This window comes from Notamacropus eugenii, chromosome 1 (assembly GCF_028372415.1).
Source record: "Notamacropus eugenii isolate mMacEug1 chromosome 1, mMacEug1.pri_v2, whole genome shotgun sequence".
NCBI lineage: Eukaryota > Metazoa > Chordata > Mammalia > Diprotodontia > Macropodidae > Notamacropus > Notamacropus eugenii.
The window spans coordinates 676,339,038-676,483,216 of NC_092872.1; the positions used below are offsets into that span (position 1 = coordinate 676,339,038).

General features: G+C 39.7%; 1 long non-coding RNA gene and 1 pseudogene across 1 annotated transcript; both read right to left on the minus strand.

Moving 5' to 3' along the window:
* Positions 1-5,305: 5,305 nt before the first annotated feature.
* LOC140521135 (uncharacterized) lies at positions 5,306-89,689 on the minus strand. Its single transcript, XR_011972810.1, has 3 exons — positions 89,112-89,689; positions 10,663-10,867; positions 5,306-5,664 (listed from the first exon to the last, which is right to left on the minus strand). It is a non-coding gene; the product is annotated as an uncharacterized lncRNA (long non-coding RNA).
* On the minus strand, positions 63,509-63,620 carry LOC140521903 (U6atac minor spliceosomal RNA; annotated as a pseudogene).
* Positions 89,690-144,179: the final 54,490 nt, after the last annotated feature.

A 144,179-nucleotide genomic window follows, 5' to 3' on the forward strand; every position in this document is an offset into this window, starting at 1 on the left:
CTCTTTTCTCCTGTAGGGCAAGATAACTTTCTATATCCCATTACCTGTATTTCTCATTTCCTAGTTGTATGCAAGAACAATACTCAACAGCTGTTCCTAAAACTTTGAGTTTCAACTTCTCTTCATCCCTCCCTCCCCACCCATTCCCTTTGAGAAGGCAAGCAATTCAATATAGGCCATATCTGTGTAGTTTTGGAAATGACTTCCGTAATAGTCCTGTTGTGTAAGACTAACTATATTTCCCTCCATTCTATCCTGCCCCCCATTTCTTCTATTCTTTCTTTTGATCCTGTCTCTCCCCAAGAGTGTTGACTTCTAATTGCTCCCTCCTCCCACTACCCTCTCATCATCCCCCCCCACCCTGCTTATCCCCTTCTCCCCCACTTTCCTGTATTGTAAGATTGGTTTTCATACCAAAATGAGTGTGCATTTTATTCCTTCCTTTAGTCGAATGTGACAAAAGTAAGCTTCATGTTTTTTCTCTCACCTCCCCACTTTTCCCCTGCACTGAAAAGTCATTTACTTGCCTCTTTTATGAGAGATAATTTGCCCTATTCCATTTCTCCCTTTCTCCTCCCAATATGTTTCTCTCTCACTGCTTAACTTCATTTTTTTAAAGATATGATCCCATCCTATTCAATTCACCCTGTGCTCTCTGTCTCTCTCTATGTGTATGTGTGTATGTGTGTGTGTGTGTGTGTGTGTGTGTGTGCGTGTGTGATCCCACCAATTACCTAGATACTGAAAAAAGTTTCTAGAGTTACAAATATTGTCTTTCCATGTAGGAATGTAAATAGTTCAACTTTAGTAAGTCCCTTATGATTCTCTTTGCTGTTTACCTTTTCATACTTCTCTTGGTTCTTGTGTTTGAAAGTCAAATTTTCTTTTCATCTCTGGTCTTTTCATCAAGAATGCTTGAAAGTCCTCTATTTCAATCCCTTAATGTTGAAGCTGCCAGATCCTGTGTTACCATGATTGTATTTCCACAGTACTCAAATTGTTTCTTTCTAGTTGCTTGCAGTATTTTCTCCTTGATCTGGGAACTCTGAAATTTGGCCACAATATTCCTAGGAGTTTCTCTGTTCGGGTTTCTTTCAGGAGGTGATTGATGAATTCTTTCAATATCCATTTTGCCCTCTGATTCTATAACATCAGGCAGTTTTCCTTGATAATTTCATGGAAGATAATGTCTAGGCTCTTTTTTTTATCATGGCTTTCAGGTAGTCCAATAATTTTTAAATTATTTCTCCTGAATCTATTTTCCAGGTCAACTGTTTTTCCAATGAGTTGTTTCACCTTAACTTCTATTTTTTCAAATTTTTGGTTTTGTTTACTAGCTTCTTGGTTTAACTCATAGTCATTCATTTCCCTGGACTCAATTCTCTCTTTCAACAAATTATTTTGTTCAATGACCTTTTGAACCTCCTTTTCCATTTGGCTAATTCTGCTTTTTAAAGCATTCTTCTCCTCATTGGCTTTTTTGAACCTCTTTTGCCAATTTTTGCCTATTTTTAAAGGTGTTATTTTTTCAGCATTTTTTTGGGTCTCCTTTAGTAAGGTATTGACCCACTTTTCATGCTTTTCTTGCATCTCTCTCATTTTTCTTCCCAGTTTTTTCTCCACCTCTCTTACTTGATTTTCAAAATCCATTTTGAGCTCTTCCATGGCTTGAGCCCATTGAATATTTATTTTGGATGTTTGGGATACAGAAGCCTTGACTTTTATGTCTTTCCCTGATGGTAAGCATTGTTCTTCCTCATCAGAAAGAATGGGAGAAGATATCTGCTCACCGAGAAAGTAACCTTCTATAGTCTTATTTTTTTCCCCTTTTTGGGCATTTTTCCAACCAGTTACTTGATTTTTGGGTCCTTTGTCAAGAGTAGGGCAGGGAATCTATAAGATCTCAGTTCCTCCAAGGTGGCACAATCAAGCATGTACACTGGTCTGGGAGAAGACAGAGATTTTTGTGCCCAGAATCTTAGCAGTTACCTCTCCACAGCCACCTGGTCTCCAGTTCCACCAAGTCAGCACTGTGGGCTGATTTTCAGATAAACTGGATAGGCAGGGCTGCCATTGAGTGTGAGATAAAAATCAGTTCCCTCAGGGCCTCTACACAGGGCTGTGGTAATATGCAGCTCCTCGGTGCTCCCAGGGGTTTCTATCAACAATGGATGCAAGTGGATGGATGGGCTGCTGTGGGAACTGCTGCTGCCTCTGCAGCCACTGCCCAAGACCAAAGCTATGGGAAGGCCCTTCTCCCTTCCTGGCCAGTTGAAAAAACCCTGTCACTGACCTTTGGCACCTGTGAGTTGAGGGATCTGTGGACCGCTGCTGCTGGGACTGGAGATTCTGCCCCTGAAGTGTCCTCCTCCCAGATCCGCACCACGCGGCCAAGGCTAGTCTGGGCTCTACTCTGCGTCCAGTGCAACCAACGTTTCCCATGGGCCTTTCAGGTCACCCTGGGCTGGAAATCTCCACTCTGTTGTTCTCCACTTCTGCTGCTCCAAAATTTGTAGAGAGTCCCTCTCTACAGGTATTTTATGGGCTGTGTGTCACATGGCCACAAGCCTTCATCAGCTCTCATCCCAAATTTCAGAATTACCTCCTAATTGGTCCCCTTACTCACAGCCTCATCCCTGTTTAGTCCATTCACCATAAAGATACAAAATTGATGTTTATGAAACACATATCCCTTTACCCCACCACCCTACATCCTTTCCCTAATCTCAACAAAAATCTTCAGTGGCTCCCTATCACTTCTGGAATAAAATACAAAATCCTCAAACTTGCACTTAAGGCCAACCCAAGTCCGATTCCCAGTTGTTTCCTCAAAGAGGGCCATGACATCAGAAGGTGATGCCATGGCATGTAAGTGAATTAAATTTAAGTGAGGGAGAGCTGTGTAAAGTCTCAGTTTGACTGAGTTATTATCATTATTGTGTGGTGGGATAGGGGCAGCTATGTGTGGCAGTGATAGAGTACTGGACTTGGAACCAAAAAAGACTCATCTTTATGAATCCAAATCCAGCCTCAGACACTTGCTAGCTGTATAACCCTAGGCAAGTCATTTAACCATGTTTGCCTCAGTTTCTCATCTATAATATCAGCTGGAGAAGGAAATGGAAAATCACTCCAGTATCTTTGCCAATAAAACCCCAAAATGGGGTCACAAAGAGTCAAGGTCAAGAAGAGTTGTTCATGACTGAAAAATCTCAACAATGAAATGATGGAATGATTAAAAAAATAAGTTAGGCCACCACAAATGAACCTATGAAGTTTTCCAGGAAGACTACGTAGTCTAAACTTGTTGTGTCTGTGAAATACTTGGCTTTCATAGTCTTGGAGCCATTGGTATATGCCACATGGCAGCTGGAGAGAGCATGAAGCGAAGTCCAGAGAAGCAGCAAGATGTCAATATCTTCCAAGGGGAGCATGTCCTCGCAGGCATTAGCAGACACAAGTGGTTTCAGGAGTTCAGTTTCAGTTAAGCTTTGGACAAACACCTGGCGCTCTCAGAGGCTTAATTAAAAGGTGCTTTAACTTAAACATTTTGTGAGGTACACCCGTTGCTAATTTCCTTGGCCAAGTTGGGGTCTGGCCTATGCAAAGGCAACCCTGTAACTGCCTAAGAAGCAAATGTTCAACTTATGAACAATGATTTTATTTCGTCTCAACCCAATAATAACCCCTCTCTGTATCTCTCACTCTCTTCTATCTTTCTCTCTTTGTCTGTCTCAGTATGTATATATGCATCTAGACAGACATTTACACGTACACAGACATATGTACGTATAGATGCATATATGTATTATCAATAAAATAGTGATATAATTATGTATATATGTATGTGTATATATTTATGTATATGTATATTTGTGTATATATGATATACACGTAACACATATGTGTATATGCATGTATACATGTATATGTGCACATGTATATATGCATATGCTGTGTATATGTATGTATGTGTTTGTGCATATATAGACACACAAATATAAATGCACCAATACCCAGCTATGCTCCAGAGTTCTGGACAACCAGCCACCTTCTGCAAACTGTCATGTCAGTAGCCCTTGATATACCCTTTCCTAGTACAACTAGGTTCAGAGTTTCTGAAAAACTTCATCTCTCCAGCCTCTTAACTGTGAGCCAAAAGGCTGCTACCCAACTTACTCCACCTGTCAAATATAACGAAAAGGGATAAGAGGTAGTCCAAGCAATGCACTAACCATTGTTGCAGAATAAGCTACTGGAAGAGTTGAGGCCCTCTTTGGAAGGGAGAGAAAGACAATGAGCAGACTAGATGACATACAACAGGCCTTCTGGGAAAGAAAATTACTTGTGCTAGAGAGAGATGATTCCCCCAAAGAGTTTAAAACCTTTTTTTCAGTTTAAACAAGCTTCAGATTAATATCTAAAACTCTGTAAAACTTCTTGGTGATTGGGTGGGGGAAACCCTAGAACTGAGAACTTCTAGAGGATGAGTTTTCCTGGCAAGAACCTTAATGAGGAAGAGGATGTCTCTTTCTAGGCTTGTTGAGTAGGTCCCATAAGACACTGGTTATGAAAATGCTTTGAAAAGCAAATGCAATTATTATTTTCAGGCTATTAGCCCTATTCCCCTTTAGGGAAGGAGCACTTATTGCTACAGGAAGATTTTCCTGGTCTCCTGTTGATTATCTCCAGCATCTCCTACTTATATCGTTTGTATATAGTTGTTTGCATGTTGTCCACCCCATTACGCTGTGAGCTTCTGGAGAGCAGAGACTGTTTATTTTTATTTTTCTTTGTATTTCATTGCCATCACAGTGGGTGACACATAGTAGGCCTTTAATAAAGGCTTGTTGATTTGACTGTCCTGGTTTGGTGAAATGTAGTAGGATACTGATCTCCATAGCTTGCCTCTGTCATCGCTGAAAATACAGAGAAACTGGGAGACCTCGTGATGTAAACATCTGGTGCAGCTTGATTTCCAGCTCGGTGACTGCCCCAGTGAAGGAATGAGCCCAGCAGGATGCTGGCTCAGCTCTGTTGATTCTCAAAGGCACCCACTAGCACACCTGCAGGAGAGCCCTTTCCTTTGCCCACAATTTGCTATCTTTCAGTTACATAACCTTTCTCCTTCGGTGTCTGCATGCACAGAAATCCCTTATGAATGAGGGTTTCCCTATGTCTCCCTCACCTTGGAGCATTTCTGCAGTGGTCCATGTCCCCTTTGCCCTAAAGGCAGCACTCATCCAGGCTGTTCTTCCCTAGGTAACCTTGAGATCAATGTTCCCTGAAAGGATGAAGTTTTCAATCAATTCAATAAGCATTTATTATGTGTCAGACAATGGGCTAACACCTGAGAATACAAATGCAAGCAAAAAGGAAGACAGTCCCTGACCTGGAAGAGCTTACATTCTAATGAAGGCAAAACATTAAAGGAAGCTGGGAGGAGAAAGGGGAAGGAGAACAGTCAGGAGTTCATCCTGGAAAAGAATGAAGAAGACGACACTGGCCTGAAAACCCTCCTTAAAATGGGCTTTCTGGGAGGAACCAGTCAATGAGAGGGAGAGGCTGAAGAGGTGCAGGGTCCATCCTTGGAGGAGTGAGCTTGCAGAGTGAAGAGATACCTAGAAGATGGTAGAGAAAGTCCACAAGAATCAAGACTGCAACCTGGAATGGAAACAATTACAATTAACAAATTAAAAAACAATGAACAAATATTGCTTATTTTCTGCTATTGCTATGCCTCCCACTGAAAACTGCCCTCTCCCCAGTGGTTCTGGTCCCAGTTCAACACATTCCAGAATGATGACCTCCCCATAACACACCCCAGGTCATGCTCTGCCCACTCTAAATTTTCTTTTTGCATATGCATTGGCTATGGAGATCAGTATCCTAGTACATTTCACCAAATCATGACAGGCATAATTCCCCAGACAGTGTGTAGGAAGAAGGTAGTGAGTGAGTCACATTATATACCCTATCCCTGAAGTATACCTCTTTCAGAAGCTCAAATCTGCTCTGGCTTCAGGAATCTGCGAGCTAGGAGCTCACAGATAAAGGAACAAATTTCTCTAAGACCATGGAATGACCCTAAATCCAAACACTAGATAGCAAGTTCCAATAGAATGGCATCTCCTTGAGGATAGGACCTATTTCGTTTGTTCCATTTTGTCTCCAGTATCTAGAAATGTTCTAAACAAATACTGCAGTACCTTTTCCAAAAATGTCTGTTTAATTTAATTGAATCGAGCTAAGCATTGACATTTTCCTGAAGGGCAAATCCCAAGTGCCTGTGACCAAAGCAATTTTTTTTCCAAACTTTGTGGTTCTACTTTTGACCTTGAGTGACATTGATGGGACCTAGGAAGTCTGGAAATTTAGAATAGCCACAGGAATAAATAGGGGAGGAAAACTGAAACAATGGAACTAATTCTCATTCGTCAAAATTGCCATATGTAATAAATGAGCAATGTCATCTTCCATTTAAATTTTCCTTTGATGTCTGATTGTGGCCTGGAGGTGAATCTGGAACCTCAAAGGTTATGCTAGTTGAGCACAAATGCTGGCAGGTCCTAAGAAGTTGAGAAATCTCCAAGGATAGTCCAGTGATAGGCTTCATGGATGTCCACTGTGCCTCAATCCCCTCACCTTGACTTCTAGATTCCTTCCAAATTCAGGTCAAATCCTACCTTCTGCAGGAGTCTTTTCCCCTCACTCCACCCCCAATGCCTTTCTCTCTCACATTACGTTAATATACTCTCTACACAGATAGTATGTACCCAGACATGTGGCCTCCTCTATTACAAGGTATGTTCTTGGAGGAAAAGTTTGCATTGTGGTTTTTTGTTGTTTTTGTTATTTCTCTTTGTAACCCCAGCATTTAGCTCAGTGTGTGGCCCATGATAAGTGCTTATAAATACTTGCTGACTGATTGATTGTTAAACAAGGACCTGCCTCACTAAGAATACAGAGGCCCTTTCCAAGAAGTTAGGCCATCCGGAGGATAATTTTTGAGTCATATCAGCTTATGAAGATCCATCCTCGGTAGGGGGGATCATGACCTGCATCAGTAAAGGGAATGTTCACATGAACAAAAAAATCAATAACTTCTGGAAGACAGAAGTGTGTAACAATATTTTCTCTTTTTTTGTGAGCTTTTTTAAAAAATTTATTTAACTTTTAACATTCATTTTCACAAAATTTTGGGTTCCAAATTTTTTCCCCATTTCTCCCCTCCCCCTACCCCAAAACACTGAGCATTCTAATTGCCTCTATCACCAATCTGCCCTCTCTTCTATCATCCCTCCCTTCCCTTGTCCCCATCTTCTCTTTTGTCCTGTAGGGCCAGATAACTTTCTATACCCCATTACCTGTATTTGTTATTTCCTAGTAGCAAGAACAGTACTTGACAGTTGTTCCTAAAACTTTGAGTTCCAACTTCTCTTCATCCCTCCCTCCCCACTCATTCCCTTTGGGAAGGCAAGCAATTCAATATAGGCCATATCTGTATAGTTTTGCAAATAAATTCCATAATAGTTGTGTTGTGTAAGACTAACTACATTTCCCTCCATCCTATCCTGCCCCACATTGCTGTTATTCTTTCTTTTGATCCTGTCCCTCCCCAAGAGTGTTGACTTCCAATTGCTCCCTCCTCCCATTTTCCTCCCTTCCATCATCCCCCCCACCCTGCTTATCCCCTTCTCCCCCACTTTCCTGTATTGTAAGATTGGCTTTCATACCAAAATGAGTGTGCATTTTATTCCTTCCTTTAGTGGAATGTGATAAGAGTAAACTTCATGTTTTTCTCTCACCTCCCCTCTTTTCCCCCCACTAAAAAGTCTTTTGCTTGCCTCTTTTATGAGAGATAATTTGCCCCATTCCATTTCTCCCTTTCTTCTCCCAATATATTTTTCTCTCACCGCTTAACTTCATTTTTTTTAAGATATGATCCCACCCTATTCAATTCACTCTGTGCTCTGTGTGTGTGTGTGTGTGTGTGTATGTGTGTGTAATCCCACCAACTACCCAGATATTGAAAAGTTTCAAGAGTTACAAATATTGTCTTTCCATGTAGGAATGTAAACAGTTCAACTTTAGTAAGTCTCATGACTTTTCTTTGCTGTTTACCTTTTCTTGCTTCTCTTCATTCTTGTGTTTGAAAGTCAAATTTTCTTTTCAGCTCTGGTCTCTTCATCAAGAATGCTTGAAAGTCCCCTATTTCATTGAAAGACTATTTCTTCCCCTGAAGTATTACACTTAGTTTTGCTGGATAGGTGATTCTTGGTTTTAGTCCTAGTTCCTTTGACTTCTGGAATATCATATTCCACACCCTTCGATCCCTTAATGTAGAAGCTGCTAGATCTTGTGTTATCCTGATTGTATTTCTACAATACTTGAATTGTTTCTTTCTAGCCACTTGCAATATTTTCTCCTTGACCAGGGAACTCTGGAATTTTGCGACAATGTTCCTAGGAGTTTCTCTTTTTGGCTCTCTTTCAACCGGTGATTGATGGATTCTTCCAATATTTATTTTGCCCTCAGGTTCTAGAATATCAGGGCAGTTTTCCTTGATAATTTCATGAAAGATGATGTCTAGGCTCTTTTTTTGATCATGGCTTTCAGGTAGGCCCATAATTTTTAAATTGTCTCTCCTGGATCTATTTTCCAGATCAATTGTTTTTCCAATGAGATATTTCACATTATCTTCCATTTTTTTCATTCTTTTGGTTTTGTTTTGTGATTTTTTGGTTTCTCATAAAGTCATTAGCCTCCATCTGTTCCATTCTAATTTTGAAAGAACTATTTTCTTCAGTGGGCTTTTGAACCTCCTTTTCCATTTGGCTAATTCTGCTTTTGAAAGCATTCTTCTCCTCATTGGCTTTTTGAACCTCTTTTGCCAATTGAGTTAGCCTGTTTTTTATGGTGTTATTTTCTTCAGCATTTTTTGGGGTCTCCTTTAGCAAGGTGTTGACCTGCTTTTCATGCTTTTCTTTCATCTCTCTCATTTCTCTTCCCAGTTTTTCCTCCACCTCTCTAACTTGATTTTCAAAATCCTTTTTGAGCTCTTCCATGGCCTGAGCCCACTGAATATTTATTTTGAATGTTTGGGATACAGAAGTCTTGACTTCTTTGTCTTTCCCTGATGGTAAGCATTGTTCTTCCTCATCTGAAAGGATGGGAGGAGATATCTGTTCACCAAGAAAGTAACCTTCTATGGTCTTATTTTTTCCCCCCTTTTCAGGGCATTTTCCCAGCTGGTTATTTGACTTCTGAGTTTCCTCTCCACATCCACCTTGCCTCCAGATCCGCCCAGCCAGCGCTTGGGGTCTGAGATTCAAATGCTGCTTCCCAGCCTTAGGGCTTCAGCGGGGCTGGGCTGCTATTCAGTGTGAGATTAAGTTCAGGTGCTCAGGTGGGGGCAGCGCTGCCACAAGGGGCTCAGTTCCCTCAGGGGGTTTATGTGGAGACCTTCAACAATGAATCTGAGCTCCTGCCTGCTTTGGGAGCCCTTGTCCACTGCTGCCTCCACTGCTGCCTCCCGAGGGGGACTGAGTTATGGGGACACCCCACTCCCCTCTAGGCCAGCCAAAAAGACCCTCTCACTGACCTTTGGTGCCTGTGGGTGGAGGGACCTGCACAGCTGCTGGAGATTCTGTCCCTGAAGCCTGCTTAGATCTGCTCCCCTCGGTGCCACCACGAGGCCAAGGCAGGGCTGGGCTCTGCTCCAGGTCCAGTGTGCGATGGACCTTTCATGTCAGTTTTTCAGGTCTCTCTAGAACAGAAATCTCCTCCACTCCATTGTTCTGTGGCTCCTGCTGCTCCAGAATTTGTTGGGAGTTCTTCTTTACAGGTACTTTATGGGCTGTGGGTTAGGAGCTAGCATATGTGTATCTTTCTACTCTGCCATCTTCTGTCTTGTAACAATATTTTGAAGGGAAAAAATGTTACTAGCACCTATATTTCCTCTTGGAGTTTCTAATATAATTGTCAAGATGCTTTGTGGAACATAAGAATTCCCTGAAACTCATTGTAGGAAATACTGGACTGGAATTTTTCATTATGACAGTGACATAAAGGAATATGTGACATTAGGATGGCTTTTATCATCATTTCCATAACGCTGAAGCATTCAGTTAGTTGGGGTCATTGAGGCCCCAGACAATGGCCCAGTTCAGTTGAACTACTGATTTGTTCACTGAGAGTTAGGAGGGTAGTGAGGAAGGAGGGCAGATCTGAGAACTCTGTGTTGACCCTGCCTCAGTGACATTATCCAAAAAGTATGGAGACGCTTTCCATTATTGGGGAGTAAGGGGCTCAGAAATCGATTTCACATGTTAATGATGGCCTTGTGTCTCACTCTCTCAAGCACTGACCACTCAGACTGCTGCTTAAAATGCCCTCTTCCTCTCTCCTTTTCTTTCTCTCATTTCTCCTCCTCACATCTATTAGACTGTGAGCTAGAGAGGAGGGACTGTCTTTTGTCTTTGTTTGTGTCACTAGCCCTTAGCACCATGCACCATGCATATAGTAGGGGCTTAACAAATGTTCGTTGTCTGACTGTCATATCTTCTTCCTTTTTCTGCATTTTCTCCTTCTCCTTTTCTCCCTGATGCCCTTATATCTTCTCTTTCTTTTGTTTCTTATGTCCCCTTTTCCCTCCCTCACCTTTTTCTCCTTTCTCTTCTCTTCTTTATCCTTGATTTTTCTCCTTTTCTTTCTCCAACTTTGCTCTCCACTTTCTTTTCTTCCTCTTGTTTTTCCTCCTGTTCTCCTTCTCCTTTCTTTCTTTCCTCTTTTACCTTCTCTTCTCTCTCTTCCTCCCATTTCGTCTTTTCTTCTCTGAGACAACTTGGCCTTACCTCCCACAAGTCTAGAGGAAGGAAACAAAACCAACTCTTTATTTCCTCACTTAAAGGAAAAAGAAGCATGTCTATTGTCTTTTCAAAGATTTTACTTAAAAATACATTTTATTGATGCTTTTTGTCTTTGTGCTACAAGCATTTCCCAGCCCCCTCTCTAGTTTACCCTCCCTTCAGGGTTCATTAAGCAAAAGTGTAATAAAAATGACATTTTACAATGTATACAATATTCTATCATAGTAGCCTCCTGCCTCTGCTATGATGGAAGGCTAGAGCAGTCATATTTGTATCACTCAAAGAAGATTTAGGGGAGAGCTTCAAGGTCACAAGTGAATCAGAAAGATGGAATGGCATTCTTGAAAGGGCATTAGATTTGCACTCAGAGCTCAAAAATCTTATACTTACTAATTCAGTGACTTTTGGTAATTCACTGTGTCCTTTTTTTTCTCATAAATGATGTTTAAATTACCTATTTCTCAGGGTTTTTGTGAAAAGAGCACTCTCAAGGCTTAATGAAGTACCTGGCACAGAGCAGGTGCTTAATAAAGTTTATTGATTGATTAGTTGGAAATTTTAAAGTGCTTTGGAAATGTAAAGTACTGAAACACAACATCAGATCTTCTTAGAGTCTGGTCACACTCTCTGCCCTCTGTTGAATGCCCTGTCCCCTGCTAGACATGCTTGAATGAGATCTGTCTTCTAGGAAATTACTAATACACAGACCATTTAGTAGGATGACTTCATCATCATCATCCATGTAAAAATTGGACTTCAAAATCACCAATGTTGCTTTATTGACTTACTGTGAGCACCACAGTCTGCCATGCAGAGCATGAGAAAAATAAGACTTATGGGGGGAGGGTTACAAGGAGATCCCGGGGTGATTTCAGTTCAATTTTAGCCACAGAAGTTGCTTAACCTGGATCGAGATTGTAAGGCTTGCCTTCCAGGGAAGGTTTTGCACTAATCCTCCCAGAAGCCTGTTTCCTACTGCAATTGTACTTAAGTTTTGCAGTTTCGAAGTAAGCCTGGGAGTGTTCACAATTGGTACTTCCTTCATTGTGTGTTCCTCCCTCTTGCCCAGGGCCATGCAACCTGACATCCCCATTGCGTTCCCGTACTCAGTTGTACTAGGAATTGAGGTGACATATTTGCAATTAAAGGGTGATGTCAGTTGATACAATGCCACAGACATCAGTTAAGAATTATTCCTAAGGAAAAAAAAAGAAAGCTCAAGATCCAATACAAAAAAAAGGTTGGTAATGGTCCAGGGACCTGACTCATTTGGACTTTGATGAGCGTCCCTGCTAGCTAGAACATGTTGGAGGTTGGAAACTTGTTCCCTCTACATTATAGAAGCGAGAAGCGAAAACCGAAAATAAACATCAGAATAACACCACACCAGACAGTAGCTATTCCTTTACCAGTTAGGGGCTCTGCTAGCTTCCCTTCTATTAGCTGAAGAAGCAGTGAAAATCTTCTATATTTGCTTATCAGTCATTCATTCACAGAATCATCATGGAAATCAAGAATTTTAAAACTTGATGGGAAATAAGAGAATACGTCCTGAAGAGCAATCCCTTTCTCAAAATCTCTGGCCAGATGTCTAGCCTCTGCCTAGAGACCTGCAGTAATAAGGACTTCATCGCCTCACCAAGTAGTCCATTCCAAATTTGATAGAATAGTCTCCCTCCTCACCTCCAACTCCTGACTTTTCTGGCTTCCTTCGTGACAGCTCAAATCCCACCTTCTTCATGAAATGAAACTCTACCTGGTTCCCCTCTGCTAGAGTCTTATCTCTGAAATGACCTTCATTTACACTGTATCTATTTTGTAAGTACATACTTATTTATAAATTGCCTTCCTCCATCAGAATGTGTGCTCCCTGAGGGCAAAGACCTAGTTTACCTTTCTTTGTATCACCAGCACTGGTCACAGTGCCTGATACATAGTAGACACTAGATAAATGCTTGTGATTTCCCTCTAATATTAAGGATGTTCCCTTTAAAATTAACTCCAATTCATCTTGTCAAAATAATAGGGATTATACTAACACTTACATAGCACGTATTATGTGCCAAGTGCTGTGCTAAGTACAAAAACGACAACAATAACTATAATTTACATAATGCCTTGTACCAGTTACTGCTGTTTGGTCATTTCAGTCATGTCTCTACGTGACCTCATTTTGGGGTTTTCTTGGCAAAGATCTTGAAATGATTTGTGATTTCATTCTGGAGAATTTTACATTTTACAGATGAGGAACTGAGGTAGACAGGGTGAACTGACTTTCCCAGGGTCATACAACTTGTAGGTATCTGAGGCCAGATTTGAACTCATGAAGATGAGTGTTCCTGATTCCAAGCCCAGTGCGCTATCCAATGTGTGACCTAGATGCCTTTGCCAGGCTTTGTGCTAAGAGCTAAAATAATAACAATAATAATGATACATATATTTATAGTACCTACTATGCGTCAGACACTGTGCCGAGCATTTTATAATTTATTATCTCACCTGATCCTCACAACAACCCTGGTAGAGAGGTACTATTATTATCCCCATTTTACATATAAGGAAAGCGAGACAAACAGAGGTCAAGTAAATTACCCAAGGTCACACAGATAAATGTCTGAGGTCAGATTTGATCTTGGATTTTGCTGACTCCAGGACCAGGACTCTATCCACTGCACTACCTAACTCCCTAGTAGGAACTTATTTGTTGATGTATGAATCAGTATTAGAATTTTTTCTTTACAAGCAGCAGTAAAGAAGGGGAAAAAAGAAATTTACATAACTTTACTATATATTTAGAAAGAATAGCTAAGTGTACATGATATATTTGTAGTTTTGTGCGCAATCATCTTTTGGAATTTTTTAAACATATTTATTTAAAGTTTTGAGTTCCAAATTCTATCCCTCCCTCCCTCCCTTCTCCCTTTCCTGAGAGGGTAAACAATCAGATATAGGTTATACATATATAATTACATAATACATTTCCATATTAGTCATTTTGTACAAGAAGACTCAAATAAAAGGAAAAAGAATGAAAAAAAGAGAGTGAAAAATAGCATGCTTCAGTCTGCATTCGATCAATATCAGCTCTTTCTCTGGAGGCAGATAGTTGCTTCATCATTAGTCCTTTGGGATTGTCTTGGATCATTGTATGGCTGAGAATAGCTAAGTCATTCATAGTTCTTCATAGAACAATACTGCTGTTACTGGTCTCACGGTTCTCCTCATTTCACTATGTAATCGTCTTTTTTTTATTATATCCTATTTTATGGAAATACTTGTTTTATTCCATAAAGTAAAAATTAAATGATTTTTTTTAAAAGGGAGGAGGAACAGGAAAATTAAAAAAACAAACTAAAACAAAACCAAGTATTTCCAGTCTGCCTCTCTGCCACTTCAACTCATTACTACTTATCCTGCCCTTTGGAGTCAATCCAAATCCTGCTAGTCCCTCTTCCACTGGACAGCCATTCAAATCATGTCCCTCTTACTTTTAGTTTCTCCAACCTATCCTCCTTGGTTACCTGCCATTCTGGCAAACCCCTCCTTCTTCATGCGTTGTAGAGTGCCAGCAGCTTACCCAAAAGAGACAATAAAAATGCTCTAACGATGCTCTGGCTAGGGTAGAAGACAATAGGCCTATCAGCTCCCTCCTTCTAGACATTAATAATCATTAGTATTCACATAGCACTTTGGGTTTGAAAAGTGCTTTACAAATATTATTCTATTTATATCTTGAAGGGGTAGTTATTATAATTACAGATGAGGAAACTGAGGCTAATAATGGTTCAATGACTTGTCCAGGCCTCACATAGCCAGTAAGTGACCGAGCTCAGATTTGAACTTAGGTCTTTCTGACCCCAGGTCCAGCGCTCTATCCACTGCACCTAGCTAAGTGCTAATACCTCTCTAAGACATATTCCATGGTTGACTCAAATTGAGGATGCCCACCACAGGATCTTTCTCCTAAAAAATATTTTTTAGATTACCCACATTCTTCTTCTCTCCCTCCCCTTCTATCTTTGTGTAGTTGATTTTTTAACTCATACTTCAAATTTTATCATTTCCCTTATTCCATTTCATCTTATTTTTAGGTTTGATTCTTCCTTTAAGGATGTCTTTGTAAATTCATCTGTTCATTCATTGTTCCACCTACCATTTATTTGTACACCTGCTACATGCATACAAGGATTTGTGTTATTGTATATTATTACATGTATGTTAAATGCTACATAGCGTATTACATGTAATTATGTGCATATTATATGTCCCGCCATCTTCCTTTCATGTGAAATCTTGAGCACAAATATGAGCTCATTCCAGTTTTAAATCTGTGTTTGTGCGTGTGAGCTTATGATTCTAAGTGTTCCCATGTTCGTATAGTAGAAATCAGAAATTTAAAGATGTCAGCTTAAATTCTACATCTGACATGTAACTAGGCCTTTGACTGTACCCAAATATCTTTACCCTTCTGAGTCTTGGTTTCTTCAACTGTCAAATGGGAATAATATTCTCTGCCCTCCCTACCTTGCAGGATCAAGGTGAGGAAAGAGCTTTTTAGACTAATTGACAATAAAAGCATAAAGTGGTAGCAGTATTGTCTTCATCTTTGCTACATGGAAAGAAAAGTAATTATTGGGAGACAGTCTACTTCTATTCACAGAAGCCTCCCGATCCAAGGGGAATACTGGGGATGCATCATATATTTGTAAAAACAGAAAAACAAAAAGTAATATGCCTACATGGAGGCCTGGAAAAAGATACCCAAATGACTCTGTGCTGGGGTTTTGCATGATTGTAATTTCACAAAAATATGTAATTTAGGAGAGAGGCAATATGGCAGCTCTGCTTGCACTGAAAACATGGGTATATTTCTTACTTATCCATGAAATAAATTATCCTGAGCAAATCCCAACTGCAGAGAAGTCCTTCTCCATCTGTTTTTCTACAAAAGAAAAACAATGAAAATTGCCTTTACACAACAATTACACAACTGAGTCTGGAGTTATAAATCTATAGGAGAAGGAGAAAGGGTATTTTTTAATGGGTTTTGGTTAAGAGCCAAAGATCCTTAAATAAAAATCCTCTCGAAGTGCTGCAATAAACAGATGACGATTAAGCTTAAACAGTCGTCAAGTTAAGTTAAATTCAATTTAACTTAAATATTTATTAGGAGTGAAAGCAAACATAAATGAGGAAAAACAAAATCTTGATTCCACAATTGTTTTCTCTCTTTCCCACAATGTATCTTTGGCTGTTTGGAGGCAATTCAGAGGTTTTATTAACTGGTACCAGAAGGGCTTTACAATCCAATTCATTCCAGAGAAGAATTCATTTGTAATCTTATGGAATGACCAACTCAGAGCCAAAAGGGTTAAAACAAAAATGTGGAGCTTGGGAATGAGGTTGAATGTGAGTGTGTGTGAGGGGGGAGGGAAGTGATGGGGAGAAACAGTTGGCAATGCAGAGATATTTGTCTGGAGAAATACAGATCACCTGAACAGGTAGCAACAAGTCAGCTCTTGGCAAAGGAAGGGGAGACCTTGAATGAATGGACTAACATCGTCCTCCAGTCCTTTAGTATAAACAGATCTGTGATGCTATGTCAGTAGGTGCAGAGGCAGATGGACCACAGTGAGGGAAGGAAGGCCTACAATACCTAGACGTTGAACTCCACTCTGAGTGTTGGCTCTCAGAACAGAGACTGTGCTTTCCTGAGAGTTTAAGCCTTCAGATTTCTGCTCTCCATTACCTAAGCAGGTTTGGGGAGGGATTGAATTCAGATAAACAACTTAAAAATAAAAAAGCTGGTTAAATTCAGTCAGGGATTTTCAGAGTATCTGATTGGTTGATTTTATACGCACATGAGATTTGGCTGTGTTCAGTTTTTTAAATGATTGTGTTTAGTTTTCAAAAAAGATTTTAAAAAGCTATTTAATATCAAACAGCTACAAGGAAGTCCTCCTCTGAGAGGCTTCATTGTGGTTTGGGGGTGATCCTGGGTTCTTCAAGGCTATGCCAGCCGAGAGCAAGTTTTGGCAGGCCTTGCCAAGCTGGAAAGGCTTCAAGGACAAGCCCAGCAATGGACGAGGTTTTTTATCTGAGAATCAGTCTGCATAGAGAATGGAGAAGAGAGACTCCTCACCAGGAGATGGGTAATAAATGGATTTTTTTTTTTTGCCCCATAACAACCATCAGTCTCCTGCCATATAAGAGCCATGGTCCCACAATGTCACATAGACCTGCTAAACAGAGAATACAGAAGGCCTCACAGGCCCATAGAGAGTTTGGAGCCTGGTTGAAATTCCTCTCTGTAGAAGAATGATCCGGGGTAATGCTCACCCCAGGATCTAGGCCCAGGCTTAAATGCACTTGTATGTAGAAGACGTTGCCTGTATTACAAGAGTTGCTGACTGGTCATCCATCACTGCCTAGCCTTTGTTATATGTTAAGATCCTGCAAATTACAGCCAGTTTGATGTTTAAGTACTTCCCTAGGAAATGCATACTAAAGGGAACACGAACACAGCTATATAGGCAAAGTTCCATAGCTATAATGCTCCACCATAATAAAGATGGGAACATGGCTGTCTTATTCTCCTCTCCTTCCAAAATATTCAGCTCCATTATCACAACATAAAGGTCTAGCTAACCCAGAGACCTGCGCTCTCTCTCTGTTTTATTAAGTGGTCTATAGGTAATATCAAGAAAGGAAGAGAAAGAAAGAAAAGAATGAAAAAAGGAAAGGAGGAAAGGAAGGAAAGAAGGAAGGGAGGAAGGAAGAAGGAAAGAGAGAAAAAGGAAAGGAAAGGAAGGAAAGAAAGAAAGAAAAAGTAAAAGAGGAGGGAAGGAGGAAGGAAGGGAAAGAAAGGAAAAAAGAAAGGAAGGAAGGAAGAAATAAAAGGAAGAAAAAGACAGACTAATACCCTTATACTTATTAGCAGCATTTGCTTCACTACTCCTGTAGTTCTATTGAGCTCTCTCCTGATTTTCCTAACAGCAATATAGAACACCGTACACAATGTGTGTTCCAAAAGTCTTAGAAAATAAACCTATACTAAGTATTTTAAAGGACTTCAGTAAGTCTTGAAGTATTTCCCAGAAAAAGTATCATTGCACAGAGGCCCCCATGCTATTCAAACTAGTAGTGCTCCTTGTGGCCAGCAGATTTCATTTGTAAGAAGATCGCGTACTTTAAATATACACTGTATACATGTCAAGTTAAGTCAGGTCAACTAAACACCTATTATGTGCCATAAACAGAACTAAATCCTAGCAATCCAAAGAAAGGCACCATTTGACACCAGAAAACAGGGCTGTTGCTGGATTTATAAGTTCCTTCCCATATTGCACTTCTAGTAACCCATCCTTTCTGCTACAGCCTTCTTGGCTATACATTCTTAAAGAATATCTATTAAGGCACTGAGGGTTAGGATCTATCCTCATGTTTAAATTGGGTGAAATGAGAATATGCCAGGCACAGAGAACAGCGCAGGAAAAAAGCAAAGAGGTAGGAAATGTAGCACAACAGAGAGAGGATTTGGAGGCATCTAAGCTTACTTAACAACCTACTTGACTTTGTTCATGCCCCTTAACTGCTTTGGGCCTGAGTTTTCTCATCTGGAAAATGGGGGATGGGGTGGGGCTTGAATTAGAGGAGCTATAAAGTTCCTTTCAGTTTTATTTTGTGTTTAGGGGCTGTTCAATTTGCTACAGACAACAGGGAGTAGGAATGGGAAACAGGAAATAAGATGGTAGGTGGAATAGAGTCAGCTTGTAGAGGGCTTTGGCTGCCACGCTAAGGGATGTGGCCTTTATTCATTAGGCAGTGGGGAAAAGGAGGAGCATTAATGATTTTTTGAGCAGAGAATGATGTGCTTATACCTGAATACCAGGAAGACAAATCTGACAGTGATGTGGAGGTGGAGTGTGAGGAGTCTGCAGCTAGGGTTCCTGTATTCAGATATAACTTCAAGCTGTTACACTCACTGCCTCCACTTCTCCTGTCACTCACATCTCAAATCTTTGCAATTTATCCTTAGAAATGATCATTTGACTGAATCACTCTCTCCACAGGTGCCAATGATCTCTTAATTGTTCAGTCTGATGGTCTTATCCTTCTCTACCAATTCTCTGCAATGTGACAATATTGACCACTCTCTCTCCTTGCTGGGATCTGGTGGCACTGCTCTCTCCCAGTTCTCCTCTGATTCATCTGTTCCTTCCTTCTCAGTCTCATTTGTTCAGTTTTGGACTCGTTCAGATAATGTCCCTTACCTGTAGGGGATCTCGTGGGCCCTATCCTAACTCCTTTTTTTTCTTTTTGCCATCTTCCTCTTGGTGACCTTATCATCTGCCATGGGGTTAATTATTATCCCTAGGATAATGATTCCCAAATCTATCCAGCTCCAACCACTTCCCTCACCTTCCATCCTGCATCACCAATTGTTTATAAGATTCTTTAAACTGGATTTCCTGGACACATCTCAAACTCAAGATGTCCAAAGGGAAACTTACCCCCACACACACATCCTACCTAATATATTTCTGGCAAAGATACCCCATTCTTCCCATCACCCTATTTCATAACCTTAATTTTTTACTCTTTCTTAAATCATACAGTCAACTATCCACCAAACAATGACACTTCTGTCTCTAAAGTAGATCTCATCACTTTCCCCCTAGATTATTGCACCAGCCTCCTAATGGGTCTTGCTGTCTAAAGTCTCTCCCTATGTTCATCTATTCTCTAAACTGTTGCTACAGAGATCTTCCTTAAGTGCAAACCTGACCATGGCATTATTTGACTCAGTAAACTCCAGTGGCTTCAAATATAAATTCCTAGGTTTATCTTTCAAAGCCCTTTACAACCTGCTCTGGACCTCCTTCCAGCCTCACTGTATGTATATTACTCCCCCCATCCCGCACCTTGTGATCAAGCCGTCAAGGTGACATTCCAACTCTTGTCTCCCCAATTTTATATTGACTATGCCCCAGACCTGGGATGTACTCTGTTCTCACCTGCACCTTAGAGAATTCTTCTCTTCCCTCAAGATGCTGCCTCAAGTGACTCCTCCTATGTGCAGTCTTTCCTGATGCCCTCAGCTGCCCTCCCTCAAGTCACCTTATTGACAATAGCACTTACAATGCAGTATTTATAATATATGTTTCCATACAATGAAACTACTTGGTATTTTTTCATGATTTGTGTTCAGTACAAACTCATTTATGTCTGTGTTTATCTCTTTCCCTGCTCACTTCCACTTCTAATGTAAATGCTGGTTTACTGACTCTCTGTCTCTCTCTCCATCTGTCTCTGTCTCTCTCTCTCTATCTCTGTCTATCTGTCTCTGTCTCTCCCTCATAGGCAATATGACAATTTGACTTGGAGTCAGGAAGACCTGGGTTCAATTTCTCCCTCTACCGAACATTAACTGAGTAACATTGGATGGCTGACTTAAGCTCTCAGCACCTCCAGGCTACTCTTTCAAACTACAAAGTCCACGCTATTTGCTCATCTGCATTGGTGTAGGAAGTCTGCACACTAGAAATTCCCCACAGGAGTGATGGAACAGGCCAGGTCCAGTCCTACTCCACTCCCAATAAATGCAAACAATTATTCCCTTTCCAGATTTCTCCTAACACCTTTCCTGATCTCACCTTAGCATTTATTGCTCTCAACATTTTATTTCCTCCCCTGCCCTACTCCCCATCACTCAGTCCCTCAAGCCTACCTTCTCTAGTAATTATACCAAAAACCTTTTGAAAACAGCCTGAGTTTTATCTGCTTTTGCATTCCCAGACCCAGCCCAAGGCCTTGTATGCAGTAGACATTTAATAAATGGGTATTAAATATGTTGAATATCAGCAGCATAGATGGACATATACATAACTCACATTACCAGGCTGCATATGTGCATTTCTACACAATTTTATAACCTGCACTTACGAGTTGACCAAAGGAGTAGCCATACCTGCAGATACACAGACTAGAGGCGCCCACCCTCCCCTTCCCCCCTTGGCATGGATTGCCCTTTCTGCTAATTCCATCAATATCCTAAATAAATAATTAAGCTGTAAAACATAATTGAACAACAGAAAATAAAGCACAGACAATGGAAGTCAGGGAATGACAAGTGTATTGGAAATCCCCACCATCCATCATCCCGTCAAGACTGTTGAGACGTCGGCTGCCTAAAAGGTTCTCTCTGCCTCATTTCGGCACTGCAAACTAAAGCAGAGGCTTTGCCTTGGCAGAACCTGGCCCCAGATCCCCCAAACACAGTGGTTGTTAACTGGGATGTTCCTTAATTCTATGTGTTAAAAATGATTCCTATGCTAGGGGACCCAGTTGGCTTTTTTGTTCATTTGGAAAAACTTTCCAATCCTAAAGATAATCTGGACCAATATCCCCATTTTATGAATAAAGAAAGGACTTTGCCCAAAGTCACACAGCTAATAAATGGCAGAGCTTAGACTCAAGCTCAACTTCAGCTGAATTCAACAATTATTAAGCATCCACTAGGAGCAAAGTTCTGTATTAGGTGGTAGAGATACAAAGAAAATTGAAAGTTTCTGCCCTCAGGGAGTTTACATTTTAGTGAGGGGTTAGGGTGGGGAGGTGCACACAAGTAAGTATATATACACATGGCCCAGTGCCTCAAGATTTGGACTTACATGCAACGGAATTAATCTTGGAAGATTATCCCCCACGTCCAATAAATTGATTCATTACATCCTTAGTCAAAACTCTTTCTGGGAACCTCTGAATACACCTTTTGTATAATTTTAAACAAAAATCATGTCTAGGTGTCCCTAAATATCACCTATAAGACAGCCAAGGAAAAATGCAAAGACACATAAAAGAACTCATAGGACCCCATAAACAATGAAAAAACGAATGAAAAGACATACAATAGTCCATTAAAAAATTGACACAATTCTCCTCCCTCTCAGTAAATTCCACTTTACTCAGGGACACATAAAATACCCTTGCCTCAGAGAGTAACTAGTGGTTTAGCTCTCCTCCAAAGGGAAACCAAATTTGGGTTGCCTCTTAATGATAAATTCTATTTTTTTCCACTCAGGACCCTATTTAGTCCCAGGATTCATAACATCACCTTGTGAATTGGAATTCACTCAGAAAGGAAACATACCCAGGGTTACTAGACAGAGAACTATCCATGGGAAGAGCAGAAAGCCAAATCTATTCTCTCCCTTCCACCCTTGTTCCATATATTGGGCTTTCCAGGGATTCTATAAGATGGAAATGAGGAGGAATTCCCTGGCTGGTCTTCAAATTTCAGGGTCCATGTATATGATTCTTTTCTCTCCAAATGAGGATGGCACTGATGAAAAATTTCCAGGACTTCCTCTTCTACTAGAAACTTGGGTTCTGGAACACTAGAACTTAGGTTTGCTAAAAGACAATTTCAGAGTCTGACACTACCCATTCATTTATCTTCTCTGATAGAAGATTGAATTTCAGGATCCTACTGCCCAGGAAGTCAATCTTATTGTATCCAAGAGGATGAAGTTCAAGAGCTCTCAACACTTTGCTGACCTGATTCCCATCTCCATGCCTGTTGCTTGGCCGAGAGGTTATGCTACTGCTTCTCAAAGGCTTGGGCAAGGAACTGTCCTATAGATTGTGTGTACAAGAACATGAGGACCACCTATGAATTGCTACTGTATGGAAAAGAGAAACTAACCTCAGGTTCTAGGTTCATTCTAAGCTCAATACTCTTGAGAAGAAAAGTCAAAGGAGAAAAACAATAGAAGCCAAGATGAAAACTTCCATTTATATTTTAGGACAAATGTTGGCTTCCCTTTGTACATACCATCAGAATGTTCATAATCCCTTTGACCCAGCAATACTGCTTCTAGGTCTGTATCTCAAAAAGATCATAAAAAATAGGGAAAAGATGTACATGTACAAAAATATTTACAGCAGTTCTTTTTGTGGTGGTAAAGAAGTGGATATCAAAGAGATTTCCATCAATTGGGGAATGGCTGAATAAGTTGTGGTTATATGAATGTAATGAAATACTATCATGCTATAAGAAGTGAACTTCAGAAAAACCTGGAAAGACTTATATGAAGTGATGCTGAGTGAAGTGAGCAGAACCAGGACAACATAGTACACAGTAATAGCCACAATGTGTGATGAGTAACTTTGATAGACTTAACTCTTCTCAGGAATACAAGGACCTAAAACAACTTCAGAAGACTCAAGATGGAAGATGCCATGCACATTCAGACAAAGAAATATGGAACCTGAATGCAGATCAAAGTATACTATTTGCTCTCTTTTGTTGTTGTTGTTTTTTCTTTCTCATGATTTCTTCCATTCATTCTAATTCCATACACCATGACTAATGTGAAAATATGTTTAATAAGAATGTATATAGAGAGCCTATATCAGATTGCATGCCATCTTGGTGAAGGGGGAAGAGAGGAATGCAGAGAAAGTTTAAAACTTATGGAACTGAAAGCTATAAAATAAAAATAAACACATTTATAAAAAGAAAAAAGAATATTCATCATCAGTCACTGGTACACACCTTCAAGAAAGCACCTAAGATATGTTCCTGCTGTACCTTAAATGTTACAATTAAAGTACTAAGCAAAGGTTCAGCACCTTATAAGCTCAACAAATTGAGCAGGAAACTCCCTTCATCAATCAGTTCTCTACAAGTAAATAGAAATTAATTTGAAGAAGGAGAGAACACTAACCGTGAAGATCAGGAAACATTTCACAGATGAGGTGACACCCAAGCTGAATCTTGAGGAAAGGTAGGGAGTCTAGGAGGTGGAGGTGAGGGCTAAGTCATTCGAGGTGTGGAACCCTCTCCAGCTTGAACCTCATACAGTTATTCTGCCCCAAAGCAACTGTCACCCACAGATTCTAAGGGGTTGTCTATGTATGCAGCTTTCAATTTCTATAATTTACAAGCCTGCACCAGTGAGTTTCCACTTAAGTTAGTTGACACAATAAGCTCAAATCAAAGATATTTACAAAGAAGACCTAGTAAGAAAGTAAGAGTAGTTACAAAACATTACCACCACCACTACCCCAAAAAAAAATCTATGGGAAGAGTGGGCCCAAAATTAAAGTGTGACAATAGGGAGGCAAATATGTAAGGAACATGTGACCAGGATAACATGTGTCTCTACTATTGCCAAATGTCTATATCCTGACTTTCTTCATGGAGTCCCTCATGGAGCAGAGCTTCTCTGTCTCACAGGTTTCTCAGCTCCATTCCTCCCTTCAACTGCTCTTAATTACCAGGGATAACTCTCTGTTGAGTCCAAGGCCAGCTCTCTTCTTTGCTGCCAGAGGATCCTCTCTTTGAAGCTAGTTGAACACCGCCTCTCTGTTTCTATGGGGTGTTCAGGAAGGACTGGCCCTTCTAGTGTGAAGGTTTACCGAGCCCTTCCCAGGGCTGCTCATTCACCTTTGGTGTCCACCTGATTCACATAGCATGCATGGCAGCCACATCTCAGTAAAATTGCTTTGGCAGTTGGGTTAAACCAGGTTGAGGGTAACCAAAAGTTTGCAAACTCATTGGTGAGTTAGGAGAGTGTCTACCCCAAGCAAGTAAAGACTTCCCTGGCAGAATGGACAAATGAGGAGAACTTTGTTCCAACAGCCATGAAGGTGGTTGGAACAGGTGCTGTGGAGAGCTGAGAGTTTGGTCAGACATCAAAGATGCCAATGTCATCCACTGAATCCCAGGCCATCTCCAGTCATCTTCACTTTTATCTAGCTACTGAACTTTGATGACTCAGGAGGAGAGAGTGAGGCTGACAATTTTGTGCAACTGCCTCACTTAAATCCAATTCACACACAAGTCAAAATATCACCCTTGGATGTTATTAGGCTTCTTCAAAATGAAGGACAAACAACAACATTGTGTCTGTTGGGTCAGCGCTATTCTTTTTTCTGAAAAAGCCAGTTTCTTCTACTGGGCAAGTCTTTCTGCTTCATGATTTCATAGCCAATAGGAAGTAAGAAGTCAAGAAAATTCCTTCCCCCTCAGATGCCCTCTGGTATAGGTACAGAGGTCAAATGTCACAATGCTCCTTTCAGGCTTGACTCACCTAAAATGATTTGAACTGTGTTGACTGACTTCATGGGTGACAGTTTTAGCTCTTAAAAAGCCTCCAGGGGAATAGTCAATAATCAGCCAGCCAATCCCAAGCTCCCCTTCCAATTCAATCAACTAACTTGTTCATACTTCTTAAAGGGATGACCAGGCATGGTCACACTTTTTACAGTTAATTTTACACCTCATTAACATAGTAATACCTCATTACCTTTCTTACCTGCCCTTTGCTTTCAGTGACTACATTAACCAGTTGTGGGGAGAGGGAGAGATAAGAAGGTGAAAATCAATAGGTCAAAATCCAGATTAACACTCCCCTTCATCCCCCAGGCATGAAATATGGTTGTGTGAACACACAATCAGAGACATCAGAGATGGAGTGATGAATTTAGATAATAGCTAGTAGACCAGTTTGATTTCCAGATAGGATGCATGAATGGAAACAGCATGAAATGCTTTTGGAAAGAAAGACTGGGGCAAAATTTGGGAGAGCCTTAAATGTCAGGCTGAGGAGTTTGTAGTTGATCTTAGAGGCATGTCTATAGGGAACCAGTAGAGATTCTTGAATGGGGAGTGACACAGTTAGATGTGTGCCTTAGGAGGATTATTTTGGTAGCTATATGGATAATTTATGGGAGAGGGGAGAGATTGAAAGCAAAGTATGATCAGGAGGCTATAGCAAAAATTCAAGTAGGAAGTAATGAGTGCCTGAGCTGTGACTAAGTAGAGAGCTGGGGATATACATGAGAGGTGTTTTGGAGGTAGAATCAACATGACTTGGCTACACTTCTGTGGGGGTGGGAGGAAGTATGGAACTGAGGGAGAGGGAAGAGGAAAGGGTAACTCCACTCATGGTCTTATGTGTGTGTCTAAAAAGACACACGTCTCTTCAACATAAAAAGTTGGCATACGGTCAAGATTAAAGAAAAAATTAATGTCTCGTTTTCTACATATTGAGTCTGAGATGCCAGTGGCGCACCATCATTTCAGAAAGGCAATCTTTTTGCATCTTTCTAGAATATTCTTCATTCCATTCCCCAAAACATCTATTCAAAATCTCTTCTCACTTCAAGACCCTCATACAGCCTCCTTCCCACTCCCTCCAACAAGGACTTTGTCTCCTATTTCACTAAAAAACTTGAGAATATTTACCAAGAATTCCCTCTTCTCCTCATATCATATTGTTGTCATCCTCCATTTATTCATCCCATTCTCTGATGAAGAGATTTCTCCTTTCTAAGGCTAACTCTTCTATGGTCACCTTTGATCCTATCCCATCCTGTTTTCTATAACATATTGAACCCCCTTCTATCCTTCCCACTCTCTTTAATATTCAATCTCTCCTTATCTATTGGTTCCTTCTCTATCCTCTTCAAACATACCCAGGTCTCCCCCATCCTTAAAAAAACACTTCACTAGATCCTTCAGTTCCTAGCTATCACCCTATACTTTTCTCCCTTCCTCATCTAAACTTCTTGAAAAAAGTTTCCTCTCCTTTCTCTTCTAAACCCTCAACCCTCTGCAGCCTGGCACCAACCTCATCATTCAACTGACGTGTTATTTGTCTTTTGTTTTCGAAGAGTACCATGACTTCAGTCAGGTGATGCCATGACTTGAAAGTGAATTGGAGTGAGGGCTGTCACCCAAGGCTCTCTTGATCATTGTTGGACAGTGATGAGCCAGAGTGACCGTAAATAGCAAAACAACTGACTAGGACCTTCCCAAAGTTACTACTGATCTCCGAGTAGTCAAATCTAATGGCTTTTTTTTAAACAACCTTTTTCTTCCATGACCTTTCTGAAGTATTTGACACTGATGAATGCCCTCTCCTCCTGAAATCTCTCTCCTTTCTGGGTTTTCCTGATATCATTCTCTCTTGGTTCTCCTCCTATCTACCTGTCTGAACAATCTTCAATCACCTCTCTTAGATCATTATCAATATCACACCTTTAACTGCAGGCATTCACCAAGACTCTGCCCTGGGAACCAAACTTTTTTTTTAAATGGGATCTTCCCAGCTTGTCCACTATTGGTCTGATTTACATAGTACACAGACTCAGCAGTCCTGTCCTAGCATCACCCATCATATTAGATCAGACATAGAGTTAGCTTTGCCCTACCCTTTGAATTGCTTTGTCTAATGGAAGCCAAGCTATTTCCACCACCCCTCTTAGCTGTAAACTTCTGAAAAATAAATCTGGCACAACACCTGCTGAGATTCTGAATGTTTCCTTGGGGTTCTCCAGAAGTCATGTAGATCATCACCTTCCAATGCGTACCATATGTACAAGTTAATATTTTGTTAATTTTGCATCTGATGCTACATGTCATTTTTTAAAATAGATGCATCCACTGGGTGAGAGTAACTTTGCAAAGTGATCTTTAAAAATAATAAGTTTTAGAATTCAGTACAATATTTTGAATACTCCTCTTATATTTGGTATGATACTTCTGGGATTATCTTAGAACAGGACAGATAAGGCATGAATGTTCATTATTTTGGTTCAACAAGAGAATAAAGTTGTTTTTTCCTATCTAAGCTAAGAGAGAAAAAAAACTCTTTTCTCTACACACTCACATTTTGTGACCTCATGTAGCCCTCACAGGTTTGGTTATCTCTCTGCATATTTAAATAAATATATAGCATACACATACACTCACATAGACACACACACACACACACACACACATATATATATATGGATAGATACATTGCCTATTATATACACCAATATATACATATACATTGCCATATGTATACACCAATTGCCTATTGAATAATTTGACCTGGATACGTCATTGGCATCTCAAATTCAACATAGCCAAAATAAAGTCCATTATCTTTCCCCACAAACCCATGACTCTTCTGAACTTCCATACTTCTGTCAGGGACACCATCATTCTTCCAGCCACCCAGGTTACCAACTTCAGAGTATTCTCAGTTCCTCACTCTCCAACTCCCAATATATTCCATCAGTTTCCAAATCTTCTTGTTTTAGCCTCTACGTCATCTCTTTCATCCATCCTCTCCTCTCTACCTAGAAAGCCTTTTACCTAGTTCAATAGCCTCTTAACTGGGGTCTCTTTGACTCAAGCTTTTCCTCTCTTCAATCCATCCTTTACACAGCTGCCAAAGTGATTTTCTTACAATTCAGGTCTGACCATGTCACTCCTATGCTTAATAAACTTCAGTACCTCCCTATTATCCCAAGATCAAATATAAAGTCTTCTGTGAAAGACCTTTACAACTTTCCTGCAACCTATATTTCCAACCTTATTATTCTTCACTCCCTGTCATATATTCTATGCTTTAGCAAAACTATGCCTTTGTACTGGTGATGATCCCCCATGCCAGGAATGTACCACTTCCTCACCTCTGCCTTACATGAAACCTAAGTTTCTTTCAGAACTAAGCTCAAACATCACTTTTTACACGAAACTTTCCTCTTTTCCCCAGCTACAAATGACTTCCTCCCCTAATTACCTTGTGTTTTTTGCATATATTATATATGTACATGCTGTTGTCTTCTCAGATGGAATATAACTTCTTTAAGGCCAAGGATTACTATTTGTTTATTTGTCTTTGTGCACCCAGCACCTAGCACAATGTCAGACCTAGAATTTGGACATAAGAAACACTGTTTGTTTGACTTGTTGAATCACTAGGAAGAAGTGTAAAAATATGGACTCAGATCTTTGAAGAAAAGAGGTTCAAGAAGAAATATGCACCTGGATGGCCTGTGATTGACAAGTAAAAGCCAGCCTCCAATTGTTCTAGGAAACCAAAGGTGGCTTGTCTTTGGAATCCCTACTCACTCACAGATTGCGGAGAAGGTACATTTCTCTCTTATATTTCAGTAGCTTTGCTATAAACAGCACATGCTTAATCCTTGAAATTTAAAAGTTAATTCCAAAGTGGAGTTTTACTCCCCATGTTTTCTCCTATAACCAGGGGCTCAAAACCTATTGCATAAGACTGTTCAATCGATCTGTCAAAAAATATTTATTAAGTACTTGCTACGTGCCAAGCACTGTGCTAAGCACCAGGGATACAAAGAAAAGCAGAAGTTGGGGCTCCTTCCTGACCTTGAGGAATTCACAGTCTAATGGGGGAGACAACAAGAAAACAACCAGGCACAAACAAGAAGTTGTTGAGAGAAAATAAAATAGCAATAATCTCAGAGGAAAGCACCGGGATTTCATATACCACCTTAAACTCCTCTCAGGTATAAGAAATTAGGTGGAGGTTTGTCAGGAACTGTGAAGCCCTATGCTTCGAGTTCCTGCCCTCCCAGACTTGGTTGATAAGGCTGTAATCTTTCAAGGAGAATTTCTTCACTTTAAGCTAAGAGCTGAATCTCAGATTTCAGAACATGAACAAGGCTGTAATCATTTTTATGTAGATCAGGGACCAGCCCAACGTTAAACCAGAAAATATAGAATCCCAGGATCCAGAACCAGAAAGGATCTTTGAAACCATCTGTTTCAATGACTTTTCATTTTACTAAAGAGGAAATTGGTCCAGAGGAGGTGTGTAAACTGTTCAGAATAACAGCCAAACAGCAAATGAGTAGCTGTAAGTTAGTAGCACACATTAACTTAGTAGCAGTTCCATATCATGGACAGAGGTTTCCTCACTCACAGACCAGGATTCTTCCACCTAAGAAGGCACTACAATGCCTTTGCTAAATAAATTTTTTAAAAGTTAATCTTTTTAAAAATATTAATTAATTATAAAAATATTAATGTCAAGGGCCAAGTGTCTTCCTGGTATTTAATAAAGCTCATGTTTAAGTACTTTGTAAATGTTAGTTGTCCTGATTACAATGGATTAGACAAGGATGGAGGCAGGCTGATCAATTAGAAGGCTTTCTATAGGCATTTCCGATAGAAATGATCCAAGTGAGAAGTGTGAAGACTCTGAACTAGAAGGGTGGCTTTGGGAGTACACAGAAGAAGTGGAAAGAATGGAGTTGTTATTTGTAAATAACATTGGCAATTCATTGGGTATCAGATTGAATTATTGTTGTGTTTGCCGGGTAATGGAAGACATTTTAGTTATGAGAGGTAACAGAACTAAAGAGTCTCAGAGGAGAAGGAGATTTCAGAGAGAGTCTAGTCCAACTTGCACCTAAGGAGACTGTCCTCAATAACATTTTTAACCAATAATCATTCAGCATCTGATTGAAGACTTCTAGTGATGGAGAACTCCGTACCTACCAAGCTAACCTATTCTATTGTCAGATTGTTCTGATTTTTAGGGAGGCTTAGTTTCACCTGAGCCTAAATCTGCCCTCTTCTACTTCTACCTATGGCTCCAGTGGTATGCTGGTAAATGTTTAACTATTGGCTCTCCCCTGTTTAATCTGCATTATGATAATTTTCTCCATTATTTTCATAGGTTTAGACAATCATCAAATTAGTAAATCAGGTCCTGATTTGTAGCATTTGCCAATTTCCAGTGTATACATACTCACACTAAAAATTTAACAACTGACTCTCTTGAGCCTGATAAGTTGAGTCCAGCATACCTCTGCACATTGTTCCTAGTTTTCTCTGAGACCAAGCAAAAGATCATCTAGGACCTTGATTCAAACCCTCATCTTTTTTTTTTTTTTTTTAACATTGACTACTTATATAATCTTGAACAAGGATTTTAACCTCCTTTGGCCTCAATTTTCTCATCTGTAAAATGTGAGAATAGAACTTGACCTCTGATTTCTATCTCAGCTCTTAGGAGCAAGATGGTGCAAGAGAAAGAGTATTGGGTCTGGGGTCAGGAAGACCTGAATTCAAATCCAGCCTCAGATACATATTGACTGTGTGGCCGTGGGCAAGTCACTTCACCTCTGTCTGCCTCAATTTCCCATTTTGTAAAAGGGGGATAATAACAGCACCTTCCTCCCAGGACTGTTGTAAGGATCAGATGAGAGCATGTGTCTAAAGTGCTTAACACAATGCCTGGAAGAGTAGAGGCTTTGTTATTTCTCTTTCCCTTCTGTTTCTTTCCCTCCTGATATTTGACCTACAATTTTACCCTCTTTTCTCCATGGCAGCTTTTCAAATACTTGGAGACTCTTATTTTGTCCTCCTCTTTTCAACAAAACAATTCAATGAGCATTTCTAAGTGCCTACTTGTCAACCACAGGTAATCTGCTCTAGGAACAAGAGATTGTGAAGAGACTGCCTAGAAAAGTTCAACAGTCACCAGGGGTTTCCTGATTGTCCAAGATTGACTATGGGTTTGTAAGGTGATAAGGCAAGTTGGGCTAGTCTTGGGAACATCCTGGTACACCATGGATTACAAAGCCTAAACTCAGGATTGGGTCTTTCCTTTATACCACCTGGATGACTGTATCTAAGTGTCCTTGATGCTAGATGCAGCCTAGTGGTAAGGTGGAGAGAGTGCTGTACCTACAGTCAGGAAGACAAGAGTTCCAATCCTGTTTTAGACATTTCCTAGCAGTGTGACCCTAATCAAGTCACTTAACCACTAGTTGCCTTAGTTTTCTTAACTGTGAAATAGGTTATAATAATAAAAGCACGTACCACCCATTGTTGCTTGGAGGATCAAATAAGATAATATTTGCAAAGCAATTTGCAAACCTTAAGGTACTACATAAATGCTGGCTACTGTTATTATCCTAACCACTGAAAAAATTCCATCTGAGTCTCATAAGGTATATCAATACCTTTTCCAGAGAGCTAGACCAGATAAATAGGCCCTTACAAATAAAATCATGCACTCAGCTGTTTAGATTTACATGCGGTCATAAGTTTAGGTAATCAGATAAATACAATGTAGTGGAAAAGCCCTGGATGGTTGCAGAAGATCCGTACTCAGCTGAGTCCTAGCTCTTGTAGGCCATTCATCTATGTGAATCTAAGTTCATATAATAGCATGAGATAATAGTAATTGTACTACTTAACTTCATGGGAATGATATTAAGAAAATAACCGTAAATTGTAAACATCGAGAGAGATCTGCATTTCAGCATTATGGAACAGAATAATGCCTTTAGTTGGTTTGGAAGAGGTGGGATTCACATCAATAGATTAAAAACTGAAAAGGAAACAATTTAAGCTGATGCTATAAGACGATTTGGGGGAGGGGGAAGAAAAATTACAAGGGATGAATTCCTTGGTTGTTAAAAACTTCAGCTTCACAATTGGTCCAGCCTTGAAACTGGTTTCAGAAAATGACTTGACCTGCCAAATTTATATTTAGCCTGAACAACTGGAAATATCCCACCAAGCTACATCACAGACCACACACAAATGGTGTCAAGAGTTTGTTACAATGTCTAAGAGGTGAAGCATTTAGCCCATGCACGCACACACATATTACTCAGAGAAAATGGACCTGAGAAGAGAAAGACACAGTAGAATATTCAGAATCCTACTCTGGGAAGTGATGAAAGGAGGGATGCTGACACCATTGAACAAATGGATAAATACATAGACTAAGGAAGGGGCAGGGAAAGCCATAGGAAGAAAGGCCAAGAGAGTGGGAAGGAGGGTTATGGAAAGAAAAGAAAATTAATGTAATCTCCCTTGAGTAGTGGGTGAGGGTGTGGTGGGAAGGCTAGGGGAGGCTTCCTCAATCATAATCCATTAGGTACTTCTGAACTGTGATGGTGATGAAGAGATGCTGGAAAGGAATCATTCAAATGTAGGACCAGATTTAGAGTAGAAACAGACCTTAGAGATCATAGATGCCACTCCTTTCATTTTAGAGATGGAGGAATTTAAACCAAGAGAGGTTTAGTAACTAGTCCAGGGTTGTATAGCTAGTGTCTGAGACAGGACTTCTATCTTAACATTAGAGCCTTCTTCAGTCTAGAATGAAGACTTGCCTCTCCTCAACCCTCCTGTACTCAACAAATTTCTCTTCTACCATTAATATCCTAAGCAGATATTTCTCAATACCTAGCACATTCTTCAACTGTCCTTTCCCTTACACCTATTCCCCTCAGCCCTACCACCGCAATCCATCATGTCATCCCCAAAGCTGTCTACCTTTTCCCACTATATTCTGTGAAATGCTTTTTCTATAACTAATAAAATAACATCTTGACCTTCTCCCTATTCTGGTACCTTCTGAGACCTGGCTCCCTCCTGAAGATACCGTATCCCTGGACATCCTTTACAGTATAGTCACACTTTCCCTCATACTTCCTGATTCACTGGTCGAGATGGAAGAATTGAAATACTCTTTGTTCCTCATTACCACTTTCAGATTTTTCTATTATCACCATCATTCATGAACCTCTCTTCTTTTGTAGCACATGCCATCCAAATTTGTCAAAAAATGCAAGTCCTGATTTCTACACTGGCCATATCCAAAGTCCTTTAACTCTTTATCAAGAGCTAGATGACATACTTCCTCATATTCCTCCAGAATCCCGGTGGTCATTGAACCAATTTCGGTTCAGCACAATAGTATTATATCACATTTTCATGTCATAATTTTTCATCCATTCCCTGATTTATGGTAACCTCTAAGATTCCCATTCACCTCAAAAAGAGAGAAATAAATATTTTTTGTATATCCTTAGAGCTTAGAACTAATTCTTTCTTTAATCTGTCCCTCCCGCTTTCCCCTTCTTCTCTTTCCCTCTTATTTCCCTGTTAAGTTAAATATATTATTATTTATTCGACTGAACTTGTGTGTGTATGTGTGTGTGTGTGTGTTTATGTATGTATTCTTTCTTCTCCTGACTAATTCAGATGTTAGTGAATTTTACATATCAGTTGTTCCTGGCTTTCCTCCTCCTTGTTTGTATAAACATCTACTTGTACATCCTTATTATAAAATTTCCTCTAACCTTCCTTTCCTTTCTTCTCTCCCCCCCACTCCCACAGTGTATTCTTCTTCCTTCTTTCTTTCCATTCTTAAGATCTTCAAGAAATAATAGAACTACTCTCAGGCTTTGAATTTTGAATTCCCTATATAGGCTCTGATGATGGTGGGGTACAGAGGGGACACATGTATCATCTCCACCTATCATTAGAATTTAAGTAGCTTATCTTTGTCCTTGTTCTTTGTCATCGTCATTTGTCAACTCTCTTCCAGGGCTAAATGCTTCACCTATTAGACGTTGTAACTGTCATTGCTCGTTAATGTTTACCATTTTATAATGTTCCTCATTCTTATGTGTATACTTCAGAGTTTATCTGTAGCTCTGGCATATTCATCAGGAATGTTAGGAAGGCCTCATTTCATTAATGAAATATCCATAGCATTACACTTTGTTTTGCCAGGTAAGTTATCTTAGCTATAAGATATATCATTTCATATAAGGCTATAAGCCCATATCATTTGCCTTCTGGCATATCTTATTCCAAATTCTTCGTTCCTTCAAAGTGCTGGCTGACAAATCATGTGTGATCCTGATGGTGGCTCCTCAGGACTTGAATCTTTCTTTCTGGCTGCTTGCAGTGTTTTTTCTTTGACCTGGAAAATCTAGATTTTGAATATGATGTTCCTGGCAGCATTCATTTTGGGGTTTCATTCTAGAAGTGACCAGTGAATCTTTCTATTTTCCCTTTGCCTTGTGGTTCTAAGATATCTGGACATGACTTTTTGGGGGTCAGAGTCAAGATGGAAGAGTAGAAGGACAGACCTGCTCTAGCTCTGCCCCTATAGTTCATAAAATACCTGTAAAAATAACTCTAAAAAATTCTAGAGCAACATAAGCTACAAAATGACAGAAAAGGGAGAGTCTGAACTGATCCTGTTGTTGCCTTCTTGGGGTAGTGAGTGTTGTGTTATTCCAGGGTCACAGGGACAAGCTGGGGACCTTCAAGTTCTCATTCCTGTCAAAGCAGTCTGATCCAAGGCAAAGTCTGATTAGTGGCCCCCACACCTTGTTCTGAGCCCTACAGGTTCCTGACCAAGATTCTGTCCTTGTCAACCAGCTGGGAAGCTCTGTTGGTTCAGAGAGGCAGAAGTATATGTTCCTCTTTGGTCTGGAATTCATACCTTGGTTATTCCTCTACTTACTGGTCTGGATGCTGGAAGTTGATCCCTGCTCTGAGGCTGGAGTCTGAGCCACACCACTGCTGCTGCTATTGACTCCTGAACTTCTTTCTCAGTACACTGTCCAAGGTCTCCTGGATGCCTTTGCTGTGAGCAGGTTTCTGTCTTACTCTGCCCTGGATCTGTGATTAGGAACTGAATGGCAGGCAATGAAGCTGCCAGTTTACATCTATCCCCATCAAAGTGCCATATGGATCTGAAGGTTTGAATCTAGAATCTTCTCTTACATGCTGCAATGCTTCTAGGGGCTTGCTCCTGGTCAGCCTCCTCTCCTGTGTATCCTCAGACCACCCTTCTATCTCCATATGCCAAGGTAGACTGCACAGAGGACTCACTGTGACTTTTTCTGGATCTTCCCATCAGTGTTCAATCTGGTACATTTTCCAGATCTGTTTGAAGGACTGTGTGGACAGGAGCTCACCATATTGTTTCCTTTCACTGTACTACTTTCATTTTATCCCTCCCTTTCAACATATGGATGTTCCCTCTAATGGCCTAAGATTCCCATTTCTCAATGTTCCTTTAACCTCTTCCTACACTCTACCTCAGCTACACACAGAGATGTTCATATACCTGATCTTGTCTTCATCTACTTCCACGTTCATGAACTCTGGAATTCCTTTATCTGATCAATATCTTTTATTATTGCAGCTTTCCCTCTCTCTTATAAGTCCTAACCCATTCTTCTTCCTCATTGTGATCTTCATGTACTGCACCTCTCAGTTATTTCTCTGGCCATCACCTTTGCACTGCTTGTTCTCTCCTCCCTCCCCTAAGTTGAATCCTTGTTGAACCAGGTTCAGTACTCCACTGTTTTGCACACTGATCACCTAACTCCATTCCCATCACTAATCACACCTTGCTAACCCTGTATTGCTCTCACCATCTGTCTTTCTCACTCCTATTCACATGCTGCTAAGCAGAGTGGAAGAAAATCACAAAATCATGCTGAATGAGCCCACTGCACATTTTAAAAAAATCTAATTTCAATGAGGCCCCCACAACAGCAAAGCAATCTTTATATTTCTCTCTAACAGATCTAGTATCCCATTCTCCACAGTAACTGTTCCAAACCACCTCATCTCTCCTTAAGCCTTTCATGGCAATTCATTCCCTCCTCACAACAACCCTAGGAGTAGGAATTATTATTATTCCCCACTTAACGTAAGAAGCACCTGAGGCAGACAGAGATTAAATGACTTGGCCAGGGCCATGCAGCTTCTAAGTATCTAAGACAGGATTTGAACTCAAGTATTCATGAATGTGGGCCTAAAACCATATCTAATAAACCACATAGCTAGGAGAAAACTAACTCAGAAACATGTCCTGGAATGGAGAGGACTTCTGTTTTTCATCACTGGACCTCCTTTCACCACTATCATCCTTACTCCTCCCACCTTTGGTTGAACTGCATCTTGAGCTTGGTCACAAAAGAATAGTTGGGGTGCTGAAATATCTGTCAGAGTAGACCAGACTCAGACATCTCCAGACATCTTCAAGAAGAGGCTGGATGACAAATTTTCAGGAATATCATGTAAAAGAGTCTATTTCATGTATGAGTTAGGATGAATGCCTCTGTAGTTCCCATTGTGAAATGGGACAATAGAATACTTAGGGGTCATGATAGTGGTTTTCCATTATCTCAAAGGAAATTACATGGAAGATATATTGGACTTGCTTTATTTCACAGCAGAGGGAAGAATGTATAAGCAATGCCTTAAAGTTGTAGCACATTTGGACTCAGCATAAGAGAAAATGTGTTACCAATTAGAGTTGTCCTAAAGTTGCATGGACTACCTTCGGACGTAGTGAGTTTTCCACCACTAGAGACAATATGATGCGGCAGAAAGAAAACAAATGAACTCTAATCATGGAGTTAGAGGATCTGGACTCAAATCCTGGCTCTCATAGCTTGAGTGACCTTGGACAAATCACTTTCCCTGTCTGAGTCTCGATTTCTATCCTCTGTAAAATTAGGCAGTTAGACTAAATCTCTGAGGTTTCTTTCAGTCCTAATCTACAGCCCTGTTTCCTCTTGTTGGGGATATTTTAGAGGGTATTTCTCTTCAGGTGCTGGTGGAACTAGATGACTTCAGAATTCATTCTGGTTTTGATATTGTATGATTGTATCATTTATCAAATGCAATTCCTATGTGGAACTCTATACTCTACTTTTCTTCCTATTTTCCTCTTCCTTCCTTCCTCAGCATTTCATTCTTTTTCCTTGCTCAGGAAGTTCCATCTATGGATCAAAAATGCAGAGATGTGAGGATGTTGACCGTAAGCCCCCTGACAAATGGATGTTATGTTCTGCTTGAAGACTAGCAGCTATTCTGTTTCCAACTTTCCATCTTCTTTTAATCATGCAGCTATTGCCACTGGATTTGAAGAAACATTACTTCAGGAAAATCACATAACACTCTTCCGCATGTGTCCACATAGAGATGCAGGTCCAGGGAAGGAAAATGTTGAATTCCAAAAATCAGTTACTTTGAGTACAAGCTGCTGTATTCAGTCACTTAGTTATTTCCATGACCAATGGTCTTAAAATAAGCTGTTATTTGACTAAATTTGATACTTGGGGCTTTGTGTGTTGACCCACGTATAGCAAATGATGCAGAAAAATGGCATTAGTTCTGGTTTTATTAGAATTCTCTAAGAATATTGTCTACACTAGGTGTCAACTTCCTCTCCTCTCACTCAGTTCTAAACCTTCTGCAGTATGGTTTCTGATTTCACCATTGGATTGAAACTGTTCTTTCCAAGTTATCTCTTAATTGCCAAGGCTAATAGCCTTTCTTCAAGCCTTTCTGTAGGCTTTGACATTGTTGGTCACTGTCTTCTACATATACTTCTTTAGGTTTTGCTAACATTGTTCTCTTGGTTCTCCTACCTGTCTGATAGCTTCTTCTAAGTTTCATTGACTTGTTCTAAATATGTTTACTAGTTCTTCATCAAGGTGATGGTCCCTAACCATAGGGTCTTCCCCAGTACTCTGGCCTTGACCCTCTTCTTTGGCTTCTGTACTACATTCCTCGGTTATCTCATCATCTCTCATGGGTTCAGTTGTAATCTTTTTTTGCAGATGATTCCAGATATATAAATGCAACTCTAACCTCTCTTCTAAGTTTGTTTCACATAGCTAACTGCTTCTTGAGTATCTTGTATCAGATGTACAATAGGCATATTAAACTCAAAATAGCCAAAACTGAATTCATTATCTTTTCCCTCATTCCTTCTCATATTCCTATCTTTCTTATAACTATGGAGGGTACTACCATCACCAATCAGGCTAGCAATCTAGGTGTTATTCTAGACTTCCTATTTCTCTCATAGGATTTTAGGGTTAGAAGTCACTAAGAGATCATGTAGCCCCTTCATTTTACAAGTAAGGAAATTGGAGCCAAAGAGGTTTTGTCTATGTCTACTTGATTTCAGGCCCTTGACCATACTTTATCCTAATCTTCTTCCAAACATGCTGACTTGCTGCTGGACTCTTTGAATTGGACACCCTTTCCTAACCACCACTGCTCTATATATACTATATACCCTTCTTAGAATCTAAGCTCTTTGTAAGCAGACCTTGTCTCTCTTTTGTTTTGGCATCTCTAGCACTTAACATTGCACTTGGCACAAGTATTTTTATTTGGTCATCCATTGAGTGATTTGCTAAAGGTCACAAAGGTATGAAATGGAGCCAGGATTTGAACCCAAGTCTTCCAATCCCAAATTATGGCTTTTTCCCAATAGGCCATGCTATCCAGAAGTCATACCTTTTACATTCTCTATTCTATATTTAAGAGCATTTCTATGTCTGACATGCTATCTACTGATCTATTCCAGCTCTGACAGTTCATGTGTTAAGGTCCTTTCCAATTCTGACATTCTATGTTCTAAGTTTCTACCTTCTGTGTTCTAAGGTACCATCTACCTATGACTTTCTCTGTTCTCTCTTCTGAAGTCCCTTCTAGTTGTGATATGTTATGACACCCTATACAATTTTTAATGGTATACTGAACTCCTATAACAGGGCTTAGAAGGTAGTTGGAAAAGGAACAGGGAAATACAGGCATTCAAGCAACCATCCAAGAGACAAGACAGGAGAATGTTGGTGACAGGTAGTAAATCTCAGTCATTTAATATCAGTTTTAGTCAAGCATTGATCCATTTTACTTTCCTTCTACAGAATACAAACATCCACCACACTCTCTACCTAGTCAGGGTTCCTTTAAATGCTTCCTATTGATCCTCAGGTCCATTGTCTTGGTCTGCAGTATCAGGTTTGGATATGTCTTTAGCTTTTTTAGGTCTTGTCCTCTGCTCAACTCATGCCCCAAATTCTCCTTCTGTTCTGAGAGTCACTGCCAGGTTTCTAATCTAAACTCAGATTTACAGATGAGATTTCTTAATCTTTTGGGTTCCAGGGTTATTGTGAGACAAGAGCTTAGAAAGCAGAGAGGGACTAACCAGCAACAGAATCACAAGGATGAGAGTGTGGGAAATAGATCCTGGAGAAAGAGGACAGAGGACTCAGTAATAAGGAAAAGGAAGAAAGCATCTTGTTGCAAAAATAGCATTGGAGATTCAAAAGACTTGGCCTTATATCTTGGCTCCATCATTCCCCTATCCCTGGGTCTCAATTTCCTTCTCCAAAAACTGGAAGAATTATATAAAGTGATCTATAAGATCCCTCCCACCTCTGATATTCTATGATCTGTGTTCATAGAGATAGTAAGTATCTCATCCAAACCTTCCTGAATAGGAATCATCTCTACTTAAGGATTTAGCCAACCTCTGTTTAAAGGTTTCCAGTGATGAGTAACTCACCACCTTTGGAGATAGTTCAGTCTATTTTGTACACATTTCACCATTAAGTCCAGCATTCTTTAGTTATCTTGATCCCTGAAACTGTTAGAGATCACTAAAATCTCTTGCTTTTCAGAGATGATTTTTGCTTTCACCATCTATAGTAGATAACCCCTGTTACTTTTTTTCCACCACTATTGATGATCAGTGCCACTTAGGCTTCTCCAGGGTTAGGGAAGGGTCGGTTGATAATGGCATAGTCCTTGATATGAATCCAGTAGAACTCCATTATAGTTGAGTTTGTGCTATCCTTACAGTGTCTTGTTCTAACTCTCAGAGCTCATTAGTGAAACATTGCTTATAAAGTGGTGTTAATATCATAGAACCTGGCACATATAATTTAATAAATGCTTGTTCACTTCCTTCCTTCCTCTATACAAGAACATCCCTTTAGGATGAAATGAGAAAAGAACACACTATATTAACATCACAAGAATAATTTTGACTGCTCTTCCTTTGATTATTCAACCCTTGCCATCTTATCCAACCCATTAGTCTAACTCTTTTTTTTTTATATTTAGCTTTTAACATTTATTTTCACAAAATTTTGGGTTACAAATTTTCTCCCCTTTTATCCCCTCCCCCCCCAAACCCAAGCATTCTAATTGCCCCTGTGACCAATCTACTCTCTCTTCTATCCTCCCTCTCTGCCCTTGTCCCCATCTTCTCTTTTGTCCTGTAGGGCCAGATAGCTTTCTTGACCCCTTAACCTGTATTTCTTATTTCCCAGTGGTAAGAACATTACATTTGATCCTAACACTTGGAGTTCCAACTTCTTTAGCTCCCTCCCTCCTCACCCCTTCCCCTTGGAAGACAAGCAATTCAATATAGGCCAAATCTGTGTAGTTTTGCAAATGATTTCCATACTAGTTGTGTTGTATAGGACTAACTATATTTCCCTCCATCCTATCCTGTCCACCATTACTTCTATTCTCTTATGATCCTTTCCCTCCCCATGAGTGTCGACCTCGGATTGCATTCTCCTCCCCATGCCCTCCCCTCCAACCTGCCCCCCACCCTGCTTGTGCCCCTGTCCCCCACTCTCCTGTATTATGAGATAGGTTTTCCTATCAAAATGAGTGTGCATTTTATTCTTTCCTTTAGTGGAATGTGATGGGATAGACCTCATGTTTTTCTCTTGCCTCCCCTCTTTATCCCTCCACTAATAAGTCTTTTGCTTGCCTCTTTTATGAGAAATAATTTGCCCCATTCAACTTCTCCCTTTCTCCTCCCAATATTTCTCTCTCACTGCTTGATTTCATTTTTTTTTTTAAGATATGATCCCATCCTCTTCAATTCACTCTGTGCACTCTGTCTCTATGTATGTGTGCATGTGTGCATGTGTGTGTGTGTGTACTCCCACCCAGTACCCAGATACTGAAATGTTTCAAGAGTTCCAAATATTGTCTTTCCATGTAGGAATGCAAACAGTTCAACTTTAGTAAGTCCCTTATGACTTCTCTTTGCTGTTCACCTTTTCATGGTTCTCTTCATTCTTGTGTTAGAAAGTCAAATTTTCTTTCCAGCTCTGGTCTTTTCATCAAGAAAATTTGAAAATCCTCTATTTCATTGAAAGACCATTTTTTCTCCTGAAGTATTATACTCAGTTTTGCTGGGTAGGTGATTCTTGGTTTTAGTCCTAGTTCCTTTGACTTCTGGAATATACTATTCCATTCCCTTCGATCCCTTAATGTAGAGGGTGCTAGATCTTGTGTTATCCTGATTGTATTTCCACAATACTTGAATTGTTTCTTTCTAGCTGTTTGCAATATTTTCTCTTTCACCTGGGAGTTTTGGAATTTGGCCACAATGTTCCTAGGAGTTTCTCTTTTTGGATCTCTTTCAGGCGGTGTTCTGCGGATTCCTTGAATATTTATTTTGCCCTCTGGTTCTAGAATCTCAGGGCAGTTTTCCTTGATAATTTCATGGAAGATGATGTCTAGGCTCTTCTCTTGATCATGGTTTTCAGGTAGTCCCAGAATTTTTACATTGTCTCTCCTGATTCTATTTTCCAGGTCAGTTGCTTTTCCAATAAGATATTTCACATTATCTTCCATTTTTCGAATCTTCACGCTATGTTCTGTGATATCTGTCTTTCTCATAAAGTCCTTAGCGTCCATCTGTACCATTCCAGTTTTGAAAGATCTATTTTCTTCAGTGAGCTTTTGAATCTCCTTTTCCATTTGGCTAATTCTGTTTTTGAAAGCATTCTTCTCCTCATTGGCCTTTTGAACCTCTTTTGCCAATTGAGTTAAGCTAATTTTCAAGGTATTAATTTCTTCAACATTTTTTTGGTTCTCCTTTAGCAGGGAGCTGATCTGCCTTTCATGCTTCTCTTTCATCCCTCTCATTTCTCTTCCCAGTTTTTCCTCCACCTCTCTAACTTGATTTTCAAAATTCTTTTTGAGCTCTTCCATGGCCTGAGCCCATTGAGTGGGCTGGGACACAGAATCCTTGATTTCTGTGTCTTTGCCTGATGGTAAGCATTGTTCTTCCTCGTCAGAAAGGAAGGGAGGAGGTGTCTTTTCTCCGAGAAAGTACCCTTCAATAGTTTTATTTCTTTTCCCTTTTCTTGGCATTCTCCCCAGCCAGTGGCTTGACCTCTGAACATTCTCCTCACACCCACCTCGCCTCCTGGTCCTCCCAGCCAGCGTTTGGGGACTGAGATTCAAATGCTGCTTCCCACCTTAGGGCTTTTGGCGGGGGCAGGGCTGCTATTCAGTGTGAGAATTAAGTTCAGATGGTCAGGTCGGGGCAGGGCTGCCTCTCAGGCTCAGTTCCCTCAGGGGGTTTATGCACAGACCTTCCATAATGGATCCAGGCTCCCGCCCGCTTGGGGAGCCCCTGTCTGCAGCCGCCTCTCAGCTTCTATCTCCCGGGGGGGCCCGAGCCATGGGGGCACCCCACTCCCCTCTTGACCTGCCAAAGAGAGTCTCTCACCGACCCTCGTCACCTGTGGGTGGGGGGGCTTGTGCCGCCACTGGAGATCCTGTCCCTAAAGCCTGCTCGGATCTGTACCTCTCGGAGCCGCGGCCGCCGCAGGTCTGGGCTGGGCTCCGCGTCTGCAGCGTGACGGACCTTTTGTGAGAGGTTTGCAGATCCCTCTGTGGGTGGAGGGACCCTCGTGGCCGCAGGATATCTCGTCCCCGTAGCCCGTTCGGATCTTTTCCTCACGGTGTGGGGCCCCTGCAGGGCTGCACTCAGCTCCTAGTCCCGGCGCCCACTTCACAGCGCGAAGGACCCCCTGTGAGAGGTTTGCAGGTCTCTCTGGAACAGAAATCTCCCTCACTCCAATATTCCGTGGCCTCTGGGTGCAGAATTCACCGTGGGTTGGTCCCCTCTAGCCGTTCTGTGGGTTGTGGGTTCGGAGCTATGTGTATGTGCGTCTTTCTACTCCGCCATCTTGGCTCCGCCCCCGATATTGAATTCTTTAAGTTTCTATTTCCTATTCTATGATTTGGGTATACATACATGTATATGTATACATATACACATATATGTATATGTACACATGTGTGTATTGTGTGTGTACACACACATGTATTTATGTATAACAAAGGGAGCTTATAGGGAAAGACAGGAAGAACAAAAGAACTCTCTCTAGATTTTGATTATGATAACTGTTTTCTGAATTGGACCAGCATAATACACACACACACACACACACACACACACACACACACACACACACACACACAGACCTTTACATTTTTTGATTGGTTGATACCTTTTTAGGTAAGCTAATTTTTCATAGTTGTTTGTATTTCTTTTTATTCATTGGGAATTTACCATTCTGAATTTTGATTTTTGGTAATTTGATTTTCCTTTCCATTTGAAACAAAATCAGCTGTTTGTGGATTCCATTAGCCTTGTTGGAGGAAAAGCAGTCCTGGGTTTTGATTATCAATTTAATATTTTTTTTGTTTTCAATTTTATTTCTCTTGATTTTCAAAGAACATTAATTTGATTATTTTCCTAGTTATGTCCCTCCTTAAATTGCATATAGTCCCTTCTTTTTTTCTTTTGCTTATATATATTTCAGATATAAAATTTCCTCTAAAGATTGCTTTAACTACATTTCATATTTTAAAATACTGTTATTGTTATCATTCTCTTTTTTTCAACAACTAGATATAATCATTTATCCTTTTTATAATTTGTTTTTTATCCTACTTGTTATTTGGGATATTTTTATTTTGTCTCTATTTAGGTCTTTCTCTACTCATTTTTATGGCAATTTTTATTTTATTAGTCTATAAACTTTTTTCACTAGTCTATAATTTCATATTTTGTGTTTTTGCATTCATTTATGCATTTTTTCAATCAACAAGCATTTATTAAGTGCCTACTATGTACAGAATACTATTCTAGGTGCTGAGCATACAAGAACAAAAGCAAAACAGTCTTTGCCCTCAAGGAACTTAATTCTTTTTTTAAAATAATTGATTGATTTGTTTTCATTTTTCTGCAATCACTTCCATACATCTTAGATTTTCTCTCCCTTCTTCCCGTCTCCCTCCCTAAGGTGGCATGCAATCTTACATTCTTATTAATCACGTTCACATTAGTTATGTCACATAGGAGAATTAAAATGAATGGCAGAAAACATGAGAAAAAACGGACCAAAACAAAACATAACACAAGATTCTGCTTCATTCTGAGTTCTGATTCCATAGTTCTTTCTCTGGATGTGGATGGCATCTTGCCTCAAGAGTCCTTTGGTAATGTTTTAGATCCTTGCATTGCTGTGAAGGGCTAGGTCTACCAGAAACAGTCTTCACATACTGTGGCTGATATTATGTACAATATTCTCCTGGTTCTGTTCATTTCACTCAGCATCAGTTCATATAAGTCTTTCCAGGCCTTTCTGAAGTCTTCCTGTTCATCATTTTTTATAGCACAATAGTATTTCATTACATTCATATGCCACAATTTGTTCAGCCATTCCCCAATTGATGAGAATCCCCTCAATTTATAGTTCTTGGCCATCACAAAGGGAGTGTCTATAAATATGTTTGTACACGTAGGATCATTTTCCCATTTTTATGATCTCTTTGGGATACAGTCCTAGAGGCAATATTACTGTTTCAAAGGGTATGCATATTTTTGTAGCCCTTTTAGATAGTTCCAAATTGCTTTCTAGAATGGTTGGATCAACTCACAGCTCCACCAACAATGAATTAGTGTTCCAACTCTCCGACATCTTCTCCAATATTTATTACCTCCCTGTTTGGTCATGGTAGTCTATCTGATAGGTGTGATATGGTACCTCAGAGTTGTTTTGATTTGCATCTCTCTAATAGTGATTTAGAGCATTTTTTCATATGACTATATGTAATTTTCATTTCTTCCTCTGACAACTGCCTGTTCATATCCTTAACCATTTATCAATTGGGGAATGACTTGTATTCTTGTAAATTTCACTCAGTTTTCTATATATTTTAGAAATGGGGCCTTTATCACAGATAATAGTTGCAAAAATTTTTTCCCAGTTTTCTGCTTTGCTCCTCATCTTGGTTGCATTGGGTTTGTTTGTTCAAAAACTTTTCAATTTAATGTAATCAAAATTATCCATTTTGCACTTCATACTGTTCTCTGTCTCTTATTTGCTCATAAATTTCTCCATTCTCCATAAATCTGACAGATAAGCTATTCCTTGCTCCCCTAATTTGTTTATAGTATCAATCTTTATACCTAGATCATGTATCCTTTTTTCCCTATTTCTCTCTGTGGCACTACTCTTTAGCCAGCTAGTCTCCTGGGTTTGAAACCTTGAGGGATGAAGGGCTTCTTTCATTCTTACCTTTCACATTCAATCAGTCTTCAGGTCCTGTAGATTCTCCTTCTGAAGTATCCTGAACACCGATTCCTTCTTCTTTGCCACCAGCCCATTGTAGAATATTGTTCTCACCCCTTGGACTATTAGAATAGTCTCCTTCTGTCCATTCACCAATCATAGCCTCTAGATCAGGGGTTCTTAACCTGGTGTCCAGGAACTTAACAACAACAACAAAATATATATATGTATATATATATGTATATATATATGTATATTACATATATAATTATTACATATAATTATATATGTGTGTATACATACATATAAAATGTATGTGTATACATACATGTATGTCTACACAAAATATATATTTATACATGTGTTGTGTATATAAAATATACATTTAAAATTTCCTTTCAATAATTTTTATAGTTATACAATTTTATTTTTCCTATATTTGGTTTAGATTTATATCTTCCTTCTTTTTTTCCTATTAGATTTATCAAGTTCTCAAAGAGGATGGATAAGTTCTTTTTGCATTTCAGTTACTTTTTCTTTAATATATTTAGATGCATTATCAATTAGCGCATGTAAATTCAATATTAATGTCATTTAATTATCTATGGTGCTGTTAAGCATAATACAATTCCTATGCTTGCATCCCCTGATAGTATGCATTTTCTTAAAAATCTGAAATCAGAAGAGTGAAATTCAGTTGTCTCATCTTTATTTTTTTCTTTCTTTATTTATTTAACTTTTAACATTCATTTTCACAAAATTTTGGATTCCAAATTTTCTCCCCTTTTGTCCCCTCCCCCCCCAAAACACCGAGCATTTTAATTGCCCCTATCACCAATCTGCTTTCTCTTCTATCATCCCTCTCTGCCCTTGTCTCCCTCTTCTCTTTTGTCCTGTAGGGCCAGATAACTTTCTATACCCCTTTACCTGTATTTCTTATCTCCTAGTGGCAAGAACAGTACTAGAGAGTTGTTCCTAAAACTTTGAGTTCCAACTTCTCTTCATCCCTCCCTCCCCACCCATTCCCTTTGGGAAGGCAAGCAATTCAATATAGGCCATATCTGTGTAGTTTTGCAAATGACTTCCATAATAGTTGTGTTATATAAGACTAACTATATTTCCCTCCATCCTATCCTGTCCCCCATTACTTCTATTCTCTCTTTTGATCCTGTCCCTCCCCATGAGTGTCGACCTCAAATTGCTCTGTCCTCCCCATGCCCTCCCTTCCACCATCCCCCCCGACCCTGCTTATCCCCTTATCCCCCACTTTCCTGTATTGTAAGATAGGTTTTCATACCAAAATGACTGTGCATTTTATTCCTTCCTTTAGTGGAATGTGATGAGAGTAAACTTCATATTTTTCTCTCACCTCCCCTCTTTTTCCCTCCACTAATAAGTCTTTTGCTTGCCTCTTTTATGAGAGATAATTTACCACATTCCATTTCTCCCTTTCTACTCCCTATATATTTCTCTCTCACTGCTTGATTTCATTTTTTTAAGATATGATCCCATCCTCTTCAGTTCACTCTGTGCACTCTGTCTCTATGTGTGTGTGTGTGTGTGTGTGTGTGTGTGTGTGTGCATGTGTGTGTGTGTAATCCCACCCAGTACCCAGATACTGAAAAGTTTCAAGAGTTACAAATATTGTCTTTCCATGTAGGAATATAAACAGTTCAACTTTAGTAAGTCCCTTATGACTTCTCTTTGCTATTCACCTTTTCTTGCTTCTCTTCATTCTTGTGTTTGAAAGTCAAATTTTCTTTTCAGCTCTGGTCTTTTCATCAAGAATGTTTGAAAGTCTTCTATTTCATTGAAAGACCAATTTTTCCCCTGAAGTATTATACTCAGTTTTGCTAGGCAGGTGATTCTTGGTTTTAGTCCTAGTTCCTTTGACTTCTGGAATATCCTATTCCATTCCCTTCGATCCCTTAATGTAGAAGCTGCTAGATCTTGTGTTATCCTGATTGTATTTCCACAATACTTGAATTATTTCTTTCTAGCTGCTTGCAATATTTTCTCCTTGACCAGGGAACTCTGGAATTTGGCCACAATGTTCCTAGGAATTTCTCTTTTTGGATCTCTTTCAGGCGGTGTTCTGTGGATTCCTTGAAGACTTATTTTGCCCTCTGGTTTTAGAATCTCAGGGCAGTTTTCCTTGATAATTTCATGAAAGATGATATCTAGGCTCTTTTTTTGGTCAAGGCTTTCAGGTAGGCCCATAATTTTTAAATGGTCTTTCCTGGATCTATTTTCCAGGTCAGTTGTTTTTCCAATGAGATATTTCACATTATCTTCTATTTTTTTCATTCTTTTGGTTTTGTTTTGTGATTTCTTGGTTTCTTATAAAGTCATTAGCCTCCATCTGTTCCATTCTAATTTTGAAATAACTATTTTCTTCAGTGAGCTTTTTAATCTCCTTTTCCATTTGGCTAATTCTGCTTTTGAAAGCATTCTTCTCCTCATTGGCTTTTTGAACCTCTTTTGCCAATTGAGTTAGCCTATTTTTCAAGGTGTTATTTTCTTCAGCATTTTTTTGAGTCTCCTGTAGCAGGGTGCTGACCTGCTGATCATGCTTTGACTGCATGTCTCTCATTTCTCTTCCCAGCTTTTCATCCACCTCTCTAACCTGATTTTCAAATTCCTTTTTGAGCTCTTCCATGGCCTGAGCCCATTGAGTGGGCTGGGATACAGAAGCCTTGACTTCTATGTCTTTGCCTGATGGTAAGCATTGTTCTTGCTCATCAGAAATAAAGGGAGGAAATGCCTGTTCACCAAGAAAGTAACCTCATATAGTCTTATTTCTTTTCCCTTTTCTGGGCATTTTCCCAGCCAGTGAATTGACTTCTGAATATTCTCTTCACACCCACTTCACCTCCGGATCCTCCCAGCCAGCGCTTGGGATTCAAATGCTGCTTCCCAGCCTCAGGGCTTTGGGTGGGGGCAGGGCTGCTATTCAGTGTGAGATCAAGTTCAGCTGCCTGGGTCGAGGCAGGGTCGCCTCTTGGGCTCAGTTTCCTCAGGGGGTTTATGCAGAGACCTTCAACAATGGATCCGGGCTCCTGCCTGCTTGGGGAGCCCCAGTCTGCTCCTGCCTCTGCTGTTGCCTCCCGAGGGGGCCTGAGTTATGGGGGCACCCCACTCCCCTCTTGACCCGCCAAAGAGACCGTCTCACCACCCCCCGTCACCTGTGGGTGGAGGGACCAGCGCAGCTGCTGGAGATTCTGTCCCTGAAGCCAGCTCGGATCTGCTCCTTTCAGCGCTGTGCGGTCACGGCAGGGCTGTGCTCATCTTTGCGTCTGCAGTGTGACGAATCTTTTGTGAGAGGTTTGCAGGGCTCTCTGGAACAGAAATCTCCTCTGCTCCACTGTTTTGTGGCCTCTGCTGCTCCAGAATTCACTGGGCGTTCTTTTTTACAGATGTTCTATGGGCTGTGGGTTCGGAGCTATGTGTATGTGCATCTTTCTACTCCACCATCTTGGCTCCACCCCCCATCTCATCTTTAAAATGGGGATAGTAATCCATACCTAGTATACCTGTTAGTATCCAAAGTATTCTATTTAAACCATCAATATGCATAATAATTATTATTTCATTAAGAACTATTTATTTTTCAGTCTTAAACAGTACCTTTGAAAAATTGACTATGTGTTAAATCACAAATAAAGTCGAAATGGATACATAGGGAAAAAAGGAAAAGCAACAGATTTGGGGGAGGAATAATACTTCTCATAACTTGATTGAGGAGAAAGAGGTATTATTTTAGTGCCTGATGTTTAGGGCTGGGGGGAGGTAGGAAGCACTACTATAGGCGTGGGGAACCTAAAGCCTCAAAGTCATATGTGACCCTCTAGGTACTCCAGTTCAGCCCTTTGACTGAATCCACACTTCATAGGCCTTATGAGTAAGAAACGATAGTCAGGATTTGAACTCAAGTCTTCTGAATCTAAATCCGAGGTTATTTATTCTGTGCTACTGCTATTTCCTCCCTTTTTACCTGAAACATAATAAGTTTATTTTATTCCCTTATTTCAACTATGTGTGTAACAAGGTAGATAAAAAGTAATCTTCCGTATTAGAAAGTCAGAAAGACCTGGTTCAAGTTCTAATTCTGAAATATATTGCCTGTGTGACTCTGGGTGAAACACTTAACTTCTCAGTATTCTAGGTGATTCTATATAAGTTTGAATTGAAAAGACCTACATTCTTAAAAGGGGTTTCTTCATTTGTACATTCCCTACTCCAATGAAATCAAACAGCTAATTTCTATAATTCTCTGACTTTATGTTTTAAGTATGTTTCTTGTATGCAGCAAAAAGCTGGATTCTGTTCTCTAATCCATTATGCAATTTTTTCCTCTTTCATGGGAAAACTCAGTCCTTTATCATTAAATATTTTAACTATTTGGTTTTGTTTCCATCACTATATCTGTCATATATTTTTTTAACCATAAAGTATCAAAATTGGATCCTTGTGTTTAATTTTGTTTGAATAATGGAATCTTACTATTTTAATAAATTACCCCCACTCCCACTACCTAGCCCAAATTGAGATTTCTTGATTTTGCTTTTCCTATTATTATCTGTATCTTTTTTTTCTTAACACTTCCCTTGCCTGATCTCAACATGGGTGGAGTTTAGGATTTGTAGGAGTGGGAATTGGTCGAACAGCTGATAGGAAAAGACAGGAGGATCTCCAAGTTTGGTTATGATAACTGTTGTCTAAAACTGGCCAACATAGCATTGAACATTTTCTCAGCCAGATAGTCACCACAGCTTGAACTCAGAGAGCTAGTGGTTCCTCCTATCTGTAATAACTGCCTTAAAATCTACATGATTCTTCAGATTGCACATCTAGGAGTGTACCCTACCTAGTTAGGCTATTTGAAGCTTCTATATGGTTCATGCCAGTGAATGCAGAAGGTTCTCCTTTTTGCAGCCATTTTCCAGGGTCTTCATTTGGTTATACCTTTGATGCTACAAAAGTGAGATTATTCCCATTCAATATATGTTTGCTGCCATGCTATATTAAATACTGCTCTGATGCTCACATAATTAGAGCAAGTCTTCCATGAGTTATAGGATCCCACCTTCATCACCCTAATTATTTGTCTGAATGACCTTTAACTATATATGTGCTCCATCAGTTCTCTTTCCCTATTCCTCCTACAGCCTTAATTTGTGATTTTATCTTAATAGACTTCACAAGTAAATAATCCACATTAGTTCTCTAAACAATGTTCAATTAAGTAAAACTTCTAAAAGACAATAGCTTTTTCTAAACAGGAGTGTGGAATCTTTCTCCTCTATCCTATTTCCCCCATCATTTGTTAGAATGATCTTAATTTGTAGCACATAATTCTGAGAAATGTTCATTTGATTCTTACCTTTTTCCTTGCTTTAAGATATGTTTGCTGATTCTCCTTCATGGACTTCATCTAGTAAGTCTTTCTCTTGGTTCTCTCAATGATTCACAAACAGGTGGGACTTAAAAAAAGATATTCACCCAATCTCTTCCTTTATAAGCACCAATTTATTTGATTGATTTTTCAAGACCATATGGATTTTTTTGCATTTCTTAAATTTCTTTTTTTTTGTCATATTTTCATATCAAATGCCTTGTTCCTCTCTTGTATTATAAGTATAAATAATCCAGCTTTCTCTTTTCTACAGAAAATCTTTTTTCCTTTGTTGCTTAAATTCTTTGTAGTATATTTCATTTGACATACAAATTAGTTTCATTAGTTTTTGTTTCCATCACTTTCCAGTATTCTTATAATTTATTAAGGTATTTTCTCAGTCTCATATGATTTCTGAATGTTTTCCCTTGATTTGTAAAGGGACTACTCCTGGCTACTTGTAAGATTCATACATTTTGGAATGCTGGAATTTTCAATTATATTTCTGAATGAGCTGAACCTGAGACTGTTGTCTGTTGGTGTCCTGTGTATTCTACTACTCCTGTACAACATTCTTACATGACTTCTTGAAGTATAACATTTAGTACTTTTGTTTCATGATGTCTCTTTGTAAGACTGATAATTAATTCTCAGATTGCCTCATTTTATTCTGACTTAAATGTTTGTTGCTTTGCATTGTAGAAATGTTAAGTATTTTTTTAAAATTTTACTATATTTAAAATTTTTTATACTATTCTTTCTTTAGTCTCTGAATGTTTGAGTCTAAAAAAAATTTAGTAGAGATGGAAATGAAAATAGTATCTACCTCCTAGTGTTGTTGCAAAGATAAAATGAGATCATATTTGTTAGACACCTTGTAAACCTTAAAGTGCTATATAAATACTAGATAGTATTATCGTTGTAGCATATCCTTTTATTCTGGGGATTTTATGTAAATTCTTTTAGCCCTTAATATTTATTAATTTTACCTTTAGGTTGTTGTTTACTCAATTTTAAAATATTGCAGCTCTTTCTTTTCATCTGCAGCTTTCCTTGTAGTGAATTATTTCATTTTCCAACTTATATGTTTATTTTATATTTTGGTGTTATTGTGCTTTATTTAGCATAATTCTTGTTATTTTTTACATAGTAAAAAGGGTCTGAGCTTGGATACAATGTCTCACTCAGTCATCTTACTGATAATTTACTAATGATTTTAAACCCAACTATCAAAATAAAATCCCGTCTACCTCTGTATTCCTGAAAGCCTATAGAAAATAAGTGACAAAAGAAACCTTCTGAAAGGAAATATTTTCATTGGCTGTTGCTAGACTTTATGAGTAGTTGCAGTTATAGAGAACTTGGTTGATACTTTAATAAATCAAACACTAACACTTTTTTGTACAACTAGCATGTAATCGGCACTGTACTAGAAAGAAACTTAAGATTTGGGGACTGGCAACATGGAGAGACAAAGGAGATGAGATTCCCCAGAGTTATGGTTGAGATATCCTTGAAAAGAGTTAGACTAATGGGGAGATGGAACCAAGATGGCAGAGTAGAAAGACGCACATACACATAGCTCCGAACCCACAACCCACAGAACGGCTAGAGGGGAGTAACTTACGGCGAATTCTGCACCCAGAGGCCACGGAATATTGGAGCGAGGGAGATTTCTGTTCCGGAGAGACCTGCAAACCTCTCACGGGGGGTCCTTCGCGCTGCGGACTGGGCGCCGGGACTGGGAGATGAGTGCAGCCCTGCAGCGGCCACGACACCGTGACGAAAAGATCCGAGTGGGCTACGGGGACAAGATTTCCTGCGGCCACGCGGGTCCCTCCACCCACAGAGGGAACTGCAAACCTCTCACAAAAGGTCTGTTGCACTGCAGACGCGGAGCCCAGCCCAGACCTGTGGCGGCCGCGGCTCCGAGAGGTACAGATCCGAGCAGGCTTCAGAGACGGGATCTCTAGTGGCGGCACAAGCCCCTCCACCCTCAGGTGAGGACGGTCGGTGAGAGACTCTCTTTGGCGGGTCAAGAGGGGAGTGAGGTGCCCCCATGGCTCGGGCCCCCCCGGGAGATAGAAGCTGAGAGGCGGCTGCAGACAGGGGCTCCCCAAGCGGGCGGGAGCCTGGATCCATTGTGGAAGGTCTGTGCATAAACCCCCTGAGGGAACTGAGCCTGAGAGGCAGCCCTGCCCCGACCTGACCATCTGAACTTAATTCTCACACTGAATAGCAGCCCTGCCCCTGCCAAAAGCCCTAAGGCTGGAAGCAGCATTTGAATCTCAGACCCCAAACACTGGCTGGGAGGACCAGGAGGCGAGGTGGGTGTGAGGAGAATGTTCAGAGGTCAAGCCACTGGCTGGGGAGAATGCCAAGAAAAGGGAAAAGAAATAAAACTATTGAAGGGTACTTTCTCGGAGAAAAGACACCTCCTCCCTTCCTTTCTGATGAGGAAGAACAATGCTTACCATCAGGCAAAGACACAGAAATCAAGGATTCTGTGTCCCAGCCCACTCAATGGGCTCAGGCCATGGAAGAGCTCAAAAAGAATTTTGAAAATCAAGTTAGAGAGGTGGAGGAAAAACTGGGAAGAGAAATGAGAGGGATGAAAGAGAAGCATGAAAGGCAGATCAGCTCCCTGCTAAAGGAGAACCAAAAAAATGTTGAAGAAATTAATACCTTGAAAATTAGCTTAACTCAATTGGCAAAAGAGGTTCAAAAGGCCAATGAGGAGAAGAATGCTTTCAAAAACAGAATTAGCCAAATGGAAAAGGAGATTCAAAAGCTCACTGAAGAAAATAGATCTTTCAAAACTGGAATGGTACAGATGGACGCTAAGGACTTTATGAGAAAGACAGATATCACAGAACATAGCGTGAAGATTCGAAAAATGGAAGATAATGTGAAATATCTTATTGGAAAAGCAACTGACCTGGAAAATAGAATCAGGAGAGACAATGTAAAAATTCTGGGACTACCTGAAAACCATGATCAAGAGAAGAGCCTAGACATCATCTTCCATGAAATTATCAAGGAAAACTGCCCTGAGATTCTAGAACCAGAGGGCAAAATAAATATTCAAGGAATCCGCAGAACACCGCCTGAAAGAGATCCAAAAAGAGAAACTCCTAGGAACATTGTGGCCAAATTCCAAAACTCCCAGGTGAAAGAGAAAATATTGCAAGCAGCTAGAAAGAAACAATTCAAGTATTGTGGAAATACAATCAGGATAACACAAGATCTAGCACCCTCTACATTAAGGGATCGAAGGGAATGGAATAGTATATTCCAGAAGTCAAAGGAACTAGGACTAAAACCAAGAATCACCTACCCAGCAAAACTGAGTATAATACTTCAGGAGAAAAAATGGTCTTTCAATGAAATAGAGGATTTTCAAATTTTCTTGATGAAAAGACCAGAGCTGGAAAGAAAATTTGACTTTCTAACACAAGAATGAAGAGAACCATGAAAAGGTGAACAGCAAAGAGAAGTCATAAGGGACTTACTAAAGTTGAACTGTTTGCATTCCTACATGGAAAGACAATATTTGGAACTCTTGAAACATTTCAGTATCTGGGTACTGGGTGGGAGTACACACACACACACATGCACACATACACAGAGACAGAGTGCACAGAGTGAATTGAAAAGGATGAGATCATATCTTAAAAAAAAAATGAAATCAAGCAGTGAGAGAGAAATATTGGGAGGAGAAAGGGAGAAGTTGAATGGGGCAAATTATCTCTCATAAAAGAGGCAAGCAAAAGACTTATTAGTGGAGGGATAAAGAGGAGAGGCAAGAGAAAAACATGAAGTCAACTCTCATCACATTCCACTAAAGGAAAGAATAAAATGCACACTCATTTTGATAGGAAAACCTATCTCATAATACAGGAGAGTGGGGGACAGGGGCACAAGCAGGGTGGGGGGGAGGATGGAGGGGAGGGCATGGGGAGGAGAATGCAATCCGAGGTCGACACTCATGGGGAGGGAAAGGATCATAAGAGAATAGAAGTAATGGGGGACAGGATAGGATGAAGGGAAATATAATTAGTCCTATACAACACAACTAGTATGGAAATCTTTTGCAAAACTACACAGATTTGGCCTATATTGAATTGCTTGCCTTCCAAAGGGAAGGGGTGGGGAGGGAGGGAGCTAAAGAAGTTGGAACTCCAAGTGTTAGGATCAAATGTAATGTTCTTACCACTGGGAAATAAGAAATACAGGTTAAGGGGTCAAGAAAGCTATCTGGCCCTACAGGACAAAAGAGAAGATGGGGACAAGGGCAGAGAGGGAGGATAGAAGAGAGAGCAGATTGGTCACAGGGGCAATTAGAATGCTTGGTTTGGGGGGGGGGAGGGGATAAAAGGGGAGAAAATTTGTAACCCAAAATGTTGTGAAAATAAATGTTAAAAGTTAAATAAAAAAAAAAAAAGAATTCAATATCAGATGAAACTGACTAAGGTGTAAAAAACACTGTTTTTAAGAGTGTTGATAAACAAAATCTACTAAATATTAAAAAATCCTATGCTATATACATTATTTTATAAAACAGAGCAAAAAGATATTTCAGCAAATAAACTCATTTTAAAAAGAAGTTATGTAACCTAAACCACAAAAAAATTAAAGAAAAGAAAATATACATACAGACTGTTATCATTAATCCATATTAATGCAAAAGTAAAATTCTAAATAATTTTTATCAAAAAGGCCATAATAATATAGTATAACAATTATTCATTATAACTAAATTGGATTTATACAGTACTAGGGATACAAAAAAAAATGGTTCAACATTGGAAAAGTTAGTTTAATTGATCTGAATTTTCAGGTCATCTGATTTTTATCAATTGATGCAAAAAAATACCTTCAAAAAAATACAGCACATATTTATGTCTAAATAGACACACACACATACACACACACACACACATACAGGACTGAAAGGGCCTTTTCTAAATATGTTCAAAAGTATCTACAACCAAGATCATTTTTTTCTAATAAACAAACATTGGAAATTTTCCCAAAGAGATGAAGTATGCTATTTTTATTTGTCATAATACTAGAAAATGTTAGCTATAGGAATAATACAAGGAATAAAAAAATTAATATAATAAACATTGGCAAATAAGAGGTAAAAATGTCCCCATTCATAGACAATATTATGGATTACTTAGAAAACCCTAGAGAATCAAAGAAAATAACAAAGTCAATTAATATCTTCAGCAAAGTAGCAGGATACAGAATAAATCCAAAAATAATCCACATTTCTGAATATCCTGAATAAAAATTATGTTACATATATAAATAAGTATATGAAAATATTATTACTAAAAGGAAAAATATGGGAAGAAAAATTTCATTTTAACTAAAAAATGCATAAACTATATGAGACTAACTGGACAAGGCATACACAGAGCTTACATAAATATAACTACAAAATAATGTTTACAGAAATAGTAGAATAACTAAATAACTAAATAACTGGAGAGATTTTCAATGTCTGTGGCTCAGCCTTACCAATAAAATAAAAATGCAGATGCTACCTAAATTAATCTACAGATAATGCCAATCAAACTACCAAGGGGATGGCTCCTGGAACAAGATAAAATAATAACAAAATTCACATGAGGGAACAAAAGGTCAAAAATAGCAAGGGAAATAATGAAAAATAGTAAGAATGGAGAGAGCCTAGTATTATATTATCTCAAATTATATTATGAAAAAGTAATTATCAAAAATTATCTGGTACTGATTAAAAATAGAACAAATAGATCAGCAGAGTACCCTAGACACAAATTCAACCACATAGTGGAGCTTTTGATTGTATTGTAGAATGTGAATGGAAGTAATGTCTAATCAGACTGAAGAGCAAGGTTCAGGCCTAGTTTTTAATGGACTTTTTAAACCTCCACCAGAGAAGTTTGTGTTTGTTCCTAGAGATAATAGGGAGCCACTGTAGTTTATGAAATTTAAAAAAAAAATGACATGATTAGACATGCACTTTAGGAATCATTTGGGCAGTTGTGTAGAGGATAAATTACATTGGAGAAACCTTTGAGACAAGGAAACCAAGTTAGAGTATCTTGTAATCTCTTAGGAAAGAAGTGATGAGGGTCTGGTGGTAGCGAGTCTTTTACTCTGAACCAGCTATATCTTTATTTTCTCAGGATTTTGAGTTGAGATGTCAGGAAAGTTAGAAGGCCTGGATCTGGATCATTGGAATTGGATTTATGCTAGAATATTTATGATGCGTGTGACCTTAGGTAAATCCTTTCCTTCCTTTGTCCCTTCCTTTGTAAAAATAAGGTGCTACATAAGATGAACACTGAGGTGTCTTCCTTTTATGTTTCTTTATGTTACTTAGACAGTCTAAATTTCTACTTTGACCCTGAGACACAGGGAAGGAAAAGAGATTTATTCATATGGTTATTTTCTTTGTTTTACCTAATCCAGATTTGTTTGTTTAGGTTATTTGGGGAGAGGAGAATATGTTTGTGACATATATCCCTTTTGTTATGACTATAATATCACGTGACAGGATTTGTCATTTCAGAACCATAGAAGGGGTAATTTTGCAGTACACAAAGAGGAAATTGAGGAACAGGTAAAATTTTGAGTTTTTTTTTAACATTTCTATTTTTAAGTTTTGCGTTCCAGATTATCTCCTTCTCTCTAGCCCTTTCCCCATCCATTGAAAAGGAGAGTAATATGATAACTATTATACATGTGAAGTCATGCAAAACATATTTTTATTTTAGCCATGTTGTCAAAAAAAGCAAAAAAAATAAAGTGAAAAACAATGTGTTTCAATCTGTATTCAGAATCTATCAGTTTTCTCCCTGGAGATGGATAGCATTTTTCATGTGAATTCTTTGGAATTGTCTTGCTTGGATCATGGTCTTGATCAGAGTAGCTAAGTCATTCCAAGTTTGTCATTGCACAATATGGCTTTTACTGTGTACAATGTTCTCCTAGTTCTGCTCACTTCACTTTGTATCAGTTCATATAAGTCTTCCCTGATTTTTCTGAAACCAACTCCCTCATCATTTCTTATAACATAATAGTATTCCATAATCAAATACTACAATTTGTTTTGTCATTTCCCAAATTCTGAGATTTCTAAATGTGATAGTAAAAAGCCAAAGTTTCTCCAGCAATGTTCTTAGGCTCCAATTCCAACATTCAGGAGGCCTCATAGTATTCTGAAGTAGAGAAAGGGAAAGCCCCAAATTTCGGGCCACTGTCCCAAAGAATTACTTTTATCCTTAATCCTGATTTTTGCCTGTGTAAAAGAAGATGTGAGAAAGCGTGAAGAGAATTCATCCAAGCTAAAATGATGGTAAAAGTGACCAAGGTTTTGCCACAAGATGCCAGGATTTAAGGACACTTAATTCCTACAGCAGGTCAAAACAACTGGGTGTCTAGCATTTAGTTAGCAAGAATAATCTGTTAAAATAGAAAATACCAGAGGACCCAGCTTCTTCTCCCTTCCTTAGTCCACAGCTCTCCAGCTAAGCTACTCAACTGCTCCAGACCCTGATTTCTCCCCACGGAATAGTCTCTTGCAATATACCAGGAAAGGAATGATGAGGGTCTGGAATAGGCTGATGGTTATGGTTCTCTTTATCAGCAGCCTCATAGTGTTCCTGGGTAGCAGGATTGGGGTATAGGGGTAGGGGAGGAAGGCATCCTGAAGTCACTGGACTTGTGTTCCCAAGTCTGGAGTCTTTCTTTAGAATCATACCTGCACCACTGAATGTATCTGAATGCCTGCCACAAGCTTTGTGGTGATTGCCCAGACTACCCAGACCTTCTATTTTCTATAAGTTGAGTGCTTATTATTCTTCTCAAAAATCTTTTGAAATCCCCAAAGGATTTTAAAACTATTACCATCATCATCAACAACAATGTTCATTTCTATAATATTTTAGGGTATAACCAACACTATTTCCACCTTTTTCTCTCAAGTTACTTCTCTTTAAAATGAAAAAGTTGGGTTGGACAAGATGAGTCCTGGGATCCATTCCTGCTCCTAGGAATCTTTTATTTTGAACCAAATCCTTGGAATATATGAATCCCCATTAAGCTGACTTGCTTTTTCAAAGCTTTGCCTTGAAGCCTTCTCTACTCTCTCCATTCCACCTCAGCTTCTAGTACTTTCTCCTTTCTCAAATATTCAGAGACCTCTTTTGCTTCCATCACAACTCTGACCATGTGTTCATTCATGGAAATGTAGGTTGTATTCCCTCAGTATAAGGAATAACTCTTTAAGGGCAAATTATTTTTATTTCATTTTTTAAAAAATCTCCAAGCTCCAGTATTACACAGGACTTGACAAAAAATTGTTGAATTTAAATGAATATTTGCCCTGATATCTGCCACCACTAGAACAAAGATCTCTTAATTAATTGCTAAATCTGCTTGCTGTTTCTCAATTTTCATTCTTCTTGACCTCCTTGCAGCATTGACACTATTTGGTACTCTTTTCATTCTAGATAGTCTCTCTTTTCTGGGTTGTCATGATACAACTTTCTCCAGTTCTCCTACTAATCTGACAGTCTTATTTTCTAAAATTTAGGTAAGTGATATCCACAGCACTCTCCTTATCTATTTCTAGCACTCTTGTCAAAAAAAAAAAAAGGAAATGAAGTTAGAAAAAGACTTGATGTAATGTAATAGCTGATAGGAGCATTCATGAGGTTCTGGGATCCTCAATGCAGAGCCTGAAGTGACCTCAGACTATCTAATCAATCTCCTCATTTGACAGATGGGTAAATTAGGCACCAGAAGCATAAGTATATGAACTGTAATGCAGAAGAGATTTTCAATTTGCTTAGCTTGGTATCAGAGAGAATAATTGGAAGCAATGGTAGAAATCACAGAGAAGATTATCCCTGATAATAACGAAATAAAAACTTCACTATCAGAACTACCAAAAATTGAATGGGCTACTTCACAAGACCACTGTCATAGGTTCAAGAGAGAAGCAGAGGAAAGAGCAAAAAACAAGAGATTATGATCAGAAAGGGGAATTTCAGAGTTCACCATGAAGGAAGCACAATATAGTTTCAGGTAATGGTGAAGTCTAAAGTATCATCAAGCCTGTGGATGGCTGGGGTAGTATGGAGATGTAGTTCATGGCTATTGAAGAACTTAATGATCTTGGAGGTGAGAGATTTTAAATGGACATTAGAAGTCCCCGGGATGGAGGCAGGGTTGATGTAGAGAGAGAGGAGTTCTGTGAGACAGGTAGTGAATAGTCCTTTCCAGAACTGGAAATGTTAAATGAATGAGAAAAGAAAGTATTAGAAACATACTATATATCAAGAACTGTGCTATCTTTATATCCTTGGAGATTCAAACAGAAAAAGCAAAGGAGTCAAGGAACTCATACTCTAATTGGCAGAGATAGCAACTAAGCAAAATTTGAGCTAGAGCACAGAAATACTAAGGGGAAGAAGGAAAGAAATAAGCATATATTAAGTGCCTACTATGTGTCAGGCACTATGCTAAGTGCTTTACAAATATCATCTCATTTGGTTGTCATAGCAATTCTGGGAGGCGGGTGCTATTATTAACTCCATTTTACACATGAGCAAACTGAGGTAGATAGAGTTTAAGTGTCTTGTCCTGAGGTCATTCAGTGTTGGAGGTTGGATTTAAATTCAGGTCTTCCTGACACCAGACCCAGCACAACCTAGCTGCCTTCCAGTGGGGTAGATGGCAAGGACTGGGGGTCATTACGTTGCATCAGTATATTCTCTATGAGGAATAGAGGTTGGACCAAGCTCATACTGAGGCATCCTTTCCAGTATCTGCTGAAAGATTCTGGTATTTTGATCAGTTCCAGATCTGGAAGGAACTCCCTTATGGATGCCTCACTGTCATGGGCCCTCAAACCTTATACTCACCATTCATAGACAACCTCTCTCATTCTCAACAGTGAAGGAGAAGTATTAAAAGCAGTAGGGAGAATAAGGGAAAGATAAGCACAAGTCACAGAAGGTATAGGTCTGACTTGCTACACTATAGAGGAGATAGCATATGTTCTCTTCCAGACACAGAGAAATAGGAGGGTGAGAACTTTGAAGACAGGGCTAAAAATCTGGGTCAACATAAACATATGCCTGATGATGGGGCCTCCATAGGACAGATAGAGGTCATGCATCATACTAAAGCAGTGTTCTCTTTCACCACTGCACACTGAGCTTCTGCCTAGGCTAGGTGGTCAGGGACCCCAAGGACTGGAAGACCAAGAGGGAGGACCTGATAAAGGATGTGCTCTTTTGAATTCTTTGGCTGGAGGATTTCTCCCTTATGTCACAATCTTACACATTTTAACTTCCTTTAACACATCTATGTATGGCACGGCCTTCCGATCACCCTCCTCTGGCAACATTCCTGCTTGTCAATATCATTCTTAAATGGTGGTCATGGAATTGAACAAAAACTCCAGATGTGACATGACCAGGGCAGAGGTCGGCTGAATTATCTCCTTCTTCTCTGTTGATATCTGACTTCTTATAATGTGGACTAAGATCACTGGGTCTTTTTTCAGTTGTCATTTAGTTAGAAGATGACATGTATATAGGAAAAATTCAATGACAGTGGAAGGAAGGTAAGGACTTTTGCCAAATGAGGGATAAAGACTTGTGTTTTAGGACTTTAAGGATAGAATTGATTGATAGTTATTCATCGCACCCCACTTTCAGTAAGTGATAAGATACTCTGTCAATTAGATAATCAATTAGAGGCTATAGACTAAGTGTAAAAAGTTTTTGAAAGCCTTGTGATGAAGTAGAATGATTCCAAACAGAAAGTCTCTTCCAAGTGACTGAAAGATCTCATCATGTCCCTGGGGTCTCGTATTAAAAGCATGGAGTTTGCTGGAATTAGACAATTTCAGAAATTGGAACAAGCATGACTTTCCAGTAAAGTTCTACAACTGAATGGGGAGGAAAGAGTACCCACTGCTTTGACTTTGGCCAGCCAGGGCTTCCCTTCCCACTCTGGTCAAAGAAGGGCTTTGCAAGTTTGGAAGGATCTAGAGGGTTTGGGATTTCCCATCTCATCCTGAGAGGTAGATGGAGCTTTTCTGTGTGACCTGATAGTTGTCTATAAGATTAGGAATTGGGATAAGGATACCCAGAGCATTTTTGAGCTTTTATTTTATTGTGGTCATCATGTAAATTACTCTCCTGGTTCCGTCTACTTTGCTCCATCTCAGTTCCTACAAGTCTTCACCTATTTCTCTATATTTGCCATTTATTATGGCACAGTAACATTCCATTATGTTAGTTTCATTTGTTCAGCTATCTCCTATTCAGTGGAGAATTCTATATATTTTTATTTATATAGCATATTTTCCCCTGTCTTTGACCATCCTGGGGTATATGAGAATAATTTGTTTTCCAGAAAAGTTACTGCATTGTGTAGAATTTGGAGCGTTCAGGCAACCTTGTGAGTTTCAGGGATCCAAAAGTCCCATCAGATATCCTATAAGAGATGATCAATAACAGTACCAGTGACCCCTGAAGGGACATTGGCCAATGATAATGGAATCATCTCTAAATATATTCATAAAGACAATCACTCAAAGATTTCAAAGGCTTCATGGAGTGTGACCCCTTATGATGCATAGAAAGGTCATCTATGGAAAAGCACCAAGTCTAAGAGTTCAACACAGAGCTACACCTAAGGCAAACTTGGTGAAGACTCAGTGAAAAGACTCGATGAACTCCTAGTGTTAGGAGGTGAAAGATACCTCTCTTCTGTCCTAAGTTCACTTATCTTGTTACCTTTGTACTTTAAGACTGAGCCCAGGGATCTTGTGTGTGCAGCAGGAAAGTGTACAAGAACCAACTAATTTTGCTATACCTTCTCAGAAAATATCTTTGCTAAAAGGTATTTTAGCTGGCTTGTAGTTAAGGGGAAACACACTGATAGGGGCTCATTAGTGACAGTAATAGAAGCCTAGCTCCTCAGGACACTCCTTAGAACCCTGAGTGTAATTAGTAGTCAACTGCCCTCTGGGGACCCAACCTGCCAATGCAAGTGAGAATTAGGAAAGTAGGGCCAGAGGGGGTGTTACATATTCATGTAATTCCCCAGTTTGTCTTGGTAGATTTGTCCCATATATTTCATGCATTTTGTAGTTATTTCTAATGGAATTTCTTTTTCCACTCTCCTGCTGGAATTTTTTTTACTAATATACAGAAGAGCTGTTGATTTTTTTGTGTTTTTTTTTTAATTTTGCATCCTGCTATTTTATCCTGTCACTAATTGTTTTAATTTTTTTTATTGACTCTCTAGGATTTTCTAAATAAACCATTGTACTATACACAAATACAGCTAATTTTGCCTCCTCTTTTAGCTTATGCTTACTCTTTCAATTTAATTGCCTTAAAACAGAACAGACCGGAAGAAAACTTGGTTAGATGCCACAGAGTCAGAGGCAACCCTTAACCACGGTATGTGTGATAAAGGTTCCATCCTCAGTGAAGGGTGTACTAACCTTCTCTTTTACATAACACCAGTTGAACCTTGAAGGAAAAGCAGAACTTACATGAACAGAGGAGAAATAAGATGTTTCAGGCAAGATGAATGAGGTGAGCAAACGGACATGGCTAAGGCATGTTAAAGGCAGAGAATACATCTGACCCATGGCCATTTCAGGCTTCTACCAACTTGCTCAATAGCTTCACAGTCTGATGGTACTACAGCACTGCCCTCAATAGTGTCCTTTCAAGCTTGGTAGGTCCCAATCCCTTCCTGGATGAAGGATCCTCCTTTGTCCCCTATCCATTTATCCAAAGGAAATCCCCACCAATTCATCCTAACTGCTACAAGAGTCAGACCAGCCCATTTTAAAGTTGTTTATTTCCTAATGGCAAAAGTCATACTGTGCCTTGGAAAGAGTGGTCATAGTCATCAGATTTAGGATCACCTCTGGACTGTCATACTTAAATGTACACGTCCATGGACAGCTTCAATTTCCTGAACCTTTTTTCCTCTTTGTAAAATGGGAATAGAAGCAATTCTCACAGTGATATGATAGAGACGGTTTATAATTCATAAGGTACTACAGAATCATAAAATACTATTTTACTGCTTGGAATAGGAAACCAACAAAGACTGAACTAGAAGCGCTGTTAGGCAGCCAAGGTCAGGAGTCTCTTAGAATTTCTTCCCCCCATTAAATTGATCCATCTTCCAACTGGATGGCTGAACATGGTTACTGGTCCAATGTATCTTCCATTTGGTTTAAAATACTGGAAACGCCTGATGCAGTGCTGCAGGATAAAACGAGTATTTCTCAAGCTAAGGATGGATGTTTCCTTGACTGCTGTATCCTGGAATGACTGCTGGTTCTTGTAAAGATCCTGCAATGACCTCCTTGGGCTATGCCATGTTTAGGATTTCTCTTATGGGACATAGCATCTTTGAATCATGCAGGGACTTTTGAGATTGTCTAGTTTAGGGCTCTTAACAGTTTGAGGCTATACACCTCTGACTATTTGGTGAAACCTATGGATTCTTCAGGATGACATTTTTAAATGCATAAAATAAAATGCATAAGATTACAAAGAAAAGCAAATATATTTAAAATAGTTATAAAAAAACCTCTCTGATCTAGTTCAATCCCTTAGTTTTATATATGGGGAAACAGCCCCAGAGACCTTCTTCTGCTATCGCACAGCAAGTTAGCAGCCCCTGCTCTATTCATACCACTTCTAGAGGATGATACTTAGTTCTGAGTGCCATATTTTAGGAAGGACATTGGCAAACTGGAACACACCTATGGGGGGGCAGATATGATGGTGAGAGGGTTGGCACTCAGGCAGAGAGAGGTGGGACAAACTGGAGCTGCTTAGCCTAGAAAGAGACTTTAAAGAGCCTCAAATTGTCCTCATATATTAGAAAGTCTCTTATATGAAAGGGAGATTAGACTGGTATTGTTTTGTCTCAGGAGCCAGGGCTGAGAGCAATGGAAAAGAACTGAAGAGAGGGATTTGTACTTGATATAAAGGATGGGAGAGGATGAAAGAAGTGGAGGAAACCCTCCCCACAATCAGAACTGTCCAAAGGTAGAGGAATGGGCTGTTTTGAAAGGTAGTAAGCTCTCCATAACTGAAGGTCTTCAATTAGACACTGGATGGTCATTTTCCAGTAATTCTGTAGAACAAATTCCTAATGGACAGTAGGGTTTGGACTCTGAGCTCCCTTAGTTCTGAATCCTAATATTTTAAGATTTCCTATTTAATCCATTGCTTTTCCTACTTGTCTAAGAGACTGTCTTTTGCCTCTTTTGTATCCCCAGAACTTAGCACAATGCCCAGTATGTAGTACTTGTTTGATAAATGCTGTTTGATTGAGCTCCAAGCTTATCCTTAGTGTGTTTTCTTTTAACTGGCAAAAGCAACAGTGAGTTCCCTGCACCCACTGCCTGCCTCCTGAGTGTGGATGTGCTCAATGCTTTCTTGGAGGTGGGGGAGAAAGTACAAAAAGATTTTTCTTCCCCTTAATCAAATCTCTCTGGATCAGGCTTTACAACGGACAGCATCCTCACAAACATTCCAGGATTCTTACAAGGAACAATGAGAACTGAACTCCAGGTGACCCCAGCCTGCTAATCACTAGTTGATTACTAGCTAATCAGTGGCTTGTTCAGGACACTGACTCCCAAATCACTTTGGACTCTGCTGGGCTCTGGCCAGCAGTCACCTGGTTGGGAGCTCTGTTAATAGGTCTGAGTGGTATCAGGGTCACTGGGTATAATGCAGGGAGGTCAAAGGGTCTCCCTTCAAGGCTTCAAGTCATCCCTTGGGGTTTGGGGTGGGCGAGTGGAGACAATAAGCCCACTACTTGGGCCACCAAACAGAAAAAGAAGCAAGAAAAATAACCAGCCAAAGAAGAATTGACCTCTTTGCTCCCATCAAGCATCAGTCAAAATAATAATGATGATACCCCATAATAATCACAACTGACATTTAGTTGGGAGTTCACAAAGTCCCTTACCTAAGTTCTCTTTTTTGAGGTTCACCAGGCTAGCAAGAAAAATAGGGACTACTATTATTTGTTACATTTTACACATGAGGATACAAAGGTTAAGGAACTGGACCAGGGTAACGTAGTTAGGAAGTGTCAGAGGTAGAAATTGATTCTAGGACACTAACTCCACTCATGGAGGTTTATCCATTACATTAAATTGCACCCAGGACAAAAAGGAAAAAAAGATCTCTAGGTTTGGTGTCAAGAGGGTTGGATTCAGATTTCAACTCTGTTGCTGTGAAATAAAGACATGGTAAGTGATTTTTTTTTCTTTTCTAGGACTCAGCTCTCTTCTAAGAGAGGGTTGGACTAGAAGGGCTCTAAGTTCTAAATCCTATGACTCTGAGATGCTCAGCCTGAGCAAAAGAGGTAGACTGTGGCAGGAGAAGCAGCTCACCAGCTTTCTCGCAGAATTGTTAGTCACTCCAGCATCAGCAGGATTGCCTAGGTACTCAGCTGAGCACTGCCCATCCGCCACAGAAGGCTCCAGCTCCCCACCCCTATTAGAAAGGTCCTCAGGCTTCACAATCTCAGGGCTTTCCAAGCCTGAAGTAAAGGCCTAATAAAGTGCTACCTTTGCCCTGGCTCTTCAATTCCAGGAAGTAGTTCAATGTTTGACCATTTTCTCTAAACATTTTAAAATAGTTAATCGGGTTAAGTCAGTTGAGTCTTGTTTTCCAGATTTCCCTTCTTACCACCAATCTCCTTGAACAAGAATATCCTCTTTCCTTGTCTGTCTCTCTTTCTTTTCCTCCCCACTGTCTTCCTGTATCTTTGTCTCTGTCTTTTTCTTTCTATCTGTCTTTCCCCCACTCTAGGACAAATCTGTTTCTCATTTTCCATAAATTTGCTACTCTCTGTCATTACAGTTCTACAAACCAATGAGCTCATCCCCAGAGACACGTAGAAGTTAGAGACATCACTGTATGAATGAGTCCCAATCTCTGTGCAAGGTGGGGAGGCAAAGTGACAAAATGGTGGAGCAGACAAGCTTTGGCTCCAATTCCGGGAAAGCTGAGATTCCATTGCAAAGGGAAGTGTAATCCCAGGATCACCAGCTTGAGAATGGGAACCAATTTCAGGGACCAGGTAGTCCAAATCTCTCATTTCACAGATGATGAAACTGAAAGCTAGAAAAGTGACGTGACTCACCCATGGCATTAAAAACAATTCTTCAGAAATGTTCTAGCCGGCTGAAGAAGGATCATAAGATTTAGAGCTCAGGGGGACTTTCAAGATTATTGAGTCCAACCAACTCCTTTTAGAGAGGAGAAAACTGAGGCTTAGAGACTTGTCCTCAGCCACATAGGTAATGAGAGACAATACAAGACTTCCTCCAACAAGGTCAGTGGGCTTCAAGTTGAGAACTCCACAGTCAATGCTCAGGTCATTAAGATGTAAACTGTCATTTATTTATAGTACAATAGAATCAGAGGATTTTGAGTTGGATGGTCCCTTGGAGATCATACTGTTCAAGTCCCTTATTTTCTAGATGAGAAAACCAAGGCTCAGCAAAGTTAAGTGACTTTCTTCTCAGAATCATAAAATCAGTAAGTAGCAGGTCTGGGCTTTTCATCTAGGTCTTCTGACTCTCATTCCAGAACTAGCAAGATATTATTCCTTCTGGGAGTATTCTAGGAGATTTAAAGTTGGAAGGGACCTTAAAAGCTATCAAGTCCAACTCCCTGATTTTACAGATGAAAACACTGAGGCACAGAGAATGAGAACATGGGATCACTTACATAAGTGACAGGATTCAAACTCAAGTCTTCCAGATTCCAAGTCCAGCATTCTATCACACTACCATTAATTTAAGTGGTTATCAAACCATTTTCCAGGGACCCTATGCAAGGAGTCCTGAGGGTCAATACTATTTTCATAATGATATTAAGAAATTTAAATTTCTAATAAAGCAAATATTGATCCCACATAAGTAAAAGCTATTTGGGGGATACTTAATAATTTTAAAGAGTGTAAAGTGTTCCTGAGGCCAATAAGTTTGAGAATTACTGTACTAAACCACTTAGATGCTTCTAAAATTTCCAAGGTTAAGGGTCCATGGTTTGAAAGATAATTAGGGAAAAATAAGGACTGCCCCAAATCAAACCAGGTAAGACAGACCAGCTAAGCCAGGCCTTGGTCAGAGGTTGGGGACAAGGTTTTCTTCATGCAATATGAGATCTCAACACTTGATAGGAAAGAAAATGGTACATTCCATTCTCTGTTGTCCATGCCAATGGAAAAAAAGGCAGCTCAGATACATGAGGAGCCTGTAGGTTATCTCCAGGTTCCATTTTAGCTAAAAGTATCACCTTTGCACTTCCTACCTCCACCTTGTCTTAGAGTTGATACCGGGCAACACAATTCTAATTTGGATCATATCTCTTTTATCTTCTCTCTTTTCAAACTAGAAAAAAAAAAAAGACTGGTGATCAATCTCCTTGACTAAAATGGACAGCCTCTGGACAAAACAGAGAAGAGGAGGTGAATCTTCATGGAGAAAACCCAACGACTGAAAGTATCTAAAGTTGTCTTATATGTAAATTCAGCACATGAGGGGACAGCAGCATGTCCCAAAAGTCTTAGTTTAGTAAAACCACATTAAGAATTTTGTGACATTGTGGCTACACCCAAATGTCTAATTATAAAAGCAAAAAGGCATGAAGTCTCCCCTTTGCTAGTCAAGTACGTAAATTTCCAAAGTCCCTTCCTACCTTTTCACCTGACAAAAGCAAATCCCAGTCAAGGGTAGCTCATTCCCAGACTATGTGTGTCTATCACATGGGCGTCTCTTTAATCATTCATATGGCCCCAGAGAAAGGCCAGCCCAATGATTACCAGAGTGGTGCAGTTGGGACAAAAATTATACTATTTCCAAATTCTCCTCCACTATGTAAGCCTTCATAAGGCTCCCTTCTGTAGCATTATGAAAGCCCACTTATTGAATCAGATGCAGGATCAGAGGATCATTGATTTAGTACAACCCCTCTCATCTTGTAAATGAGGAAACAGAGGCACAGAGAAACCAAGTAATTTGCCTGAGGTTAGTGGTATTTAAACCCAAATCTTTTTGACCCCAAGGCTAGTCCCCTAAACCACACTTCTACTCTGATTAATTATTCATATTTTCAGAGGAGAAAACTAAGGTACCAAGAAATTATTTGGCTTTCTCTGGACAACAGAGATTATTTCGGGATAAAAACCTAAACTATCCTCTCCTGGCTGCCAGTCTGGTGCCCTGTTTATTACATAGAACTTCAATTCACTATAACTGAATTCATTTGTCAAACTATTCAATTCCTATTTTGCTTCTGCGTCTGGACAGGAAAGGCCAGAGGAGAAAAAGGTTAATAGGGAGATGATATCCAAGGAGAAGACATCATCTAAGAGTCTGGGATGTGTTTGGTGAACCAGGTCCACATGAATGACACCCTCAGGTAGGAGGAGAGGGCAACAAATATTTATAAAGTACCTACTATGTGCCAGGCACTGTACTAAGCCTTTTACAGATATTATCTCACTGATCCTCCCAACAACCTTGGGAGGTAGGTGCTATGATGATCCCCATTTCACAGTTGAGTAAACTGAGGTTAAGTTACTTGTTCAGAGTCACACAGCTAATATTTAAAGAAGCAGCAGATGTTATGGCTGAGATAAGGTCGATGATTTTTAAAAGACTGTGAAAAATGAGAGAAGTGCAACAGGACTGAAGCAGGGCAAATGTCCCAATTTTCAAAAAAGGGAAGGGAATAAAAACTGTAGGTTAGTGAGGATGTCTTGGATTCGTGGCAAAATTCTAGAACATAGTATTCAAAGGACAATTAGTGAACCTTTAGAAGAGGAAGTGGTGACCACAAAGAGTCAGTCTGGTTTCATCAGAAACAGGTCATGCCAGAATAACCTTATTTTCTTTTTCCTTCTTGTCACTAAACTTATAGATAAGAGGAATGTTAGATATGGTTCAAATCTAGGCTTTCAAGTTTTTAGCAAGGTATTTGACAAAGTCTTTTGTGTTGCTCTTGTGGAACAGCTAGAGAGATGTGAGAGCTGGAAGACAGTCCAATGAAGTGACTTTGGAACTGATTGAATGGCCAGATTCAAAGGGCTGCCATTTATAATTCAATATCAGCTTGGAAGGTCTCCATTCATGTGTTCCAATATATATGCATGATTCTGTACTGTTTATTGATATATTCAATAAAAATATAACCATTGTGCTTGTTGAATTTGCAGATGACACAAAGCTTTATGGGAAAGCAATGACCACATACAATGGTGGATTAAAAGAAATCTCGACAGGCTAGAACAGTGGGCTATGTCTACTAAAATAGAATAAAATTTAATAGAGACAAACGTAAACTCAACTTTGGTCCAAAAAATCATTGTCACAGGACAAGATGGGGGTGGCATGACTAGACAACAATTTATCAGAAAAAGTCTCAATAGTTTTAGTGGACTGCAGATTGCTTATGAGTCAATAGTCCTGGGATGCATTAAGCAGGGAAAAATATTTAGTATGAGGAATAGGAGATAATCTTTCTGTACATTGCCTTCATCATCCCACATCTGTAATAATTTATTCATTTCTGGTTACTGCATTTTGGGAAGAATATTTAAAAAATATATGAAGGAGATTGAGTGGGATGGTGAAGGCATTATATAACTGTGGCAAAGATATATGATTATATCATATAAAGATCAATTAAAGGAACGCATTAATGAGAAAACTTAGGTAGGACATGATAGCTCTCTTCAAGTATTTGAAGGACTATCATGTGAAAGAAGGATTCACATTATTTAGCTTAGTTCTAGCAATCAGAACCAGGAATAACATGAGGAAATTATAACTAGTCAAATTTAGGTTTGGTATAGGAAAAAGTTTCTTATCAGAGCCATCCAAAAGTGGAATAGGCTGCCTCTGGAGATGGTGAATTTTATCTACTGTCTTTCTTTTATAGTTTCATTTATGTTATTTTATCTTTATGTGTTTAAGTTTTGTTTGCTATTTTTTAGGCAAAAACACAAGTAGTAGGTGTCTGAGACCTGATTTGAACTCAGGCCCTCCTGACTCCAAGGCCAATGCTCTATCCATTGTGTCACCTAGCTGCCCTATCTAGGTCTTTCAAGAAGAGGTCAGATGACCCTTTGATGTAGTTTATAGAGGGGATTCTGGTTCAGTTATGGGTTGGATTAGACAGCCTCTGAGATTTCTTCCAGTTCAAAAATTGTTGATTCCATGAGTCTTGAATAAGTGCCTACATTCACCACTCACACTTTCTGGGCTACACATAAATGAAGCATTTATCATTTGGTCTTTGTCTCCACTCCTTTGTTTTTGAGTCCTCATCCCCTTGGATCTTACTTTACCAATGACATGGTAGACCAACAGTCATTATGAATCTTCTCTATTCCTTTCATCTTTGGGGTATTTTGTTTTATTTCTTTCCTTGACGTTTCTTATTTTTGTACCTTTTTCACTGGCTCCTCATCTTCTTGCCTGTGAAGATGGACATTCTCCAAAGTTCAAGTTTTCACCTTCTTGATTAACCTTTTACATTCTTACACTTGACAAACTTATTTCCCAAGCTTCACTTAATACCTCTATGCAGAGAATTTTCAGATCTGTAGCACTAGTTTTCCCCTCTTTTCAAGGCTCCTGACCCATATTACTAACTACAGGAAGATATCTCTGTTTGATATCCTATTGCCACTTCAAATTGAACCTATTCAAAATTAAAGATATCCTCTTTCTTTCTGAATACTCACAACTTTTGATTTGACTGTTGGTGACATATACATGCACTTGGTCTCCCAGAAACAACCCTGAGGGTCTTCCCCTCTCAGTTTGATTATTTTTTGGCTTACTTGTTAAACAGCCCTATATCACTGAATGGGTAATGACTCCGTCAAAGTCAGAACTTGAAAAGACCATAGCTCAAAAAGGCCAAAGTCTCTCACTGCATTCTGGACCATCTCCAGTTGTTCTGATCTATATATCTGGCCACTGGCCCCATTTGGCTCTGGTAGAGAAAATGAGGCTGGTGACTTTGCACAGCCCTCCCTCACTTAAATACAATTCACTTTCAACTCATGGAATCATCTTCCTGATGCTATGGTCCTCTTCAAGAATGAAGGACAAACCACACCTCAAAATCTTGGCATTTGACTCTCTACTTGACCTTTTATATCCAATCATTGACCAGACTTCACCACTCTCATTCTTCTCCTCTTTTCTTACCATCACCACTCTAGTTTGGCTTTGGTGAAGGGGGCAATCCTCAGAACCACTTGCCTGGTGAGACAACGTGTATATCAAAAACCTGAGTTCAAATCCTGCCTCAGGAACTTATTGTATGACCTCTTTCTGTGCTTTAGTTCCTTATCAGTAAAAATAAAAAAACAGTTGAACTCAACGTCCTCTAGGGTCCCTTTCAGTCTAGATATTGGATCCCATGTTTCTATGACTATTGTAATAGCCTTTTAATGTCCCTATTTATTCCCTCTTTACCTCTCCAAATTTTACATAATGTCAAAGTAATCAGTCTCTTCATATGTAAAATAAAATGATAGGACTAAATCAAGAGTTCTTAACTTTTATGTCATAGATGGCAGTCTGGTGAAGCATATGGATCCATATATCCACACATTCATAATTGAAGGAAATTTCAATTAGATGTTAATGCAAGTACAGAGGTATGTTTATCCCTTATCCAGGCTCATGAACCTCTCAAAAATCTACCCATGGACCTCAGGTTAAGAACCCCTGGACTAGATCATCTTGGACCTTTCTCCAGCTCTAGATCCTAAGATCATATACTAAACTAAAATGCAAGGATTATGTCTCTTCTAATATTTGAATCTCCAACAAACCAATTTAATTGAATAAATATTCATTAAGGGCCTTCTGTGCTCAAGGTGTCATGTCAGCCACCAGAGGGAGGGGTGAAAACAAAGCAAAAAAAAAAAAAAAAAAAGCAAGTTCCTACCCTCAAAGAGCTTATATTCTGGTAGAAGAAACAATAGGCACACAAATCCACACAGGAAAGATAACTTGAAAGGGAAAAGAGCCCTGACAACCAAAGGAATAAGGTTAAGCTTTCCATTTGAGGTAGCTCAGGAGCTGAGCCATGGCAGAAGACAGGGATTTAAGCTCCGTGTCTGAATTTCCTCAACTGTAGCATGAGATGGACTCTATGACCTTGACAGTTCCTTCTAGCTCTGCCTGTATGAACCTAGGATTCTAAGAAGCAGAGGAAAGGCAAGAGTGAATTCCAGTTATGGGGGACAAAAGTGAGCATCAGACTCTGCCCATACCCTCATCTCCTTAGTAAACATTTGCCAGATGTAGTAAACATCTACTTGTGCAAGACCCTTCCTCACGAAGTTCGGGTGCCACAGAGCTGCTCTCTTTTCTGTTATTTCCAGAAATGTCTACATATTAGGCACCTTCTAAATGAAGAAGGCAGCGGGGTATCCTAGACATGGCACTGAATTTTGAGGAAGAATCCTTTCATTCTGGCCTTGGCTTTTCCTACCTGACCAGACTTGGGGCAAGTCTCTTTTCCTTCATGATCCTCACTCTTCCTGATGTGGAAAAATAAGATTAAAAATATCTGTACTATCTGTCATGAGGAATTGTGGAGGAGCAAGAGAAGGAAAAAGGAGAGACAGAAGAAGAGATAAGAGAGAGGGAAAGGCAGAAGAGGATCTGTCCTCCCCAAACACATCCTCTCCCTAGAACCTTTGAGCACTACTAGAAAATGAACCTTTTGCATACCTTCATAGCAGAACACATGAAAGTATCTTTTTTCTTCTACCCCCTCTCCAAGTTTGAAATCAGAAAGTTGTTTTACCTCTTAACCAAGGTGAGAAGAAATGTGGCCCAGGCTCAGAAAACAACCTTCTTTTTTCCTCTTTGCACAAGAAGGGTGAGGAGCCCAACCCTCCTGAGGGAAGGAAGAGGCAGATTTGTCATTGTGAAACTGCAGGAGTCCTAGTCCATAAAACCACATCTTTGCTATCTCCCACCTCTTTAGAAAAGGCAATCCCTTTAGGCCTAACTACACAATTTGGAGACAGAGAGGAGAGGAAAGGCAGCCAAGAGAGAGAGGATGGATAGACTTTATCTACTTGGGGAAATGGAAGCTGGAGGCCTAACTACTAGGAGACTCCTTGCACAAAAGCAAGGGAAAGGAGGGGGTCCTGAGCTTGGCACTAGAAAGGGGAGGGAAAGGTCAAGTCAGGGACCTTCAGAAATGGTATGTTTTTCTTAGAATTGGGGCATACAATGCACACAAATTTGAGATTATCTGTGACAACTATCTAAAATTAACTGTGGTTTTCAAATGAAAAACATTTAGGGAAGGATCAGATAAGGAGGGGGGCCTATTTATAATACTTGCCACAGGAAGAAATAAAGGGGGGTTCTGTATGAATCGAAACTGAATGTGTTCCATATACCCCCACATAGCATATAAAATAATGTTGGAGGGCTGGAGGGTGGGCTCACTCACTCCTTTTTTATTAGTAACAGAAAGGAGGCCTCTTATCACATCTATCAGTGGTTAATGGGAGAAAATTCTGTTCCACAGAGAAATTTTTCCAGTTGCATCTGGTTCTGGGTACAGCCTGACTCCTCTCTCTGTCCTTCTTATGGGATTCTGCCCAGCATTTATTAAGAAGAAAATTGAAATATTTGCCAGCCATGTCTGACTGAAGTGGCTAATTACGAGATGATGTGACCGCAAACAGATAATAAAGTCACAAATCAGAAACAGCATCCAATCTGGCATCAGGTATGCCATGCTGTAGCACTCATTACTGACTGGAAAGTTAGGCTGCTTTGGGAGAATTAAAGAAATAACAAAAAACAAACAAACATTCCTTTCTTCCCCCTCTCCAAAAAGAAAAAAACTTGGAACATTTCAATTCATTTAAATCCAATAAGAATTTATTAAAACTCCTACTATGTGTGAAGCACTGTGTGAGGAATCCAGGATGCAAAGACAATTTTTTTTTAATCCTCCAAGTGATGGGGCAGATTCCTCCAACCACACCAGTTCAACCCTTCTTCCTACTCTATTTGTGTGTCCTTTTTGTTTTCTTCTTGTTTTTCATCTTTGTTTTTTTGTTTATCTCCAGTACCTAAGCACATAACACTTAGTAGATGTTTATTGCTTCCATGCTTTTTCAAAGTATGTATAAACCTGTTTCCATAATCTCCATGGGGTTTTCTGAATAGATTCACATTTTTAGAGTCCAAAAACACGAGTAAAATAGATAGTTGAAGTATTATGGTACCTATTTTACAGATGAGGGAAGCAAATAAGTGTCTGAGTTAGGATTTGAACTCAAGAGCTTAAGTTAGCATTATTTTCACATCTCCTTATTTCTCTTATGGGAAGGACTGACATGGAAGACAGTTGACGAGGAAGTAGCTGGCTATAAATCCTTAAGTAGGAAGCGTGTTAGATTTGGAATCAGAGGACCTGGGTTCAAATCCTGCATAACCTCTGACAAATCCCTACAGACCCTCATTTCCTCCTCAACAAATAAAGGTCTCAGACTGGATGGCCACAAATGTTCCTTCTAGCACTAAAATTCAGTGATTCTCTGTGAAAGGCAGACAAACAAAATATTCATTCCACATATTTTCCATGCTGTTTACCAGTGACTTTTGAGAATAACCAGTTGAGTTTTGACCTTCAAGATATTCTTAGAGGAAGAATGGTGACAAATTGTAGCAGGTCAAGAAGAAGAAAACTAGGATGTTAAGACTGGAAACTGTAACACAGAAGTACAAACAGGAAGGAGTTGGAGATTTCTAGCCCTAAAAAAAGACAATGAGATTTGTAAACAGGAGGGTGTTCAGTTAAATGATCTCTAAGGTCCTATGACTTATTAAATCTTTGGTGTGATCATTTATACCTCAGAAATCAGCAAATGCCTACAAAACAAGTTGATTCATTGTTTTGCTAATTTCTAGACTTAAGAAAACGATGGAGGGAATGTTAATAATGAAGATTAAACTTAAAATTGTGTTGAACATACATTATCCCCTCCCAAAGAGCTGGATGTTAAACATTTACCAACACACTTCTTGATTCCACCTTCTACATGAAGCCTTAACTGTGCCTTTCAACTTCTAGTATCCTCCCTCCCCACATTACTATGTATGTATCTGTGTGTATATATATATGCACATATATGCATACATATATATATTCATATATATTCTTGGTTTTCATTGTTTTCAGTGGCTGACTCTCTGTGACCCCATTTGGGGTTTTCTTGGCAAAGACACTGGAGTAGTTTGCCAATTCCTTCTCCAGCTCATTTTACAGATGAGGAAACTGAGGCAAACAGTGTTAAGTGACTTGCTCAGGGTTACACAGCTAGGAAGTGTCTGAGGTCAAATTTGAACTCAAAAAGATGACTCTTCCTGACTCCAGGCCCAGCACTCTTTCCATTGAGCCACCTAGCTGAGATATGCGTATGTATGTATATGTATATATTGTAGATATATTCATATACGTATATGTTGTCTTTTCAGTTAGAATGTAAGTTCATTGAGGACAAGAACTGTTCTACTTTTGGCGTTGTATCCCTAGCACCTTGCACAGTGCCTAGAATACAGTAGGCACTTAATAAATGCTTATTTGATTAGTTCCACTGCATAGACAAGTCACATAGAATGTATCAAAGGAAGAACTGGATGGTCAGAGCCAGTTGAACCCAAAGACAATTGTTAAATTTTCAATATAAGCATTTACACTTTTGAAATGGGCAAAAGCTACAATTCAGGACCTGATTTATTGCTTTGTTTTGCTTAATTTATTTAATTGTTTTTATCTAGACTTAAAGTGATGGAGAAAACGTTAATGATCCAGATTATACTTAAAAATATGTCTTACATTTTAAGAGAGTTAGTTGTTAAACATTTACCAATCCCTGGGCACCTCAATCTTTTCACCTTTGCCACCTTAACAAATGGTTGCTAGTGACTGTACCATCCATTCATTTGTGGTGACTGTTCCCCCCTTTCAGAGACAGCTAGAAGGAACAAATTTTCTGTACTTTACACCAGCTGGGCCTAAAAGTATAGAAGATTGTTGAATTCTGTGAGTCCTGCTCCCTCATCTTCAGGAAAAGACTTGCCCACCCCCAAAAAGCCAGTATGCAAAAAAGGCAAGGTTTGAATCCAGGTCTCTAAGACAGGATTCTCACCACTCCTGGGAGAGCCAGTATTTTGGCAAAGGGATTGTGTGTTAGAGGGCAGAGGAGTAGGGGAGTAGCTGCACTCTTTGTTTCAAAGTATTTTTGCCTCAGGGGAGTAGCTAGACCAAGGTCTGTCTTCGGGTTACATTCTCCCACTGCCTTATCTTTAACACTCCCTGTCTTGCTGTAGACAAACAACATTCAAGGGAAGCTATTTGGGGCCTAACACAGTTACAGGGTATTTGGCTTTTAGATCTTGTGTCCCACTGTGTCTGTGGATCAGCCTTTGGTGACTTCAGAGTTCTTTTTTGTTCTCTGGCCACTAAGTCAGTTGAGCTTGGAATGAATGACCTTAAATGACCAAAAAGAACCCACAGTTCTGTGATGACCATTGACTGATTCCATAAACTGCAAATCCTTCAGAATCAGTGACAACACATTGCACCATAGCAACATAGTAGATCTATTCACTGTGCCAAATTCAGAGAATCTGGATTCATATCTTTCTTCAGCTAATGGATTTGAAAGCAACCTTGGGCATGTTATTTAAACTCTCTTGAACCTTAGTTTCTGAATCTGTAAAATGAGAGTCCTGAACTCACCAAATCAGAATCACAGAATCTCAGAGTGGTCTGGAACCTCAGATTCCACCTGATCTTCCAATTTATGCCTGAATAAACTTTCTTGCTAAAGCATTTATGCTGATGATCATTGAAGCTCCACTTAGAAAACTCCAGTGAAAGGGAAACTCCATCTACTTTGGGATAGCTCTAATTGTTTAGGGTATTCTTTCCCCCACCCTCCCGCCCCCAGCCCCATATCAAGTCAAAATCTGTAACTTCTACCATTCTCCTTGAAGTCCAAGTCTAATCATTCTTGCATCATCTTCTTCATTCTATTGTCCCATCCCCAGTTTTCTTTTCTCCGGGGTCAATATCCCCAGTTTCTTCAACCAATCTTCTTAGGGAGTGGTTTCCAGAGCCCTCAGCATCCTGGTCATAGGATCCTAGAATTTAGAACTGGAATGGATTCCAAAGAGTATCTAATCCAATCATAGATCACAAAATGTCAGAAGTGGAAGAGACCCCTGAAACCACAAATGCATAGATTCATAGTAGAATTGGAAGGGGCTTCAGTTGCCATCTGATGCAAGTCATACTTGAAAGGAATTTCCACTCCAACACCCTTGATAAATGATCAGTCATACAAGCCTCTGCTCATTGAAGACCTCTGTTGAAGGTGAACCCACCACCTCTTGGGGCCAGTCCATTCCATTTTTGGACATCTTTAGTTACTAAGAACTCTTTCCTAATTTAGTTGATATTAGATAATTTTGTATTCATTGTTCCTGGTTCTGTCCTCTGAGAACAAAGTTGAACTCTTTTCATATTCTAGTACTTCAAATACCTGAAGATAGCCATCATGTACCCGCTGAACATTCTCTTCTCCTTTCTAAGCATCTCTATTTCTTTTGACCAATTCTCATCCAGGTTCATCTCATCTAAAGATCACCTAGACCCAATTCTTCTGTCTAAGGTCCCTTTCACCTCTAAATTCTGTCATCCTATGGGCAGAAATATTGACCGTTGTGTTATTTTATTTTTAATCTTTCAGCAAATTTCCTGTACACTAGCAAGTCTTAATGGAAACCAAACAGTACTTTGAGAAGCCAAGGTCTGCATGCCCCCAAGACAAGTGCCCAAGTGTTGAAAAAAAATGAAAACACAAAATGTCTTTTAAAATATCCCAGCAACATCCACAACAACAACAAAAATGGCCAATGCTAATTGGGAGAGTCAAACATACTTCTTAAGGTTGAAAAGGGGTGAGCCTGCCTTTCACAAGATTCCAGCTTGGGGCTATATTTGCAAAAATCTAATCATTTCCCTGGCAAGGTTTTGTTTATCCAGCCATTGGAAAAAAAAAAAAAATGGTAAAGCCACTCTTACTTTCTGGCCCCCGCAGAACTGTTTTTCCAGCTGTTTAGTCTAACAAGGATACCCAAAGACCAAGTCTGGAGATATTTTTCTTTGCATAGGAGGAAAGTTCTTTCCCGCAAACTCCTTCTCCAACTTTGCTCCACGCCGTTCTGCATACAGAGCAGTCTATTTATATGGCTTTATCACGCACCTGTTTGGATATAGGCTGTTTTCTGGTATTTAAACATACTATTTCTTGCCAATTGCTTTATCTGCACAGTTCCATGCTTTTGCCGCAAATGTTTCTTATTAACCCAGAAAGAAACATGAATTGCTCCCTGAGCATTATTAGCGAGGACCAAAATAACTTAATTGTTAGTTACTTCTAACATGTTATCACGGAAGAACTATATACTAGAAATTCTTTCAAAATACTGCAGAGAAGATTTCACTCCACTAAAAAATGAATAACATATCCTTTAAGCTGTTGCACTTCTGTGGGAATTTTTTTAATGGAGGGGAAAAAAGGAAATTTAATATATAAAAAGTTTCAAGTATTTAGAAAAGACTGAGCTGGTCTGCTCTGTGGAACCAGGGGATGTTCTTTTCCCTAGGTTGTGATGGATGGCAGTAGTAACTGAAATTCAAACACCATGGAAAATTGTATCTCTGGAGCAAACAAGTAGTCTCTTACTGGATCCATATTCCAAGTCCTTCCATCTTGCTAGGACTTGCCTAAGTTTGTGTTCTGCTAGCCTAGGCTCTGAGAACCCAAGGGTAGCTTCCATGCAAAGAGGAGTATATATATGTACATTGTGTACACCTTGAACCAAGAATCTCTGAATTCACCAATATTCATCCTTCCATCAACATATTGTAACCCATCTATGATTCAAGAGATAAGTCCCAACGGTTGCCTGAGACACATGAATGTTAAGTGTCTAGATCAGGTCATATAAGTAGTAAGTGTACATAAAAGCAGGATTTTACCCATTGCTCTCCTGACTCCAAAAGCCAGCAAGTATTCTTATTTACTACCTCATACTGGCTTGCTATCCAAAATATGTATATGAATATACATATCATTAACAGAAGGTTGACCACCAGCTGATGAGGTTATTTGGCCACAGAAACTCAAGGAGTTGCCACTAAGGTTTAGATGGAGTGACATCTCCACCAGTGAAGGAAAGGGAATAAATATTAAGCATCTACTAAGTGCCAGGCACATTGCTAAGTGCTTTACAAATATTATCAGATTTGATTCTCACAACAACCTTGGGATTATAATCCCCATTTTACGGTTGAGTAAACTAAGGCAGACTGACAGAGGTGAAGTGAATTGTCCAGGGTCATACAACTAGTGTCTAAAGTGCAGTCAGATTTGAACTCCTATCTTTCTGCTTCCAGGCCCAGTGTTTTATCCACTTCATCATTTAGGTAGCTATTCATACCCATATAAATGAAATTACAGATCTTCCAAAGTATATATTGTATATTTGTTTCTATAATTTGTTCATTCATTTTCTCATTCTTTAGTTTGTCCAAATATATTTTTATACACTCACCTAATGCAACATTCTGTGCTACTGTCTAGGGGAATTCAAAATAGGTAGGATGCAGGTCTTGCCCTAAGGGAGCTCTTGGGTAAATGGCAATGAGTATTACACTAGTATAAAAGAAGAGTGAATGTACAGATGTCATAAAAGAGGTGTACACATAGTATATCCCATCAGAAAAGAGGGATAGAACTTTTAGGGGAAGGATCAGGGAAACTTTCATGGGCATGGTGCCATTCCCAGGGGTCTCCTCATCTCGCCTCAGTACAGATACATTCCTTTACCAATCCTGCTTTTATGTGTCATCTTCTCCCATACAAATGTAACCTGGGAATTGCTTAGCAATAAAGTGAAAAAGATTGCCTATCAGAGTAAGGAGAGGAAGGGGTGGATTCTAGAAGATAAGACTGGAGAGGCGGATTGAGGACAGATTGTAGAAAGCTTTAGACCATGTAGTAAAGAGTTTGGCTTTCACTGGGTAAGCAAGAGAGAATGAGTGGTATAATAGATGGAGGGAACCAGGAAGACCTCTCCTAAATTCTTGCTTCTGACATATACAAGCTATATGACCATGAGCAAGTCACTTGGTTTCCCAGTGCCCTTTAAGATTTTAAGGTATAGATTAGATGCTGATCCGAATTGGTGGAGGGAATCTTCACACCAGAAGTTCCCTATGCCAGCAAAATCTATGTCTCTCTCCTCTCCAAAATGGGTAGTCCCTGGAACTTTGGTGGGGATGAGGTAGTATAATCAATCAGTACTTCAGGAAAATTCATCTAGAATCAGATGAATTAGATTCTACATGCCTTGAGGGCATGTCTTTTGCCTCTCTTTGTATCCCCAGTACTTGGCACAGCACCTAGAACATAATAGGTGCTTAATAAATGTTTATTGACTGATTGATCCAGCTGAGTGTAAAGGATCAATTAGAGGGAGTAGAAATTGGAAGCAAAGACATATAATACAACTCCTGTAACAGTCTAGACGAGAGGTCACAGGGGCTGGAATTAGGGTGTTAGAGAAGAAAGGATATATAAGAGAGATTATAAGGTAGCAGAATGGATAGAATCTGCACACTAATTTTTTGCAGAGGAAGGGAGGCAGAAGGGCAAAAAATAACTCTAACAGGAGTCTGGGCAATCAAAGGTATTCAATGAATCAAAACAGGGAAATGAAGTGAAGGTCTGGGGGGAAAAGTTACATGTTCATGTCAATATCAATCTTGGACTGGTTGAGCTATAGAACTCAGTAACTCAGTACAGTGCCTGGCACATAATAGTTGCTTAATAAATACTTGTTCCGTTCCCTAAAGTGTAATAGGAGTTAAAGATCTTCCCCACCCCCTTATTAATAGGTCTCAGGTGAAGTCTATCAAGGAACGCTTGATTAGAGGAGGCACTCTAAGGTGAAGTTTTGCTTGGGGGGCTTACTCCTTGCAAAAAGACTCATGTGCCACATGAGACTCTGAGTAGTCTTTAAGGAGCACGCACACACACACACACACACACACACACACACACACACACACACACACACACACACACACTTTGAAAACCCAAGTGTTGGTGATTCTCTCTCTGGTCACTATGTATGTATGTAATGGTCTGACAATTAGATCTGTCTGTTGATCTGTGAAGTATATATTGCTCATGGTCAGACAGTTGGAAGCCCTGTCTGTTAGTCTTCATTTATCTGCTTATATTTTCTCTGCTGGTATATGTGATTAAAGAAGATTGTTGACCCCTCATAAGTTGCTTTCCTTTTAGAAAAACAGATCTAAGAATCTGTGCTAGCAGGCCATCCTGGATGTGTCATGGTGCTTGCTGCTACATAATGGAACATCAAGGCAAAGAAATCTTGTAGAGAGTTGGAAATATGGAATGCTAAGAGGTTGAAACTAGAAGCATTGATTTAGATGGTTACAACTAAAACTGTGGGAATGAATGGTATTACTAAGGAAATGAATGTAAAGACAGAAGAGATGATACCAAGAACAGAGCTGGAAGTAGGAGGAGGTAGAAAAGGGAGAACAGCTGAAGATAGGAGAGCAGAGCCAGGAGAGATAGCTACGGGCAAACTAAAAAAAAGAAACAGTTGAATCATGGATCACTTGGCAGGAATGAGATTCAAGGGTCTCCTCTCTCTCAGTTTTTATTTTTCCCTTGAAATTGAATATTTGCAGAAAATCAGTAAAGAGCAGCAAATAGAGAGCCAGTCTCTAAGTCAGGAAGACTTTGGTATGGGTCTGTCCTCTGATACAAATGGATTTTGGGACAATAAGAGTATAAGTTGTAAAGTATGACTGATCTCTATACTGGTAGAGGGAGTTTTCTTACTGGGAGTTCCTTGAATCCATGAAATCACAGGTCCAGATTTTTCTCCCCAAAAAACCAACAAAACTACCCTAAAATATGAGATTGAAACAGCTGCTTGAAAAACAAAACCCCAAGTGAGTAAAAGATGGATCTCTCTAGCTGAATCAATAGGTTGCTTGTTTCTTCTCCTCTGGAAATTCCTTGGTCACTTCTCACACTACTTGCTAGCTGTTTTCTAGCCCCAGGTGAATTTTTCCTAAGTCTTCTATGTCTGCATGGCCTAGGACAAAGTAGGGTTTTGATAATGGCTGTGTGGCTCCTCAGACTGGTTCCTAGGGACTCTTCTGCTACGATGACCCTCTTTTCAACCTTGTCCATGTGATACATGAGAGCAATTTCTGTTTTTCTAGGTAAGGATATGAAGCCCCAAAAGCAGAAGAAATTACTTCCCTAAAGGAACATTTCAATCCAGTAAGCATTTATTAAGTACCCATGGCATGTATTATATTGTTAGACACTGGGATTACCAAGACAGCTCCTTTCCCTTAAAAAAATCTACATATGAATGTTTGAGCAGCTAAGAGAGAGCACTGACAATTTAGGAAGTCAAGAAAAGGCTTCCCAGAGACATGACACATGGTTTTCTCCTTTTTTCCCCTTGTCTACATCTGTCTGAAGAAAAACAAAGGGACCCAGAATCATCAGCAAATCAGTGGTGATCCAGATGCCCAAAATATAGATTATTGTTTCAAACACTTTCCCCCATTCCACCCCCATTATAATTATTGTCAGGCCTATTCTGTGGGACATGAGCCCTTGAAAAAGAATTCAAAGAAGGACACAGAGGAATGAAGACTGAGTCACGCTACACTCTTGAGTCGGAGCACCCAAGTTTATATCCAGCCTATGATGATTGCTATCTGTGTGACCTCAGGCAATTCACCTAACCCCCTGGGCCTCTGTTTCCTCATCTGTAAAATAAGGGCTTTGAGCTAGATGGCCTCTGAAATCCCTTCCAGCTCCGGACCTGTGACCCTGTGATAGTGACCAGACGACAATGCACAACCAACTAACTGGGATTGTTGGGGAAACCAGAGGAGATTCCTATTCCATGTGTGGGTTAGATTAGATGCTTCAGTAGAAAGAACAGTAGATTTGAAGCCAGGAAAACTGGGTGTGAATCTTGGCTCCTCTACTTGCCACTACGATCATCGCTGGGGTTTAGTCTTCTTCTCTATAAAATGAAAGGGTTATAACAAAGGATCTCCGAGGTCCCTTCTAAGTTTAAATCTCTAATCTTCCTTCTTCCTATGGCCACACCAATCCCTCTGTCTCTGAGATTCTCAGATTGTATGATTTAATTGCTATAAGAATGACAAAAGTCAGAGTGAACAGATGAATGAAAAAAATATTCATTAAGCACTTATATGCCAGGCACTGTTAAAAAAAAAAAAGTACCTGGAGTACATATACAAACAAGCAAAGGAGGCCCTGGGCCCAAAGACTTTACATTCTTGTAGGAAAAGAGGGCACATCAGTAGGGCAGTGAGATTCAGGGAAGAGTGTTTGGGACAGGGCAATCAGAGCGAATGGTGATGGGACTCAACTGGCACTTGATTGACCTGTCCTTGCTAGGAATAAGAGTGATGATTCAGTTACTATTCTCAGAGTTAGAATTGCAGCATGGGGGGGTCTGGGTCTGGGCAAGGTAAGATGAACGCTCATCAGTCTGAGCCTGGGGTCCTAGACTGTGCTTGGAAATATTTAACAATGGAGAGGGTTGGGTAGGGCAGTGCAACTAGGTGGCACAGTGGATAGAGTACCAGCTCTGGAGTCAGGAGGCCTGAGTCTCTAGTCTCAGACACTTTCTAGGTATGTGACCCTGGGCAAGTCCCTTAACCCCAATGGCCTCCAAAGAACAAAGCCAACCAAAGAACTAAAACAACCATGTGGGTGGGAGGAGTATCATGACACACTAAATTCAATCCGTATCATTTACATTTTCTCCCTCACTTTCTTCAGTCTAGCCAATCAATAGGACAACAGATCAAGCCTTTATCTGTAGCATTTGCTAAGATATCAATGGGCCCCCTGACAATTGAATTATCAGCTCTCACAAGCCCTTTAGACTGACTCCAGCTTGGTCCTAGGGGTAAGAATCCAGGGTCTGGATGAAAGATGGACACTACAGTGCATGCAATCAGCATGACCTGGGGAGGGTCAAGAAGGGTCTTAGTGGACCTGAGTCCAGATCCCATAAGGTGAATTTTGAGGTCTAAGGTTCAGTATGTGGACAAGAAGACAGGTAAAGAGATTCTTCATCTAACTTTGGTTCCCTTATCATTTATTCATTCAAAAAATATTTATTAGACAATACCATGGCTTTTAAGTTTTGGAAAAGAGCTTGGAGAGAGGTGAGAGGATTGTGGAGAGAGCCCAGGGGTAGAAGCCACTAGCTGTTCCAAGGCCTATTTGAGCCTGTGGGCAGCTCTCATCAGAGTTTCCATGGTTCTGCTTTTCTGCTCTGACTGGGGCACCATAGATCCAAGTCCAGAGTCTCACGTTAAAGTATCCAGGGTCTTAGCTGCCTCACACTCTGCCAAGGTACCAAGTGGCTTTTGTCCTGTTGGACATATGGCACTGTGTTCTTATACTACTCCTGTCTAGGGAGCACTGGGACACAAGCTCCAGAAGAGATCTCAGCTCTCCCTGTCCTGTCCCCTGGAGTGCCACAGAATGACTCACATTTTGTCCTGGCAAATATTTCTCGGCACAGAATGAAATTTTCTAAGTCCACCTCAGTGAAGGAGTTAATTTCTCTAACACAGGGTTTAAACATAATTTTGCTAGAGATGCTTCCTTCACTCTGCCCAAGTCCTTTCATCTGCTGCCAGAGTACACTCAGTCCCCCTCTCTCCGGCTCACTTACATTTCTCACAAGAGCTCCTACCCAGGAACCAAGTGTAATGAGGTCAAGTATCCAGTTACTGTTTCCAAACAGCTGGATTCACAAGGCACGTGTTCAGCTATGGAGAAGGGGAGGATACTGGGCAGTTATCACTGGTACAAACCTGGTGGCCCATGAGGTCACCTTGGCCGTGACCTTTCTCTGTCCTCCCTGCTCCATTCTATCTACAAGCTCTGGCTACATCTCCCCTTGGCTCACAGCAAAGAAACCCTGGGATAGATTATTGCCCTAAAGAAGGGGAAGAGGTTCATTCAGAAGACTTCTAGGAAATGGTGAGGGGCAGGCTGGAAAGGCAGGGTGGAGGTAGATGGCAGCAGTTCATTTCTGTTTCAAATTCCTTCTTGAAATGTATAGATTCATCACTTCAATTCAATAAACCTACTGTGGTTTATTTAAACTAGGTTTTTTATTCTTTTATTTAATAAAACACCGACTGTAGGTAGAGTATTGTGCTTAAAGATGGAGGGAGATATAAAATTTCAGATGAGATGAGGCCTTTGCCCTCATGGAGCTCAAAGTCTGACCTTGAAGTCTCTGGATCAATGCCCAAATATCTTCTGGGGTAACACAAGCAAGGACTGCTGTGCATTTATGTGCTCTCTCTCTCCCTGGCTATTTTCACCCACATTCCAAACAAAAAGGATGTTCAGTGGGAATTCACTTCACATACATAATCTATGCAACATAAAAATTTGGCTCTTCTACTCAGAAAGAGTTATTCATGAAAATTGTCACACTAGAGAAGACTTTGGGCCAGGGTTTGATGGAGGCTTTGGGTTATGGTTTTGTGGAAGGACAATATGAGCTTTAGGTCAAGAGGTAAGGGATGGCAAAAAAAAAGCTCCTTTTTATTTTTTAAAAATTAATTTGTTTTCAGTTTTCTGCAATCACTTCCATAAATCTTGGATTTTTCTCCCCCTTCCCCCTCCCTTTCCAAGATAGTGCGCAATCTTATATGGGTTCTACATATACATTCTTCCTAAATACATTTTCACCTTAGTCATGTTGCATAGAAGAATTAAAATGAATGGGAGAAACTATGAAAAAAACAAACCAAAACAAAACATAACACAAGAGAAAATAATCTGCTTCATTTTGCAGTCCAGTTGTGTAGTTCTTTCTCTGGATGTGGAAAGCATTTTGCCTCAAAAGTCCATGGAGAATTTTTTTAGGTCCTTACATTGCTGTGAAGGGCTAAATCTTCCAGAAAAATTCCTTGCACACAGTGATTGTTGCTGTGTACAAAGTTCTCTTGGTTCAGCATCAGTTCATATAAGTCCTTCCAGGCCTCTCTGAAGTCTTCCTGTTCATCATTTCTTATAGCACAATAGTATTCCATTACATTCATATACCACAACTTGTTCAGTCATTCCCCAATTGATGGGCATCTCCTCAATTTACAGTTCTTGGCCACTACAAAGAGAGCTGCTATAAATATTTTTGTATATGTGGGACCCTTTCCTATTTTTATGATCTCTTTCGGATATAGTCCTAGAGGTGATATTGCTGGGTCAAAGGGTATGCAGATTTTTGTAGCCCTTTGGGCATAGTTTCAGATTGCTCTCCAGAATGGTTGGATCATCTCACAGCTCCACCAACAATGAATTAGCATTCCAGCTCCCACATTTTCTCCAACATTTATCATCTTCCTGCTTTGTCATGTTAGCCAATCTGATAGGTGTGATGTGGTACCTCAGAGTTGCTTTGATTTGCATCTCTCTAATCAATAGTGATTTAGAGCATTTTTTCATATGACTATAGATAGCTTCCTCTGAAAACTGCCTGTTCATATCTTTTTACCATTCATAAATTGGGGAACCATGTATCAATTGGGGACCTTTTTATTTTTTTAAATCATTTTTCAAGCAATGAGTTAGAGAATGCCCAATGAGCATTCCCATCAGATTTACTGATGACATAAAACGGAGTGAAATAATTAACTTTCTGATGATAGTCAGAATCCAAAAATATCCTAACAAGCTAAAGCAGAGGTTTATAAGCTTTTTTTTTTAACATCATGGACTCTTTTGGTAGTCTGGTGAAGGCTATGGATCTCTTAAATGTATAAAATGAAATGCATAAAATTATAAAGGAAATCAATTTACCTATATATATATTTATGTAAATGTCTAAGTTCATGGACCCCAGGTTAAGAATTTCTCAGTTAAAATGATGGGGCTAAATTGAATAAGATGAAATTTAATAGGAGTTCAGTCAAATCCTGCTTTTGGATTCAGTGACCCAAAGTTCAAGTGGTAGAGGCAGTCATCCAAGAAGGATTCAGAGGTTTCAATATAACACAAGTTCAATATCAGTGGACACATGGCAACCCCAAAAGTGAATATTTATATATAATCCCATGTAATCCCAATATAATATTTATGTACAACCTCAATATAAATGTGAAATTTTCATTAGTGTAGTGTCCAGCGTGAAGGAGGTTACAACTCTGCTTTGTTTTGGGCAGACTTCATCCAGAGTCCTATGCTCAAGTTCCTGAGAGCCATGGTTTAAGGAGACATTGACATGGTCTTAGTCCCATTTATAAGCTCTGGGGGTTCCTATATCAACACTCACATGCGCTAAGATGTCAGTTCCTCGGTATAATTACTAAATCCCCTTAGATCTCTAGGGGCTGGCCTGATTGGTTGGTAGGGAGTATTTTCTAATGGTATAGTTAATGAGTCCCTATCTTCATGCTTCCGTCCATGATTATAGGTAGATTATCAACTAGTTGGCAAGACCTAATTAGCTTTTAGAAAGATAATTTCCTAAGTATTCACTAAGGTAGCACAGTGAGAACAGATGTTACAAAATATCCCCTAACAAAAATCTGTGACACTCTTACAAGTGTATAAAGAGCACAGGGGAAAGTGGATTCAAGCTTAGAAAATATATGTAATCAATATGTTATGGAATGAGATGACATACTTAAGGCAATATGTAAATACTAAGTATTGTGATTACTGTTATTATCGAGTCAAAACGGGTAACTCACCAGTTGTGGCTGTTGGAAGTCCTTTTCTCCCTTTCACAGGGTGCTTAATCCCGTTAGGCATGGTATTTCTTCTGTGTAGTCATGAATCTGTGTCCAGCCTGTTTTTCATCCCCAGCGAGACAGTACTTTTAGCTATATTGGAGAGGCTGCTAGGGTGCCAATGGGCAAATGGGAAGTCTCCTGAACTTCTGAGGTTCAAAGGTCCTCCTTTAATCAAGGAAGGTGAGAAGGAAGTCAAGACCAAAGCCTGAGGAATTCTCCTCCCCTTCTCAAATGCTTTTCTCACCACCAGATGCATGCATCCCTCTCAAACTTGAACTGACTTGAAAACTGTAATAATGATACCGAGTATTTATATAATTCTTTAAGGTTTGAAAAGTACCATACATATGTTATTTCACTTGATAAGGTATTGATTGATATTGTATAGATGACTCCCACCACCAAGTTTCTTCAACCAGCCCTAATATTCTTCTCATGCAACATTCCTTTCAGTTCGCCAACAGGCACATCAGAAACATCTAAATGGATCAAGACCTTTTCACGCTTAGTTGGAACGCCTCTGATTGATCTGATTCAATTGAGACTCATTCTCACCTGGTAAAGATACTGGAGTGAAGCAATTTACCCTTTGCTTCGGGCAAGGTGGAAACAATTTAATTGATTTAGCCAACCGAACGCTACTCCTTACATCTACAAATGTAAAGTCTTGGGTTTAGGTTCAAAGACTCACCTTCACAAGTAGGACATGAGGGAGATAAACTAGGGAATTGTTAAGGTGAAAAAAACTGTTTTTTCATTTGCTCAATATGAATCAATAAGGTAATATGTTAACCATAAGAGCCCACATAATATTGGGGGCACAGAGAGGGGGAGAGCTGTAGGGAGCAATTGGCAGCTGAGGTGTAGGACTCACCTCCTAACCCTACCCCCAAGTCATTTTTTTAGAAAGTTCATTTTTTTTGCCATGCCCTAGCATTATGGGCATTTACCCGGTCTGCCAGGTGGAGGAGTCATACTTCCCTCCCTATCAACAGACATCAGATTGGCAAAGGGGAGAGACAAGGGAGGAACATCACCCCTCCCATCAACTTGAACAGAACTACTCCAGCATCCTTCCCTGCATGGAGCCACTGAGGGCAGAGCCTTGAGGCAGGGAGTGTGCAGAGCACATTTTAAGACACACACACACACACACACACATACACACACACACACACACACACACACACACACACACACACACACACACACACACACACCCCTGTTGTCTTGCACGCAGGATTACAGGGTTGGAGGAGCTGCTACCCCACATACACCTTTTCTACTTCATTAACAGAAGACATCATTTGGATAAAATCAAGATTAATTATTTGGCATTCAATTCCTTCCATAATCTAGCTTCACCCCATCTTTCCAATATTCTGTTTCATGCACTCTTGGTTTCAGCAAACTGGACTACACTACGTTCCCCAATCTCCTTCTTCTCTCTTCCATCACCATTTATTTGTTCAGGGCATCTAATATTCCTGGAACCTTGTGAAATCCTCTTGTGAAATCCTCTTCTTCCTTTCAGGCTCAACTCAGGCTTTGTGGTGTAATGGAAAAGAGCATGGGCTCTTTCAAGAAAAGAATCCTGACTTTAGTACTTATGACCTATGTGACCTAAAGCAAATCCTGCTAGAGGCAGTTGGATAATGGGATGTACTGGGCCAGTAGTCAGAAAGACTTGAGTTCAATTTCAGCCTCAAACACTTACTACCTGTGTGATCCTAGGCAATCACTGCTTACCTCAGTTCCCTCAATGGTAAAAATGGGGAAAATAATAGCATTTACGATCAAATTGGGATAATATTTGTAAAGTACCTGGCACATAGTAGACACTTAAATTCCAGTTTCCTTTCTCCCTGAGCTTCAATTCCCTCACCTGAAAAAATTACATTTGAGGACCTTTCTAGAACAAAGCAAAACAAAACATAACCACAACATCAAACCCAATGACTATGGTCCAATGATCAGCCCTTAGTTGGATTGGATGGTTTCTGAGATTCCTTCCTTATCTGAATCGATGATCTTATTCTCCAAGGAACTTGGCCTGATTCCCCCAGCTCAAAGTCATCTTTTCATCCTCCTTTTTCTCTAGAACACTGTCTGAATCTCTCTTTTGCCCCACGATCATTCTCTTGTTCAGTCATTTCAATCATGCCTATCTCTTCCTGATCCCACTGGGGGTTTTCTTGGCAAAGATACTGGAATGGTTTGCTATTTCTTTCTCCAACTCTTTACAGATGGGGAAACTGAGACAAACAGGGTGAAGTGACTTGCCCAGGGTTACACAGGTAGTAAGTGTTTTTGTGGATTTGAACTCAGGAAGATGAGTCTTCCTAACCTCAGATCTGGTGTTCTACCCACTGTACCACCTAGCTGTCCTGAGCATTCCCTAGCTTACATTACATGGAAAAAAACTTTTCCTGGTCCTCTCCCCTCTGCTAGTGCCTTCCCTCTAAGGATGCCTCCCATTACCCTGTAAATATCTTGTCTGTACAGTTATTTGCATGTTGTATCTCCCCCTGACCTTCCCCTTCACCTTAGACTCTGAGTTCCCTGAGACCAGGGTCTATTTTTGCTTCTCTTTGTATTTTCAGTGCATAGTCCAATGCTTGGCATATAGTAGACTTCATTTACAACTCTCTCATGTACTTATTGGATCCATAGAATTAGAATGGAATCTCTTTGAAGGTAGGAACGGTATCATTTTTCACCTTTTCATGCCTAGTGCTGAGCACAGGATGTTGAAAAACAGTTGTTTGTCTCAAGCCAGAGGGTTTAAATGATATTTCTTTGATGGGAGGATCTTTGTCTTAATAGGCCTCTTGTCCCAATCACTAAAGCCTATTACAATCTTTCAGGAGCGGGGAACCCGCAGCCTCAGAGCCACATTTGTTCTGTGAAGTTTAGATTCAATCGAAGAGCCGCACTTGAGGAGGATCACATTGCACTTGAGGCTGTGGGTTCCCCACCCCTGATCTGATACTGTAGTAAATCTCTTGTTCTTGAGAACTCAGATCCTGAGCTAAACTTAACAAATTGCCCCCAAAATCTCAGTGAAATGGCTATTTAATTTATTAAATATACTTAAATTAAACATTAGAAGACTTTCAGGATAACCTGACAAGTGCTAGCTATTTTTCAGTCCAGGCATCTGGAGGACGCATTAGATTTGGTACCAAGTAGGAAGGGCACTACCCTCTGAGGGAATGACTTTTATCAGGAGGACCTTCTCATGACTCTTGGACCCCACTGAGTCACCAAGAACATCCAGCCACAACTCTTCCCTTCCTACCACCCCTCAAAACTAGCAATGATACTTGGGTGGGTCCTTCAAGACCATCTCTTAGTTCAAAGTGAGATTAATTTTCAATTGGTGCTCCTAAGAATCTCTAAGAGGTCTCTGGATAAGATAAACACTATCCTTGGTTGCACTCTTACCGTGACAAGCACGAAGGAGTGAATTAGACATTCCAGAACTTTAGAGTCCCTCTGGCAGAGATAAAGGAGATTATTTCATCCAATGCCTTCATTTAAAAGATGGGCAAATGAAGGCCCAGAGAGTGTAAGAGAATCATAAATAATGTTTCAGATTCACAATATGTACCCAGATATTTTGATTCTAAATACTCAAATCTTATGAGCTATTATCTCCATAATAGTAAGTATTTAAATAGAATTTTAACATTTGCAAAGAGCTTTAAATATCATCTTATTTGATCTCGACCATAATACGATGAGATAGTTGCTATATGTTATCCCATTTTTTTGGATAAGGTCATTGAGAAGTTAGGTCCAGGGTCACAAATACACATCTAGTAAGTGTCCAAGGTAAGATTTGAATTCAGGTCTAGTCCCACAGACTCTACACTGTTACCTAGCTTTTTCATCACAATTTTAAATCCAAAAGGGATCTCATAGTTAATAGTGCATGTGAGGAAAGTGAGTCCCAGAAAGGATAAATCACTTTGTCCAAGGTCATATGAGTTTAGTGGGTCAGTCCACAAGCATTTATTAAGTATTCACTATATGCCAGGCACTGTGCTAAGTTCTGAAGATACAAAGAAAGGTAAAAGGTAGCCCCTGACCTCAAGGACCTCACAACCTAATGGTAGACACCATGTAAATAACTAAGTACATGCAAGTGATAGAAATGAGTTTTGAATAGGTTTCCCTAAGAGAAAATCTAGAGCCATATTCCTGGCCCTGAACCACTATGTAACATGAAATGGAATTGCTTGCAATGAGCAAGAAAGCTTTGAGTTGAAGACATATAGCAACGGATAGACCAGAACTGACCCCTGAGCTATCCATTTTGATCGTTTCTCTAAAAACTTGCCAATCAAAACATTCTCCTCCAGCTCTCAGATTCTACAATTCTAGGGCAATGTACTCAGATTTGATTCATTAAATATGTATTTGGTCCAGCAGCCTGAATTTCAGAACAAAACATGTTAAATCCTTTGAGAGAGAGGTGGCATAGCAGAAAGAATGCTGGTCTGGGTATCAGGGAGTTGGGATTTGATTTCTAGCTGTGTCTGCATCTCCCCTTCCCCCCTTACCAGCTTTATAACTAAGAATTAGTGAACCTTGAGTGGGTCTCAGTTTCCCATTCCGTAAAAATGGAGGACACTTAACACCTTCATTGACTAAATGAGCACATGAGAATGGTCATGATTGTCTTTTACTGGCATAAATTCTTCAGCGAATTCGCTCTACCATAAAAGACAGCCATTATTAGTCATTATATCTTAAAGCCAAGGATTCTACACATAGATAACACTGAAATCAACGATGGCAAACAAGGTTAAGTGAATTGCTCAGGGTCACGCAGATAGTAAGGGTCTGAGACTGAATTTGAATTCTAGGTCTTCTTGACTCCTGGCCCAACACTATTTCCACTGCACCACCCAGCTAGAAATCTTTCCTGACTTAATCTCATGAGTAAAATATTTCTTTTATAAGAATTAGGAATGAGGCCAGCTAGATGGCATGATGGATAGATTACTGGGTCTGGAGTCAGGAACACTGGTTTGGTTTTGTTTACATTAAGGGAAATGTTTTAATTTGAAGCATTTTTATATAAATTGATGAAGTATAGGAGTAATGATCTTCAAGCTCAGTTATTTCATAGACAATGGTTGATTCCATTCATGAGGTTATTCAGAGTGCAAACATGGCAACACCTTCCATTATCCCCACCAACCTTCCATATTTCTCTTCTTCTGCATCTCCTCCTACCTCAGAACCCCTTCTCAAAGTATATGAAGAGAACACTTCAGTTCAAATCCCACCTTGAGCATTTTCTCACTAGCTCAGTGACCCTGGGCAAGTTATTTATTCTCCACCTCAGTTTCCTCTTCTGTAAAATAAGAAAAATGACCCCTACTTCCCAGAGTCATTGTGAACACCAAATGAGATAATATTTTTAAAGTGCTACACGAACATCAGCTATTATAATTATTAGCTGTTATACATTATTTAGTCCCTTTCACCTTTCCTCTCATCCTAGGCCATAATTTCTGGACTACCAAAGACAGAAGTCTAATCTCAAGTGGTTGCAATGAAGTTCTGCCCAGTGACTCATATCTATTATGTTCTTAAACAAACAACATCTGGGATCTTCTCCCCACATGCAACATGATGAATAGCATGGGGAGACCCCCAGGTATGTAAATAATATAATCTCTACCATCTCCTTCACAATTCATTACAAGCTCTGGCTCTTCAAGTGCTCTGGCATCAGTGGATAGATCAGTTATCAGAAAAACATTTCCACTGTTGGTCATTAATTATCCCTTTATCACAAGGAGGTAAGGAAATATAAATGGCAGATGTGTAACAGAGTCTATATTAAGTTGTCCATCCAACCCAGACCTGGAGCAAAGGTAAGAAATCACCATCATTAGGTAGCCAACTACAGCCAATATCCTGGTACCCCCAATGCTATTACCAATTCCATCAGATTTAGAATTACACAATCTAAGAACTAAAGAAAAGGAAGAGAGACCTCAAAAATCACCAATTTCAACTCAGAGGTGACTGAAAATCCCCTCTATACCATTGATAAGTAGTCATTTGGTCTCTGTTTGAAGACCTCTACTAGGCTGTTCAACTTCAAGACAGCATGAATGAATGAATACACATTTATTAAGAACATCTGTAAGCTAAACACTGAAGATACAAACAGAAGCAAAGATATCCTTGTCCTGAAAGACCTTACATTCTAACTGGGGAGACAATACACAAAGGGGAATGATAACCAGGGAGGAGCACTTTGGAGGAGGATGGTGAGTGGAGCCACAGGGGAAGTCAATGGACTAGCAACGATGGTACAGTTGGTTTGATCCTAGTTCATGGTTAAAGAACTGAAAAGAGTAGCGAAGGAAAAGGTATTTGGTGGCCAGGAGGTCAGGGAGGAAAAGGAGATGGCAAGAAGGTAGGAATGAAGGGCAGGGGCTTTCCTGAAATATTGGTCCAGAGAAACAGTGGCCAATAAGGAAAGCAGGGGTCTAGGGTAGAAATCAAGGCAGTTGATGACAAAGAATTGGCTGAAGAATAAGTCAGAAGATCTTCCTCATTTGTAGCTGAAATCTACCCCTCTGAACCTTCCACTGGTTTCTCCTAGTGTTGTGCTCTGTGGCCAAGCAGAATGTCTAGTTCCTCTTGAAGATAATAATCATACACCCACTACATCTTCCCTTCTTTGCGCTAAACTTCCCCTGCTCCTTTAATTAATACTCATAAGGCATAGTCTTGTAAAAATAAGCTGGAGAGGGAAATGGCAAACCACTCCAGTATCTTTGCCAACAAAACCCCAAATGGGGTCACAGAGAGTCAGGCGAGGCTGAAAACAACTGAAGAGCAAAGAGAACATTGTCCTCAATCCCTTCCCCTGCTTGTTCTCCTTTGGGTACTGATTTGCCAATGTCCTTTCTAAAATACAGTTCCCATAAATAAACATGACACTCCAGAAGTGGTATGACTGAAGCAGAAGGCAGCAGGCCTCTCAACACCATTTTTCTGGACATTTTATTGATTCTACCTCTTGTTCCTTCACTAGAGTACCCTAATTTTTTATCGGTTATAGGGAGTTATATAGCCAATTGTAGCAGAAGTGTGCTCATAGACTTATGCGAGCCGATTGTTAAATGAACACCTTGGAAATCAGCAAATGCTACAAATCAGGGCTTGACTGACTTTTCTTGGTAGTCTTGACTTCAGAAAATGATAGAGAAAAATGAAATAATTTTCATACATAATTCAAGCTAAACTTACAAGTGCATCAGTGTTCCCTGGAGAGCCAGTTGTGAAATATTTTTCAACATGCCCTTACCTCTCCCTCTCTAGCCCCAACCCTAGAATTTACAAAGCTATCTCTGTCTTGAGCTCATAGTGTCTCCCTCTTCTCTATCTTGGATTCAAGAAATTCCTTGAAAGCACCAAAGCAGTACCTTGTCAATTGATTGCAAAGGGAACTAACAAGTCCAGCATGCACCTGGATTGATAAGATTTTCTTCTATCATCTTATTCTTTGAATCTCTATCATGGCATGGAGGTGACCCAAGAGTTCTCCAAAGCTCTGTCAGATCCTACCAAACTGGAAAAGTCTTCAAGTACAGGGCCAGGGATGTACCCTGTAGTGACTGTCCAAGGAATAGCCTACAGGTAGGGGGAAATAGAAACCAGGAATTCATTCATTCGTTTGTTTATTTTTTTTATTTATTTTTACAGCCACAGCTACTCATAAATAGCATGTGTCAGGGTACTGGAGAGGTTGTAATCAACCAGAGTGAATACACACCAAGGAAATCAAAAATCCTTGAAATATTGAAGTAAGTCAAGTTAGCCATTTGTGGCTGCCATGTCACAATGTCTACACTCACTAATCTTGCAGTACATTAAAGGCCCAAGGTCTTTTTCACATGAACTTTTTCCCGTAGGCTCTATCCTGCCCATGTTCCTGTGAGTCAAAAGACCAGGCCTTTTTACAGTTGTGTAGTAGATTGTTTGTAACAGTAAATTCCTTCTTTAATTTCAGTTCTATATTGGGAAAGTTATCTTTTAGGAAAACAAATAATAAAAAGGCCCCCTGGCTCCTGAGGTCCAGGGCTGAATGTACACCTCCTGGGGCAATGGGAAACAGCTGTGGAACTCCAGCTGCCATTCAGAGGAGGAAAATCACATTCCAAGGGTGAAAGCCCATTAGGAGCAACCGCCCCCTTTCCTCTACCACTCCTCCCCACCCAAATCCTTTTGGACCTGGGCTATTTCTTTTCTCTTTATGAAAAAAAATAGTGACTTTCTTGATACATCTTTCACAATGTCCTGGTGGTGTTAACTGTTTAAATTTAGGGAACCAGGGCACCCTGGAATGAGAGTCTGGTCTCTTGAGATCTGGTTCTGAAGCTTTTTCTCCAACCCTCTGTAGGGAGTTTTTCAGTGCGTGGGTGGAGGTTGAAAAATTGAGGTAATTTAAACTAATTATGGGGACAACGAAAAGGAAGGCTGTCGAATTCCAGGGAAGTTTAGATCCCTGATTAGATTTTACATTTTTTAAAAAAGGAAACCTAAGAAAAGAACATACTTGGTTTCTACTGAGAATTGAAATTTCTGCACTCAAAATATAGAGGAAACTATGCCCTTGTTTTCTTGACTTGCTATGCCAAGCCTGGCTAGCGTGGAAAAGAAGGAAGATAAGACGCATTAGCAAACTTTGTTTTTTGTTGGGTTTTTTTTTTTCCTGTGGGTTGGTTTGCTTTGAAAGATCTTCACTAAAGCCGCCTTCTCTAATGCCTGACGAAGGTGTGGACGTGACCCTCTGTTCTCAAAGGCAATATGCCAATAGAGCAAGAGATCTAGCAGCTTGAAGGAGCTGCAAAAAACTTTAGGCAACAGTGCTGATGGACAACGGGTCTAGCCCCTGAGGACCAGCCTATGGAGTATAAAGATGCTCATCCAAAGGGACAGCTACCAGGGCATGGCGGAGTTTGCTTCTGGTTTGTCTTCTGGTCACAGCAACTGAGGAAACTACCAGTCATTCAACCCACTAACAAGCATTTCTCAAGGATCTACTACGTGCCAGGCACTATGGATATAAATAAAAAGAATGACACAAGTCCTTTCAAGGAATTTGCATTCTTTGGATAAAGAAAAAGTGTGCTTATATAATAATAGCTAACATTTATATTGCACTTACTATGTGCTAAAACACTTTACAATTATCACCTTATTTGACCTTCACAACAGCGTTTTGAGATAGGTGCTATTATTTTCCCCGTTTTACAGATGAGGTTAATTGACATGCTCAGAATTTGAACTCAAGTCTTCCTGAGTCCAGGCCTAGTGCTCTATCTACTGTCCTACCTAGCTGCCTCTGACATATATAAGTGTATGAAGAATAAATATAAAATTAAAAACAAAGCAATTTGAGTGGGAGAGCTCTAGAATTTCGGAGCATCAGAAAAGGTTTCTTGAAGAATAGGGACTCAATCTAAGGTCAGTGAATTCATTTTTATTTTTTAACATTTTGTTAGCTACTTTTCAATATAATGGATTTCCTTTGTCATCCTGTATATTTTGCCTTATGCATTTGAAAATGTTATTTGGAGAAAGGGCTCATGAGTTTTACCAGATTTACCACAGGAGTCCATGACATCAAAAAGGTTAAGAACTCCTGATGTAAAGAGTGGCATGTGAGTTAGATCTTGAAAGTAGAGAGGAAAGAGCAAGTCCTGGAACATGGTTAGTGCTAAATAAATCATCAATAATAATAACAGCTAACACTTAACTAATTCCTAAGGACAGCTAGATGGCCCAGGAGACAGAGCACTCTGGGCTTAGAATCAGGGAGACTTACCTTCATGAGTTCAAATCTGGCTTCAGACACTTATTAGCTGTGTGACCTTGAGCAAGTCACTTTATCCTGTTTGCCTCAGTTGCTCATCTGTAAAATGAGCTGGAGGAAAATGGTAAAACCACCCTGGAATCTTTGCCAAGAAAACCCCAAAATGGGGTTACAGAGAGTCTGAAAAAACTGAACAACAAAAACTAATTACCAAGGATGATAATGGTGATGATGACTAATGTAACACTTTTATAAATATTATCTGGTTTGAGCCTCACAACAATTCTGGGAGGTAGGTGTTAGAATTATCTCCATTTTACAGATGAGGAAACTGAGGGAGACAGTGTTTAAGCAAGTTGACAAGCCTTACACATAAGCATCTGAGGCCGGATTTGAACTCAGGTTTTTCTGACTCCAGGTCCAGCACTCTCACCTACATGTGTCTTGTTCATACACAGATGCTTGTTGTCTCTGCCATCATATAGTGAGCTCCTTGGTGGGTGGGACTGCCTTTTGCCTCGTTGTTATTCTTAGCATCTTTTAGCATGGTACGTAGCATACAGCAGGCACTTAAGAGATGCTTAAAGACTGAATGACTCATTGAATATTGGCTTCTTTATTAGAAAGCTCCTTGAGAATACAAATTGTTTTTTGCCTTTTTTTTTTTGTATGCCTCATGATTAGGATAGTGCCTGGTACATAGTTGATCCTTCATAAATGTTTATTAATTAATTGATCTCTGAAGCAGAGGTGAGAAGGGAGTCCAAGTTTTGGGGCCAGCCATTGCAAAGGCATGGATATGAGAGATGGAGTATGGTGTCTACTAAGGAATAAGGGTGTTAAGATCTATGATGTGATAGTAACTAACCCAGTGCAACCAGAGTTCTCTAAAATACAAAAACCTATCAGAGATAACTGGCCATTTCATTTCTTTAGCAGCACAAATAGCTTGAAGATCTTTGATGTAATCATAGGAAAATACACCCTTTCCTTTGGAACTTTGAAAAATTCACCATTTACCAACTTGATGTCATCCTTTCACATTTTTAATGTTACGGTGATCGAAAAGACTATCCCATGGTAGCCAACACTCCCTGTGGAAGAGCCTCTGTAGACATAGCTAGGCTGGTCCCCAACGCATTCCCATGTCTCATACTGAAAACCTTGGTAGAACTTACAGAGTCTGTGCTTCATTGGCATGGAGAACCCATTTCACCCCTATAACGTAGGAGAATATTACAGGATGGTTTTATTATTTTTCCATCATCATTAGCGTGAGTTCTTTGAGGTAAAGCCTTTCATTTTTCACTTTGTAGCCTCAGCACCTACCACATTGTAGGCACTAAATACATATATGTGGAACAAATTAATTAAAGCATTTTATGCCTGCAGGGAGCCTGAATGTAGTCAGGAAAAAAAACATATAAAACTACAGTCCTCCTTACCACTCACCTCTTCTTTACCTGAGCTTCACCTCACTTGACCTTTCCTCAGGGGTGTGCTGGAGCCAGCTCCAACCAACTTAAGAGAGCTGATTGTTAAATTTTCAGTGTGAGTATTTACACCTTGAAAATTGACAAACTACAAATCAGGATTTTGTGTATTGATTTGTTGATTTTCTAGACTTAGGAAAGTGATAGGGAAAATCATAATAATTTACATTAAACTTAAAAGTGTCTTCTGCATACATGTCTGTAAGAGAGCCTGTTGTTAAATATTTATATACCTTGCCTCTCCTTCTTTAGCCCTAAACTTGGAGTTTACAAGGCCTTCCTTGTCCCCAGCTCATAGGGTTGCTCTTTTCTCCAACTTTGGTAAAAATAATTTCTGAAAGTCACCAAACAAACAATCCTTTGGTAACTATTCCCATAAGGAGCTACTTTAAATTTCCTTCCTGAATAACAGGGGCCCTTTAGCTTCTGAAGCAACACTGTATATTGACATCATTCCCCCACCCCAATCATGTCATGGTGGATAGGTCTTTTCCAGGATGTAGTTCTTTCATAACTATGTAAGCTCTGTCTTTCTGTCCCTGAGGAATTAGAAGAAAGGTTGGGGCATGTTTTCTGATGCACATACTTCTGCATTGTTTTACTGGTGGCAGTAATAATGGTAATTACATATTCTTTTTTCCTTGTACTACCTGACCAAAAGATGCTTAGTATGAAAGTATGAGAGTAGCCTTAGTATGAGAGAGGCAAGTCATAAAACTCAAAACCAAGTCTCCCATTCCTATGAAATCCAGACAAAAGAGTGTTGAGAAGCCTTCTTGCCTATGTCTCTTTGAAGAAATTTTGTTGCTATCTTGTATTTTTACATAATCTACATTTCCCAATGCATCTCTCTCCCTTACCCCTCCCAAGGAGATCCTTCCCTGCTAATAAAGAATTTAAAAGAGGAGGAAAAACAGTTCAACAGACCTAACCCACTTATTGAATAATTCTTACCTTATAGAAAGAATTCTTAACCTGGGGTCAGTAATGGATTGATTTAAGATGGTGAACTTAGGGTGAGGAAAAAAAAAAGTCAGAACTTTATATTAATGTAATGAGTTTCCTATGTAATCTTATGTATTCTTACTTTATATATTTAAAAGCATTATTTGAATAAAGATCCAGGGATTTCACCAAACTGCCAAAGTAATACACAACACCAAAAACATTAAGAATCCCTGCCTTAAAGGCAGCACTCCACAATCATAGTCTGTCCCTTCTCTAATGATGTTTTTATATTGCTTTTTGGATCCAAGTTTGGTCATTGCAATTTTGTGGCATTGTTTCAACTATTTTGAGTGAATGAATAAGTATTTATTAAGTGCACATGCCAAGTACAAAACCAACAATACTTACCTCCAGGAGATCACACTTGAATGGGGAAACAATACACGTAGGAGAGAAGAGGCCAGGAGGAGATACTGACAGAGTTGGTGAGTGGTATCATATGGGTTCCTTCCAGGAGCAGTGGTAAGCTTGATTTGATCATGGTTCCAGATGTGGGGAGAGGAAGGTATGAGCATGAACCATTGAAGAGATGGTCAAGGAGTTTTGTGGGAGCTTTTTACACTATTAAAGATATTATGCATATTGTTTTTTGATTCTGCTTTCTTCATTTGGCATCAGTTCATATAAATCTTCCTATGCTTCTCTGTATTCATCATATTCATAATTTCTTACAGTACAATAATGCACCATTATAATCATGTACTAAAATTTGTCTCCATTTCTCCAAGTGATCGTGGCTTATATGTTTTAACTGTTCATGAAAATTATTTATTTGTTTGTTTGTTTGTAAGGTTTTTTTGTTTTTCATCAGAAAAGACAGGAACCAGACACCAACAAAATTGGTTGAATAGACTTCTGAAATACTGGAAGCAGCCTTAAGCTCTTAGACTGGAACAGTTGGAGGGGATCTTAGAGAACACTGTGTTCAATTCCTTTATCTTATAAATGAAACTAAAGTCCCGAGTATTGATATTATTTGCCCAAGTCACAAAACTAGCTGTTGACAAATCTGGGATCCAAAACCAGTTTCCACTTAAGTCTCGTGTTTTTTTTTTTTTCCTTATGCAATTGCTGCCCTCATACTGAATGTCTGTTGAGGTGGTTGGGCAAGACGACTTCTAAGCTCCATTTAGGATTCTCAAGGTCCTTGCTCTCCTAGTTACTACCCATGTGATCATGGGCAAATTGCTTCATGTTGCTAAAATGAAGCTTCGGTTTTCTCACATGCAAAACAGTGGTATTCAATCAAAGAACTCTGAAATCTCAAAGTTTTAAATCTATGCTCCTATAATCTAATTAGAGGTAGGGTAATAGAGGGGAGAGAACACTGGATTTGGAGTCAGAGGGCCTAGATTGAAGTCCTAGCTCTATCATCCTACCTTGGAGGCAGTGTGGTTTAGTGGGATAAGCACTAGATTTTAAGTCTCAGGATCTGGGTTCAAATCCTGATTCTGCCCTTTACTCAATGTGTGACCAGGTGCAAATCTCCCAATGTCTCTAAGTCTCACTTTCTTCCCTTGTAAAATGAAGGAGTTGAATTAGATCAGGATAGCTTAACCTTTTGGTATCATGTAACCCTTTGGTAGTTTAGTGAAGCCTCTGGACCTTTTTTTAGAATAATATTTTTAAATGAATAAAATGAAATCTACAAGATTACAAAAGAAACCAATTGTATTGAAATATAACTTAAGTTCATGGGCTTAATGTTAAGAGATGATGAACAAGATGATCTGTAAGGCCCCTTTCCAACTCCAAATCATATGGTCCTAATCAGATCGTCATTTCTGTAAAAATTCCTATCAAGGAATCCAGAGGATTTAACTTACCCTAAATTATGTAGTTCATAAATGACAGAGCTCTGACCAAATGCCAGGTCTCCCAATTCCCAGTCCAGGCTTTCTCCCACTCTACCTTGGTTATCCCATACAAAGTAACTGATCTCCACCTATAACAATCAAAAACAAATAAACAAAAAAAACTCCTTTAGCCATTTTTCTTAAAGAGACATGATACTTGTTTTAAATGCTGAAAGAGCCCCTTGAATTCTTTCAATTGCAACCCTTCTTTCTGTCATCTGAAAGCCCTCGCTTGCCATGGAGCAGGATTTGGTGTAACAGAACCCACTGTGGGAAGAAGAAGAAGGAGCTGCCATCTTATTATATGCTCGTAGAATGCATAAAATGAAGTCATGGGGCCACTAGCACCCAGCAATGGGCAAGAAGGCCACGTGGTAGGCTGCCAAGGGTTCCGCAGGCTTCTCTATGCAAAGTGATTTGCAATCAGTTCCAAGTGATTACGCATTGTCTCTCATCGATTGGCACAAGGCATCCTTGACAGAATAATGAGCTGCAGCTGATGACAATCACAGTCTACTGTCTCCCTGGAAGTTTGATTGCACAGCCTTCCACTGGCGGGTTGAGCCTCCATCACCACTACAAAGTACTAGGAGGAAGGTGGGAACTTGAACACTGCCGAATTCCAGAGGGGAGAGACAGTCGGGTTCCCTGCCAGTGACTGGATATTTGTAAAACACACTGATCAGTTTCTTTGCTTTGGATTAACAGGGCAATTTTCTGTCTTCAAAGTCCCAAACACATTCCCTCAAAAAAAAAAAAAAAGAAAGACAAAGAGAAAACATGAGAGGGAAAGAAGATTAGTGGGCATCTCTGAAGACAAAAGATGTCACCCTTCTCTTTCTTTCAAGATCATTCAGCAAATATTTTTTTAAGTCCCAGGTGATTTGGGTATAAAATGAAGTGCCTCTCTACAGTCCCTTCCAGTTTTAAATCCTGTAATTAGATGACACAGGGACAGCTGGGAACCTCCATAATGGAATGGGGACAGGGACAGGAAAAACAAACATACAGATGGCTAGAAAGCAAGCTATGAAAGCACTTGTCCAGGAAGTGTCCTGGGAGAAATTTGAGGAAGGAAGATCCTGTTCACTTGGGTGATTAGTTGTGGTTGTGTTCGTCCTTCATTTCCAAAGAAGAGTAAAGATTCCATGGAGGAGGCATGACTGAGCTGAGCCTTGGAAGAAAGATAATTTAAACAAATAGAGATTGGGATGGAGAGAGGGAAGAAAATCCCTTCCAACCTGGAGGATATGAGCAAAAGTATAGGGAATGGATGAATCAATCAATCAATGAATCAGTAGGATGAAAACTGGGTAGAAGGTTAATACCATCTGGTAAGAGGGTTGAATCCATGAAAGGGAATAGATAAGGCTGAATGCATAAACTGAAGCCAGACAGCCCTTTACGTGGAATAGGAAGTTTATGTTTTCTTGGGCAGGCAAAAAAATTAGCTACTGAAGGGTTGTTGGTTTTTTCTTATTTTTGTTTTTAGTAGAGAAGTGTCATAATCGAAAATTAGAGATTTAGAGCTGGCATGTGAATTTAGAGTTCATTTAGTCCAACACTTACAGATGAGAAGGGACGGGGAGGGCAAAGAGGTTAAGTGATTTGCCTAAGGTCACCTGTGGTAAAAGGGAGAGCCAGGTCCTCTATCTCCAGATCCAACAAGATTGCACTGGAGAGAATATTCACCGTATTTTTATTCATTCAACAAACATTTAGACTCACTGAACATGGGAGAAGAAATGAGGCTAAGGAAATAGAACATACCTTAGAGGTTTAAGGCTTGAAAGTCTGCAAGAAGAATATCTCTCAGACTCTCTGTCCACCCTATCTATGAACTAAGTGACAATTTCAGCTAAGACAAGAATTGGTAGGTTCCTGGTAGAGCCCTGCTTTCCATCCTGCTGTCTGGGGAAAACATCTGCTTATTTAAAATGAGATCGTATTTTATCATAGCCAAGAATGCTTCTCAATAAGAGATAATGTGCTTGAATTTCACAAGGATGTGTGAATTGTGCAAGCCTTAAATTTCCTAACTGGGATCCACCTTCTGTCCCTATATTTATAGACTGAGATTTCCCAGGAATGTACAGAGTCTTTCTTAAGCTAATAAAAGGGTTATAACACACAATAGAATTACAAACAAGACCCTAATTTACGAATTTACTAATAGATGGTCCTTGTTCCCAGTCATTTAACCTATTTCTTAGACCTATTTATGGAATACGTCTGGTTGTAGAATCATTAAACACAAGCATCTGAGGAGCCAGGTAGTCAACCCAGGAGCAGAATCTACTCTTTTTTTCTTAGTAACTGTTTAGTGTATAGGAGTTGTCAAAGTAGCACAAACTGGTTTTAAAAGCAATTAACAAAACATGGTTACTTTCTATCATCAGTTATGGTATAATGGATAGGAAACTTAAAAAACCAATGGATTTGACATTGGAGGACCTGGAATCTTATCCTGGCTCTGGTCCCCAAATGACTTTTGTGATGTGAGGCAAGTCACTGAACCCCTCTGGGCCTGTAACATTAAATGATAGATAGTAAAGTCTATAAGGTCACTTGTCCTCTAAATCTATGATCCTTTGTCCCCCAACCTGTCAACTTCACAAACAACCTCTCCAGCTCTCTCTCATAATAATGACAGCTAGTATTTTAAGGTTTGCAAATCACCTTACAAATATTTTCTCATTTCATTCTCACAATTATTATCCTCATTTTACAGATAAGGAAACTGAGGCAAACAGAGGTTAAGTATGCTCACCATGCTCACACAACTAGTAAATACATATCTCAGTCTAGATTTGAACCTAGGACTCTCTGAGTCCAAGTCCAACACTCTATTAAAACTGTTCCAGACAGACTAGGATACCCTCTGTCCCCAGAACATAATCTATAATTTCCTACCTCCATGAATTTGCTTTGGCATTTTCCTTTTCCTGGAATGTTCTTCCTCCTCATCTTTTCCTTGAATTCCCACCCAATTGTTAAAACTCAGTTGAGATGCTACCTCTTCCAAGAAACAACCCTCCTTCCTCCCATCAGTAACAACCTTTTCCTTTGGATCTCACCTAACATTTTTCTGATATCTCTTTAAGTGAAATAATGTTTGTAAAGTGTCTTGTGAACCTTATCTCACTGTGCATAAATTTTCTGTTATAATGATCTGTCCTTGTGTCATCTCCTCCTAAACTGTTTTCTGTGAGGTCAAGAACAACATCTTTCTAAACTTTGTATTCGCCCTAGCTTGGGTGCCTAGCATAGCGTCCTGGACATAAAAGGTACTTAGCATATGTCAGTTGAATTGAATAAAATGTACTGAAAAAGTTTCTCATTCTATTTACTAAATAGTAGACCCTCAAAAAAAGAACCATGAAGATACCATAAACCATACTTTGATTAGAACATAGAACATCTGCTGACTTTACAAAAATACACCTGCAACTGAGGAAAAGTGAATACTTTAACCTGAATTACCAAGAAGAATATAACTGTTGATCCCAGTTATTGGGAAATAGCTAGGAAATGCAAGTCAATTATTAGGAGCAAGGAAGCTTGGAACTGGGTCCTAGTTATGACATTCATTCAAGATATTTCAGTTCAGTTGAATCCAAAGCAGAAAGCATATCTATTGTGTGACTTTGGGCAAGTTACTTTCTCCAGTCCACATCTCAGTTTCCTAATCTGTAAAATAACAATAACAGCTAGCATTGATATAGCACTTTAAGGCTTACAAAGTACTTTACAAAAATCTCATTTTATTCTTGTAGCAACCCTTGGAGGTAAGCGCTATTATTATCTATTTACATATGAGAAAACTGAGGCAGGCAGAGGTTAAGTAACTTGCTGAGCGACACACATTTAGGAAGTGTTGGGTTGGGTGATGATGACCAAGTAACCTTCTAGCTCTAAGTTCTATGATCCTATGAAGAGCTTTCTGTGATAAAAGGAAAGAGGAAGGAAGAAAGTAAAATTCTTCCTAGTCAGACAGGTTTCCTAACCTTAGGAATCTTACAGTCTAGGAGGACGACCAGGCATGGAGCACTAGAATCGATCACATTCATGATCAGCACAATCGAGAGAGGTGAAGTCCTCAAAACTAGGAATGAAAACAAGGAATGAGGGAATCAGGGAAGGCTTTATGGAAAAAGCATCATCTGAGTGAAACTTTAAAAGACTGTTAAGAAATAAGTAGGCAAAGAGAGAAAAGGATAGGATTACACAGGGAATGTCACTAAAGGCATGGAAGCAGGAATGGGCAGAGTATTTGAAAGAATAGAATATAGAGAGGGAAATAATATGACAGGTATCTAAAAGGTGGGAGGTAGAAGAGAACACTGAATGCTAGACAGATGATTTTGAACTTCACTTGGTGGGCAAAGTTGGTTTTTTGTTTTGTTTTGTTTTTTTCGCAGAAGATTGATGTTACCAGATCCATTCTACTGTAGATAATCTATCAGAAATAGGAAAGATGAAGTAGAAACAGAAAAGGATGGAAATATGGAAAACCTGTTCCATGACTATTAATAGTAATGCAGGAAGGTAGCATGTGGTACTTTGCCAGGGCAGGGGCATTCATTTACTATGAGAGTTTAAGTGGATCAGTTCTCTTTTCTGGGTCTCAGGTTCCCATCATCATCATCATCATCATCATCATCATCATCATCATCATCAATAATAATAATAATAGCATTTATGTGATACTTTAAGGCTCACAAAACATTCTACATACATTACCTCATTCACTACTCACAAGAACCCTGTGAGGTAGGCACTACTTACTATTATACCCATTTTACTGATGGGAACACTTCGGCTTAGAGAGTTCAAATGTGTGTGCCTAAGCGCACACAACCTGAGGGCAGCTAGGTGGCACAGGAAATAGAGTGTATGGCTTGGAATCAGAAAGACATCTTCCTGAGTTCACAGTTGGCTTTAGACACTTACTAGCTGTGTAATCCTGGGCAAGTCACTTAATCCTGTTGGTCTCAGTTCCCTCATCTGTAAAATGATCTGGAAAAGGAAATGGCAAACCACTCCAGTATTTTCACCAGGAAAATCCCAAATGAGGTCACAAAGAGTCAGAACTCCACTGAAACAGCTGAACAACAGCATGAGTCAGGATTTGAACACAGGTCTTTCTGACTCACACTCTGGTACATTGCCTCCTATACCACCATGAACTGTAAGGATCTTCCTCCTTCTGATAATCCTGGAATACTGACATCACCCTATTAACTTTAGGAGGGAGGGGATATTCCAAAAAAAGCCACCTTTAGCAATGAATCAGGAGCCTTAAGGAATCCTATTAAGTAGGTGGTCAGCAAGGCAGGAACAAGCAATTTACAAAATAAGCAATTTATACCACAATCCAGGAATCTGTACAAGAGGAAGAACCAAGAAAGATTTCTTAGACTCCCCCATCCAAAGTCTTGATGGAGAGCAATAGAAATTACCCTATAAGATTCCTGCTTTTCATCCATCTGTTCAGTGTCCCGTTGAAGAATATGCTTCCCCATCTCACTCAGAAAGTCAATGTTCATCTCCTAGGTGGGAGTTCAGAGAAGAGTGCCTTCACAGAGAACATCCTACAACATTATTCCCCCTAATAAACACAGCCTGGGTTTCACTATTCTGGTTCTCTCTCTAAGTCCAATCTTTGGCTCTATCAATTCATATGGCACAGTCCAGAGAAACATGAACCAGGTGAAATCTTTTTTCAGGCTCTCTGTCCCAGAGATATATGGCTGCTATGTTCCCTGCCTCTTTAGGGAACTTACTGAAATAATGGACAGGAAAGCCTTCAGGTCATCCACTCTACCTCCTGCCCAAAAAGGCTTGATGTCTTCACTGAGCATTTGAGTACTTGGCTCAGTTAACTTTCAACATCTTTTGTAAGAAACACTGAGATCATTTTGGCTACAAGATGGCAGACACATTCAATTTGGGGAAGCAGCTTGGCCTTGCACTGGACCTGGAGTCAACGAGACCCGGATTTGAATCCCAACTCTGACAAGGTCTAGCTGTGGAAGCAATGGCAAGTCTGTCAAAACCTCTGAGACCTCAATCCTCCCATCCGTGAAATGGGAATACAAAACTTACAATAACTACCTCCAAGTACTCTTGCCAAGCTCAAATGAGACGGTGTATATAAAGTGCTTCATAAAGCTGAACATGATGTATAAATGTCAACTCTTCTTTTTTTTTTGACCTGCCCAACCTGTGATTTCAACTCCCTCTGTTCTGCTATTTCAAGTCTGAGAGGGGTTTCTGGAGTTCTAAGATGTCAAGTGACTTGCCCAGGGTAATTATGGCTAGGACAAGTCTGAGACATGACTCAGAATCTGGCACTAGTCTATCCTCTTCTCCAATATTAGTGTTAATGTTGATGTTTTGGGTTTTGTTCTTATTGTCCAATGGGCTATCACATGCAAAGTACTTTGTAAAGCTTAAAGATCCACATACATGCTATTATTATTAGCTAATGAGTTTACATGTAAAGTGTTCTGGAAACCTTCAGACACTGCAAATGCTTTTAATAATAGTAAATGAAATAGCATGTAAAAGACCTTGTAAACGTTCAAGTTCTGTATAAATACTATATTAGAAAATGAGATTATATGTAAAATGCTTTGTAAACCTTAAGACACTGTGCAAATACTTATTAGCATTCTTATTAACAAAGGAGAACATGTAAAAGCATCTTATAAACCTTAAAGTTTCATATAAATACTAATTACTATTAATGTTAGAAAGTGAGATTATATGTAAAATGCTTAGAAAACCTTAAGGTACTCTGTAAATATTTATTATTATTAATTGTAAATGCAATCATATTAAACACCTTACAAACCTCAAACTTGTATAGAAATACTAATTATTATGATTTTTATTGATAAATGAGGAACATGTTAAACATTTCATAAACTTTAAAGTTCTGTGGATATTACTATTAGCAAATGAGATGACATTTGATTTATTTATTATTACTGCTACTTTTCTTATTCTGTGGTCTCTGGGTTGCTTATGAGGACAATTCTAGACTTGCAGGCAATCCGAAAATACATCTGATTTGGTCTGAGATACCCCTCTCCGTCAACTTCCAAATAAACGTAGAGGGGCGCAGATGAGTGGCACTTTCTCCCCTTCGAAGGTCAGGAGATGTCACCCCTGCTCCCTAGCCCCTGCTGGTCTTGTTTCCATTTCTTCTCTCCTTTTCTTGGAGCATTTCCCTTCTTGGCACCAAGAATACAAGTCAATGGGAAACCATTAAGTATATAAAAAGAAATGCTACCTTCCGACAAACGATACCAGCCCTGCCTGACTTCGCCCTCTCCTTCAGGAGACAAGCTGGGGACGCTCGGAGCTTCCTGTTTTGTTCAGGCAGAATGCTGTGTACTTGGGATATGACTGTAAATCAATAGCTCTATCTGAAAGGTGACATTTCCCCAACAGGGTCATCCCGGAGCCTCTCCGGAGCATTCTTCTGGTGTCAAGTGTCCAGCTTCCTAAATAAATGATGAGCACCCATCTATCAACCTCACCCAGATCACATCAGTGCCTCATTGGATGGACATGCCCACACGTACATGGGTCTACCTGACTGTACCTAGGCATCGTAGACGGGACAAGACAAAAGTTCCTGTCTCCCAATTTCTAGTTGTGTCCAACTCTTTGTGACCCCATTTGGGGTTTTCTTAGCAAAGATACAGGAAGGATTTGCCGTTTTCTTCTCCAGTTTGTTTTACAAGTAAAACTAAGGCAAACAGGGTTAATTGACTTGCCCAGGGTCACACAGCTATAATAAGTGTCTGAGATCAGATTTGAACTCAGAAAGATGAGTCTTCCTGACTCCAGGTCCAGCTATCTAACCACTGAGCCATCTAGCTTCTCTCTAATTCCAAGCATGACCTAAATTCTGTATATACACTAGGAATAAATGTTGATTTACGAGTAAATGTCAGTATTTTCATTCACTCATTCAAAAAACCATTTTAAGCCATGCCCACCATACTAGATATTGGGACAATGCAAAGTTTAGATAAGATTTTGTCCCTAGACTCATGGATGGGTAGGAAATCAACAGTCTTGTAGTCTAGCAGGATGAGACCCAAGATAACCTCCATGTGTAACATTGTGAATTGGAGAACTCTGAAACAAAGTCCTTGCTAACTACCCTAAGAAGGAATATTATAAATGAAAGACCTCACTCAGCTGAAGGAGAGAGACAGACAGACAGAGAAAGAGACAGAGAGAGAACAAGCAATTTGACAAGGGTGGGATAGTTCACATATCGATGGCTTCTTATTTTTACAAAATATTTTTTTATGAACCCTGTGAGAGAAGGAATAAGCATTGATTAAGCTCCTACTGTATGCTAGGCTTTGCTATGTGATTTACAAATATTACCTTATTGAACCCTCACAACAGCCCTGGGAAGAAGGTGCTATTGTTCTCCACATTTTACAGCTATGGAAATTGAGACAGACAGAGATGAAGTGACCCAAGGTCACACAGCTAGAAAGTCTCTGAGGCTAGATTTGAACTTCCTGATTACAAGCCTAGTGCTCTGTTCACTGCACACCTGGATGCTGTGAGGGTATGGGGACAGTAAAGTTATCATCCCACTTTTATTGATGACAAAAGTGAGGTGTGGAGGGTTTCGGTGACTTGCTTATGGCTTTTCCCAAGATGAGGTCATTCAATCCCATGAGAGATTTGTAGAACCTCACATTTGGAAGGAGCTTCAGAGAATAACTCTCCTTCCAGCTCACTCTCAGGTGTGCTCCACTTTCACACCAGGTGCCTTCCCTGACTGAGAATCCCGATTGGTGAGTCCCTACCTAGTACCACCCTAGCATGAGAAACCCAGCCCCAACTAGGCTGCTCAAGTCCCTTCTGGCTCATTTGGTCCCCTCCACCTCCAGGCTGGATGACCTGAGCCCATACAGCCATCCTCCTTCCTTTCCCACCTCCTTTCACCCTTCCCCTTTCTAGCTCCCCTTTATGTAGTCATCCCCTATTAGAATGTAAGGTGAGAACAGGGACTCTTTTGTTTTCTTAGATTTCACACAACCTGACACACTGTAAGTGTTTAATTAACTTGCTAACTAACTAGTCAGCCTACACCATACTTAGTTGAGAATTCCCTCTATAACATTTCAGACAAGTGGTCATATTTTCCCCAGATCTAAATATTATATATCATATTATGTACATAAATAATATGATATATATATATAAGTAATAATATATTATATTGAATTGATATATAATATTACATATGATATAAAATGATTATGTATGATATATAATAATAGTATATATTATAATTATATATCTTTGCTTTTCCTTCAATTGAGCTATTTTTTTCTCTCTATCATTTTAGCCAGTTATTCCCCAGGGCCCAAAGGAACAATTCTAATTTCACATCCACATGACAAACTTTAAGATATTGTATGATCATGATTTGTATGTCTTCCCCACCCCGATCACACAACTCCCACAAGACAGTTAGATATCACAATGAGTATAGCCCCGAACCTGGAGTCAAGAAAACCTAAGTTCAAACACAGGCTCAGACGCTTACAGGCTGTGTGACCCAGGGAAAGTCACCTAAGCTCTATCTGTCTCAGTTTCCTCAACTGCAAAATGGGGATAGTAATAGTGCCTACTCAGGGTTTTTGTGAGAATTAAGTGTGATAATATTTGGAAAGCACTTAACACAGTGCCTGGCAAATATTAAGCACTTAATAAATGTTTGTCTACTTCCTGAGAGTTTTCTAGCATCACTAGTTCCTTTAACTCCTCATCATCCTCATTGCCCTTCTCTGGATGAGTTCAAACTTGTCTAGGTGTTCCCTAAAACTTGTGTCTAGACTTGGACACAATTATCTAGTTTTGACCTGACTCAGGCAGAAGATAGCCACTCTCCTCATTCTTTATGTAATGCTTCAATTCATGTAACTTAAAATCATGTGAAAGCCCATCTCTTTTTTGCTTTAGTCCCATCATTCTCCCTGGGGTACTATAGAGGTACAAATCCACCACTGAATACATGCTCTCAGAAAAAATCAAAATGATAAGGCACTCAAAGGAGAATGGAAAAAAATTGTGGTGGGTATAATCAGACTACAACATATAATCAATTATTAAACAGAAGAAGAGTTGTAAAAGGCCCAATTGCTGAAAGGTATAGCTAGAAAAAGGATGTGAGATGGTCATATAGAGAAACAGATAATCAGTCCAAGTAATGCACTGATGCCCTGAAGTATGAAAATAGACAAAGGGAGGCCTGTACAAATTACATTGATCTTCTCTGACAGCTCTATAGAGATGGACTGGTATAGGGAAACCAATGCTAAAGTCAGAGTGAGCAAAACTGGATTTAAATCCAGATCTGAGTGTTACTTATAATTCAAATATAGGTCAAATGTCACTTATAATCTGTATATCTTTGGATAAGTCACTCTCTGGGCCTCAGCCTTCTCATCTGTGAAGTGAGAGAGTTATAACAACTCTAGGGTCTCGTCTAGCTCTAAATCCATTGTCTTACAACATGAACAAGAATTACACAGATGAAGACATATGGATGGATTACCATCTGGCTGTCTATACAGTGGAGGGAGTGTGGAGGGAGAATGATCTTGCTGATATTATTGATTTATTAAACTAAAATCATAATAGCTTTTTTGGCTCTCTTGTTCCCTTAGAGTCTCACACTGAACCTGCTATCCACTCAAACCCTCAGGTTCTTTTCAATCTCCCCCAGTCTGACCTCATGCAATTGATTACTTGAACCAAAGTGCAAGACTTTACATTTGTCCCATAACTTACTCTGCTTGATAGGTGAGTTCATAAATAGGTCACTATGGACAGAAAGTGGGGCAAAATTAGCTCAAAATCTAGGGCAAATGACATGTAGTTTCTTATGTTGCTGCCTGTTCAAACTTAGGCACCTCCCAATGAGAGAACAAAAAGTTACTAAACATGCATTTAAAGTCAAACACTTTCGAACATGTAGCAGTATTCATTACTTAACAATTTCCAAATTCCTTGGGGGCAGATGTCATCTACTTAGTTCAGTTTTTTGCTTTACCTATAACTGTGGTGTAGACAAGAAAACTGTATTTTAGAAAGAATTAAACAATAGTTTAGAAGAAAGAAAATAGGGTCATGGGTTGAAATGACCCTTAGGACAATTTACTCTACTTATACTTGCAAATTATACATAGTTACCTAACAGTGGTATAAAATAGTGAACAGATAGCTGATGATCTTGTCTTGGGTAATTAAATGTAATTAATTTGTAGCTAATTCCAACTTCTGGAACCATTGGAAGCTCTCCACCATTCTTGGCAGGGATGGGAGGAGAGGTTTGCTGGCCAATTCTAGGTGGGAAGGTTCAGTACTGTGTAGGAGGGAGGTAGATTGGGCAAGCACAAGCTTCCAGTATCAAGAAAGAACATTCTCTTTTCCCAAAATAAGGACTGAGAGAAACCACTCCAATTACCCTCAGGAGTTTGAAAGCTAAGTGTTGGGAGTATGCACGGAAGCATAGAATGTAGTGATGAGATGGTAGGAATAAAACACTTCCGGCTTGAGGATGAAGGAGTTTCTTCAGGGTTGGTTGTTGTCCTTCTTCATCTTTGAAGAGGACCAAAATGACACCACCATTGCAAAGTGAAATTTCAGTGTGTCCCACTGTGGCTGATGAGACCAATACAAACTCGGAATGCTCTACCACGGGCTGGGCACAGATAGTCTGTATGAATATTTGAGGTGGATATCCCAATCCTGCATTTATTTTGTGTTGTCTCAATTCTGCTTTGCTCAAAGAGCACAGCAACTTTTCTTATGTGGGCACACCATGCTGAGCGGTCCTGTGCCAGTGTCTCCCATGTTACACAGTCAAATCCAAAATTCTTGAGAGAGACCTTGAGAGTGTCCTTGTATCACTTCTTCTGACCACCATGTGATCACCTGTCCCATGCGAGTTCTCTATAAAATAGTCTTTTTGGCAAGCATACATTTTGCATTCAAGCAATGTGGCCAGTCCATTGGAGTTGTGCTCTCTGAAGCACAGTTTGAATACTTGGCAGTTCAGCTCAAGCAAGGACTTCAGTGTCTGGTACCTTACTTATCCTGCCGGATGATCCTCAGAATCTTCCTAAGACAGTTCAAATGGAAGCAATTCAGTTTCCTGGCATGGCATTGGTAGACTGTCCATGTTTCACAAGCATATAACAATGAAGTCAACACAACTGCTCTGTAGACCTTCACTTTGGTAGTCAGTCTAATACCTCTTCTCTCCCAAACTTTTCTTCAGAGCCTCCCAAACACAGAGCTAGCTCTGGAAATGCGTGCATCAACCTCACTGTCAATGTGTATATCCCTGGAAAGTACACTACCAAGGTAAGTGAACTTATCTACAGCATTCAAAACTTCTCCATTTGTTGTAACCAATGGTTCCATGAATGAATGGTGTGGTGGTGGCTGATGGAGCACCTGTGTGTTTTTGGTGTTAATTATTAGGCCAAAATTAGCACAGGCTGCAGAGAATTTATCCATACTTTGTTGCATCTCAGTTCAGAGGCTGCACTGAGTGCACAATCACCTGCAAACACAAAATCATGCACCAACACTCCCTCCACTTTGGTCTTGGCTTGTAACCTTTTCAAATTGAAGAACTTAACCATCAGTATGGTAGTTGACCTTGATGCTGTGTTCATCCTCATTGAAAGCATCTGCCAACATGGCTGAAAACATCATGCCCTGTTTCACTCCACTGGTGACTGAGAAGGCAGGAGAGCATTGTCCATTAATCAGAACCCGGGCAAACATGCCATCATGAAATTGACGTACAATATTGATGAATTTCTCCGGGCAACCAAATTTTGATGTAATTTTCCATAAGCCCTCAAGACTAACAATGTCAAAGGCATTGGTCAGATCTACTTCTTCAGAGTATCCAAAGAAAGAAAGCTTACTTTCTAATCTTATAATTGCCTGGTCTCATATATCATTTTCAAACATAAATTATCTAGGTGTTACAACTCTGAAGAGAAAGTTTACAATTTCTCTTCCCTCACCCCCTTTCACAGGGATCATGGTTGTTTGATTAGTTATTAAAGGACATTCTCTAAATAGAAACTAAGTGGTATGATGTACAGAGTATGGGACCTAGAGTCAGGAAGACCTGAGTTCAAGTCCTACCTCAAGTACTTAGTCTGGGCAATTATTCCACCTCTGTTTGCTTCAATTTCCTTATATGCAAAATACCCACCGCCTGAAATTGTGAGGAACAAATAAATACTCACATACATATATACATATGTATCTACACATGTATATGTTTATATGGTATATATTTGCATACATATGTACTAGCTATTATAATTACATTCATTTTTATATAAAGTCTCAGTATTAGAAAAGCCCTTTGGAGGTATCTGGTACCACAAATATGGAATGAGGTGCTGAAGGTATCTTCAGCGTCTCCAGTCAAAGGTAAAGCTCTCTCTTGAAGACCTCCAGCTACAGGCTGTCACCTGCTGTGGTAGCTCATTCCACTTCAGGACAGCTCAAATTACTAGGAAGATTTTCTTTACATGAACCTTCATATAACTTTCTTCTATTTGTATTGTTGCCAATTTTGCCCTCTGGGTCCAAACAGAACAAATCTTATCCTTCTTTCATATAATAACCCTCAAATGCTTGAAAACCTTAATCATATTCCCTCTAAATCTTTTCTCTGGGCCAAGTATCCTCAGCTCCTACAACCGATTTCTGCATTGGTATGGTTTAGAATATTGTCATCATATGAATATATGGATGTATGTGGATGTATACTCTTGTCAGGAGGATAGTGGGATTACCTCCTCCTTTATCATTTGTATTCTGTGCCTATTCTATGTCTTTACATAGTTGTGTCTCAAAAATATTAATGCATCTTAAGTTGTTTAAGCTCAAATTGCATGGATACATTACACAGCCATAAATATACAAATACATGTAAGTATCCATATCTTTGTGTGACGTTAGACATATGATTCTAGACACCCCTTCACTGCCATGCTCTTTGCCAACCACCGGGCACACAACAGAGGCCATGATCCAGAAGAACTTCTACTCTTGGATCACTCTCCTGATTGGTAATTGCCTCTCTGTATCACTATTTCAGGAAAGTCCTAGCTTTGTGGTCTACTTTGTGCCGTCCTCTGAGGTCTTCTTCCGTAGCCTTCTTTTTTCCTGCCTTACTACTCTGATCCACCCATTGTGTGAGAACCCTTTTCTCTGACCTCCTTCCTTCCTCTCTACTACCATCTTTAATTCTGGAACTATAAACCATGATCAAATCAACTCTGCCATTGTTCCTGGATGGGGTGTGTCAATCTACTCCTGTATGGCCTCACTCACCATCCCTATAATATTAAGACTAAATTCTTCTTCCTTAGCAACCATTATTCTATGTGTTGTTTTCCCAATGTTTTCCCAATTGCTTCTTGAGGCAGGGACCATCTTTGGTTTTATATCTGTATCCTCAGTAATTAGCAAAGTGTTTGGCATCTAATAAATGTTTAATAAAATCTTTTAAATTCATGCATATGTCAGTAGGGTGTGAACCCAGATATTTCTCTAAGACTTGATGTACCATACCACATTATATGTACATATGCATGCATGTATGTATATATGTACATAATATACATGAAGCTGCAAATCATAGACAGACAAGGAGCCGTCCTGATTGATGAAGGGAATTTCAATATTTCTGAATTTAGATTTCTACTTACTGATGAAATCACAAGTCAAAAATCTGGATATATGTTTCTATATGAATATGAATGTACACATAAGCATACATACATGGATACATATGCATAGGCGTACAATATGTGCGTATGGTGATGCCTTCTCCTACCTGCACATGAACGTCCATTTTTTGTGAGCACATGTACTTGTATATCATGCGTGTGCCTATGATGTGCTTTTCTGTAATACTGTGGATCATGTTACAAATCTGGGATGACGAAATCTCAAACTGGGTAATGGAAAAACTGCAGAAGCAAAGGCAGGAAAGAAAGCCAAGAAAGTCTGACAAAAACACAATCATCCCCCCAACAAAACTGGAGGATTTGTTTTAATCTTCCAGTAAGATCTCTGCTGCTTGAAACTGGGCAGTGATGCAATGGCAGGCTCCAGAGAGCACAAGCTAAAGGGTTGTCTTGCTCTGCGGTAGGTCAGCCAACAACTGTGGAGCAGAGGGACATGAGCTGTATTTAATTCAGGTAAATCCTTAGAGTCTTGTTTCTGACAGCATGTACTCACTGATTTGGTGGAAAACATATATTAAATTAATTATTTCCAAGGTTCCTCTTGTGAGTCAACACCTGGGATCTTAATAGCAAGGACTTTGTTTATTTTGGAGATTATATGAAGTGTTAAAAGAATTGGAATTTCCCAGGGTTTATACATATATAGCTTCTTGGATTTCACTAAATTTGGGTAATGAAAGTTTCTTCTTGAGGCTGAAAGACAAGATTATGAGGTCATTCGCCTTTCCTAGGAGCCATTTTGGGCTAGAGATCAGAAGGCAAATCTGTACTTAACTCCAGAAGTAAAGAAAGGCTCAGCACATCACATCTTTCACTCATTAACCTGGGCTGAAGTTCCTTAGCTCACTAGAGACAGGACGAGACACTGGTAAGAATTTGGGCAGTCCAAAAATCAATCTTCCCCTACCATAATATATAATATAGATACACACACACACAAACACACACACAAACATACACCACACACATATGTATCATGCATTTCACACACCCTCCCAAAGAAAGTATCGACATAATTTTACTCCTTAAAAATGCTGTGGTCTTAAAGTCTACTGCAGGTTTGTACTTGCCCTGTAACTCATGAGATTTGATTTACTATGAAATGAAGGCTCACATGCTTTACAGACTGAATGAAATTAGATTCATGTGCCAGGCTCTGAGCAAGGCAATGAGACAAAATAAAAGTTTCTACCCTCAAAGACCTTACATTCTACTTGGTAGGTGGGAGCATTAAGGGATAGAGACTGACTTAGACTTATAATTTGCTTGGAATGGAGAACTCCTTAATGAGAAAAGTCAAGTCCACAAGCATTATTAAGCACCTACTATGTTCTAGGCACTGTGCTGTACACCAGGGTTCCAAAGAAAGGCAAGAATGTGGTCCTTGCACTCAAGTAGCTCATGTCTAATAAAACTTGTTTTACCAATGCAGGCCAGCACCTTCTCTATGAACTAGAATCTTAGTCCCCCAGAGTTCTAAGAGGTGACAGAGAGAGGCAGCCTTTGGACCAAATCTTCTTGGATCTAAGTTGGCTCTTTATTCACTATATCATCACCATGCCTCTGAGGGACATTATGGAATTAAACAGATGTGTATATACTGAATGACATGAAAAGTATTCCTAACTGTGTTCTCTGGCCCTCCGTGCCGTGGTTTAGACTTCCTGTGCTTCCTTCCTGCCGTGGTTTAGACTTCCTATACTTAGTACTGTCTCCACTCTCTCCATACACATGCATACCCCTACCCAAGGCCAGCAGTTGACCACACCCTTCCTAATGGTGACATTAATCAAAAAGATAATATGATCATAGATTTAGACCTGGAATGTTCCTTAGAGGTGTACTAATTCCCCCCTCAATTTTACCAATGAGGAAACTGAGACCCAGAAAGGGCAACCTATTTACCCAAGATCAAAGAAGGAATGTGAATCCAGTTCCTACAGTTCCAAATACATTCTTTCCGTTTCCAGACTCAGAAAGTGAGGATAAGATTTTTGAACTGGAAAGGACTTTAGAACTCATCTAGTCCAAAATCTCTCACTTAACATCTGGGAAAACTGACACCCAGATGGAATGAAGTATCTTGCCAACCTGCCTATGGTAACATGGAATAACGTAATTCCAAGTAAATTTTATGATATATTATGGACCTCACCCACTTCAGTTCAAAATGCAGCAGCTTCATTGTGAATAAAGAACACAGCAGAGAAGACATAAGGTTCCCAGAACCCCCGGGAAAGAGTTTGGCTACAGGTCTGTGTGAGAGGAGATGACAAGAGGGCTCCCCAAGAGATGAACTTCTTTGCTTACATGGTCTCTGGCAGCAGTTTACTGGGGCATGGGGTGGGGAAGAAAAAAAAGGGTAGAGAGGCAGCTAGCTTGGCTTCCTGGTCACATGAGGCAGCCATCCCTATAGTTGAGAATGTAGAACCAAGCAGGTACCTCAACAGGGAATCCAATGCTATACCTTCATCCCTCTATGGCTTTGAGGGCTTATGAAGGAGGGGCAGACTGTAGACCCAGAAGAAGGGAAACTGGAGCATAATGTGGCACCCTAGGCTGAGCCTCCAAGGGCAATCTGAAGAGCAGGCCCCTGAAGGAGTCCAGGGAAGTCAGCAATGTATACATATACATATACATGCATATATATGGCACATACAGTATATATGCATATATAGATATATACACACATGTGTATGTGTACATACATATACACACATAGACACATTACACACACACACACATACATACACACACACACATTGTTTTTCTGACACAATTGCTTAGCTTTCTTCCCACTGGACTCTGAGGTTGTGATTTTGCCCTGTGGAATTTAAGAGACTGATTGAATCCCATTTTCTCAAGAATAACTAAGCATTGCATGGTGAAAAGAGCACTGGTTTTGAAATCAGAGGGCCTGGCTTTAAAGATACTTGTTACCATAATGTCTTTGGGTCTCACATTCATCATCAGTAAAGTCAGGGAATTAGACTTGATGACCTCTAATGTACATTACAGGCATAAATATATTTATTCTTTGTTTAAGTGATGCCACCATCAGGAAGAGCTTTGCCAGCTGCTGGCCTGGTATAGGTGTTCTATGGTCATTTGCTAGTCTGGAGAGATGACAGCATGGATACAAAAGGAGGGAGAAGAAAGTACACTAAGATAAGGCAAGGTAGGCACCTTATGTGCTAAGTGCCGAGAATACAAATAGAAAGCGCTTTTCTGTGACTTTAGAGAAATTATTTAGCCTCTCTGGTCCCCAGTTTTCTCATCTGTAAAATGAGAAGATCATTCTGGGTGACCTGCGAGATGCCTTTTAGCTCTGATTTCTATGATGTTATATTGTTTTCAATTCAAAAAAAGTTTGTCAAGTATCAAAAACATTCAAGACACAGTGTTCTATATCATAAGGATGAAAAGATAAAAAAGCCACCAGGTCCCTCAGCTCAAGGGGCCTACAGTCCAATCAGAGAAAAGACGTGTACATAAACAATATACAAGGGGAGGGTGCAAAGGGGAGGGTTAAACAGAGTATTATGAGAAATATGAAAAAGAGAGATCATATTCATCTGAGAGGTCAGAGAAGGCTTCCTGGAGGAAGAGGCCCTGAGATTGAAAGGCAATGTGCTGTAACGGAAATATCAGGAGCTTTGGAGTCAAGATCTAGGCTCACATTCCTTGCTGCTTACAACTTCTCTACCTGAAAAGAAGTTAATTCTAGAAAATGAAGGCTGTTTCAAGTTCTCTCTAATCCCCCATTCATCTCCAAATTCTGATTGTATGTGACCCTTGAAGGAAGAGAAAGGCAGCAACATGTGAGAAGGCTACATGAGATAATGGGAAAACCACTGGATTTTGAGTGAAATGATCTGGTCATTGGCCTGCACAGAGCGCGGGTTAGGTAGGCCCGCTTGTAACCAGCACAGCCTAGGAAGATCATTGCCATTAGCACTTCTTGAAAGAGAATAGTCTTTCTAGGGAGCATGAGCACACCCTGGCCCACATGGCCCACACTCTGTATATACATATATGATACAGTTTCAAATTCAGGCTCCGCCATCTTTGTTTCTTTGGGCAAGATGCCTCTATTTCTTCATCTGCAAAATGGGGGGGGGGGGGGGGAGAATTGAACTAGATACACTCTTGAGTGGCTTCCATTTCTAACTCTATGATCACATGATTCTAGGAGACCTGTAGAGAAGTCTAGACCAGGTATAAGGATGATATAAACAAAGTACGTAGACCAGAGTGGGCAGGATGAGCTGAATAGTTTAATTTGGGTGGTAGTTATAGTGAATGAATGTTTATGTATATGTGTAATATATACATATATACACACATACATATGTGTGTATATTTAATAAGCTAATAAACATTTATTAAGCATATATTGTGTACTGTATTGAGGATGCAAAGATATAAATTAAACAATCTATGCCCTTAAGGAGTCTAAGTCTATCAGGGGAAGTGGAGATTGGATCAGCAGTTTGGAGCCACCTTGATTGTAGAAGGTCTTCAGTGCCAGGATTAAGAATTCACTCTTAGGAGCAAAGGACTATAGGTTTTGGAGCTACAAAAGATGTCCTAGTCAAAAAAGATATTTCTTTCTTTATAGGGTCATTGTAGAATTTTAAAACTAGAAGTGACTTCAGGGATCAGCTATTAAAACCTCCTCATCTTACAAAGCTGAGAATTGAAGGTCAAAGAGGGGAAGGTACTTGCATAAGGTCAGAGAAGTGGAGGTAGAACTCTGTAAGGTGATAGAATCTCATCAGCAGCCCCAGGCATGCGGTCAGAGCTGGAGTTCTCATCAGAATCAAAGCAATGGTTTACTTTGGTGTTAAAAATCACCCAGGCAGTTGACAGACCCTGTTCATCTCACCATCTGTTTATTATTGACCATCCTTCCAACCAACCACGCCAGTGTGTCAGGATACACTAGGGTCTTATCAAATTAATGTAATCCAGTCCCTATTTATGAAGTGCTCTGAGAGTCCCATAGAGGAAAGCCCTCTATATATTGGGTGGACTCCCTTTGGAAGATTTATGGGAGAATGGAAATTCCATTTGCTTTAGAATGAGAAGGCATGATTGGGTTGCAATCTGTACCCTTGGTAGGAGAGTCCACATTGTTGAGATCCCAGATACATGAAAGTATGGAAACTCTGTCCAAGGGCCTTCTTCCTTGGGCAACAGTAATCTTATTACCATCCCATTTAATAAATATGTGCAATCATTTGACAAGACTACAACATGTCTTGATATACTGGAGGGGTTGGTGGGAAGAAAGGTCAGTACTTAGCAGGAGAGGTGACTGGGGTCTGTCACCTGGCTGAGTGGTTTTTAACCCAAGAGAAACCACAGGAAGTTTGGTTCAGATAAGACTCTGGCAATATGACCTGGGTAGCCTGTGAGAAGGTGGTGTGACTTCCTATGGCTCAACAGAGTCCTGGCCCTGCTGCTGTGACCTTATTCAAGTGCCTTCTCACTGGGCCTCCATTCCCTTCTCTGTAAAATAAGAGGGTTGGAATAGCTGATCTCTAAGGTCCCTTCCAGTCCTAAAATTCTAGGAAGACCCAACTGTCTTTTTTTGACTGTGACTGTCCTCTGCATTTATGTTACTTTCCTTTGTCTCCTTGTATATTGTCTGCTTACATATTTCTCCCCTATTAGATTCCTATTTTGGTACTTGCCATATCCAGAGACTTCTAACTCTTTTTTTTAAAAAGAATAATCATTCAGCAAACTTTTAAAAAACTTAAGTGCCAGACACTAAATTAAGCACTAGGGATACAAAGAAAAGGGGAAAAAATGCCCCTCCCATCAAGGATACTGGATTCTTAGCTCTACCAATTAGTACTAGTTCTGTACTTTAACAGGAAACAAAGCACATCTAAATCCCTCCCTCTGTGACAGTCCTTTGACTGCTTGAAGACATCAGTTGCATTCTTCTATAATCTTTTGTTCTCCAGGTTAAACATGTATAGTTTCTTCAACTCATTTTCCCATGCCATGGTCTTCTATCTCTTCACCATTCCATCTTCACTCCTTTGGACATGTTCCAGGTTACCCAATATTCTTACTTAAAGGTCTTAGGCATCATCTTCCCAAAGCTATGGTGCTTTTCAAGAATGAAGAACCAACCACAACAGTACAACAACACAACAGGAGACATAGTTCTCCAGATGTGTTCTATGTAGGGTGGTTCTACCAGGATTAGGATCTTCCTCACTCTGGACCAATAGAAGCACCTTGACTGCCCTGCTGCCTCAGCTGATTGAGTTGCCCTTTGCTAAAAGTTCTACGTTTTTTTTCTTGTCATTTTAAGCCTTATTTTCATTGGTGTCTTTTATTTTACCTCACCTCATATTATTTCCAAATATGTCTCTTCCCCTTCCTCCACCTTGTAAGTCATTCTTTGTAACAAGATCTGAAAAAGTATAAAAATAAATGAAAGACATCAATAATTATTTTTAATTAGTGATAATAATAATAAAATAAAAAATAAACATATCAATTGTGCCTGACAGAAGATAAAGTATTTCATTTCCTTATGCCCCACTCTCCCTCTGCAAAGAGGGAACCACAGATTCTTCTCCCCCTGGATTTTTTTCACATGACCTGCTCCCCCGCCATGCTTCTCCAAAAGGGCAGTTTAGAGGTTCCTTGTGCATTTCTAGCTCTTCAGCTCTGATGAGAGCTGAGGGAAAAGTGAATGGCATGCCAAGGGTGCTTCAACCTGTAGCATAACAACTGATAGGGAACTGACCTCAGTGGTGGGTATTTATGTGATATATTTAACTTCATTCACTCTTTAATCTTAAGCCATAGCTTTCAACATTTTTTTTTCCATCCTGTCCTGTTTGCATATTTATACTGAAGTCAACAATCAGTCTATGTATGGCTTTAGTTCGAAGTAATTGTGTAAGCCTCTTCCTAGAACTTATCTATTTCTTCATTTTCTTCCACAGATGTGATGTATAATTTGAATTATTTTAATGGTAGTTCTTCTTCCTAATGCTGATCTAACAATAAGCCCTTGCTGCTACTAAAGTGGCACTTCGCAACTCTGGAGCCATGCATCTGGATCCAGTCTAGTCCTGGTGAAGCCTGACCTCCAAAGAGAGGTATTAAAGCTTTTGTTTCACTTTTTTGAACCTCAATCCCAGAGGCCCAGGGAAAAATGACTAACCCTCAGTTTTGGCTTATGTCTAAAGTTACCTCAAAGGCAAGGATAGAAAGATACTCAATATATAATATGAATCAGATATGGGACAGCTACTTATCTGCTATACACATACACACACACACATATACATACACACATACACACACATTAAATGCCAAAGACTCACATAACCATGCATTACAAAGACTTAAAACAGAATATAGTAGCTTGTTTTACTTTCTTGAGAGTCTGAAATTTAAACATTAGAAAAATGTTTTAAAAATTTAAATTTAATTTTTTAAAATTTAATTTAATTTTTAATTTAATTTTAATTTTTTTAAAAAAAATTAAAAATTAAACATGAAACAGCTTGCTGAGCTGTTGAGTTGTGATTTCACATTTCACCTCCACTCTGTGCTATCCAAACCAACTATCCTCCAGGTTCATGTCTTTTGACAAACCAGAGTAATGTTCCTCCTCTTGTTAGTGATCATCCTCTCCAAAGCAGACACTTCTCTTGCCTTCATTCATCTCTGAATAAGAGAGTCAGTTTCTTTGATTTCTTAAACTCACAAGGCTGCCTCTGAGGCTGAACATATCCATCTCAAGATTGCTTATCATGTCACTCTCTCTCAAGAAATAAAGGAGAAGGCACAGCCAGAGTCCTAAAACCCTAAAAGGGCAGACTGGCCACACTTGTGCTTTAGCTACCATGAGGTCACAGATCACCATTTGTCCTGTGGTAAGGGAAAAGGAACCAATCCTCTCTCCATCACTCTTTCAAAGAGGTAGAGTCTTGACAGATGGGTAGAGTACTCAACAGAGAATAAGACACTACCTTTCAAAGTTCCATTGACTCATTACCCTTTTCTCCTCCGTTGCCAATGAAGGGACAGATTAGACATCTCAAAGCAGAAGGTTCTTCAGTACGTAGACATAGGTGTCCCTGGGGCTCCCCAGACATTTCCAGGGAGTTATGGTACTTACTTCCTGAGATAACTCGTACAGAGAGGCTATAATCCAGCCCAATGTTTATGGATATTTCGATGACAGACAATAGGTTTGAGGTATTTAGGTGATAGATGACCAAGGCCAAGTGTCTCATGATGTTTCTTGATTCATTTAGCAATATTATGAAAACAAATCCACCAAGTTGTTTTTTTTTTTTTCCTTCCTAAGAAAACCTCTTCCCATTCAGCTGCAGCACCATTGTGCTTTCTGGTTTCATTAATTCTGACCATGTTAATTTTGATGCAGTTCATTCCCTCCAGTAACATATCAACTCATAGGTCATTTGATAAGGATTTCACATTTGAGCCTTAACAGTTAAATTAGCATGTGTAGATGGTCTGACAACTTTGTAATACTTGGTACCCACTTCACGCTCTCCCATTGCACTGCCACTCTCACTACAGAAGCACATGGGACCAAGGACCATTTTGCAATTTTTTGTTTCAAGAGTTGCCTTGTCCAAATAATTCATCATCTAGTGGCCAATCTGCTGATGCTGAACCTCTCTGTACTTGGCTATGCTGGTCCTCAGACAGTAGACACAGTCTGATGCCAGGACCATATATTAAACCTTTCCAGCTTGTTATAACCTGCCAGAGTGTTTGATCTGCTGGCGTAGTCTTTGAGAATACAGAGTCACCATCACGCCAGCATGAGCTTTCAGAGTAGAGCTTTAAAATATATGAAACATGTGAAGGAAAATTAAAATTACACTCTGCACTCATCACCACCATCACCATCAACATCAACAAGGAACATTTGTTGGCCCACTATGTGCCAAGCAGTAAGGATACAGAGAAAGGCAAACATACAGTTCCTGCTCTCAGTGATATTGCAATACACAATTTGGTGGGGAAGACAATATATAAACACATATATAAATAAGATTATCATATTATACTATGTTATATCTTATCATGTCATTGTTTATAAATTGTATATATATATATATATATATATATACATGTATATACATATATAAATTGGGTGTGGTTTAAAAAGGAAGGTGCTAAGATTAAAGAATTCTAGGAAAGATTATTTGCAGAAGGTGGCACATTGGGTGACTCTCAAAGGAAGCCAGGCAATCCAGGAAATGGAGATCAAGAGGCAGAGAATTCAGGAATAGGGAACAGTCATTGAAAAGGCAGAGTCCAAAGAAGAAGAGTCCTACGTAAGGAACAGCAACAAGTACAGTGTCACTGGATCATAGAGAACATGTAAAGAACATGTAAGAAGACTGGAAAGGAGGGAAGGAGTCATGTTGTGAAAGGTTTTAAAAGACAAAGGATTTTACATTTGCTCCTAGAGGTAACAGGAGCCACTGGAGAGTAACATGGTCAGGCTTGTGCTTTATGAAAATCATTTTGGTAGCTGAGTATAATATATACTGGAGGAAAAGAAACTAACCACTAGGCTATGTCAAAATTCTAGGCAACAGCTGATGAGGGGCTATAACAGAGAAATAGCTAGAAGAGTGGAGAGAAGGGAATATAAGGCATGGTCATGTCCTGTGGCCACTAGACAGCCTTAGAGAGGTAATGTCGGTGAAACTCTGGAATTCCAAACAATGATGGAACTACCCTCATGAGCTAGTGGGGAAAAGTTGCTGAACCAGCATCCTCTGACAAGAAGAATCCTGCTAGTAAGTATAAAATCCTGTGAGATCTTGCTATGTTTGGAGTCACATGACCAGCTAAATCATCATACTATGCACAGAGCTTCTCCCAGTCCACAGAATGATGGGAATGTTATCTGGAGCTTGTCTATAGTAAGGTGTGGACTGAAACAGCATTCAAGTGGCCGCCCCTATTATAAAGTTGGTGAAGGCAGCTGCTCATTTGGAATGGTACCCAGCTTCAGATCATTGCACTGTTACTAGGTGGTTTGAACCACATTTTAACACATAAAATTCTTTCTTAATACTTTCTCTTCAGGGGCAACTCCTTGGGAGAAGAAGCTTGCCAGTTCTTTCTGTCTCTCCCTTTCCCAATATGGCACAAATACCCAGACAGCACCCATTTTACAAGGCTGTTCACGAAAGGTGATGATTAGATCGCAATGCAGAGTAATTTTGATTGCCAAGGAGCCTGGCAACACCATGTTTCTGGATATGACTCAGTCCCAAATTCCACATTTTTGCAGATGGATTGATGATTTCCAATGTATCACCCCTTTAAAAAAAAGCCCAGATGTAAAACATCTAGATTAACCAAAAAGATAAATTAAAAAATCATAACCCATGTTACCAAAAGTTTCATGAAGGGTTCATCTGCAAGAAGTAGACTAGATATCAGGAAGACCTAGATTTACATCCCAGTTCTTCTACTTACTGGCTATGTAACCTAATATAATATAATATAATAAAATATAATATAATATAACATAACATAACATAATATAATATAATATAGTATAATACAATATAACATAATATAATATGATACGATATGATATACATATATTTATATATATAATATATGTATACATATGTGTATATCATCTTTTCTGCTCTCTTGATCTTGCCAAATGTGGAGGTTGAATTGATGGGTCACTGAGGTCTTTTCCAGTTCAAACATCGTATGTTCTATGACGCTATTGTAAAGTTTTATGGAATAGATGGTGCCTAAGTGGAATCCTTAAAGAAGAGAAGAAGTTTCAGTCCACAAGGATCTCATCCCTTAATCAAATTCTTGAGAGCTTATTCTTACTCAGGAAAACTTTCCTGATTCCACAGATTCCACAATGTCTTTAATGTGTTCATTCCTATAACGACCCATTCATTGCTGTAACCTGAAGCCTGGTTCTTGCGTTCTGTGACGTGATTTGACCAACCAGTCACTAGGATTCTTGATACTGGATAGGGCAGGCCTTAATACTGTCTTGTGACTATCCACTGAGATCGTCAGCATTCTCCTCCTCTTTAGTCAGATTCTGAAGTACTCTATGACCCAAGGAACTCCTGGTACAAGATGGATCATACAGATCCCATGAGGAAGGGGGAGGGGAATCTATTCACCAAAATTAACTGACATATTTAAAAAGTTGGAAAGTATGTGTGGCATACTACATTCATCGCTCCCCATTTCTGCAAAGAAGCATACAGGAGTGTTCTCTATATTTGTTCTCTGGGGCCAAGCTATGTCGTTATAATTTCATAGCATTTGTTTTGATTGATTTATCATGGTTCTTTTTAATTCATGTTATTGTTGGATCTATCAATGCACATTATACCAGTGGCTCTTTGAAAGCATTCAGAATGGAAAGTCAAGGTGATGCAGTTACCATTTTACCGACAGAAGAGCAAGGAGGACTATGGGAACAAAATATTTCTTAGACCTAGATCTGGAATACAGAGGAGCCATTCTGTCCAAACCTCACTGCATAGAAGAATAAGCAGTCAGTAAACTAGAATTTCTGAAGTGCCTGCTATGTGCCAGGCACTGTACTAAGTGAAGGAGATATAACTATGTTGCTTGTCCCTTTCTCATATACTGGTCACGAAATATTGTATATTTTGTCATTTGCATATGTCTCATTCTCCCTACTAGCCTGTAAGGTACTTGAGGTCAGGGACCATAGGAGATCATATCACTCACTGGCCTTTAGTGAGAATGAAAATCCCCCCTTTTCTACTCCTCATCCTCTGGCTTAACTTGTTATGGATCTTGGTGTTCCCTCCAAACACCCAGTACTGCTTCTTGGAAACCCTTAGGGAAAGCTATGTGGGTTGTGGCTTTGTAAGTGCCAGGCTTTTGGGGTTTTAAGTTCCCTGACAGAAACATCCTCCCCCAGTGGCAAAGACACAAATGCCAAGAAACCAGACGGGTGCCACCTTGTCCTATTTCATGCTTACACCTCCCACTGGGATTACATTCAGAATAGTAAGTCAAGGTGATGCAGTCACTCTATGGCTGAAAGAAGAGCAAGGAGGACCATGTGAACAAACCATTTCTTAGACCTAGGTCTTAGGATCTGGAACACAGAGGAATCATGGGGACCATCTAGTCCAAACCACTCATTGCATAGAGGAATAAACAAACTGTCAGTAAATTAGAATTTATGAAGTGCCTATTTACTATGTGCCAGGCATTGTACTAAATGAAGGAGATACAGAGAAAGGCAAAAAAAAGAATTCCTATCCTCAAGGACCTCTCAGTTCAAGGGGGGAGACAACATGCAAGCAAATGTGTGCAAACAAGATATAGATAGTATTATTGGAGGGGGGAGGGTAGTCTCAAAAGAAAACCACTAAGGCTAAGAAAGACTGGAAAAACCTAAACTGTGATTTTAGCTGAGACTTCCGGGATGCTTAGGGGCAGAGAGGAAGAGGTAGTGCATGCTTGGCAGGGGAAACTGAAATCCAAAGAGGAAAAGAAGTTTGTTCTAGTACTCAAAGGTTGTTAACAGTGGAACAGATTGGAATTAGGGTCATCTGACACCACATCCAGCATTCTTCCCCAGTATACAGAAATGACTCCTAAATGTTTTCACTCAATCTGTACAAGTATGTGAAATTAAAATGCTTATCTGAATCTTTGTGATTTTTCATTTGTTTATTTTTAGAGGAGACAGTGTGGTAGTAGTGAGTCAGGAGACCCAGGTTTGTGTCCTGGACCCAACACTTGCTAACTGTGTGACCTTGGGCAAGTCATTTCTCTGAACTTCAGTTTCCCCCTCTATAAATTCCTCCTCTGTTATTATGTCCAGTAAAATGGGCATAATAATACCCTGCTTAACTCACAGGGTTGGTGAGTAGGAAGAATTTTTACAACTTTGCATCAATATACAAAGAATATCTATTTTCATTATCCTTTGCACAGTGCCTGGCACTTGGTAAGTATTTAATAAGTGCCTGTTGTCTGTCTGAGTCCTAACCTCTTGTCAGTGTATGGTACATCTAGATCTCAATTAATATGGATGTCGTGAAATCTGTGAAGTAATTGCATTTATTCAGATTTGAACTATTAAAAAATATGATATTTGGTTCCCTCCCAATGGAAATATGTAATGAGAATTCAAATAATGAGGCCAGGGTAGGGGATTTATTATTTATATTAATTGGTATATTAATATTAATATATTAATTGGTATAATGAGGTGGGAAGCAAAAGTGAAGAAAATTTGGAAGAGTGATAAGAAAGAAAGTGAAGGTACCAGTGTCTTTGGACTTTTCAAGTATAATAATGAAGACAGGAGGGATATCAGAGGATAACTGTAAGGATCACTGGCTCAAGTAAGGGTTTGTTTTTTGTTTATTTTTAGGATGAGGGAGACATGAACATGCTTACAGGCAGTAGGGTAGGACTGACAGTAGGAACTACTTGCTGGAGAAGATGAATGGGATGGAATAAAGCAGATGTAGAATGGTTCCAAAATTCTTTTATCTAATCATTATACTTTCTTTTTCCATCTTTCCCTCTGTCTTATTCCTTGAAAACCTACTCTTTTATCTTTGGTCCCTCTATTTCTACCCCTCCATTCCTTAGTACTGTCCCACGCCACCTGTACTACTCTGGGTGTACTCTTCTCCCTTGTGGCTGAAGTTAATAGAGCACTGGCCTCAGGATCAGAAATCAGTCAATGAGTATTTATTAAGCTCCTACTATGTGCCAAACTGTGCTAGGCACACAAGTACCAAGAATGAAATGATTCTTTCTCTCAATGAGTTTACACTCTAATGAAGAAGACAAGTACATATAGAAATATATACAACACAAAAACAAATACCTACAGATTAGTCAAATACAAGACACTTCGGAAGACAAAACACCAGTAGTTGTGGAGGAGGCAGATGAAGAAAGGTTTCAGGCCAAAAATAATGCCCAAGCTGCATCTTAAAGGAAGTGAGGCATGCTGAAGGTGAGCAGGGAGCACATTCCAGTCATGGGGATGACTTGGAGTTAATGGGGGTGGGGAATGTATACCATTTATATAGCACCTTCGATGTTCCAGGCACTGCACTAAGCACTTCACAAAGATTGTATCATTTGATCCTCACAACAACCCTGCAAAAAATGGGCTGTTATTATCACCATTTTACAGTTGAGGAAACTGAGGCAAACAGAAATTAATTAAACTTGCCCAGGGTCACACAACCAGGAAGTGTATGAAGCCCAATATGAACTCAGGTCTTCCTACTTCTATGTCCAGTTTTCTATCCTTTGAGCCACCTATCTGCCCCAAACCATGGAAATAGAAAATGAGATGGAATACCATATAGGAGGAACAAAACAATTTCTGGATGGTCTGGAAAACCTGGGTTCAAGTTTGGTTTCTGACACATATTGACTGGACAAGGCACTTAACTACTCAGCTCTTCAAACAACTTTATTAGACTATGTTTCAGAGAAGGCAACAATCTCCATTGGTAAATGGAATTCCTTACACAAGAATTCACAATGCTAATAAAATCATAGACTTTGTTTGTTTGCTTGTTTTAAACCTGCTACATCCCATAAGCCTCTCTGTGTGTTATGCATTTTCTAGGAATAAGCTAGGGAAAATATGTTAGCTGTATTAGCATTTAGGGGACAATTGTCAATAAAATAATCAATAAGCATTGAAGTGGTAGGTATTGTGCTAAGTGGGGGATACAAATGTGAGAGAGAAAGATAGAGAGAAAGAAAGAGAGAAAGGAAGGAAAAAAGGAAGGAAATAAGGAAGGAAGGAAGGAAGGAAGGAAGGAAGGAAGGAAGGAAGGAAGGAAGGAAGGAAGGTAGGAAGGGAGGGAGGGAGGGAGGAGGGAAGGGAAAAAAAAAGGAAGACATTTTCTGTTCTCAAGGAGCGTACAACCTAATGACAGAGTGACCACATTCTTCTTTGAGTTTCATGCCTTGGTGGTGTGGGGGAAACAAGGTAATTTCTGCAACCTGTGTTTAGACCAATACCAAGAATACTGGCCTCTGTCTGTGCCTCATTCTTTTGTTTAATACCATGTCAAACCCTACCCTGGATTATTCCCCAAAGTCTTCTAACTTCTTTCTTAATAAGTTCAGGAAATAGCTCAGAGTCTTCCTTTCCACTCTCATCTGCTTCTGTCTTTCCAGAGGACTTCAAAGACATGTTGATGTTCTCTCAAATGGCCAAATTTCCCAGTTCCTCAATTGACTCAGCTCTCTTGACCTATTACTTCATTTCAGAAATGGTCCTCTTGATCTTACTTCATACTCACAAGGATGACCATACTTTAGATCTTGCCATCACCCACAAGTGTTCTACTTCTGTCTTCATAAACTCCAAAATTCCCATATCACATCATTATATTTTCTTTTTCCATCTTTCCCTATGTCTCTTCTTAATCCTACTCTTCATATTTATTGTTGATCTCCAGCCCCTCCATTCTTTAGTATTATTCCAGGCCACCACTCTTTCTCTGGCTATACTCTTCTCCCTTCCCAATCTTGACCACTCAATGAACCAGTTCAACTCTATGCCATCTGGTATTCTGGAATGTCTTATTTCCTTATCCTATCACCAGTTGTGACTTGCAAAATCCCAGTTTTCTACTGCCCCCACCACATCCATCCTTCTCTTCTACTCACATGATGCTAAAGGGAATGGAAGTCATAAAATGTAGGTCTACCATAAATGTACACTAGCTAATCTCAACTTAACTCTTATCATGACAAGAAATCTATCCTCATTCCTCTTAATTGATCCCTTTTTCCATCTCCCCATGGCAGCTGTTTCCCAACCTTCTTTTCTCTTCTCAAGACTCTCCTGCTATTTCATGCTCCTACCGTCTCTGCTGAAGTCCTTGGCTCATACTGCACCCAAAATGTTGGGGTCGTTTGTAGAAAAAATTCTGTTTTCTCTTCCTCCTCCTCCTTATCCTCTTCCTCCTCATCTCACCCAGATATCTTCCCCCATTACCTCCTCCTTTATTCTTGTCCCAGATGAAGAAGTGGTCATTCTCTTTACCAAGACAAGCCTCTCTATACCTACCCTTATTCCATCCTGTCCTGTTTTCTCTGGCAAATTGTCCTCACTACCAGTACCATCCTGTTATCTAGTAACATGCCCATGTACTTATGTCAGCCATCCCCACTAGCTATGCTCCTATATCCCTCCTCTCTTCACGACTACACTTGAGAAAGCCAAATACGCTGGTACCTTCACTTTCTCTCTTCTCATTCTCTTCCAAACCTTCTGCACTCTATTTCTCCACCTCATCATTCAACTGAGGCTGCCTTTCAAGGGTTACAAATGGTATCTTAATCACCATATTGAACGGCCTTCCTTCAATCCATCTTTAAAACATTTGACATTGATGGTGACTTTCTTAACCCAAACACTCTCTTTTCCTGACACTTTTCTCTCCTAGTTTTTCTCCTGTCTATCCAATGACTCCTTTTTCAGTTTCCTTTGCTCTGCCTTCATCCATATCACACCCAATAACCATAGATCTCTCCCAAAGCTCTGTCCTGGGATCACTTCTTTCTCTTCAGTATCTCATTCAGGATTCTTACTAGTTCCCATGTATTCAATTAGTATCCTTATGTGGATGAAACCCAAATCTATACTTCTATCCCTAACCTCTTTTCTGAGCTATAGTCCCATGTCACCACCTTAATTTTTTTGACATCTCAAACTAGATGACCCATAGGAATCTCAAACTCACTAGGCCCAAAACAAAACTCATTCTCTTTCATCATCCCCAAGTCCCCCCTTCTTTGAATGTCTCTGTTAATGTCACCACCATCCTCTTGGCCACTCAGGCTTAAAAATCTCAATATCATTTCTGACTTCCCATTCTCAATCATCCCACATTCCCAATACAATACCAAATATGGTCCTTTGTGCCTTCACAGCATTGTCTTTCCCCCTGTCTGGGATGTCCTATTCCCTTATCTCCATCTCCTACTTTCCCTGTTTTCATTCAAGATTCAGGATTTGACTCAATTCCTATCTTCTTCAGGAGAACTTTCTTGTTCCCTCTCTACTTCCACTACCGGTGCCCCTCCCCCTTTCTCTTCTGCCTCCCTTCCTCTTCTGCCTCCCTTCCTCCACACATAGTTGGTCCTTTCTCACCTTTCATCTGCAGAGCATGTACCTTGTACGTATCTGGTTAATTAAATGTTGTCTCCATCACAATGTGCACTCCTCAGGAGCACTTTCTTTGTACCCCCAGTTCTTAGCACAGTGCCTGGAATGTAGCCATAGCATATACCAATATTTGTTCGTTAACTGATTGATGGAGCTTTCCTCAAAAGCAATAGATGATTTCCCCAATCCTATCTTATGAAATAGAATAGATATACAGAGAGAGAGAGAGAGATCTACAGAGACTACGGTTAGGAACAAGTAGGCATTTGCCCATGGATAGAGGGGGTAAAGGGTAGCCATGACCTGTCCCATTCTCCGATTATGGGCTAAGTAGTTAGGAGCAGTTAGCTAGTCACACATGGAAGCTGCCAGCCGTCTGAGAAGATCTGAGAAAATACCAAGCCTGCTTTGGGAGAGCTATCCCAAACATCACAAAGCCACTTGGCTGAATAAGGCAGCCCTCTGAGGATAGGCCTGGATTCTGAGAGATGAGGCTAGGAGTGCTAAAGCATTTCCATCGGTAGTAATTACCTCACAGCTGTTCTCTTGCTCATGCACCATTCTGCAGTCTCCAAGCAGAAGAGACCTAACAGGCCGTCTGGTTGCATGTCCTCCTAAGGCAGGAATCCTTTCCATATAGCATGAACATTCAGCCTCTGCTTGAACACCTCCAAGGATGGTGAATCTGTGAGGCAGCCCGTTCCATCTTGCAATGCTACAACATGACCTAAAATGTATATTCCCATGTCTTCCAGCCATAGTCTCCCTAGTTCTGGACCTGCCAAAAAAGGCAGTGAGCTGTGTTGGGGATGAACACCAGATCTGACATCAGAGGAAATGGGTTTGAGCTCCAGCTCTGAGAGTAGTTGTATGACCTTGAGCAAGTCATTCCTCTTTAGACCTTAGAAGGTTTTAGATTGGGTGGATCAAGAAAGGCCTCTTGCAGGAGATGGCATCTGACCTGAGCTTTGAAGAAAGTGAAGAACTCTGAGGCAGAGGAGAGGAGGAAGAATATTCTAAGCATGAGTCACATACAAACAAGCAAAAATGGGAGAGGAAATGTCACGTATTGGAGAAGAGCAAGTTAATCAGTTGGGCCAGAATGTAAAATGTATGAACAAGAGAATTTGTCATAACTTAGGGCTTTCTCCCAGTCCTCATCTTTCTTTACCCCATTACAGCACTCCCTCCTCAGAATTTTTCCTTATATTACCCTAGCATTGTTCTCTCCTGGACTTATCAGGATTATCAGAGGTGTTCCATCTCAAGCTTAGGTATATCCCAGGATTTTATCTTGGCCCCTCTTATACTTTTATATTCTCTCTTGGTGATCTCATCAGCTATCTTGGTTTCATCTTCATACTAATAATTCTCAAATCCATATGTCTAATCCGAGTATCTCTCTTAACCTCAGCTACATATCCCTTTGGTATTTTAAAATTAATGTGTCCAAACTAGAACTCTTCTCTCCTCTAAAAGGTCCCCTGCCTTCTTAACTTCCCTGATTCTCCAGGCACACGCAGGTTTGCAAACTGAGTCATAGAAGGAATCAACACATTTAGTTCAACCTATACCCCAAAAGAATTGCCACTACAACATACTCAACAAGTGGTCCTCCAGCCTCAGCTTGCAAAGCTCCAGGGAAGGGGAATACATCTTTTAGATAGTTCATCCTTGACTTTTCCCTTGTCCTCACTCAAACCCTACATTGCCAATCATTTACTACATCTTATGAAATACACTTTCACCACTCTCACATCTATATTTTTATTTCCTCTCATACCACCCTAGTTCAGGCACTTATTACATCTTTCCTGGGCTCTTGCAAAAACCTCTTAATTTGTCCCCCTGCTTTGAGTTTCTCCTTTCTGAAAACCATTCACCACTCAATTGGCAAAATGTTATTCCTAACACATAGATCATGACTATGAATGAATACATTCCCCTGCTCAAAAACTCCCATGGATCCCAGTTTTCTACAGGATAAAATAAAGACTTCTCTGACATTTAAAACTTCACAATACGACTCCCGCCTACCTTTCCAGACTAATTATATATTGCTCTCCACACGCCCTATGTTCCAGCCAGACTAGCTTACTTGCCATGTCCTAAGTATCCTCACAACTGAAACGCACACCCTCTCTATCACTACATCTGAGAATTCCTGGTTTCTTTTGAGACTCAGCTCAAGGAATACCTTCCGCATGAGGCTTTCCTGGTCCCTCAGCTGCCAGTGTCTCACCTCCAAAGTTTACTTTATATCTTTTCTTAAAGTGTTTCTTTATGTCCGTATAAGCATACTTGGTCTCTCCTCCATTGGAATGTAATTGCTTTGAAGGTAGGGACCATTTCTCTTTAATTGGTATTTGCCAATACCTGGTACAGTCTGTTACAATATGTGCTCTTAATAATGTGTATTGATTACTTGATTAGTATGACTCTACTAAAAACACAAGCATTAAATAGTCTATTTACTTCATGAAATCTTTATCCAATGATTTTTAAAAATGTCTTTTTGACCTAATAGGTGTAACATTCTTAATGTGTGCAAAGAAATGCTAGAGACAGAAGGCTTTAAGCTTGGATCCTGAGATCAAACCTAACCAATGGAAAAGGAAATGTTTACAAAACTCTTAGTTTCCTCTAAGCAAGATATATTGAATATAAATCTATCAAGCTATAAGTTGAAACTATGCATGTTCAGAGACATGTTAGCATCCTGAAATCACCAGGAAAGCATATAAATGCTTCTGAGATACCTTTTTAAAAATATGCTTTTGGACCCACAAAATGAACCACAAAATCATAAATTTAGAAGGTATCTTGAGAAAAACCAATAAAGAAGTATTAGCAAAATACAGGGCCTTCAGGCAGATACGGAAAGATTCACACTTCTCCATCAGGGAAGAAAATTGACAAATATCCTCAGAGCACATGATAAATGGTATTAAAGCATTATAAATCAAAAGTAAGCTTTTGCCAACTATCAGATGGCATATCTGGATGCTTCAAAAAAGACTTTGAAATACCTTTGGGAATTCAATTAAAAAAATGGTATTAAAACTGGACCATTTTCAAATTCAAAATGGTTGGCCACTATCACCTGGATATGACACTGATTGGCAAAAATTTACGAATGGAGCCTCTAATACAGGTGTCATTGTACTAAGTATTTATAAACTATGTGGAATAAAAAGCTTCCAAAATATAGAGACCTAACAATAGAACTCCAAATCATGTAGGAACAAGACAAAGTATCTAATTGTTCTGTCTGCTCCTGAAAAGCATTTATCCCAGTGTGATTATTCATTTACAAAAAGCAATGATTTTATTCCCCTGTGCAAAAATTTGAAGAACATTAAATATAAAATAATACTAATAGCGCAGAACTTTGTCCTAGGGAGACTATTTTTGTTCTCCTTCAACACCACTGAACAAAATGAACAAAATGAGGTTGCGATGATCATTGATGATAATTAGTGGTAATCACAATTGCTAGTGTTTATATGGCGCTTTAAGGTTTGCAAAGTACTTTACAGATATAACCTCATCTAAAAATAGCTAATAATGATAGCTAACATTTCTGTCATGTTTACCATGTGCCAAGCACTGTGTTAAACCCTTTACAATTATTATCTTCTTTAATCCTCACAACAACCCTGGGAGAAAGATTTTACACATGAGGAAACTGAGGTAGACAGAGGTTAAATGACATGCCTAGGGTCATGTAACTGCTAAATATCTGATGCCAGAGCTGAACTCACGTCTTCCCGACACCTGATACAGTAAAGATTTTGTGTCTAAGAAGCTCCTTGTCTTTCATGAGATGACCGATGACAAATCCCCATTCTCCAAATACAGACCTGAAAACATCCTAGAGACTCAACCAATAAACTGTAGTGAAACCAGACTATTGGCACGGATCAAAATGTTTCCCACACTCAATTGTAATGTTGATTAATAAAAATTAAGAACAGTATTTTAATAGATACTACCATACCAAATACTCATAATTTCTAAGCTACATAATATTGAAAAATTTTCAAAATATGGAGACTTATAAGACATCAGGATTACCTGTAAATAGGGTGAGGTGGGTCTCATCTCTCTTGTCGTGCCTACAACTGGAGTTGTAGCAAGGCTGCTTCCAGGGGCCTCATAGAGGAACCTACTCTTTTATTTAACTCTAAAAAGTAGGTTTGTTGTTCATAGATTTGATAGTCTGTGGAAAATTAAATAGGAAATAATAATAGCACCACAGTGACTTGTCCTTGGACTATTTCTATACGGACTTCATTAAAAATAAAAAGAATGAGATAAAAATAATAAAAAACAATGATAATTGGCATGCATATAGTGCTTAATTAGCTGTTTAATTTTTGAAATATTTTATATATATATGATCTCATTTGATCTTTACTACCATCCTAATAATATTAATCTTCACTTTATAGATTCAGAAACAATCTCAGAGAGATTAACCCAGGTTATTATAATGCACACTAATGCATGACAAATAGGTGAAAGTGGTCCATATGCAATGTTATATGAGATTTTGAGGGATAAGCAGTCTGGGCATCCAGGGCCAGAGCAACCTTGAACTTCTGAGAAGAGCATTGAGAAGATTCTATATGTCAACTCAATTTAGTCCTCTTAGACTTGTGTTTGTCTTTCAGTCTTGAAGAGGACCATGACATCAAGATGATGACATGACTTGCAGTTGACTTTGATTTGAGTGAGGAAGGGCTGTGCAAGTTCACCAGCCTCACTTCTCTTCCTGAGGCATCTGGGTCCAGTGGCCTGATATTTATCAGGATGACTGGAAATGGCCTGGGATGCAATGGGAGACCCAGGCCCTTTCAGGCCAAGGTCTTATCACAGTCTTACTTTGAGTGACATACACCCATTCAACAAACAGGCTTCTTTAAGTTACTCAAGGGATGACCCCTTTAATCAAAAAAAAAAAATCGAACTGGGAGGGAAAGACCTTCAGGGTTCCTGGGTAAAAAAGAAATAATTACTATTTAGTTATTACATCCACTCTGTGCTAAGTGAGTGGGGACTTGTTGTCCAGTCTATGAGCTCTAAGCCCTCTTAGAATAGTCTGGATAGAATGAAAGAAGGGAAGGTTCATTCTTGGAGAAGCATCCTGAGCTCCCTGGGCAGATAGTATGGAGAATGGATGCCCTAGACTTCTGAAGGCTTAGTCCCTAGAACCCTTGGGCCAGAGAAATCTATGCCCTTTCATACAAATCTAGGACCTTGGACTTTTATCCAGGATGATCTGCCTGTCTTGGACAGGCCTCTACTCCATGCCTGAGGTCAGGTCAGGCCCCATCCTCTCCTCCCTTCCCAAACACTAGGCCGTATTCTCATTGTTGGCTTGAGTAGTTCATAAATAAGCTTCCTGCAGGCAAAAGCACTTTGTTTTTGTCATTATCATCTCTAGCACTTGGAATAGGGATATAGTGGCATTTAATAGATACCCACCAAAAGGATTTTGAGGTATGCAAAACTACTGATGTGAGACAACACATTCCATATCACTTGTACATGTGTAACCTTGATTCGGCCTTACTTCCAAGGTGGCTAAGACTGCTGGGATTTAAGCTCTGGCTTGCCAGTCTTACTCTGCTGAATCCTGGCATGTTGACAGATTTTACCCAGGAATAAATACAAGTAACAGTGGTTAACTCACATGCCATGCCATAGTTTGTTGGATTTTTTTCCCTTGCATCCCACTCAGAGCAATGGTAGCCCATACTGGAAATAGACACAGGATCATAGAAAAGAGAACTGGAAGAAAGTAGACGTTGAATGCATCTCCCCTTTGTTCTACAGACAGAGAAAGTGAGACCTAAAGAAGAGGCAAGACCTTCCTAAGTTCATCCATCCTGCACTTGACTAGCTCAGGAGGATCACTTCCCCTGTGTACATCTTACTATTCCAGCCAAAGATCAAACATCTACTTTTTGAGGCCAAAGATCAAATCATCTACTTTTTGAGTATCTCTTCCACAACTTCCCCTCCCCCTCTAAAAAAAAGTGCCTAGCACAAGGCTGGACACACAGTACTCACCCCTCAATAAACACTGCCTGAATTGCTCAAACCACTTAAAAAACTAAATTTGGCCAAATCAATAGTGGCCCTAAAACAATTTGAGTTTCTGTTTATGAAACCAATTTGAAGATAACAAGAGAAAATTAATTTTCTTTTTCCCTAATTAGAGAGGCTTTCCTTTCCAGAGAATCCCAGACCTCAGCGACTCCTAGACCTGAGCTATTCCATCTGCTTGTCACAGGCCTGATGGATAAGTCCTGACCCACCATCTTACTATCTGCAAGAAGATGCCAAGGCCCAGCTTAGAAAGCCCTTCCAATGTCTAAGAAACCTTGTTCGATCCATCATGTAGACAGGTCATATAATTCTCTAACAGAGGAAGCAGCAGGATTGAAGGAAAACATTATTGGACTAAGAGTCAGGGGACCTGGGCTCCAGTTCCCTGTCCTCCACAGATTCACCCTGTGACCTTGAGGAGGTCACTTCCCAACTGTGAGTCTCAGCCTCCTCATTAATTGAAGATGGTTACATTAAGTGATCCAGTTCAGATATTTAATGTCATCTGGCATAAATTCTCTTTCAACTCGAACATTCTGTGTTCTATATTCTAAGAGTCCTTCTAGCTCTGATTTAAATTTCCTCTGGCTTAGGTTCTCCACTCACTCTCATCTTTTACGTTCTATATTCAAAGAACCCTTCTTTTCAACTTTGACATTCTGTGAGCTGTTATTGAAGGCTCAATGGATTCTGCACTTTAACAGTATTAATGACTTCTCAATAGCATCTTGATCTCTCTGATATTTTCATTAGCAAGGCTTTCCCCTATGCCTAAAATGTACTCCTTCTATCTTTGGAAATCCTATTTTGACTTCAAGGCTCAGCTCACGTGTTATCCCCACCCTGATGCCCACCCCCACCTCCCCACCAGTCCCTTTCCCATGCATCTCAGAAAGTAACATTTCTTTTCTCAAATTGCTAAAGAATTTTGTTTGACTCTCTCCATTGACCCTGTCACCTCCTACCTTTTACTGTGTTTACATGTCGTGTGTGACATGGACTCCTGTCCCTCCACCCCTCACATTCCCAATGTAAACATAAGTCTTTGGCACATAGTAGGTGAGGGATAAATGTTTGTTGAATTGAGATTTTCATTTTGATTATTTTTATTTGAGCTTGGTCATTTATTCAGTTGAAGGTTGAAATTCCCTTTCCTCTCCTTCCCTCCCCTCCCCTTCCCTTCCCTCCTCTTCCTTCCCTTTCCCTTCCCTCCTCTCCTCTCCCCTCCCCCCTTTCCTTCCCTCTCCTTCCAGCACCACCTCCCAAGTCTCCCATTCAAGCATCATCTCTAACACACATCCTGGCTGCATGACCTTAACAAAGCATGAAATGTCTCAGTGCCCCCAGATAAGCCTCTCAGATTCTGAGCAAAAGGACAGCTGTCTTAGTTCTGTGTTGGTCCAAGGAGTTCCCTCAGGGAGGAGGGGTTTTCTCTACACCAGTGAAGTCACAGAAAGTTCAAGGCTAGGTGCTGGGGCCACACAAACAAGGGCAGTCTGCCTGGAGGTGTCTCCTTGTCTCTGAAACAGCGGTTTCCACCTGCCAGTGTTGTCCAGATCACAAGAAGACGTCCGCTTGCTTCCCTGGTTGTCCTCATATGATTCCATCACGCTCTCTGACAGTGAAGGAAGCACTCATCTCATCAGGCATTGAATGATGTTGTTTTCATTCTAAATCCAGTATCAGGACTCAGAGAGACAATGGTCCTTTCTCATATTATTAAAAGTTATAAATACCGCTCACTTATCTTTTGCTCTGAACTCCAATCTTAGCATTTCACATTTAAAAATATGCCCATCAGTGGATCTACATTGGAAAATATATTTTGCATCCGATAATTACAAGGCATTTATAAAGGGCAAAATTAGAAAGCTCAGAATCTGCCTCACAGGCTTAATTAGTTCATTCTTCCTTTAATGGGTGTCATTTGGACATCTAGCTCCCCACATAGCACAAATACCATAAATGGGCATTGTGGGAATGGAACGTCCAGTCCACCTCCAGGTCAGGAAGCAAGCTGAGGACTTCCTGGATAAAATGCCCTCTTCTCCAATCTGTCTTCTCTACAGCTGCCAAAAGGTTTTGGTTAAGTACAGATCTGACCGTGTCATTCCCCCCCACACCTCAAATTCCAGAGACTCCCTATTGCCTCTAGGAGAAAATATATATGCCTCTTTTTAGCTTTTAAAGATCTTCACATTCTGGCCCAATCTATCTTTCCACAACCATTACTCATTACTCCCCTATCAAAGGAGACAGTATTTGCAAAACACTTAGCCCAGCATCTGGCATATAGTAAGTGATTTTTGAATGCTTGTTCCCTTAGTCTTCCCCCACTCTTAACTATAGTCAAAGTAGTCTTCTCTCTTTTCCTTACACAAAGCACCCTCTCTCCTGTTGCCCTACCTTTACACTGGCTGTCCTCCATGCCTAGAATGCATTGCTTCTTCATACCACCTCCCAGAATTCCTCTCTTCCTTCAGTGTACACCTCAAACTTAAAACCTTTCCTCATAGCTCCAATTGCTGGTATCCTCCCTCACTAACTACCTTGTAATTAATTCCCTTGTATTTTTATTGTGGGAGGGTCAGAGTGGTATAACAGATAGAGGGGTATCCTCAAAATC